The sequence below is a fragment of the Vulpes lagopus genome, chromosome 17 (assembly GCF_018345385.1).
Source record: "Vulpes lagopus strain Blue_001 chromosome 17, ASM1834538v1, whole genome shotgun sequence".
Lineage (NCBI taxonomy): Eukaryota > Metazoa > Chordata > Mammalia > Carnivora > Canidae > Vulpes > Vulpes lagopus.
In genome coordinates, this window is record NC_054840.1 from 35947201 (window position 1) to 36066176 (window position 118976).

A 118976-nucleotide genomic window follows, 5' to 3' on the forward strand; every position below is an offset into this window, starting at 1 on the left:
GTTAAAATGCATGGACACCCTCAAAATTCATTCTAGAAGCATCACCAGCTGTCATGGCCATCATCCTGCCAGCATGGTTGCATGTCCCATAGAAATATTTTCTAGGAAGAGGCCCTCCATTTGATTGATTTTTTAAAAGATTTTATATATTTATTTGACAGAGAGGGAGAGGGAGAAGCAGGCTCCCCTCGGAGCAGGGAGCCTGATGTGGGGCTCGATCCCAGGACCCTGGAGTCATGACTTGAACCAAGGCAGATGCTCAACCACTGAGCCCCCAGATATCCCTCTCCATTTGACTTAGAAATATGTTATTTATTCCTTGGCTGTTTCCTGGGCGGGGGGGGGGGGGGGAATCAAAAGAACTGTTTTCAAAAATGTGTCATCGTAATCACCCTGTAAAATGAAGAGCCGGGATTTTACGCCCACCCAGGAGATGGAGCTGCCAGCCGGTCCCCTTGCAGCCTTCCTGCGCTCCAGCCTGGGAACACATGTGTGGCCCCCTCTGTTCCTGCAGGTAGTAGCCCAAGCAGGAGCCCACTTAGCCATGAGCCCTGACAGACCAGGGATGGAAGGAAGACACTGTGTCACACCTCCCTGGCACAGGGCATGGAGTCACAGGGACCTACCAGTCTGGAAGAAGCTGGGGGAGGCTGGCGGAAGGGGGACTAGATGCAGAGGGACTATTGCACGAGATCTTGCAATCCAAGTGCCAGAGACGCCACAGGCCACTTCAGCTCAGGCTCTTCACCCCCAGCCACTGGCAAAGCAAACCAGGGCAAGTATACACAAGCCTCGAAACACTTCCAAAGCTTACGTGCCACAAACACCACATGCCGCACGAAGGCTGCCCTTTTAGAATCCAGTTTCCCTTCTGGATTAGTTTTTTAAGGCTGTGTAACAACCTATAAAGCATCAGGCAACCTGGGAACTCAGCAGATTCTTGTCACCATGTTTGCAGAGGCGACATTGGCGACGGCCTGAAGGTGGAAACAATCAGGAAATGAATGGATGGGTAGACACAACGTGGTCCATCCACAGGATGGAGTATCATTCAACCATAAAAAGGAAGACAATTCTGACACCTGCTACAACATGGATGAAGCCTGAAGACGTTCTGCTGGGTGAGCGAAGCCAGTCACCAAAAAGGCAAAGACTGTGTGGTTCCAGGTGTATGAGATCCCTACAGTAGTCAAATTCCTGGAGTCAGAAAGTAGGACAAAGGTTGCCGGAGCTGCGGGATGGGGAACAGGGTTTGAGTAAGGAAGATGAGAATTTTTCTGGAAATCGTGCTGATAGTCGCTTGGTACTCTATATTCAATGCCACGGAGTTCTGTGCCTGCAGATGATTTAAATGATCGATGTTATATATAGTTTACAATAGATAAACAAACAAACAAAAACCCCACGGACGTATTATCTCGTGGTAGCTGAATCCTCTGCTAGGGTGGCAGCCAACAATGTCCCTGTCTGGAAGCTCACCTGGGGAAAGATCCACTTCAGTGTCACTCAGGTTGTTGACAGAATGTACTTCCTTATGGTCAGAGTACTGAGGTCCCCGTCGCCTTGCAAGCTGTCAGCCAGAGACCACTCTCAGTGTCTCAAAGCCACCCTCAGGTCCTTGCCACGTGGTCCCCTCCATAAGCCTCTCACACATCTACACACTCACTCCAGGAAGGGCCCAGTCCCTTGTGAGGGCTCACCTGATTAGGCCAGGCCCACCAGGATCGGCTCCCTTGATTAAGTCAAAGTCAGCTGATTACACCTGCTACTTACAGGCACAATATCTCATCATAGTCACTGGTTCTGCCCGCAATCCAGGGACTAGACTGTAAAGGGCATCCCCAGCAGGGGACTGGACTCATGGGGTCCCCCTAGAATTGTGCATACCCCACCTTCTTATGTGTATTGAACGTCCCACTAAATCAGGTTTAGTCAGGCAGTGATGGGTGCCCACTGAGGTTCTCTGCTGGGCTTGTGGTGCCTTCACTGAGGGAGGCAGAAGGAATAAAGACGAGTCTTTGCCCCTCTGAAGGGCTCAGCCTGCATCAAATGCGAGACCTAAACAGCTGGGCGGGCCAGTGAGAGCTGCTCCATCTCTCTGGAAAAGGGAGCCCTTGTGGTTTTCAATTAGCCGCGCTGGCTGGCTTAATAGGCTGGCCCCAGCTGTTGCCTGGGCTCTGATGTAAAAAACGGGGCCAAACAAATGATCTTAGGCAACTCGAGCAGTATTTCTGTTGATCATCGGCTCTGTGGTCTGGACACTGTCAGTGGACGGAGGATGTGGGGCCCGTGGTCTCCACCCAGGCCACCCAGTAGAGCACTGAGAATCCTGGACACCCCCGAGCCTGCGTTCTACGCCCCTAGCCCGGCGAGCTCAGGGTCTCCAGGGTGTTCTCTGCACTGCTCAGGTGATTCTAATGGGCGGCCAGGGTGGGGAACCAGTAGGTTGGATAATCATTTGGGGAACACGTCCTAATAAGATAAAAAAAAAAAAAAGCTGGTTTCATCAAAGGGTATTCAGCTTATCAGAGCACGAAGCGAAGCCCTGCAGGGAGCGGTAATGCAGTGTTGGAGGAAATCGGTTCGGTGCACACTGGGGAGGAAATGGCTTTTTTCAGGACATCCACAGTCCCTGGATGAGGACTTCCAGAGCGCTCCCCAGTGCAGGTGCTCGGGATACAGCCAGTTGTGCACGAGCCCGCGCGGAGCTGACGGCCTCCCGGGAATGTGCGGCAGCAACACAACCTGCCTGCTGCGGCTGCTACGATCCGGCTGGGCTCCTCTTACCTGGAGCAGGGTAGGTTCAGCTCTCCCATCTCGCACTTTTTAGGTGAGAAAACCGTATCACGGGGTGGTAAGAACGACGGCATCTGTTTCTCCAGAAATGTATGAATGGAGCGACAGGAGGTCTTGGGTTTGTTTTGCAATCATCTGGGGCAGGTGTGTATGTGTGTATGTGTGTCTGTCTGTGTCCGGAAGAAGAGTCTGCGAACAGATGCAACAAGATGGGCCCAAAAGTCACTTGTTGGAGCTGGATGATGCTCCCTGAGGAGGTTCACTGTACCATCCTCCCCACGTACGAGCGTGTGAACTTTTCCATGACAAAAAGTCAACACAATTCAGTTGGTGAATCGACAGGCAAAAGGATAACAGAGCAATTAAAACTTTAAAGGCAAATGGAAAAGAAAAAGCAGAGGTCAAAGTGGGGCCAAGGACTGCGTGGACCACAAGACCCTCCACAACACTGAACTTTCAAATCGTGTGCGTCATCAGCGGACACGGACCTGATGTCCCGGTGCGGGGCTGGGAGCGCCGTCACCACCCGGCTCTCTGGTCAGCCTATGGCCACTGGTGACAGCCCAGGAGGCTCGTGGACAGGACTTGATTAACAGCCGACAGCTTTCATCAGTTCCTGTTTCATAGTTTTTCATTTTGTTTTTGCCATTTCCTACTCAGGACCAGATGGAGAAAGGCAAACATGCTCCCCTCAGCCATCACCCGGGGCACCCCACTTCTAGTCATCTGTGTCCAGCCTCCCCACGCTGACAGCCCCTAAACACACCCTCCAAACCACCCCTTTGGCCACTGTGGGCCCCCTCCCTGCTCAGCCTGCCTGAGTCGCTCCAAACACCAGTGACAGTGGCCGACTCTTGGTCACAGCATGTTGGGAATAAACAGCCTGTGCTTTTCTCATTTGGCAATCCTCATCCATGTCCACAGCCCTCCCCCAGGTCATTTCCTCCTCCCTCTGCACACCATGCGTGGCGGGCACGGTCTCCTTCTGCTCCTCCTCTGTTGCAGCTCCACAGGTCACCTGTCCTCTGACATTTGCCCCCACACTCCCAGTCCCCCCGGGGACATCCTCTCAAAGCACCTACCCCCTTACTCCCTGGTCCTGTTCCTCTTTCTGCCCTTGCTGGCCTCAGGACTAAAGTTACCAGATAAAATACAGGATGGGAGTTAAATGTGAATTTCAGAGAAACAACAAATTATTTATTGGCATAAGTGTATCCCAAATATTGCGTGGGATATACTCACACAAAATCGGTACACGGTGTTTATCTGGCGCTCAGATTTATCTGGGTGTCCTGTGTTTTTATTTGCTCAATCCAGTGACCTTACCCGAGGCTGCCCCAGCTGGCCTGTGGGCTGGTGCCACATGTGGACACTTTGGATGTCCAGACAGCCCTGGCCTCTCTGCTCCCTCTGCTGCTCTCTCTCAGCACTTCCCCCTGCACTTCTCCAAGTCCTTCTCCAGCTGCCAAGAGGAAATATGTACCCCCCAGGCCCCCCAGGAAATATGTACCCCCCAGGACAAGAAAAGATAGCCTCTGGCAACAGAGCCACCCCCACTCCAAGACTTCCAAGGAGGGAGGAAGATCAGGGTGCTGAAGTGCCCCCCGGAGCACACACCACGTGCACCAGAGCTGCTGGAGGTGACCCCACACTGAGGAGCTGCGGGGATCCCCCCATCTGCACTTCCCCAAAGCAGGAAAGGGGGCCCTGCCTACTGCCTCAGCGTCACACGGTTAGAGATGTGTCATGAATCTCATCCTCAAAACAATATGTGGTCAGGTTTCCCTGTGGTTCAGATGGGGAAACTGAGCTCACAGCAGGGCTCAATTCGCTCAACCACTCAGCGTCATCAGACTGGGTGCCCACCTTGCCCAACACACCAAGTGGCAACAGACAGTGAGCGGAGAAGACAGAGGCAGAAAGACCCGGCTGAGGGCGGGAGCGCTTAACTCACCTGCCAACAGCTACCTGCTGCGCTCGGGACACATGTGTCTGTGCCCTGATCCGAGCCGCACTCCCAGATGCTGGCTGGTAGCTTAATAAGCTGCAGTGACATTCATCTGGTAGAAAAGATGACCTCAAAGGCCCTACCTTGACTGCCCTGTGGCCTGTTACCCAGTTTGGAATATCCAGTTCCAGCTTTTTCAAGCATCTCCCGTCCCATTGACTCTATCACCTCCTCAAATGCCCAGGAACCCGCTTGGCCACCTGCTCCTGCATCCCATCGCTGAGCTGAGTGAGTCGTCCATGGGTCCTGGGATCCATGCTCACCGTATCCTTGTCTCTGAGTCATGTTTTGCAATTTTTGAAATTATACTTGAACCTCATGATGATACACTTGTGTTTACCAGGCATCAGAGATGCTGCAAATCAAGCTGCGTTCGAGAGAAAACCCACTCAGTAAAGTACTGACATTACGATGAGTCTACAGGCTGATGTTCGTGTTGTCCTCAAATACCAGCATGACATTTTTTTTAAGAACAGAAAAGGCGTGCTGGGACACAGACTACGATGCTGTGTCGGGGTCTGGAGAGCACAGAGGAGCCAGGCTATTCTGAGGAGCAGTGACTATGATGATCCTCCTGCGTAACCTAATTTGAAGGGGACAACAGCCCACAGGGGTTGCATCCAGCGAGACCCCACTGCGAGGCAGAGCGAGCCAATTGTCTGAAATGACCTGGATCGCAGAGGGGGCTGTGGGCTGGGACTCAGAGACCTGGGCTCAGGGCCCGGGGACCCCACGTGCCCGCACAGCGAAGCAGGTGGATGGGCCCCACCCTGGTTGTGGGCAGAGGCGGTCTCAGAGCTCCTGGAAGCAAAGCTGTGCTGTCCCTCAAACGCGCTGGTCAAGGTGAAGAGCCCGACGGTGTTCCCAGACAGCGCTGGGTTTTCACAGATCTCAGGCGTCCGACGTTAGGAAACAGTGTCTTCTCAAGCCAATCTCTTTTGCCCCGTTGGCCTTTCTCGAGGCTCCTGTGCCACCTTTCTCTCCAGTCTCTGTCCTCGGTGGGCTTCGGATTCACAGAACCATGAGGGGAGCACAGTCCCCTCCCCGGGCGTCTCACCTCCTAAGTGATTCCAAAAAGCATCCGGAGGGGAAACACACAGCAGAAATACACACGCTGACCGCGGGTTGCTAACGCGGTCTGCAAGCTCGTGGTCTGGGAGGGCTCTACAACCCGGTTCTGGCAGAGAAGCCGGGGAAGAAAACCAGCAGGAGACCCACAGGGGCGCAGAGGGAGGGGAGGCGGGCAGGAGAGAGACTTAAGCAACAGCTTCTGCGGTCGTGGGGCTGACACACGTAGAACCCATAGGGCAGGCCAGCAGGTAGGGCAGGCTAGAGGGGTAGGGGCTGAGGCCGCCGTTTGAGGCAGAAGGTCTTCTTTCTCAGGGAATCCTCAGTTTGGCTCCTAAGGCCTTCAACTGATTGGACGAGGCCCACCCACACCATGCCGGGTAACCCCCTTGACTACAAACAGCTGCACAGAATACTAGATGTGGGGGGGACAGCTCAAGCCAGGGCATCGCATGGGACTGACCGTTGTGAACACAATAGCGTTAACCTTCCCAGCAGAGCAGGCATTGGTCCCGCCTTCGTGAGCTGCCCGTCATCAGGAGCGCTGGTGTGCGAGCTGCCCCCAGGCCACAGGATACACACAACGGCCCCTCAGCCATCCTGTGAATTGTGGGGACAAGAGCCCTGTCCTCCAGCCTCCCACCCAAAGTGAGAGAGCACCAGGTAAGAACGCACGAGAAGCTTCCAGGTCTCAGCCCCTCTAGCCTCTTGCCAGCCCTGCTGTTACAGAGGAGAAACTGAGCCTGGGAGCAGCCCCTACGACTGCCCGAGGAATGTGGATGCAGGACTGGACAGCAGCCTCCAGAATGAATAATGGGTATGGGACCTCACGTGCGACACGTTGTCACTTCCCCTTTACTCTGGATGATGTCCAAGAGACAGGGGCGCCCAGGTAACTCCCCGCCCCCCCCCACAGATCCCTCCTACACCGAGGGTAAGAGAGGACAGCCCCAAATAAAAACAAACACATGCCTGCATCGGGAATACAGGGCCGTCTTACTCTGTCAGCAACTGGGACCTCTTAGTCTACGGTGGACACACGGTCGGCTACCTAACCGATGCCCGACTGGCTGCCGGTGGCGATCCTCGCCTCCTCCTTCGCCAGGGGGTGAAACCCTACATAGACACCCTTGCACTTACCGACACAGCTGCCGGATGAGTTCCCAGAAGCAGAATTCCCAAGGCGAAGGGCACGGGCATTTTAAATTCAACAGCGACTGTCCAGCTGCCATGCAGAGCTCCAGTGGGCAGCGGGAGCCATGTGTGAGGGCGCCTGGCCAATACCAGACAAAAAGGCAAAAACGCACCCCATCGCCTCAGTTTGCAGTCCCCCAAGAGACTGAGCCTACTCCACGTGCTTACTGGCCATGACTATTTATATATTTTGCCTATTTATTTTTCTTTTTGACTTGAGGCCCTCTATTTATTAAAGAAATGGGTCCTCTGATTTGAAACACGCCTTTCCATTTGTCTTCCTGACTATCTTACACAGGGTTGTGTGCTTTTTGTTTTGTTTTGTTTTTTTCCATAGAGGAGTTGTCTTTTTTTAAGATTTTGTTTATTCATGAGAGACAGAGATGCAGAGGCACAGGCAGAGGGAGAAGCAGGCTCCCTCCGGGGAGCCTGAGGAAGGACTTGATCCCAGGACTCTGGGGTCACACCCTGAGCCAAAGGCAGATGCTCAACCGCTGAGCCACCCGTGTCCCATAGAGGAGTTTTTTTTTTTTTTTTTCATAGAGGAGATTTTTATGTGGTTGAATTCATGAAGTTTTTTTCACGTTTCTAGGTTCAGGGTAATATTTTGAAAAGCCTCCCCCAATCCAATGTTGCAAAACACAGCTGACCTGAAATTCCCGTCTGCACATATACAAACTACACTCGATGTAAGGTCTAGTGCACTTGCACTGCTCACCATCTACCCGTGGACTACCCATCTTCCAAGCCGGGAGGGAGGTCAGAGATCAGTGTGTCCGGGCCCCTGTGTTCACAGCAACAGAACCGAGGGGACACTACTGTCACCTGCAGGCACACAGCCAGCTGGCCACATGGCCCAGTGAGCACAGCAAACCCATCTCAGGGCCCCCAATTCCGCCCACGCCCAGCCTCACTGAGGAACCCAGCGGAAGTGCAGCAGAGTGGCTTCCACAGTCAGTTTCTGGGCAAAATTCAATGGAATTGACAATACTGCAAGGCCTTGGATTGTGGGCTTTGGCCAGAGTTCGAAGCACAAATACAACAGCAGGGAGGAAAGAGGAGAAACGCTTTTCCCGCTGATCCTTTCAGGGGAATAGGAAGAGGCTGTGGCTCTGCCTAGAAGAACGACACTCGTGACAACACGGGATTGAGAGCTCAGGAAGGAGGGGGGCACTGTGCCCACCCCATGACGCCCTTGGGGAGAACACAGAGGGGGACACCTGCGGGCCTGACAGCCACAGCGGGCGGTGCAAAGGGACAAGGGCTGCGCAGAATGGCGACACTGCAGCTGTTTTTTGATCCTGAGGATGAATGATTGCTTGCTTGCAGCTCCGTGGAATCTGGCCACCCACCACCTACTTTACTTTGGTCTAAGAGAGGCTCCCGGACCGGGGGGTGGTTGTGGCTGATTTTCTGGCATGTTTCTCTTTCCTTGTCTATAAAATAAAGTCTTTTGTTATCCACCGCAAGAGACGATTCACTTCCCAGTGTCTCTAGGTCAGAGTACTGCTGTCTAACCATCTGGTACATGATCTCAAATAGATCCATGTGACCTTTGGCTCCCCCCTTACTCACGGGGGCCCAGGACTCCAACGGTGGGGCCCGGGCCCCGCTGTGGTTAAGGCAGTGCAAAACCATCCCCACATGCAGAGCTGGGTGCTATGAGCCAGGTCAGGGGACTTCAGGCCTCGGAGGGAAGCCTGTTCAGTGCTGGTCAGAGCTGAAACCGGGTTGGGAGGCTGGAGGTGAGCGAGTGGGGGTCCGTGGGGAAGGGAGATTGTCCAGAGAGCATCATAACCTCCTGTTGGTCTGACCTTTGCATTCATGTACATCAGGGGCCCCGTGGCCTGCAGCTGGTCCCCACCCGGCAGGCTTTAGCCCCACATGAAGACATTGGAAAGGCCCTTACCTGTGTGACCTCCTACCACCCCACCCATGCCCCATGCCCAGGCCTTCCCCAGGGCGCCCCCACAAGCAGAAGGAGCTCACCTCCCCAGGCTCCAAAGGCTCACCCTCCCTGGTCATGGGGAAGAAGCCACAGCATACACCATACCCACCTTCCCAGCACGGACCCAGCCAGCTCCTGCCACCCCCTCTCCTGGGTCAGCCGGAGGCTGCTGGGCACACGGGGCCCTCCTCCAGAGCAGCCCACCTGGACTGAAGATCCGAGCTGCCCCGTCGTCCTCTCACTGACCCTCTGGGGATGGGCGAGGTCGCCTTAACCAGCGGGGCCTCAGCACAGGTCTCAGCACAGGGTTGGGGAGCACAGGGGCCACCGGCAGGCAGGTCTCCATGGTCTGAGGTCTGCACTTCCTCCTGCAGCTGTTGGTAGTTGTGGGTTTGTTCTGGAGACTGGGGACCCTGGTCCCTCTGCACCTGTGCCCTTACCCAAGGCAGCTCAGTTAGGGTGGCAGCTCCCACAGCGGGCCAGACAGCTCCACTCCAGAGCCCCTCCATACCCCTCCAGAGCCCGAAGTGTGTGATGGGTGTGGGCATGGGGCACCCGAGCCCACCAGGCCTGCATGCTCACCAGCCCTGCTCCCCTTCTTGTTCCACAGCTCCGGGTGGCTCCGGACCCTCAGCATCCCTTTCAGATGAAGCCCTAGCCTGTGTCCCCTACCCCGGGCCCCAGGCTTTAGTCCCACTCCGTGCACAGGTGGGCTGTGGCCCGGGGAGGGGAGTCTTCTAACACAGCTCCACGGGCCAAGATGATTCTAATGAGCTTCACTTTCTGCAATTGTTTCTTTTAAATGTTTTTAGTGTCATCTTCCACGTTCATAAGCTGAATGTGTTTTAAACCACATCCCTGCAAGGCTCCGAAAGGAGTGTCTGCTCCTAGCGCAGGGGACAGCCCCCCCACCCCCCACCCTGAGCATCCTCCTGCATCCTTAGCCTAAATGGGCCAGGTGGCGAGCCCCACCTCGGAGCAGGTTTCTCTGCTGAAAAGAGGCGATGGGCGCTCAGCACTTGCTGGCCCAGGAGACGAGTAGGGGATGCAGGTGACCACCCACCAGGTAGGCGCTTCACCAGCCCTGCTCAGGCAGGGCCAGCTCCTCCTGGCGAGCAGGGGCTGGTGGCCCTGGGGGGGGCTTGTCTGAGGCCCCTCCCTGCATCCTGTGACCAGCTGCAGGCAAAGCAGTGACTCCCCCACTTGCTTCCTTCCCAACTGTAGCCCTGAGGCTGAGACACCTCACAAGGCCAGGACGGGAAATCCAGGGGCCCCCTCGAGAGGCTGCCATCACACAGGACACCTGCTGCTGGGGATATGCTCAGCAGCACCCACTCAACAGATGCTGGCAGGTGCCCACGGGGCACCGGGCATGGGCCACTTGCCAGGCCTCATGGAACTTGCCGTCCAGAGGGCGGGAGGCTGACAGGAAGCGAATGAAGCCAGCCGATGCAGAGCGTGCCAGAGGACAGGTCCCCAAGCCACTTCACCGGTTTAGGGTGAGCTGACGTGAGCACGGGAGGCCTACCCAGAACTGGAGCTGGGGGAAGAGCCGGGGAACCCCTCAGCTCTCAGACTTCTGGGTGACACCTGAGAACATCATGACGGCCTCTGTGTGGATTCTCTGTGGATCTCACGCTAGTGAAGAGCTCCACGGCGGTTGTCACCTCTAGAGGTGTCACAGCCAGCAGGATGGAAACTAGAGCCTCCCTACAGTCGGCTGCTGTTCAGCACCCCAAGAGGATGAGGCTGCTCAGAGGAAAGTCCTCATCCATCTAACCCCTGGCTATTTGCAGCTCCCGGGACCCAAGTCCCAGCACAACCGTGACCCACGCGCTGACATTCACTTGACCCAAGGGCGCGACTGGTGGTGTCAGCGACACGGCCTCCCCTGATTTCAGAAATCAAACCAGAAGCACAGGGACGGCCCACCTTCCAAAGAGATAGCACTAAACGGAAAGTGCCCATTTCCCCACCATCATCATCACTGGATATTATTACACCTCAAACTTTTGTCACTTGGATGAGTGAAAAATGGAATTTTTTTATACCATTATTCATTTTTTAGTAGGAGTGGAGCTATCTACTCTATGTCTTCTTCTGCAAATTACCTGTTTATATCCTTTGGCTACTTGTAAACTGCTCATCTGTTTTCTTATTGATTTGTGGGAGCTATTTACATATGGTATGGACACAATGTGGCACCTACTATATAGATATAAATATATGGTTAATATTCTCTCCCAATGTGCTGCTCTGTCAAAATCTTTATATCTTTCAGCTTTATCAAATTACTGAACTATTATGAGTTTTTATATGTTCCCTATTTAGTCTTTTGGATTTTCACGCATGGATAGTTGTCCGACCTGCAAGTAATGGCAGGATTAGTCTCAGCCTTCTTCCTACTAAACCTGCTTTCTTCTCTTGGTCTCCTCACACTGAGGAGGATTTTCAGTGTGGACGAGCTAGTTCCTGTTTCTAGTATTTTACTGTCCAGTATAGGGTGTTTGACGTAGGATTTCTGATAAATATCCTTTATCAAGTTAAATAAGTTCCCATCCATTCTTTGCTTGTTGCTATTTTTTAAAATAAGGAATGAGTCACGAATTTTAAATTTAAAATCGAAAATTTAATTTAAATCGAAATTTCAGTTTTTCTCCTTGACCTCTTACTACTCTTTATGATTCCTACATAATTATATCACAATATAGAAATTCGTAGATCATGTATTTTGTAACGCAGGTATGTAATGAGTACTATCTACAACACATGGAATAGACTGTGCAGTTCTATAAAGTGTTTAATTCCTCTTACTCTATGAAAACATCACGCTGAACCTGTTCTGCCCATCTGTTCTGTTTCACGAATGCTCAGGTATTCTCACCTGAGCGGTGGTGACTGTTGGCAGACGGCCTTCCCTGCGTGGCATCCGTGTCCGTGCAGGGCCCTGGGTGTGCCCACCTGGAATAACGGGGGAAACGTTCTGTTTCTATCAAATGAATTTAACAGAGGACATGGGTGTTTCCTGAAAATGCAGCAAAGCTGGCCTGAAGACTTCCTGGGCCCTGGGCCCCCTTTGGGGGGACGGGGGCTGGAGGTGGGGACACCTCCAATGGACTGTCTCCCTCCCACCCAGGATTTTCTCCTGCCCTTAAAAGAAGGCTGATAACTTATGCTTTCCCGGGGAATTTTCATTTCAGCTAGGTTTTCAAGTCGCTGGCATGAATGGCAATGCGGCGTTCTCGCAAGCATGGGTCCTTCGGTAGTTGGAGTGGCCTTCTCCCTCCCTGTCTTTGTCTTCCCTGATTGGGTACCAAAGATCTATTTCATTGGTTTTTCCAGAAGCTTTTGAATTATTGATCACCCTGAAGATGTGTTATTCTCTGACTCTGTGCTTACATGCACTTGCTTATTGACAACTTAGACCCTTTTATCCTATTTTGTCAATTTCTGATGGAAGCTGTTATTAAAATTTCTTGATATAATTGTAGGTCTTTTCATTTCTTCTACTGATAATATTTTCTCCTTTTTCGATATTTTGTTGTAAAATGCTTTAAGGTTAAAAGTTGTATATTCTTACAAAACATGTTCTACATGTTAGAACTATAAAATCTATAAAGTATCTGTTTTTCCCACTTAATGTCTTATCATGAATTTCATTTTATTTGCTGTTAATACGGACACACCTAATAATTACCATAATTTAAGATGCACATACTCCTTGACGAGAAAGTAGTACTTATAAGAATTCATTAATTTTTTTAATTTAAATTCAATTTGCCAACATATAGTATGACACCCAGTGCTCACCCCATCAAGTGCTCCCCTCAGTGCCCGTCATCCAGTCACCCCATCCCCCCCCCCTCCCCTTCCACAGCCCTTTGTTCCTTTCCCAGAGTTAGGAGTCTCTCATAGTTTGTCTCCCTCTCTAATTTATTCTCATCCACGTGCCTGGGCAATACTTGAAATGAAAGGCACAGTTTATTCACTACAGGCTTTGGGTAGTAGCAAAAACCTGGAATCGAGCCCAGCACCCATTCCCGGGGTCTGGCTTAAGGGCTCCTCTGCATCTCATGGAAGAAGGCAGCTCTGGATGTAGTGATAGGAAGTGGTCTCTAAGCTGTTGTATCACGTGAAAACAACCGCTGGAAGCTGAACGTTCAGCATATACGTCAGCATTTGTGTGATAGGGGAGCTAACAGTCCCTGTACCTGCGTGGGATACCTGGAAGGACGGACAAACTGCTCGCTGGCGGCCTGGTGGAGGAGGAGGAGGCCTGGAGGCAGCTCGCCGACTGGAACCTCAAATACTGAACTCTCTGCATATTGAACTCTTCAAAACACAATTAAAATTTAAAACAACAAGAAGCAAAAGCTCCACCTGCATCTCCCATGAGCATCATCAGTCCCGTTTCCATGTTTTTGAGCTATTTGTGTTTTGTGTTTATTATGTTTCCTCATTTCTGTCTTTTCCCCTTCCTCCCTTTTCCTTAGTTGGACAGATATAATTTTGGGGATGCTTCCCCTCTAGCGGTTTGGAAGGCGTGGGGCCTCTGCCTTCCTGCCGTGCTGACAAGCATCTCACCGGCAGGCAGATGCCAGCACTTGCCTCTGTGTGTGGACCCAACCCCAAAGGACTGAGCCAAATTTCCCACGTGCAAATCTCCAGCCTAGAGTCTGTCTCCGGTGGAACCTACAAAAAGAAACATTGCTTCACGGGCCTCAGGAAAACTGTGGCCTCCCTCCCACACAGGCCAGTCCCTCACCCACCCGGACCTGATTCCTGCACTCCCCATGGGACAAGACCCTGCACTATTATGATTTACACTTTAGGTCTCTGCTTCTGCAAAGATTGGTTTGTTTAATAAGTTCAAAGAGCCCCACAAAAACGTTAAATGGGTCCAGTGCGATCAGTGAGAGATGATGGGTTATTAAGTGTATCCGGGGGCACCTGAGTGGCTCAGGGGTTGAGCGTCTGCCTTCGGCTCAGGTTGTGATCCTGGGGTCCTGGGATCGAGTCCCACATCAGCCTGCTTCTCCCTCTGCCTGTGTCTCTGCCTTTCTCTCTGTGTCTCTTATGATAAATAAATAAAATCTTTAGGAAAAAAAAGATAAAGCATATCCGCACACCGGTACTGGACAGGTCCCTTCAGTATGGGCTCTGGGTGCTTTGTACTGCCTTGGTTGTCACTGTTTAAAACTAGTTGAGCTACTTAGAAATTCCGTTATTGGGAAATGCTATTTTTCACAACTAAAGTCCACCTGGAAAATCAAACCATGGGTATTTATTTTTAAGAAGTACAGTCCTCCTCCAGACACCGACAATGAATCTTATAAAAAAAATCACATCAGAACACAAATTTGCACTACTTCCCAGGTGCTTGGATACTTTGAATGCTGGGCCAGTGTGCTGCAGTTTTTATTAGGTTTTCATCCACTCATTGAAAATAATTGTTGATGCTAACATTGGCGTTGAGGATGGGAGCCATGGTTGAAAGCCAGGAGTTGGGTGGGGTGCGCGATGCCCTATTTGCTGCTGCGGCCAGCGGCTGGGCTGTGTGCCCCTGACAGCTTAGGGAAAGCGTCCCGAATACCCCACACTGATGCTTGGTTGTAAGGGCCTCACTTCGGCGACTGGCTGCACTGCCAAGGCGAGGACCTCAGCAGCAGACATGCGAGCAAAACCCACAGCTTAAGCCGATACACACTTCACCCACATGATCTGTCTCCCCTCATCAAAAGGTTTTACCCAATTCCAGAAAGAACCGAGTGCCTTCTCTCCGCCTGAGCCTGAAAACCCCACCTCTGCTTTGTGCCCTAACAATACACCGAACACTGGCATCCCCTGTGGTCTAGACCTTTGGATGAACCTGTGTGGCCTGGGCGCAGTCTCCTGGGAGCCTCCCTGGCAGACGACGTGTCACTCACACTGTCCCATCCTGCTGATGAAGCAGGTGCATGCTACGCCACACCCCCCAGGAGAGGGCTCTTGCATCTTCGAGCCTGGTTCCCTCTGGACGTCAACCTGTGCACCTTTCCCTCTGTGAGTCTGAGCTCCCTCCCTGTAATAATCAGGGCTGTGAGTCCAACTACAATCCCAATCCTCCCAGGAACCATCGACTTAGGGATGGTCCTGGGACTCCCGACTCAGCGAAAGAGAGTTCTAGAGAGACAGAAGTCGCCATCTCTAGAAACTTATCTTCAACTCTCTGCCTTGGGAGCCACCCCATAGGTCCAGCCACAGCCACAGAGAGGCACCAGGGGAGGGATCAGTGGGGGGCAGTTCTGGAAGCTGCTACCATAGGGGGTGGGCGGCCGAGCCAGGATTCGATGTGATCGTTGCCTCCAGGGGCCAGGAGCCAGGAGCCAGGAGCCTACCCTCCATGCCCAGCTGCTCACCATGTGCCAAGATGCCCTGAGCAAGGGCAGGAGGGCAGCTGGAGCTCTGTCTCCTGAGAAGACAGAGGATGGACTTGCATTTACTAACGTGAAGCATGAGCCGTGGGTCATGGACGCCTATCAAGGGATGGATGCCCATCAAGAATCCTGCCCTCTGGCCTCAGGTGTGCACGCACACTTCCTGTATCACTTGCATTCATTTTTTAAATGGGTCCAATGTTCACAAGCTCCATGTTAACCTTGGCCTTGGCCACCTAGATCCTGTCACCCTCTTCTGTGCCCTTCCCTGGTTAGTCTACACGCTTTCCGAAGTACATGTGGTTCTCTGTTTACACAAATGGCAGCAGGATAAACACACTTCCCTGCACCCTGCCTCTGTCGCTGTTCTCGGTGGTCCCTAGACCCCGGGACACGGGGGGCTCCACGGGGGGGCTACGGCTCACTCGGCTCACCGCAGCTCCTCCAGGCGTGGACCAGGGCCCTCTGGTTTTCTGCCGTTGTACTGGGCCAAAGTGACGCACATTTGCTATTCTTTTCAGGAAATTTATTTTATTCGTCTCAATAGGCGTTTCAAAGTTCAAAGGGCAGAGAGGGTCTCAAGTGGGTCCACTCCAGAGGTGGCCCAAGCACATATGGGCTTGTGGCTCTATGGACGAGAACCTTCAGCAGCCAGATCTGCCATCGGCAGTGCCTGCTTTCTGGGGGAGCCCCTTCCCAAAATGTCAATTAAAATTGGAGGGAAAAAAAAATTGGTTCATGTTAGCAGCACTCTTTTTTTGTTTTTAAACAGTCCCATCAGGCTTTGCCTAGCTCATTTTTCAGTAACGGGGACTTTTTAAAAACTTTGCGGCTCCATTTGTAGTCTCTGCAGCTTCCTAGCTGCCTTTCCCTGTTTGCTTTGCTCCGTCCTCGAGGCCAGCAGCCGTTGTCAGATGTCGCAGATCCTGGTGGTGGTCTGCTTCTGGTCAGGTGCTGGGCTGCGCGGCATGCGGGATGGGAAGCAGCGTGCTGAACGTCTTGTTCTCTTGGAAAGGGATGCAACAGGCCCTACCTCGAGAGCTGCAAGAGGGAGGCCACGGTTTTGAAGTCTCCTCTCTAGAGCTGGGCAGGTTCCAGAAGAGCGTCTTCCAATGATCCCTGGCTGGGACACCGCGGTCTGGCTGCCCTGAAGATTCTGGGAGCAGAGGGAAGGGGGTGTGGGTGTGCAGACAGCCATGCAGATGAGGGACACCTGGAGCACTGCCTCGCGAGCCCCGCCAGTGAGAATTCTGTGGGGCACAGGACAGCTTCTCAGCTATTCTCATGGCAGATGGGGTTTTGCTCTCTTCCTTCTCCGTGATCCCCTTTCCTCCTGCTTGCCCGCTGTCTGCACTCCCCTTCCCTGTTGGTGTTAAAATCTCTTTACTGTAGTTTTATGCAAGTTTGGGAGGCAGTGAATTTATATGTGTGGATTCAATTCATACCTCAACTCAGATCCTAATTATTCCCTGCTTTGATAAAAGTTCAAGTTCACATTTGACAAGCTTAAAAGACTTTAAACAGCCTTAATAATAACTTAAAAAAACATATACTCAAATACGACCTCTGTTCCTCTGTAGCTTCGTTCCTGTCTGGCCATTGTGAGAAGCTGCTAAAATCTCGACTAGAGGATGAGGAAGTGGCTGCTGTCACGTACCCGCCCATGAAAGGGGGCGCATCCCGGGGCAGGGACCCCACATCCAACTGAACTGGCTCCACTCCTGTTAGCCAAGACTTTTTTCAGAACTGGGACTCCTGGCTTTGTCACACTCTGACCATCATTGCTTTAATTTTCTTATCTGTAAGCAGGGTGAGGAATAGCAACCCCCTCCGCGGGTCAGGTTGCTGGAGCAAGTCACAGGTGAGTCTAAGCCTGACCACTAGAGGGTCTCAGGCCTCCACATGCACCACCAGTCATTACCCTCCATCCGCAGGGCTCTGTGCCCCTAAGCACTCCTGCCAGCTGGCGCCTTGTGGCCCTGTCTGTAGGGGCACCAGATACTCTGTAGGAAGCAGGCCTTTGTTGCTTGGCTGTGGTGCCCGGGGCCCCAGGCTACTCCGCAGAGTGGCCAGCGGCACACCCCAGCCAGCACCCTTCCCCAGCACCCCCGTCTTTGTAGCACAGCACCGCTGTGTGAAGGGATTCCCCCTGGCAGCCTTGAAGGGCACATTTCTAGCAAGGTCAGCTAATACAAATAGCAGCAACTTGTGTGCTATCCTGTGAGTGGCAGTCACAGCCCTCTCGACAGAGCCGGGGCGGGGCAGGCGCCTCTGGACGTGCTGTCTCCCTGGGGCTGTTCCGGTCACTCCTATATTCCTTAGCAGCTCTTCTTACTGGCCAGCCCCTCATCGCTCCAACCCCATTCGAGAACAATGCTATTAAACTTTCCCTGTGAAGTTACTGCGTGGCTTCTCTTGAAAACTAAATCACTTACGTTGCACCTGCAATGGCCAGGCACCATCCTGTCGGACGTCTGCTACTATTCAGGCCTCGGTTTTCTTACATGTCGAAATGGGAAGAGATCTGCCCAAATACACAGGGTGTTTATTGTCCCAATGAGGCCAGAGTAATTAGGATACAGTGTGGACAGCCCTGAGGCATCTGGTCCCAGCCACCTAACCATGCCCGCGGATTACAATGGCACTAAATGTTTGTATAGCACCTGGACTACACAAACGTTGGCCATGTTCACTGCAGAGAAAACACCAATGGTGGTCACTTGCCATAGGGCATCACACTGTTTCCTGGGCTAGTTATTAAAACCAGGTCTCTTGACCTGGCCGCACATTAGAATGGTGTGGGGCTGAGAGTCCACACCAGCCGTACGCAGTCGAATCTCTGCGACGTAGGGCCAGAGATCCCTACTCTGAGGAGGCTCTGGAGGAGATCCTCCAGGAGAACTAAGGGTTTCCCTTCCCCTTTAGCCGGTGTGAAGGTCATACTGGCCTTGATCAGTGCCGGTCCTTAGGAAGTGGGTAGAAGGAGGGTGATACAGATGGACAGGTGACAGAGGAACCCAGGGCAGCGCTGGAATCAGATGTATTGGTGGGACAGGTTTAAACCATTCACGGGTAACACGCACGTGTTTGCATGTACAATGTGTGTGTCCAGAGACATTCAATTCCTAGTTCTGTCTGGTGAGACACGACTCCTCCACAGCAATGCACAACCCTAATTCCAGATCCTACTTTCTAACCCCCCATGCTCCGTTCAAGGGAGCTGGGGCTCCAGGAGTGACTCTAGGACTGGCATGTCTCACTGCACCAGAATGTCGGCGATGGGTGCACATGGAAGGACACGAGGTCTGAGCAGAAGCAGCTGCCATCAGCCGTGTCTGGACAATGTGGGCAAGAGCATGGATAACAAACTGAAATGGGAGTCCTGGAGTCCACAGGACATGAACGAGCATGCAGAAAAAGGAGGGAGGAGCAGTAACATAGGGTACCATTTAGTAAGGCGGCGGCGGCAGCGAGACATGAGTGCGGCTACCGTGGTGGAAACCAGTTCAGGGAAGAACCGCCAAGAGATGCTCACGCTGGTCAAGTGTGGTAAGAACAGGTGTAGTGGAGTCCTGAAGAAACACTGACCTTTTCAGCAGAGAAACAAGGCAGGCAGACCCTGTGCTGATGACATGAAACTCACGCCGAGGAGGCAGAACACATGCACGGGGCCGTGGCCTACGTTCTAGCGACAGGAACGGAGCAGCACCTCTCACGTATTCTTATCACACCCGTGTTGATCACGAGGACACAAAGCAGTCTACAAAGTCACCGACCCGCACCCCCCAGAAGCGACATGATCTCAGAAGCCTGACTGAGGACCGTTCGTCACCCATCCGAGCGGACACAGAGGGCCTGGCCGCTGACCACACGCACCGCTGCTTTAGGTCCTGTGGCCCCCAAACCACTACCTGACCACCCTCCGCGTGAAAGATTCTTTTTACTAGCTGAGAATGCTGGAACTCCAACATGTCCCTTTACCCAAAACTACGTTTGTTCCTTCTGCCTCACGAAGAGTAAAACAAGTCCTACACATTGTCATTAATAATTTATTTATCCGTTCCAGGGACCCCAACCTCATTTAAAAACCAGAATTGCAAAGCACTCCATCAGCAAAAGCACATAAAACCCCCACAATTAGTATCATAAGACAGCTCTTACTCTGAGAAAAAGTTTATTTCACCTTTTGTTACAAAGGCACAGAAGTCATCTGAGACCACAGTACCGAGCACTGTGAATGTGCAACTCCATAGTCCTCGCAGTCTACGAGACCCATGAGTTATAGATTCTTTCTATAAATAATAATTAAAAGAAACACGGGACCATAAAACCAACATAGCCATAATAAAAGGGACCTGAAACTTCCTGCCAGGGCAGCTGTGTGTCTTGACAGGAATAAGACTGTAACAGTGACGGTCTATCACCAGCCACAGGCACAAGGGACCCAGCTTTGCCAAAGAAACAGGAAAATGAGCAACTTCTAACAAGCTAAAAAATATATATAAAAGCAGTACTGAGGTCATTCTATCCTCTCCAGTCTTCAAAAATCTGTACTTCACACAGATGAGAAGTTCTGGGTCTGGCTTTGGACACCGAGGTGGAGGCCCCTGCAGCCTGTGTGCATAGGTGCTGCCAGGGCATCCTTGTCGGCGCAGGATGGCCTCACCGGGGCAGGGAGGTCTCCGTCGGGGCAGAGCCTGAGGAACCCGTGCTGGCGTCCAAAGGGGCGTCCGAGGGGGTGTCCACGGTGGCATCTGTGCTGACGTCCACATTGGCTGCTGGGTCTGCTCCAGGTTCAGCACTCACCTCGTCCTCTGGCGGCCCAGAGCTGCCCGTACTCTCCTGTGCCAGAGAAGTCCCCTCCTTCTTCTTTTCTGCCAACACCTCCAGCCCCATCATCCTGAGATAATGAAGCCGTTCGTTCTTGGGCACAAAAGTCCGAATGGAGGCCTTTCCCCGCCATCCACACAACACGATGGGGCACTGGAGGGTGTCTGGTTTCCTACAAATGAAGTGGCCAAGCGTGAGTATCAAGCATCCTCCTGACACACCAAAGCAGGTATTAACAGGCAACCTTTCCAAAAACAATATTCCCCGAGCCCTGGGAGCCGTTCTAGCCTGCGATCCTGCGGAGGGTTTTCTCAAAGGAAGATCAGCCCGTTTCAGGTCCTAAACACTCTCAACATGTTCATGTTGGCCAGTTTTTCCTTCTCAAAGCTCTAAAGGAATAACCCCCAAATCCAGAATTCACACACACTTTCAACATCAGAATTTCCAAATACTTCCATCTCCACAGGAGACCAACCTGTGAGGCCTCACGTCTGCAGAGCCGGACGGGGAGCCAGCCGCCCACACTGTTGCCACTCAGTGCTTTCCCTCCTGCCGGCTGGGTGACCCCATCTCTTCTCAGTTAACCCCCCGCCACATCACACATCACAGGACAGGCCCCAGGACCCCATGCCTCCCGTTTCCAGCGTGCAGTGTTCTCAGGGCCCAAAGCACCCCCACCTCCATGAGCCTGCTCCATCCTGCCACAGACGTGCCCACCTGCTTGCCAGGCGGCAGCAAGCCCCCTTTCTTGGCTGAGACAGCCGGCAGTTACCATGTGACTCATGTGCCCCTTACCAAGGGCCTTGCAAATCATTGTTTCCTTCCAGGTCTGCCACTGGTCTATCGTTTTGGCTCCAAGAGCCCTGTTCAATGAACCCTACATCCCACACTCTGTGATGTGTAGGAGGGTTCCGATTATACTTCAAAACGCACACACCAGGAAAGAGAAGGGGCTAAACCAGGGAGAGAAATAAGCCATGACAAGGAGAGGGAAAGTCCTCAGCACCCTTCCACCTTCCCTGGGGAAAGCCTGGACAGCACGCGGAGAAAACTCGCTAAGGGGAAAAGATAAGAGTCCCGACTCCCACCTTCAGTCTCTACCTAAGGGCTCCGCAGCCACCTTTGCACCAGGTGCCGGCGTCAGTTTGTGCATCAGTTTGTGGAAGAGCACATGGTTCCATACCTCTCAAACCCGTTTCTGGATCCCGGTCTTAACGGTTCTGAAACTGCCCCTTGTTCCTGGCACACCCAGAGCCCGTTTTCCTTTTCTTGGGTTTTCCTCCACGAGTAGAGAAGTGGGCTGAAGCCTCCTTGACTTACACCTTCTCCAACCCGGCCACTTGCGCTCGATGCCCTGTTCACTGTTGTGCACCACAGACACCTGGCAAGCACGGTCTATATCTTTACAGCGCGGCTCTCACGCGGGACACCACCTGTCTCTCCTACTCCTGCCCCCTCCCTTGCTGCTCCCATCTCATGGACCTGGACCCCCCCAATTCTGCCAGGAGAGCCTGCAAGTCCTGGTTCCCTTCTACACTGCCCTTCGGAGCTCCAAGCATTAAGCCCATGGCGATGCATCAACATCGGCCCAAAGAACCACACCTGGAACTGCCTTTCAACTCCTAAAACTTCTGCACGGCAGCCTGCCCAGGTCTCCTGCGGCCTATCCCAGCATTTCCAAATTCAGCTTGTCTGTTCTCCCGTCCTTCCCCTTGACTGGATGACACCTGCACAGCTCAAGCCCAGAAGCCATCCCCGAGCACTCCTGCGCCTTTGCCACCCATAGCTCACCCCATCTGCCCTACCTCCAGACGCAGCCCTGTGGGAGCCCACGCCACCTGAGCTCTTCACCCTGCTTCTGGGCAGCACGGACCATCGGGGCTAACTCTCAACAGACTCCTAAGGGCTGCGTGATCCTTGTGAACACCACAGGACAGTGGTCAGGCAGTGGCGCACCCCCACACCTGCCCTAGATTACACTGCCCGGTGCCTAACAGGGAACCCACAGACCCGGGCTGAACCCTCGGCAGAGATGGAAAGACCCCACCTATCTTGACTATTTCCCCTTTACATTCCTTCTGTTCAGGATGGAAATCAGAACCAGATTTCTCAGGCACAGAGAGATAGTACTAGACATTTTATTCGCTAAATGAAAATTTGTTTGGTCTGAGCTGAATGCTCCTGTAATAAAGTACTTTCACGGTAATACACAGTAACATTTGTCCTAGCACTTCTCCGTTGCCTTTAGGAGAATGCTCATAGAAGGCTCCCACAACCACCCACAGTGCCCCCACCGGCAGGAGCACCCACACTTACGTAGGGTCCGGCTCGTACTTAAGGACGATGCTCCCCTTGGCTGGAAGAGAAACAGACATGTGTTGGCGAAGCCTGCCAGTTGTCCACACCGTTTGTGTCCAGGTTGCAGAGAGAGCAGCAAATAATCTGCACTCTCAGTCTCAAGGATCCCAGTGGGGAAAAGAGGACTTTCTTTCTAGAAACACAGAACCACCAGCAAGCCGAGCACCAAGTGGGACCGTCCAGACAATCTGGCAGACGACGGAGTCAGACCACTCAGGGATTTAGCTGAAACTACTCAGACAGTCTCTCTCAGCAGCAGGGAGACAAGGATTAACTACTGGTTAATGCTCACATTCAAGATTAGGCAAATAATTGCTCCAACTTCCAGAAACAGCACAGAACACACATAAAAATTATCAAAAAGTACACCATGATCATCTAAATGTGGGATTAAGGAGAAGAAGAAAACAAGTACAAACAGTCCCTTTATCCTTTAAAATAATCTCCACTTTAAATGCGGTTCCTGCTCGGGACACCAGGAGACAGATTCCACCCAGCAAATGATTTATATCCTTCAGTTGCAAACATAAAATACATAACCGCAGTAACTTGATTTGCTCAATTTCTGTGCAAACTGAGCCAGAAGCTGTGGGCAAAGTTATAATAAATAACCAAGACGACGGGTGTCTGGGGGGGCCCATCAGTTAAGCGTCTGCCTTCAATCTGGGTCATGACCCTGGGGTCCTGGGGGATCGAGCCCCACATCAGGCTCCCTGCTTAGTGGGGAGCCTACATCTCCCTCTCTCTGTGTCAAATAACTGAATATAATCTCATTTAAAAAATAACAAAGAACAAAAAGAAAATCAAAATTAGAATCCTTGGTGATTTTTTTTTTTTTTAAGGTGAAAATACCACCAGAACACCCTGAAGTGGAAGTTCATAAAATACCAAAACAACGATGTGACCAAGGATCTATTTTGGTGGACTGGTCAAGCCATGGGAGAAGCTGGCAACGCCTGCATCCTGCTGCAACCCACCTGCTGAAATGCCAAACAGCCCATGCTGGTTAGCGTCCTGCCCTCGTGATGGATGAGGACAAGCTGGAGCACCAGGATATGCCCTCCTTCCCTGGTGGCGGGCGCTCGGGGCTCAGGCTCGAGGGACAGCCAGGGCCCCACACCTGTCGGATGGTGCTGCAAGGGCCCTCACCATGGCCTGCTGGAGCAGGACAACCTGAGGGGGGCCTCTAGCCCCAGGTATGCTGAGATTGGACGCTGTCTCCACAAAGCCCTCTGGAAGCTGACAGTAGTAGAAAAAAAAGCTCTAACGAGCTTGAACAGCTCCGTCTTGTCTTTATGAGGACAAGCCAGGCCTCTATGCGAGTCCAACTGCTTACCCAAGTCCTTGGCTTGGCTGTATGTCTCACTGCTAAGTTTTCTAAAAAACGGATTTTCCTGGGTTAACAGAATTTTAACATCTTCCATCGACACAGTGATAATTCTTGAATTGATAAATGGATACAGCGTGTATATTCCCTGAGGGAAGAGAAGCCACCATGATGAGTGTGAACAAGGCCCGCTGCCCCTGGGGCCCTTCCAACCCTCCCCTCCCGGCAGGCCCGCAAAGGGGGGCACCCCTGCAGGGGTGTGAAAGCAGACACACTCCCGCTCAGAGTCCGGAGGCTGGTAGGTACCAGCCCAGTCTCGCAGCAACTGTACCTGTGGGGTTACCACCACTGGCTGCTGCATGTAAACTCGAGGCTGGGGCTACCAACTCCATGTTGCCAATTACCTCCTGTGCCAGACGAAAAGCACAATCGAACTCTTCACCGCTGTTATTCCGACACCACACTTTTATCCCAGTGTTTATAACCTACAAGTGGAACACGTAAATGAAGGCCAAAAAACTAAAATAATCCCCTTCTACCACAGGAGGCAGAGCTGTAAGCAGGTGCTGAAGGGAAGAACCGGAGACACTTTAGAAGTTGTCTGACTTAAAGTAGGGGTGCTGGCGGCCTCACTGATGCTCTGATGGCACTGGTTTCATGTGGCTGATGTCCAACAATCATCACCACAACATAAACCAAGAGAACCCGGCCCCGCCACCCCATCTGCCTGCTGTGTGCACGCAGAGCCAACACCAGAGCCAGCCCATGCACGAGCTAGGCCAGACCCCCACCCCAGCAGCCTGGGCTGCACTGTGCGCACCTTCATCCGCTCGCTGTTGTTTACCAGCACGTTCCTCAGCTCCTTAGACACCATGTACAGCTGCCTTTTCTTCCCTTCTGTAGTTCTAGTTAACAAATTCATCTTTGGGAATGAAGGATCCAACGCATAAAACTTCCTACAGATAAGACCAAACTGCTTACAAGTCTGGTTCAAGCATGACAAAGTGGCCTCAGGCATGGGCCCCTCCCCCAACAGAGTTTGGTGTCTCATCTGTGGCTCAGGGGGCCCTGCTCACCCACCACCCACACTCAACAGAGTTTGCCCAAAACCCTGAGCCAGTTTTTCTTGCAGTACAACTAGATCTGGGACCTTCACTGATAAGTACAACTTCTTGCTCTCACCTGCAACTCCAATGACCTGAAGACACCTAAGCCAAGTGACAAAGGTTCTAACGGAATCTTACAAACCTCTGTGGGGGATTCATCATCCACAAGGCAGCCAGGTGCCCATTGTGGTCAATGTGAACTGAGATTAACTAAGTAGGAAGAGCTGCATTGGAGCCCATAATCCTAAGCACCTCTCCTCTGTTTCACGGAGTTCTAGTTAGGGTACCTCCCACCCAGACCAGGTCTCCACTTCCCACAGGATCTGGGCAGGGCGGCTCCAGCCACTGATCTGGAAGCTCCGCTGGGTACCTGACATTCGGGGCCACAGCACAGCCCCCGACCCCACCCCGGGACCCCACCCCCACTCTGGCTGCTCACCGAACACCAAAGCGCTTGGTGAACACGCTCTCTAAAGTGTCACTGGCTCTTCCAAGCAGTTACAAGAGAAAAAACATGCCATAGGGAACTAAATAAAAATATGTGGCCAAATGTGACCAATAGCACATGTGTATCAAGAATTATAAGGCTGAATTAGTCCTTACTGGATAGGTGGAAATAACGGGTCATCTTCAGGAATAAACACAAATGGATCTTCTTTAAATCCAAACAACTTCATTTTCTTAGATGGAGGCGGCCTGAGGAGGGACTCAAGACAAGCAGCACTCAGTCATCAGTCTTTGGGCTACCCGCCCACAGCAGCTCTCCCCTCCCGCCAGTCCTCTGCACGCACCCGACCCCCGTCCACAAACAGCGACACCCCCTGCAGCGGGGACGGCCCCGGCAGCCCCTGCGGGTGAACGCGAGGACTCAGAGGTGCAGACAGAACCCCTTCTCTTACCCACACACTCCGTCTCTCTTACTTCCGCTGTCGTCTACATTCTCAGGCCTTCCTGCCGTGTCGGTGTCCTCCATCCCACTGACGGCTTTACTTCCTGGCTCAGTGGGGTCTGCAGCCGTTCCTCCTGTGGGGTGCACAGGGCTGGCCCGCACAGGCTCTCTGGGCTCTGCCGACTCCGCTTGCAGCTGGACCGGGAGATGAGCGCGTTTTCTCTCCAAGCACGACCCACTTTACCCCACCCCAAGAAAACCAGCGCTCACGACACAAAAACCATCCTACTTCTCTAGTGTTTCATATACAGAAGGCGGAGTTGTTGGGAAGTATCTTAATTCATTTGCCGTTATAAGCAGAAGTCATGGGTGCCTTTTCTTCTGAAGTTAAAAAGGATTCTATCTTAATCCCGTAAAGAGCACGTACACGTAATTTCCCAGTAAAGGCCAACAACACAGTCAGCTCATCCTCATTCACAAATGCTACTGTGCACCTGCTCTGTGTCAGGCAGGCTGACAGCTATAAACGGGCCAAAGACCATCCCTGGAACAGCAGGGAGGGTCAGGACACGAGTGTAAGTAACTGCAGCCCGTCCTGGGGCACCTGGATACAGGCCCTCAGGCCTGGGATACGGTGTGCCTCCAGGGACATCGAAACAACTGCGGCATAACAAAGGAACTGCGGAGCTGGGGCAACCCATATCAACCTGGCTTTGAGAACGAGCCAAATGGCTGACTGCTTAATGTGCATTTTATACAAAATATTTATAAACAATTATTTAAAGTGTATCCTAACAAGTTGCAGCATTGGTGACAGTGGTGATTTCCAGTCCCTATGAAGTAAGCTTACAAATTAGGACACCCGAACACAGGAAAGTGAAACACGCTCCTCAAGGAGCTCTGAAGTAGACGAGCTGGCGGGACTCTAAAGCAATCCGTGCTAGGCAACACTGCCTCCCAGAAAATACATTTCATTCAAAAGTAAAAAACGAAAAGAGAAAGAAAACAGCCACCCAAAGGCCCTGCCCACCCCCCTCCAGCTCCTGGAAATGCCTCCTTGTCCTTCCCAGGCATCTCAAGTGCCCCTTTCCCACCACCCCTCAGTGGAAGGAATAAGGACCCAGGATAATAAAAGAAGAGGGGAGGAGGCTCACTATAGGAGCAAGTGATGCCCCGCCGTCCTACACAGTCCCACACTGCATGGAGCGGCAGGACTCAAGGGAAAGCCTGACACTTGTCTCTGGACATGGTCCCAGGACAGAAACGTCCACAAGGCCGGAGGCCGCTACAGTGAGCAGTGAGGGCACAACACGCTCTACCCAGAGCCGTGTGTGTTTTCTCACTGTGTCCACAGAGACTAGCACAAGGAAGAGGAATCTCAGACTGAATTCACATGATTCTAAAACCTCAGTATGAAAGCACAAATAACAACTTGTTAATAGCTTCTTATGTGATTACAACAAAATAAAATTATAAGTACACTTAACTCAATAGAACATCATTAAAATTAATTTTATTTTTTTATTTGTACTTCTTTTTTTGTTATTTAAAGCTTTTATTTATTTATTTGCACTAACACAAGTGAGCAAACATGAGCAGTGGGAGGAGAGGGAGAAGGCGACTCCTCCCTGGGTAGGATTGGCCTGATGCAGGACTCAATCCCAGGACCCCAAGATCATGACCTGAGCTGAAGCCAATGCTTAACCAACTGAGCCCCCCCAGGCACCCTTGTGTGCACTTTTTAAAGGGACTGCTAGACCATGGAAGTTACACATGTAGCTGGTGCTCCCTGTCTAGGACAGCACTGCTCAGAGCTCCTGACTCTGGAGTCTGGGACCCAGGAGATTCGAGAACATCAGGAATGAAACACTCTCTAGCCTCATGCAAGCAGCACGGCACCTGTCGGAAGCCCTGATGTGAGGCTGGCCACTCAAACATTAACATGCAGTAGGCATATCCCAGGAACTTTTCCTTTCTGCCCCTCCAAAGTCTAAGCATTATTTGTCCTCCTTTGTAAGCATTCAGGTGAAACACTGACCTTCAGAGTGTGATTTCAGCCATGTTCCGACATTATAGAAGGCTGAGATATGAACTAGTGAAATAAATGTCATGTTGATAAAGAGGACAGCAGACATTACAGGGCAAGACTCAAAAGGCTGCCCTCTTACTAAACCTGTTTCAGGGCCTCCAACAACAATGCAGGAGGCAACTGATTCCTTAGGACAGCTCAGGCCTTCTCGTCTCCTTACCAGCCTGGCCTGGACAGTCTCTATCACTGCCCCCCACAGCTGGCGGGGAGACAGGCTGGCTTGAGGCTGGCAGAGTCCTGTCAATCTGCAATGGGCTCAACTGAACCAATCCCCAGGGAACAGAGCACAGCAGCCAGCTTGGGACTATGACCCTGAGCCGCTTAAGAGTCATTATGTCTTCTCAATGTTTATTTAACAACTGGATTTAAGAGGCAAAAAGAACATAATCCCCCAATCCTGCCTTTTCCATAGATCTATCCTTTTAAGACATTGCTGCTTTTTGGAAAACTCAAAATTTAAATGAATCCCTGCCCCTGCCACACACACGCTTATGCTCTGCAGCTTTCCACGTACAAAAAATGCTCCACTGACCACTGTCAACATCTGCCCAGAATGCACAGAAAGCTCACATGATAAGCCACATTATTTCAGAAGATACTTACCTTTGGTGGACGTTTATTCCATGGCATTGAAGACTTTTTCACTAATACTGCCACAAAAAACCCTCCAGTATTCTGATGATGTGGTAATATCCTAAGACTGCAACAAAAACAAAAACAAACCACAACGCATACTTTTTACCTGATTCAAAATATATTCTTTTCAGGAAAAAAAAACTGCAAAGATGATATGTGACAAAAAAAGTCACGTCTTCTGGTCAGTGTTCACACAACCCTTACTGGCAGACAGCCAGCGTCAGCTGTGTAGACATTTAAGGTAGCATCCTAAGTACAAGCATTTAGGTCCTCACCACTTGCAGTGCTTACAAATGCTTAATGCCAGCAGCTAACAGAAAACAAGAACTTCTTTCTTGCTGGCAAATTCACATATCTAAAGTATGGCCCAGGCCTTGCAGGAACGCCACAGGGCCCAAACTCCCCACCTTCCCAAACCTCTGCAAGCCCCACAAACTCACCAACGTTCAAGGTGCATCGCCTGTAACTTTTCTGGGTCCTTTGGTGGGAACATGGTGGGTCGGATCTGGGTGTGTCTGCTGTGAGGAACATCTTCCCATTCTGCAAACCACTGTCCATCTTTCGTCATTACCTGCAAAAGGAGACAGCAGAACTCCAAATCACCGCACTATCTAATAAAAAAATCAGAGTGCTAACATAAATGTTCTCAAACATGATAAATGGCAACTCTCATTGCTCTTCAAAGCTGAGACTATGTGGGAAGAGAAAAATGAGGTAGATGCTCTTGTATTCCATTAGATAGAATAATCATTTTGTAAAAGTATTTTCCATGCAGATTTGTTTTTGTTTTTGTTTTTTAACAAGCCTCAGATTGTTTCTGGTTTAAAACTGAGAAGTGAATTGCTTATACTGGAAACGAAGCTTGAATCCCAGCCAGTAATAAAAACGCAACAGAGCTAGACTTATGGGGATGAGAATACACAAAGCTGATTTCTAATTAGAGAATAAAGGTAGGGAAACGTTTCTGTTGCCAGAGAAAAATATCTGTATAATCATACCATTTGTCATTCAGTATTATTCTGAAATTACCTCTCACCCAAAACTCACAGTACAACCAAAAGTAGTATTTACTAAAGTTACTCCAATATATACACTTTAAAATGCATGATTCAGACCAGCCTGACAAGATGTATCTGCTCTTATGAGTCAGAGTCCTCATAGCAAGATTACCTTCCAATGGGTGATTCCGGGCATCCACTTCAGCCCTGGCAACTCAGAAGACACATCAGCAAGTTCCAAAGCACCTACGTACAACAACAACAAAATCCCCCCATGTTGTGCCCAGTGAATGAAAGCAGATGCAAAGGATCACACAGCATGTGGTTTTATTTACATGGCAAGCCCGGAAGGGCAAGTCCATACAGAGAGAAAGGACGGGAGTGGTTTCTGGGGCAGGGGCGGCAGGGAGGGGAGGACAGAAATGGCCTAAGCCTGGCTGGGAGAACAGCTGTGCTCATAAACTCACTGTAAGTTACTTAGAGCGAGTGACAGTGCAGCACGTGACTTAAAACACCGCCTTATGCCCCCCACGGAAATGTGCCCCAAGGCTAGAACTCCGAGCATTCGACCAGCGCCAGACTTCTAGACACACACATCAGACAGACAACATGGGTCTTCATGCCTGTAAGCAAACACCCCAGAACCTAAAAGTAACATTTAAAGTGAACTGTGAAAATTTTAAATCATTCTGTTTCAGGCCTGAGTTAGTCTCCTAACTAAGCCCAACAGGGTAACGGTCCAGCTTTAATAACATCCTGTCTACAGTAACAACATCGTAAGAAGCTGTAAGATGGGGCCATCACGGAAACCCCTTGTGGCCACAGATCACGGACACAGACTGGACAGCCTCTAAGAAGAGGGAAAGCCAACAAAGCTCCATGGAAGCTATGAAACACGTAGACGATTATAAAACAAAGCATAAAACAAAGCAAAAGGTGTTATCGTAAGAAACCTCTGACTAAAGCACTGTCCTGATTCCTACTAGTCTACCTGAACATTCTTATTTTTAAAAGCAAACAGGGATAACAGTGCAGGTGGGCAGAACCTGGCTCTGTCTTCCAAGCCCTGGCCAGGCAGGGCTCAGCAGTGACTCCCGACCAGCATGCGGGTCAGGAGATGCCGACGCTGGTCTAGTGTGTGCAGACCCATTGCCTGTCAGCCGCCCTGTCTACAGCCAAGTCTCAGCTCCCTCAGGGTGGGCCGCACCCCTCCCAAATCCTCAGTCACTGTCAAGTGCAAGGCTCAGCGAAGGACAACTCTTCCATGCAGCCCCACCTACACGCGGTGCCTCTGACAGACCAAGGAGATGGAGTCTACCCTGCAGTCTGAAACCACCACAGGCAAAGAGATGGCTGCCCCACAAAACTGAGAATGGAAGGCCACCTGTCCCAGCAGAGGGACACCCACAATCACATCACTACTACCTGCCATGGAGACTATGTCCCTGCAAAGAACGTCATTCAGAATTCACAGCCAAACAAAATAAACACAACATACTGAATTCGGATCTCAAGGACTCCGAAGGGGAGAACTACAGGGTAGACTACACAGCACAGGCCAGTCAGCCACTGCCACTGAGAGAACTGGAAGCTGAGGCAGCTGTGGATACCTGTCTCAGTATTTATGATCCAACTTCCTTCATACACACATGTGGAGGCAATTTGGAAAATCTATTCTGGGAATCACAGTTTAAAATCCCTCTTTATTAGCTTTAAGACAAATATGAGGGGAAAAGGTAAAGTACCAGTAAGAACTTACAGAAGAAGTATTTTACATCAAACCATTATGGAAATTGTTGTTCAAAAACATTTCATGTCATCTGCCTGCCCAGTTTCTCATATATAAGAGTGTACTGAGACCTCACTCCCATTCGGATGGCTACTATCGAAAAGCAGAAAGGAACAAGAGCTGAGCCAGCCAGGATGTGGAGAAGTCAGAACCCTTAGGCACTGCTGCCAGGAATGTCTGCTGTGAAAAACAGTGTGGTCCAACCTCAAAAACGAACCACAGAATTCTATCATCCAGCAAGATCGACAAGATCCACAGCCTAGAAACTGGAGAGCAGGGTGTCGAGGAGCTAACTGCACAGCCACATCAGAGCAGCACTTTCCACAACAGCTGAAGTGGTGAACAAGCCCAGGGGCCCTGGACAGAATGCAGTATGCACACAGGGGGACGTCCTTAGCCTTTCCGGCAGAAAGAATGAAAACCCCAAATGGGCTACGACACTAATGAACCCTGAGGATGGTGTGCAGTGACATCAGCCAGTCACAAAAAGACAATCCTACCTGATTCGACCCACGAGATACCTAGAGTGATCACACTCACAGAAGAGGACCATGGGGTCGGGAAACGCGGAGTTGGGTAAGAGGCCCGTAGTCGCAGTTTTGCAAGACGAGGAGCTCTGCAGATTGGCTACACAACCGTGTGAGTGTTCTTAACACGACCAAGATGCAGTTAGGAACAGTTACAATGGTCAACTTCAAGTGTTTTACCACAGCTAAGATTTTGCAAAACACCATTATGAGGACTGACCTAATCTTTCAAACTTAAGAGACACAAAACAGGCAATCCTCATAATTCCTTAAGTGTGATAAATTTGTTATAAAGGCATGTTTTTAAGTCAGGGTATCTCACTTCAGGGTTTATAGGCTTATCACACAAGCAAAGGCCCGGGAAGAGGTCTGCGTGAATATACGCTATAGCAATAAACAAGGTCTTTGAGAATCACATACTTAATGCACCCCACATGCTTACCTTCACTCTTTTCCAGCAAAGATGCTATAACTGCTTCATCTTCGATGGGGTTTAGTGAACAAGTAGAATACACCATCCTGCCGCCCTCCACCAGCTGCTCGGCGCCCCGCGTTGCGATCCGCAGCTGTAAGCTGAGAGGCAGACGCTAGGTCACCCTGAGACCAAACCTACCCATGCAGCACACACCGCACAGGCACTCCTCGCATCACATATTCATCACGTTTTTATGACAGATATCGAATACAAAATACACTATTCCCATAAAAAGAACTCTTTAAAGCTCCACACGAAGTTAGCACAAACCCACATAAAGTGTTCTGTGTTAACCAAAACAGTGTCTATCTACATAAACAATCTGTTTACTCTTCCCAACATGCCAACGACCAGAGCACAAAGCTGACTGATGACTCAAATCGGTATATTATGTGAGTCCCACCAGTAAGAACCCTCCATCCCTGCACAAATATCTGACTTTTGTATGAACAGCTTATGTGCCTTAGTACATTCTAATCCTAACATCTATTTCACACACACACAATAAAAGCTAAAACGTATTTAACAGAGAAACAAAATCTGCTGGAGTTATTTATGGTGAATATTCATTAGTACACTATAGACCACCCACAGTTCTACAATTGGAAGTGTGTAATTCTAACATTAAATGAAGAAAAGAATACACAGCTCTGTAGAGCATACAGAGACTGGCACGTTAACATCCATATGCACAGAAAAATGCTACAGTATACTAAACATCACAGAAGTTATCTTTGAGTTATGAGACCTCCTTTTCCTTCTACTTTTAAGAATTTTCCAAATTGGGGCAGCCCTGGTGGCTCAGTGGTTTAGCGCTGCCTTCAGCCCAGGGTGTGATCCTGGAGACCCAGGATCAAGTCACACGTCAGGCTCCCTGCATAGAGCCTGCTTCTTCCTCTGCCTGTGTCTCTGCCTCTCTCTCTCTCTCTGCATCTCTCATAAATAAAATCTTAAAAAAAAAAAAAAAGAATTTTCCAAATTGTCTTTAAAGACAATCAGTATCTTTACTGATTAATCAGTTTTGATTAACATCAAAATGTTAAGCAAAATAACACAGAAAAACAGAGGAGAGAGAAGAAAGCTGAGTAGGACAGTAAAAGGTTAAGTGGTCATTTCATGGAAAACAGAGGTCTTGAAATGTTATAGGAAATTGTCATTAAGACATTTTTAATAAATGTGTACCTGAAATGCATACAGTCTTCAGTTTACCCACTCTTGAAAAAGTTCTGAAAACTACTACCTCTGATTCATATGCAAACTCTCTCAAAGGCGACCATTTACTGGTGCTTATGGTCAGTCAACTCACACTCCGGACACTGTCACCACACTCAGGGTAACCCTGCCCTGCTGTGGTGGGACTGCCTGCCAGGTGTAACCAAACTCACCCATGCAGCTGCAAGCTATTCAAGGTTGTCCACTTCTTCCAGACATCGATGTTTTTTCTCATAGTGCCATCTCCGCTAGAAAGGAAGATATTTAAGAACTTAAAACTCTGTTCAGGGAGACCGACCACAGTTTAACAAATACGTAATATCCAAGCTAAATTACAAAATGGGTATTTTTTTATTATTATAAATGCCAATTAGAACCCCATCTAAAAAAAATAAAATAAAAAAAAAAAAAAAAAAAAAAAAAAAGAACCCCATCTAAAGGGACGCCTGGGTGGCTCGGTGGTTGAGCGTCCACCTTTCGCTCAGGTCGTGATCCCGGGGTCCTGGGATTCAGTCCCACATCAGGCTCCCCACATGGAGCCTGCTTCTCCCTCTGCTGAGGTCTCTCTGCATCTCTTATAAATAAAATCTTAAAAAAAAAAAAAAAAAAAAGAACCCCCATCTAAATTCTCACAAACCACAGTCAACTTTCTATTTCTGCTTTAGAAACATTAATGACACTAAATTTTTTAAATTATACTTTAGGTTTCAATTAGGTAAGAAAAAACGGATTTGAACAGATATTCTCATTCAAGACTTAAGGAAGTATCAGTTTGCTTTCATTTGAGAGAAATACTAGCGAAACTAATTTTCAGACCCAGGACACACAACCATCAAGACACTTGGATTCTCTTACATAACAACCTGGTTAATCAACAATCACATTTTAATCAGATTTATATGAATAATGACAAACACACTCATAAGGGATTTTCCACAGCAAATTCAATTAAGCCATTTAATTTCATCAAGACTTTTCTATGCATCAAACACTTTTGGTTTTCTACCTTTAATACAAATTGTTTTCATGTAAATGTTGTAATACAGACTTGATCGATTCATCTTTCTTCCACACCTAACTTTATCTACCCACTTTTTCCTGGGTGATTTCTGGATCTGGCTTTCTCGGTGTTTAGTCTCCCTTGGTGGTCTATTTATCTGTCTTGAGGGGAAGGGGCTTGCAGGATAAAAATGTTCTAAGAGATATAATGGTTTTCAAATGACATCCCTTGCCAGGACAGCAGTGGCTTGAAATTCTACCACAATGTTTAGGATTTCCTCAGCTTACAACTCGGTGCTCAGAAGGTCCCTGCATTCTCCAGGATGACACGAGAAGTGAGTTCTGGCTTTTGGATCAAAAGAACACAGGAATGGGAAAACATCTGATCCAAAGGAAAAATCACATAACTGTGGCTCATGACCCATTTTCAGTATTTCACAGGGCCTTCTTGCAGGAATTTTAAAGTGAAATCCGATTCATTCTTCTGACTTACAGCTCTCATAACGCATCCTGCCACAGGCAGGCAATCTGCTATGGTTTAAACAAGGTGGAGCATGTTAGCGGCCATTTTATGTAACCATCACATTCCGAGCCAATAGAGTTTTGTGATGGTTTCCGTGCTCCAGCATCGACAAATTCATGTGCTCACAAGGTGACCATGGCCTACGTTGCTGCCTCTGAGAACTTAAGAGAGGAGAGGTCTGCAGTTTTATCCTTTTCTTTTTGGAAAAACTCAGTTATTCAGTTATGCCATAAAATTCTTTTATGGGTAACTCTAAAAATCTAACAATACATAAAATTTGAAGAAATGTATGTACAAAAACAATAAATACAGGCACGAGTCTCTCAGAGGTCTGAACTCCTACACTGCACTGCGCTGAATAATAGAAGACTTGTCAGGAAAACCAAATAGGATCACATATCACTCCGTGATGAGTGAAGTTGGGAGTGGGCTCGCTCTGGATGAACAGATCAATCCTCATGATCAGCTCCTGAGACCAACCACAGCAGAGCTTACAATGCTATTAACCTCGCAGGGATTTTCTTTACCTTTGTGAAGACTACAAAGCCGGCCCAGCTTGTGCCTCTTCGTTCCATACCCTCGCTCTACTGCACTGGGTGGCACTGACTCTCTGGCGTCTGTCTGCTAACTTAGGGTCACAAGGTCTCTGTCTTGATACCAGCTGCCAGAAGGACGTGTACGTATCTGGGTGTGTTCATGTGCAAGGTCCTTCTAGCCTATATTTGATTTGACTTCCTTGGTGGATTTTAGGTTCTCTGGCCTCTTAATAGCATAAATACCTGCAAGGGACGTCACATAAGATGCGATCATAGAAGAGAATCTCTTTCCTCCCATTCACATCTATTTGGAGTCTAGGTATGCTGGATGCATCGTGGTTGACCACCATGATGCAGGGGCTGCTCAGCCTTTTGGCCTGATGAACGAGCAGATAGCAACGCTTGTTGTCCACATCATTTGCGATGACAAACCCCTCTGAGAACATAAGGTTATAGCGTCAGGTGAAATGTAGCATAAGTAGAATAATTTCCTGAAATATATAAGCTCCTAGTTGGCAGGTGAGAAGCAGCAATCCACCAAACTCAAGACCCAAGCATAAGATTTGCCAGAAGAAGCTAAGTAGTCCAAAAAGGTGGCTCAGCATAGATTTTTATGATCACAAAAAACAAAATGGCAAGATTTTTTCCAATCATTGAATTATTCATTTTGTAACAAGCCAAAAACATCTTTTCTATTATTTTTAATAACAAAATAGAGAATGAGGGGGGCACCTGGGTGGCTCAGGTGGTTAAGCATCTCCCTTTGGCTCAGGTCATGATCTCAAGGTCCTGGGATCAAGCCCCACATTGGGCTCCTGGCTCAGGGGGGAGTCTGCTTCTCCCTCTCCTTCTACCTCATTCTCCTGCTCATGCTTTGTCTCAAATGAATACATTTTTTAAAAAATCTTTTTTAAAAAATGGCAACAGGGGAGGAAAAAAGGCGTAGAAAACAATAGAATCCACTTACAAGTGTTTAAAATACTGCACGTGTGTGCTGGGTCTCCTATTCTAAACCCTGCGAATCCGGTTTCTGGGGTGGGGCCTGGGTTCCTGAAGGTTGCCTGGCAGTCTGGTCTGAACCCCTGGCTGAGACCCGGGTGCCACCTTTTCTCATTTCTGGTTCCATCATTAGCAAAAAGGCACATGTGCCTCATAACACTATAGAATCAAGATTGTTCTAAAAATAGGAAGTGTAAAACATTGATAATAGAAAGAGGCTCTTTACTACTAATTTGTAGAAAATAATTAAAAACAGAAAAGAATAAAGAAGCCTTTTTAATAGTTATGTCACAGGAAAGAACACTTTGAACAAACAAAGCTGAACTCATACAGTAAGAGGGCAGGTGGCTTAACAAGGAAGGAGGAGAGAGAAGCAGATAAAATGCTGAAAGAGTAACACCACAGACAGGATTCTTCGAAGGAGCACTAGTGACACCGTGATCGCTGCCATGGTCTGAGCACTTTATCAGCTCAGAACACCCCCAAGTCCAGGGCTGACGCCCATTTCACACAGACATCCAATACCGTCACCTACCGTGCTGGGATTTGAAGCTGATAAGCCTGACAGCAGTTCATAATTACACTCTACTGCCTCTCACATGGGCAGTGAGGAATCAGAAAACAAACCAACATAAAAACCCACTATGACAATGTTACCACTCAAGATTCAAACAGAAACTTACCTACTTATGGCTAAACAGCAAGAAAAAAGCAAGAAACACTACTTGCTTTCACAGAACACACACTTAATTCTAAAGTGAAGCCACCCTCCCCCACCCCCACCCCCACCTTCAGGTACAAACCCGTGGGTTTGGGAACTAGTCACAGTGGTATGTGAAATATCCAGTCCTACTCTCAGAGACCAATCTGCTTGTCACAGAAGGCTCTGAGACCCAACCTACAGGTAAGGTTACCCTCTCTCCCTCATCTACACTCCACAAAGTGGCATTCTGACCCTCCACAGGGCAGTCCAATGCCTACCTGGGAAAGGCACATTCATGTCGGCATGTAACATTTCAATTAACTGTGTGGTCTTTGATCCAGGTGCTGCACACATATCTAAGATCTATTAAAAAGCAAGAAATGTTTGATGTTTTTGAGAAATCAAACATTCTACACTTAATTTAAAACAACTATAGGAGTCATTCTAGTATTTTGATTTCTAAGACTTAAATACATTGCTTTATGGAATGAATCCTCAACGTTATCTATTTAGCTGCCAGGGATCTCAGGAGGAAGATACTCTGCAGAGGAACAGAATGGCACTGGAGTCCAATGGGAGCCATACGCTCAGGGGATGGACGGGCAAGGACACTCACTGCAGGCAGCCCTGTAAGCAGCCTGCTAAGGGACAGAAAAACATGAGGACTCAAATCTCAGCCCAGCCACTGGCTGGCCCTGGAATGCTAAGCTGATGGTTCCAATTTTTCTTTGCCTCCTTTTCCCCATCTGGAAAAATGAGACAGTGAGTGACAGCATCTACCCTCACAGGGACATGTGGATAACACAATGAATGAATTCAGGAGAAGAGCACAAAGCAATGCTTGGCATGTAACAAGTTCTCAGGATGCATTCATCATGATTTTCAATCTGACTGAGTGGCAAGACCACTGCAGTACATCTGTGTACTAAACACATTTAGTGAGTGAACTTTAAAGAATAAAATAATTATGGGTTGTAAAATTTAAGACATACATACATACATACATACATAAATAAATAAACGAACGAACCTAAAATAAAATACATAGCATTCTCTATCAAAAAAAAAAAAGAAAGAAAAAAAGGGCAAAAAACAAGAATTATATTAAGAAAAAGGTGTCAGCAAACAAAGCCACTTTCTTTTTAATACACAATACCTTATGGTGAGGGTGAGCATTGAGTAACAGTGGTGGAATCATGCTAACGGCTTCTTGACGACTGATATTTCCCTTAGAAGATAAAATTTAAAAAAAAAGGAATATTTAAAAAGGCAGAAAATTTCAATACTAGGCATTACTTCATATGCAACAGAAAAAGACCACATAATCATCACACATGCCATCAGTTAATACTATCACACAGAACGGTATGTAAATGGGACCGGTTTTTACACTAGTGAGTTAACGGCTGCTATCTAAAGGCTAAGGAAGAATGACCATTAACAGCAAAACTTACTGCTAGAACACTAGAAATGCATGTTTAATAATACTGAACTTTACAAAAGAAAGGGGAGTGTAAGCTTCCGCAGTCCCAACTTGCCCTCTTGAGAAAGAATGAAAGGTGGATGAGCAGTCTCGGAGGTGGACGCTGCCAGTGACACCCCCTCGGCAGCAGGAAGCAAATCCCCACAGGCACAGAACAGAAAGCCGCTGCCAGCAAGGCTCTCCCTCTCCGCTTGAACAGTAAGCTCTCTCTCAGTCCTCGTCTGTTGCAGGAAAAGCCACTGTCTGCTTTCTACTCACAAGAACTGCCCTGCACAGGGGTGAGAATCCCAAGCACCGCTCTGTCTCCCCCAACTCTCACTTGGCCAGCAGCCCCCCCTATGTCCCTGCCAGCAGGCCGGGGGCCCCTGTGGACACGTATGACTGCTCACACATGTGAATGGAGCCAGCACTGGCCTCACTCACTCCTCTGGTTCAAGCCCCCAGACTGAATGCCTCCGAAATCATGATCAGTTAAAAAGCAGCAGGACGTCGGCTGCCAGGAGACTTCGGCCCCATGACAGCATGGCTCCCCTGAGCCTGAACGGCCAGCCAGACAGCCGCCGCGCACCTCACCCTCGCGCAGCTGTCCAAACCTGAACACAGACTCCCAGACGAACCTGCGGAGTTGAACCTCAGGGCTGTCTGGCCCACAAGGAGTCTGTGCACTTCCATCAACTCACTAGGCACATGCATTCCAAGCAGGTTACTCATGATCCTCCACCCCAAGTTTTCAATCAAAGCATCCGAGTGGTACGAGGACAGAGCACCTGGCTAAACAAGCTGGCAGTCACTCACTCGCTTCATACAAAAGTACTGAAGGGGCTCTGCAGCCCTCAGAGGGCATCTCACCCTGCCGACGTTCCATCAAAACCCTGCACTGGCTCCCTGTGGCCCACGCTAGCAACCCAACCCTCCCCGCCCTTCCCTCCACCTGACCCCAGTTCTGCAGAGGCTACCCACAAACCGTCTGCTCGTCCAGAGCAAACCTGAGTTGCCCTTACTTTGCCCCTCTCACCTGACCTTCCATTTGGACGGGAATTGGAGCCAGAAAATCCCCTCTTATACTGACCCAGGGACAGAATCAGGAATGCAGCAGCACCTAGCTGGGTTTTTCCTTCCAGGCCGGGAGTGGAGTGGGCTGGGTTGGGAGGGATGGAAAGCCTGGCCAGCAGAAGCCCTGTTTACCAAGTCACCAAAGTGGCAAGAGCTCCACTGCGGCCCTGGTAGGAGAGAGCTGTGGGTGCAGCAGAGGTCAGATGGGGTTGGGGCAGAGGGCCTCCAGGGGAGCTGTGGGGGAAGCACGGGGATCCTGAGAGCACCCCTGGAAACTCAGAATGAAAAGAAATAAAATAAGCATCACTTGGGCAAACACAAAGCTTTCCACGACTGGTAAAAGGAGACTCAGGAACAGAAAAAGATCTCGGATTTTGAATATACAAGTGACAATTCCAGAAGACCAAAAAGAAGACCAAGAAATGCACGGGTGTCCACTTAATCACAGGGAGGAGGGAACCACTACTTTAAGGGGAAGGTTTGAGCCTAAAGTAGCAAGTTCAGTGCCTGAGCCAAACCAAGGAATTTGGGATGGCAAAGAGACAGCCGGGAGGATGCGGTGCCATGGAAAACCAAAGTTGTTAAATTCAGGCTTCATGGGTTTTTCGCAACAAAGGTGAAGCAGAGATAGGAGCGAGGGAAGAACAGAAATGATGAGAAGAGAGCAGATCAAGTGGCCATCTCCTGAACGACACCCTACTAGCACTGCAGCCACCAAACCTAGGAGGAGCAAGGAAACAAGACATCAAGGGCACAAGTGTCTGAGATCCTCCCCAAAGCCCATAATGGATGCACCAAAGAAGAGCACAGCTGTAGGAGTCATCAGAAATAAGAGTGACAAACACTTTTCTATACACCCTATCTACCAAATCGCTTCCGGTGACACTTATGGACAAAATAAAACCATAATACTAAATAGCTTAAATTAACCACCATGTGTTTAAATGAGAGCTTTAGGAGAACTAACAAGTCTAAAAAATCTACTCACAGACTCGGTTTCGCTAACCAGAAACTGGTGAAACTTCTCCAGTTGTGGAGACTTTCTCAAGATTTTTCGACTCAAATTTGTGTGCCAGGCAAGTTCTTCAGGATACCTGACCAAAAAGAAGGTAAAGCATCAATGGATTATATACATAAAAGTACTCTTGACAATTTCTGGCTTTTACAGATCGTATACCAATGAGTGTCAATGAGACACTCACTTCTGTTCTACTTCCCCACATGCACGATCCTCTTATGTACAGACGGCCAGCACCGCATGACGTCACTGGGACATAAGCATCATGGTTCTAACTGCATCATGGCCCGGGCAAAAACACAAGAGCCAGGCAGCTCAAAGAGATTTAGTATGATTATTACTACGAAATTGCAATGATGATGTTCAAGAACAGATGAGAAAGCGGAGACTCCTCTGGTCTTCACCATGTATGCTAATGATGGTACAGAGGCCATCAGAAAAGAAGTCAGTTAAGCAGCCGACTCTTGATTTCAGCTCGGGTTATGATCTCAGGGTCCTGGGATCAAGCCCCATGTTGGGCTCTGTGCTCAGCGAGGAGTCTACTTGAGATTCTCTCTCCCCCTGCCCCTCTCCCCACATTGTGCGTGTGTGTGTGTCTCAAAAAAATAAATCTTAAAAAAAAAAAAGACCTAAGAAATTTAAAAACTGCAGATCACAATCAAAATTACAGCTGAAGAACAACCAGAACGTTTGACATTTAATTGCAATCTTTTTTACAATATTTTTCACTACATCTAAAACAAAATAGCCCAATGACGTACTGAAACATTTTACACATCAAAAAAAAAAAAAAAAAAAAAAAAAAAAAAACCCTAGGATCACTGCCACACTGACTTGTACTCCTATATCATTATTTATATGGACCTAAGAATGAAGAAGCATCTCCTGCCATTTCTGTACTTAAACTTTCTGTAATGATGACACCACTGATTAGGAAACCTGGCTCACACATGATCCCTGAGCTCCAACTGCTCCAGTCAGCACACTGCTATGCCAGAGCCATGCTCACCCAACCTGGCACCAAGCTAAGCACTACTTCCAACTCAGTGGTAAGTCTCACTGCAGTTTTAATACTTACTACTCAGTCTCGGGTGAATAACCAGCTCAACTTAACAATGCAGGATCACAGTATTTCCAAGTGTCAAATTGTAGCTAAGGCCACAGCCTTGAAAATCCAATCAGAACAGTTGCAAAACAATACATTTGACTGCTTTGAAACAGAGTAACTATTTGAAAGAAACAAACTCAGGCCTTGAGATTTTAAGACACTACTTGACCATCAATGATATTAAGAGAGAAATCTGGGAAGTATTTTCTACCAAATAATAGAGATGAAACTGCCTAAACCTGTTCCTGACCGCCCTCCAGCTATCCCAGCACTTTGCTCTATTCCCTATGCCTGGTTCCTTCTACAATATTTAACTTGCTTCAAAAATCTAAAACCAAAACAAAATCACACTTACCAAGCAATTAAAAAGTTTAGTTTTCAAATATTCCCTTTGGCCTCCTCAGGGATAAAATTGTAGGAATACACTCAGATTTACCTTTTCCTGTAATCTTGTGGAAAATCTGCTATTTCAGTGCAAACTTTGCAAGACTGGGGAGACAAACACCTACTTCTATGAAATTTCTTGCAACCTTGAACTGTATGTGATCAATGACTTTCATGTAATTTCTTGTAACCCTGAACTGTATGAGATTAATGACCGTGAATTATGCAAGTTACCACCTTACCAGATCACCAAAACATCATTTATTCACTCATCTGAATGCCACATGCATTCAACCATGAATTTGTTCAATTCAGTTATTAATCATTAATAGCTGAATTTTCATTTTCAAATAAAGATAAGCAGTCTAAATACAACCTGCACAAATATTTCCTCATGTACTTTTTAGATTAAATTTCCGTTAAAAAAATGTAAATTTATTAAGATGAAAATTCCACTGCATGTAAATTGTGAAAGCTATTAATCTTTCAAAAAAAAATACTTAACCTTCAAATAATTAAATACAAAAACTAATGATTAAAATGAAAAAGTATACATCCCGTACAGCTTTAGGAACCATGGTTTTGGAACAACAAACATCTTTGTAGCTTTTAACATCAAATAAGATACCTTAAAGAATTAAATTTGAATTTCTAGGTGTATAATTCAAATTTAGCTCCTGAGTCTTTAAAGTCCTACTTGGAAACTTAGCACGTCTTCCCAGGATGAGTTAAAAAAAAAACCAGTGTCATCTTTATACCTCAAAAATTCTTACAGAGAAAAAATTATCTGTAAAAATATACAATATTCATTATAAGTCTTCTTTCAACCCATACATAAAAAGAACATAAACAGAATAACAATCAAGTTATTCTCAACTGATCATCAAAATAACACTTTTATAAGAACGCTCTGGTATAATACCTTACAGGTCTGAGTCCACAAAAACGAACAAACAAAATCTGCCAAAGCTATGAGTCCTGCACTTAATATTCCTTCTAGAAAACATGGTTTTCAAAGACACTTTCCTAAATTTAATTCCGCTATATACCAAAATGTAGAGAATATCATTCGATTTATTTACAGAAAATCACCAGAAATCTTGGTAAGTTTCTTCTCTCTTGCTTGCCAAGAGACTCATGGGCAGCTCACACAGACAAGCAAATCTGACTGAATGTTTGTACAATAAAATTTGTCATGCAATGGTCCCGGGTAACGGAAAAGCTGGGTATCAGGAACACAAATAACACAGTATGTTGTTCACACCCTTCAGCTGTGTGCTCAGATTATAGCCAACAAAACATGAAAAGCATCACCAACGGTTATCAGAGAGTGATTCCTGGTGGTTATCAGAGAGTGATTCCCATTTGTTCTTCAACCAGACAACCCCTGGGATGTTTCTCAGGTGTTGAAGAATTGCCTATTCCTGGACCCACTGCTACTGTTCAATAATCAAGATGGAAACCATCTATTAAATGTTGCAAGGCTAGAGTTTAACTGCAGTTTGCAGAGAGGGAGAAAAATGGCAAGCCTAATTGTCATGGATCTGTTGGAACCTGCACAATGACCCACCCAGAGGCACCTCTTTAAGCCTATAGGATGCATGCTTTTCAGCTCCTCCTACTGCCCACAAGACTTCCTCATCTGAAAAGCTACGTTTCTATGCATGTTTAAGGACCAAAGGCTTTCAGTAATTATATGTAGCAGCCAACACACACAAGACTATTAGAAATGTGCACAAAGGCAACCTAAAACCCACTTCTTTTCAAAGTGTCAGGTGGCCTCTGCTTCAAACACCAGTACCATCGGTTAAATCTCCAAACCAAGGCACTAGAGAGGAGGTAAGTATAGAACCTGGCTACTGGGAGAGAGGAAGACGCTTGGTAATGTGCAGGTTAGCTCGCTCAGCAACGTCCTGCCTACAGCAGCTAGAAAAGCATTTTCCTTTCCTGACGACGTCAGGACAGTGGGCATGCAGTGATCACCAGAGTCATTTTCCTGTATCAGAAGCTGCAAGCTGTTAAAATCTGACCAGAATGTTTGACTTAAAAAAAAATGATGACATGTTTTTGACTTAAAATTGTAGGTTTATTCTTGTATCCCTGAAATGTTGCTTTACAAGGGTGACATTTGCTTTTGAGCTCAGCTGAATACTGATTTTAGCTTTTGGCCCTCCAGCATTTACTCAAAATGTCTATGCCAAGCACATCAGGGATATGGCCACGGAAAATCCAAATGACCAACGGAAGGAAGAAAAGCATATCTATAACCCTCGTTTGGTAAAAACCTGATCTTGCTTTGGGACCTCATACACTTGGATGAGCAAAACCTCAGAAGTTGTCAGAAGTGCTGGTTAAATTCACCTTTTTACAGGGATCATTTAAAACCCTTGTCTGTGAGAACTCTCAATGCCTCAAAGTTGATCATCTGAAATGTGGAATAGAAACTACTTTAAAGACTTTAAGATTCCTAAATTGACCCAGGGCTTGTTGCCACTATAGTTTGTGTGTGAGGACTCCCGGTGTTTTAGAAGCTGGAACTGCATTGACTGGAATGAAACTTGAGCTGAGCCACGAAAAGCAAAGAACCCAAAGGACAAGTAGAGAGAGGGTAGAGGGTTAGCATGGAAGGCAAGAGTCTGCTCAAGTGCCGAGGATACTGGAAATAGGGTCAGGGGCGCCTAGGTGTCTCTGTTGCTTCAGTGTCTGCGTCTTGGTTCTGGCTCAGGTCATGATCTCAGAGTTGTGGGATCGACCCGGTTCGGGCTTCCTGCTCAGCGCTGATTCTTTCCCTGTCCCTCTTCTTCCCACTCCACTCCTTGTGCACACACGTGCTCTCTTACTCTCAGAAATAAATAAAACCTTTAAAAAAAAGGGGGGGGGGGCAATAGAGAATCAGCTGGAACCTGTCTGTGGCCACCTTTGTGAGGTTGAGCCCTCCTTTTGCTGAACATAGGAGAGCCACAGGGCAAGAGTTTGGACGAGAAGAAACAAAGGGTTTAAATGGAAATGGACACAAGTGGTACCATCATAGAAGGCAACAGGCTGATGGACTTAGAAAAACTAACAGAACCAACTAACCCTTAGGGAGCCACAAATCATGCATGAAAAGCTGCACACTGATGTAAAATACAGGGGAAAAGCACTGAGTAAAAGAATGCATGGATGTCCGTAAAGTCGATTCAGATTATCTCTCAGTAGCAGCAAACACGTTGCCAAGAAAACAGGTTGTCCTTTGACAAAGATTAAAATCCTCCCACAGGATGAAGGCTTGTCTGACCTACCAACTCAGGGGCTGTGGAACTTCAACTTTCTGACCATCCACCTCCAGGTCCTCCAATTCCTTGAAATACTTGTTCTTCAGGCAGTGAAGAATCTCCTTTGCATGGCTATTAAAAAATAAGTAAGTTTTGATCCAATCTGGATGGCTAACACGATACAAGTTATCCTTTGTGAACCCAAGGTGACGAGTGTCTTAAAACAAACCCCCGTGTGCACTGAAAGGTGCCTCCCTCATCCCTGTTTTCTTCCTCTACCCCTTCCAAGTTTTTTTTTTTTTTTAATTTTTATTTATTTATGATAGGAACACAGTGAGAGAGAGAGAGAGGCAGAGACACAGGCAGAGGGAGAAGCAGGCTCCATGCACCGGGAGCCTGACGTGGGATTCGATCCCGGATCTCCAGGATCACGCCCTGGGCCAAAGGCAGGCGCCAAACCGCTGCGCCACCCAGGGATCCCCCCTTCCAAGTTTAAACGACCGTCACTGTTTCGCCGTTAAGGGAGTACCGCCTTCCTTCCCTCCCAAATATTCCCACCGCTCACCTTTACTTGCAACTCACCTGGGAAAGATGGTACCACAAAGATCTGAAGGGACAGAGAACTGGGCTCTCGCACAAACTGTGTGACGACATCAATCCTCAGGTGTCCCCGGGGAGGGGCACCCTCGGCTCTCCCATGCCCAGGGACCATCCTTTCCCAGGTGGCACGCTCCCTGCTGCGGCCTCCCGCCCCGCACACCGCGGCTTACTGCGTGACCCCGCGCCCCGCCCTCACCGCCGCCAGACCCTGGAATCCACAGCGCCGGGAGCAGTGGTCGGGCGCAGGGCGGGTGCGGGAGCGCCCCGGCCCCGAACCGACGGCGGTCGACAGCAGCGGGCCTGGGCACGACCCCCCTACCTTTTGTAGCCAGTGATTCGCAAAGTGGCCGGGAGGGGCTCCCTGAGCGCTCCCATGAACTGCTCCCACTCGCCCTCGGGCACGATCTTGAGCTCCTGGTAGTAGTGCTCGAACAGCTTGTTCTCCTTGACGATCTCGGGATAGCCGCCTTCCCAGGCCTGCGGAACGAGACGCGGGTCCACCCAGGCCAGCGGGGCCGCGGGCCGGCTCACCCACGGGGCCCCCGCCCGCCCGCGCGCGCCCCGGCTCCTACCCCCTCCGGGCGCTTGCCGCCGCCCTCGGCGCCGTCCTCCGCGCGCTGCGGCCGCTGCTGCTGCTGCTGCTGGAGCCGCCGGCCCCGCGCCCGCCGCCCCATGGCCCACGCGGCCGCGCACGCCGCCCGCACCCAGCTCCCCGCCACGGCCGGCCCAGCGGACTTCCGGGCTGGCGCGAGGACCCCGGCTCCGCGCCTGCGCCGTTCCGGGGCCCGCGTGCGCCGCGGGGAAGACGCCCAAGGCGCCGCGGCCCGTGCTCTCGGGGAGCAGCGAGCCAGGGGCAGCGCGGGCGGCGCCCGAGAGGGACGGGGGCCCCCGGAGAGCAGCCCCGAGGGCGCCCGCGCGGACTCCGGCAGCTCCGCGGACAGCCCGCGGCCGCGCGTGCGCAGACCGGCGAGGGGCGGGGCTCCGGCCGCGGGGACTGGGCCCGCCCCCGCCCCCGCCCCCCTCGGCGCCGCCCGCGTCCAATCCGACCGGCGGGAGCGGAGCGCACGCGCGTCGGGCGTCCGGGGAGGGCCGGGGTGCGGCCGGCGCCTGGACGCCCGCGCCCGCCTCAGGTAGCCGCGCCCCCCGCCCCCGGCCGCCGCCGCCCTATAAGTGGCCCGCCGCGGCCGCGGGGCCATGGGGCGTGCCAGCGCGTCCCCGCCATGGAGCCGGCCGAGGTCTTCCGGCTGGACGCGCTCGCCTACCTGCAGTGCGCGCTGGGCTTCCTGGGCTCGCTGCTGCTCCGGCAGGCGGCCTCGGCCTACGGGCGCTACGCGTCGCCGCGCGCCGCCTTCGGGGTGCCTGCGCGGGCCGCCTGGGCGCTGCAGGAGCTGCCCTCGCTGGCCGTGCCGCTGTGGGTGTGCGCGCGCTCCGCGGCCGAGCGCCTCCGCCGCGCGCCCAACCGCATCCTCCTGGCCATGTTCCTCCTGCACTACGCGCAACGGTAACGGCCGGCGCCCGCCCGCGCCCCGCGCCCCGCGGCCCCGGCCCGCCCCCCGCGCCCCTGCGCCCCGCGCCCCTGCCCGCCCCCTGCGCCCCTGCGCCCCGCGGTCCCTGCGCGCACCCCGCGCCCCTGCGCCCCGCGCCCCTGCCCGCCCCCCCGCGCCCCTGCGCCCCGCGGCCCCTGCCCCGCCCCCCGCGCCCCTGCGCCCCGCGCCCCTGCCCGACCCCCGCGCCCCTGCGCCCCGCGGCCCCTGCCCCGCCCCCCGCGCCCCTGCGCCCCGCGCCCCTGTCCGCACCCCGCGCCCCTGCGCCCCGCGGTCCCTGCGCGCACCCCGCGCCCCTGCGCCCCGCGGCCCCTGCGCGCCCCCTGCGCGCCCCCCGCGGCCCCTGCCCGCGCCCCGCCGAGGCGCCGCCTCCACCGTCCTCTCCCTCCGCTAACCGCGCGCCCGCCCCTGCACCCTGCCTCCCGACCTTTCCCAGCGGCAGCCTCCGCGCGCCCGCCCTCGCGCCCTGTCCTAATGACCTCTCCGCCTGTGCTGCCCTTGCCCCATAACGGGCACCGTCCTCTTCCTCCCCCGGGGCAGACAGCTTAACACACTCAGTTTGGGGGTGAGGACAGAGACAGGTGGTTAGAGAGGGCGAGAAAGGGACTGATAAAGGAGGGAAGGGTAGAACCTGGCTACTGGGAGGGAGGAAGACGCTTGATGATGTGCAGGTTAGCTCGCTCAGCAACGTCCTGCCTACAGCAGCTAGAAAAGCATTTTCCTTTCCTGACGACGTCAGGACAGTGGGCATGCAGTGATCACCAGAGTCATTTTCCTGTATCAGAAGCTGCAAGCTGTTAAAATCTGACCAGAATGTTTGACTTAAAAAAAAATGATGACATGTTTTTGACTTAAAATTGTAGGTTTATTCTTGTATCCCTGAAATGTTGCTTTACAAGGGTGACATTTGCTTTTGAGCTCAGCTGAATACTGATTTTAGCTTTTGGCCCTCCAGCATTTACTCAAAATGTCTATGCCAAGCACATCAGGGATATGGCCACGGAAAATCCAAATGACCAACGGAAGGAAGAAAAGCATATCTATAACCCTCGTTTGGTAAAAACCTGATCTTGCTTTGGGACCACTGAAGGGTATCCAAAAAGGAAAGAGAACATCATACACTTGGATGAGCAAAACCTCAGAAGTTGTCAGAACTGCTGGTTAAATTCACCTTTTTACAGGGATCATTTAAAACCCTTGTCTGCGAGAACTCTCAATGCCTCAAAGTTGATCATCTGAAACGTGGAAGGGTAGAATCTACTTTAAAGACTTTAAGATTCCTAAATTGACCCAGGGCTTGTTGCCGCTATAGTTTGTGCGTGAGGACTCCAGGTGTTTTAGAAGCTGGAACTGCATTGACTGGAATGAAACTTGAGCTGAGCCACGAAAAGCAAAGAACCCAAAGGACAAGTAGAGAGAGGGTAGAGGGTTAGCATGGAGGGCAAGAGTCTGCTCGAGGGCCAAGGACACTGGAGATAGGGTCAGGGGCGCTTAGGTGTCTCTGTTGCTTCAGTGTCTGCGTCTTGGTTCTGGCTCAGGTCATGATCTCAGAGTCGCGGGATCAAGCCCTGAGTCAGGCTCCCTGCTCAGTGTTGGTTCTTCCCTCACCACTCCTGCGTCTACCTGCACTCTCTCTCTAAAATAAATCTTTAAAAAAAAAAAAAGATACAGAATCAGCTGGAGCAGTTTGTAGACACTTTAAACAGGAACAGGTGTTCAACAAAGGTTTTCCACGTCCTATGTTCCTGACTCTTCAAGATTATTCCAGTGAGCAAAATTGTTGGCAGGCTGCTTGTTTTTTTGTAATGTGGTTTAGGGTTACTGCAATTTGAATGTCAGAATTTTCATATTGGTGTTCATGTCTCCAAAAATGTGCTGGAACCTGTTTCTCTCTGTTTCTCTAATGGCCACAAGTAAGCTCTGGAGTCAGACTACTGGGTGTTACCACAACTATATCACTAGGGGCGTGGGATATATTATTAAGCAGGTTTCCCTGTCAATGGAAGAGGTGCAGTGATGGTGCCAGCCCATGCTATTGGCATGCATTTAAATAAAGGCAACTCCGTATAATGTGCACACCGTGCTGGCAAATGCAAATGCTTCATAGACAATTAACAAGACAGTCCCATATTGTCATGCAGGTGGGCATAGCCATATATGTACTCCATGTATTGCTCAGGCACACTGCTGCCAGTCTCAAGTGCCAGTAAGATACTTCTGAAGATGTGGCATTGGAAATTTGTAAAGGGAAAAGTTTACAGAGCTTTGAAAGCCTGAGTTGAGCTTTTTAACTTAAAACATTGTGTTTAATTGTATCCACTTACTGTAGTGTGAGGCTGGATGAATGCAGCATCCTGTGAGGCCACAGACACCTGTCGAGTACTGGAACTTGACTGTATCAGGCCACTGAGACACAGAATTCAGGTATTTTACCCAAGGCTATCGGACAAGAGGATGTTGGGACTGAAACCTTTGATTCCGAGAGCAGTGGCTTTAGAAACTACTCCAGAGGATTTGCTAGGTCAGGTGTAGCTTTTCAACTTGCTGGGCTATTCTGTTTCAAGTTGTACATGTGACAGCACATTTAGCCTGTGTGGTTTGGGACATTTACATTTTCCAAATAGAAAAGATAAACATTTTCCATTCTACCCAAGCAGCTAATTTATTAAACCGTCATTGGAGCCCTTTGGAGAGAACAGAAGCTCAAACAGCATGTTAGCATCCAGCCAGCCCAGTCAGCATTTGTGCAGCCTTACCATTTGTCCAGGGTCCTGCAGGTGACACAGGAGACTATGTGAATGCAAGCCTGAGTCGGGCTGGTGGCAGGACAGACTCACACCAGGGGATGTGCTAGGGAGATGCTGACAAGGCCAAGGGCATGGTTCTTTACAGAACCAGGACATGTCTGCAGGGGCCCTATGATAAGCTTCGAGGTTACCCAGGAGTGAGGCAGGGCCGTGCCCTAGGGGAGTTCTAGCTGTCTGAAGTAGTGAGGACCAAAGCCAGGTAGGGGTGCTTCACAGTCAATGGGAAGGGGTTTTTGCTTACAGAAGAGGGACAATCTGTGCATTTTTATGTCTCATTCGGCACACATTTCTGAAGATTGATTTGCATACCTGGCACTGTACTCATTATTGGGGATGTAGAGACAAGCACTCCCAGGATGCCTAGGTAGCACAGTCAGTTAAGCATCCAACTTTTGGGTTTCGGCTCAGGTCATGATCTCAGGGTCGTAGGATCAAGCCCTGTATGGGGATCCTAAGCTTAACGCAGAGTCCGCTTGAGTTTCTGTCTTCCTCTCCATTTGACCCTCCCTGCTGCCTGCGTGCAATGTGCGTTCTCTCTCTCTCTTTCTCAGAAATAAAGAAAAATCTTTAAAAAATAAAGATACTCCTTTAAGGAGTGCTGAATGCAGGACAAAAAAATTACAGGATTTTTTTTTTGGGGGGGGGGGGGCAGAAGAGTCAGAAATAAAGGAAGTCCCTCCTGGAAGGGAAGAGGGAGTAGCTATAGGAAAGAACATCCCAGGGCCCCATGGGTGGCGAAGGACATTTATAGGAACATTTTTAATCCCTGACAAACAACATAATCTTCCCACAGCCTTTATTAGTTACAGTGTTTGCCTGAATCCTTTCTGTATTTTGATCTCATGCTGATTACAGGGCTTCTTGAGGGCTCGGGTGGTGTCTTCTCCCGCCACCTTTTGTATTACAGTGCGTGGAGCAGATCTGAACTCCCGCAGGCAAGTGCATGCTAGCTGTTGGCAGGGGTTTCCTGTGGTCCCCAGGATCAGTGCAGAGTGGCTCTGCATTTGTCAGAGTCCCTCCAAATGGGCCTCTAGACTCAGACCTGAGTCTGCTTTTTCTCCTGCCAAGCAGGTTTTTTCAGTATTCTCTGAGCTTGGGCTGCCTTTGCTCATGAATTTTTCTCTTCCCACTTGGCAAATTAGGGAATGAGTGGCGGCGTTTATTCGTTTGCTTATCCATTTAACAATGTTACAAAGTCCCACTTGAGCACAGGACGAGGATTACCACCCTAGCCCCAGTGACCACTTTACCCTGAGGCAGAGGGGGAGTGCTGCATGGCCCCCAGAGTGCAGACTTTCAAATACCCACAAAGCCTCCTCTTCCTAACACCCTCCTCCCAAACTTCGTTCTTGGCTGGATCCTTGAGCCTGCAGGATCTCAATGCTGTTGCTCCTGATTATGATCCTCAAAGGATCACACCCACAATTCATGACGACTCCTGCTCTGTTCTGGTGGCCCCGTGAGGAGAGCCTGACCCTAGCGCAGCCTCACTTTTAAATGTGGCATATGGCATGTGTAATATTAAAACACACCAGGGAGCTAGAGAAGGTGACGCATACACTAAACCCTTGGCCCTTGCCTTGTGTATTCAAATAATTTGGGGAAAAAAAAAAAACTTTATGCAGAAGTATAGAATGACAGATAGTGAAATATTCATTGCATTCGTAACCTCACCTTAAAAGCACACAGAACGTAAGTGTGTGGCTCTACAGGGATCTGTGGCATTCGTTGCAGAAGTGTGTTACAGAAGGAAGAAACAAAACAGGAACTGATCCACATCTTGGAAGTGCTGTAGATTTCAAAGATGTCAAAATGTTGAAAAGTCCTATAGTTATTAAAATTATATCAACCACTTTCAGTTTTAAGCATTAAAAATAATTAAGCCTACTGTTAGATTTGCTGCCAAATCACCAAATTGGATGTTTCATTGTACCTGGGACACAATGTCCAGTTGCTTTCATTTTGGGAGTCAAATCATTTGCTGAATGAACACGCGGTTTCTCATTGCAAAATAACTGGATGTTATCATTCCAGTTTGTTGGGAAAACATCTTAAGAGATCATTCTTGTAGTTCAGTTTGTTAATTATACAGGTGTGGAATCTGTGCCTGGGGATTCCAAAACCTGAAAATCGCACTTTAAATGTTTTAAAGATCATTATTCCAGGGATCCCTGGGTGGCGCAGCGGTTTGGCGCCTGCCTTTGGCCCAGGGCGCGATCCTGGAGACCCGGGATCGAATCCCACGTCAGGCTCCCGGTGTGTGGAGCCTGCTTCTCCCTCTGCCTATGTCTCTGCCTTGTCTCTGCCTCCCTCTCTCTCTCTCTCTCTCTCTCTCTGTATGACTATCATAAATAAATAATGAAAAAAAATTTAAAAAATCATTATTCCAAGGTGTTGCCCAAGTGTGGGTCTCTGTTAGGGATACTTTCACTCAGGTATTTCTCCGTTGGAGCAGACCACATCCAGCAGATGGGCATGAAAGTTATTGACCAATTAGTAGGGTTTCATACAACATCAACTTCTCTGGCTTGAATAGTCCAAGAAAGCACTCCCAATACACTGCTCAGGAAGGTGAGAAGCTCAGAGCCCTGGCCACCGCTTTGCAGCAAGGACAGTCACATAGGGCTAGCGTTGGCGACCTTTGTTCATTTTGGCAATCCACGCCCCTCCCAAGGTGATTATACTTGGGATCCTGCAAGAAAATACTTTTGTTTTTCCTTAAAACTCAAACTTCCCTGTTATTACTCTGTGTGTTCACTTGTTTATTAATTTTGCCTGATTCTCTCTGAGCCCTTCCAACAACGATTGCCCATCTTCAGCCTAGGAAACTGAATTTCTCTCTTTCATTCACCTGGTCTGTTCCAAATGTATCAGGGGTCATCAGGGCTTACCATACACGCAGGGTATTGCATGCAAAGGATCCTGTAGTTGAAGTATATGCTCCTTGTAGAAAACTTTGAAAATGCAGAGGAATTCAAGGAAGAAATTAAAACTACTTATAATTGCATCACTTAGAATACTGACAGTATTTTGATAGATCTTTTCCCCATGCCTTTCATTGTTTTTAGTAGGTTTTGAATAATTTTTTTCTAAGCAATGAGGATACACACATATGTAAACACATAAAATCTTGTTATCCCACTTTGTTACTCAGTATAATAACCAAAGTATCATTCTGGCTCACTAGAAACACTTAACAAAAATGTCATCTAGAGACTATTTCATGTGCCACAGAGTGACCAGGCAAGGTCAGCCCAGGTGCAGTCCTGGTTCTACCTGCGTCCTCATGATATGGTCAATGGAACAGCTGGGAAGGTAATGTCTTAGAGCTGCCACTTCTGAGTATCTACATCAGTCGCCCAAGTCACCATGTTCCTCTGAGCTTCTGGTCCCAATCTGTTAAATAGGTTAATAGTAACAGTTGTGAAGTGCTTAAAAACAAACAAACAAACAAAAAAACACGTTGTATAGGATTAGGAATTCCTAGAAACATTTCATCAGGAACTGTGAGAAGCACTTGTATTTTGCTGTGCTCAAGCTTGTAAACTCACCCAGGCAGGAGGCAGCCAGCCGCTGCCCAGCCATCAAAGCTCCACAGAGATTCAGTTCTGAAAGCTCTGAGGTCAGCCCCTCATCAAGGGTGTCCCACAGCCACAGAGATGTGCAAGTTTCCATGGGTAATAACAATTTGGTGAAAAGTAAGTACTGTTTCTTTATGAAGGAAAATAAATGGGATATTGTAACATGGTCAAGAACAAAGTGTCAAATTCAATCCCACACTCTCTCTGTTGGGGTAGAAAACAATCTCTTTGTAGCTGCCTGGGACCTGTTTTCATGTCCTTTAGCTCATTACAGGAACAGAACATAGAGTTATATAACGTATCACCTAAATAAAGTACAGTTCCTATGGGGAAAGATGCTCCTCAGGGTAGATGAGACACCATGTGCAAAAGGCTTTTGGATATTCGTGCGTGCGTCAGAACTGAGATGGCCTGGGTCCCTGAGCTTGGTCGGGGCAAGCACTGTGTAGGTTCAGCAGGTATGTCTACCTTCCTCACAGAGCCTGGCCCCACATCCTGAAGTGGATCCTTCACTCTGATAAGCTGCCTGTGGTCCACTACAATCCTTGGGTTGCCCTTAGCCTGCTAGAGTCTAGATGAAGGCTCAGATAAAAGTCATGCCTAGAAGCCTCTCTCCCCATTTTGGTTCCTAATTGGCCCAATTCAAAGGAAACCCCTTCTAACAAATGCTGCATGGATTTCCAAGGAAAAGAAGTAAAGACACAAGAGATAACCTAAAAGGAGAAAGACAAACTAAAAAATAGTAAGAAGGAGCAGAGTGCTCCCCTCTGGGAGGTGTGTCACATCTGGCCATTTGGTTTGAAGACGCCAGAGCCAGGATTGTTGGTCCCAGTCCTCACAGAGGCTGGAGGAAGAAGATGTTATCTCCCTCCTCAAGGTCTGCAGGCATAGGCAGCATTGCCTGAGGCAGCTTACTCTCCTGACCTCAGTGGTTTTATGGCCAGGCCTGTGGACGTCAAGGTCACTGCTGTCCCTTCAAGGGCAGAGATAAGAGAGGAACAGAAGAGGTGTGCACCAGCTTTTATAAGGCCCTATTTCCAGTCCTTCCCCCTTTCTGACATTCATGTGAGACCAGAGAGAAGTGATCCTTCTCCCGGGCCCTCTCTACATGTCTTTTCCAGGCTCCCCCAGGGCACACACTGGAGTGGAACAGTAGGACCCTCTATCCATTTGGCAGCTGAGTCCCCACCTCACAGACTGTGACCCCAGACCAAAGAGGCTGTCTGCAATCCAAGTACTGGGGCCTTGAGCAAAAGCATTTTCTAAGAAAGTCAGAGCAAGGTTTCCAGAGTGTGACTCCTATCTTAATCTAGGTCAAGGGTCAAAACTGTTTTTGGAAAGGGCCAGATAGTGCTTTTCCTAAGTGTTGTGGGCCAAGGGACAAAATATGGGATGTTGTGAAAGAGATATTTCATAAGATTTCTATTGAGAAGATTCAAAGCCTAATAACCTTAGAGTAGTTTCTGTAACAGGTGTTAACAAGAAGAGTAGAATTCTTTCTTTGGTGGGGATAACATTCCCTTATTTGGACTTCAGTATTAGCATTCCCCATGATCAACATCCACAGTAAATGTTCACCCCTTAATGCTTGATGTTCTGTTTTTTTTTAATTATTATTTTTAAAGGTTTTATTTGGGAGAGAGTGAGCACGAGCGAGAGGGAAAGGGAGAAGCAGCCTCCCTGCTGAGTAGGGAGCCCCACATGGGGCTTGATCCCAAGACCTGAGATCATCAGTACCTGAGCCGAAGGCAGACGCTTTACTGACTGAGCCACCCAGGCGGCCTGAGATTTTCTCCTTGAAAATGTCTTTTCACTTGCATTGGTACTGCCAAATTTTGATTTCAATCCACAAGTTTCTGATTGTAATTTAACATATTCATTGCTTGGAAGGCATTTATGGAATTCTGTTCAATTCTTCTGTTGATACTTTAGTCTGTCACGACAATGTAGATGAATGTCTTCCAGTTGCCAGGTGGCAGCTCCTCAATGACAGTTAAATAGGTTTTGAAATGTTCAAAAACCACTGGTGGAACTCCACTTGGAGCTCAGACATCGTATCTGTTGCAGATTTATGTGAGAATGGAGATCTCACTGCTGCTTTTAATTTTAACAGCATGGAAAGCCTGGGAAGCAGTTTGCCATGACTTGTGGTTCAGACGACATCAGTTGGTGACTCATGCAAGTGTATGTTTTGCACACAGGTGATACTTTGCCTTATAATTTTAGGTCGAATTCACTGAGAAACCTAGTCTTCAGCAAATGCTAATTTTCAAAGCCCTTCAAAATTCAATAATAGTGGTTGAGGGCAGTTTTTCTCATAAAGAAAGATGTCAGTCTTGGCTCTGAACTCAAAATCGTGATTAATTAAGTCTATGGAAGAAACGTCAAGTTCACTGTTGAAACTATTGGTTCAGTCACATGTGATAGATTGGTTTTGGTTTCATTTGGTTTGGCATTTTTGGCAAAGTATCTGCTGAATAGCTTTAAGCACCTTACATTTTCACAAGCTTTGTAAATCTGCCATGTGTTTGTTTTTACTGCCAGTGGTTAGAACATCTTAGCAGATCCCACTTCAGGTTGTTTGAACTAGTGTTTCCTCAATGTCCATGGAAATGCTGTCACCATTGGTTGTTGCATGGGGACCACTTAGAGCCAGATCCCTTGGTCACTTCAGACTCGGCCTTGGCTCCCACAACTGAGTAGTGTCAGCAACACCCAAGACTCCCCAGGGACCACAAAGACTGCTCACTTAAACTTCGGCCTTGCTTTTTAACTGTTCACTGACCTCGCTTCTGGCATCCCGACTCCTCAAGCAGCCTGTCCTCACCAAAAGGTGAATTGTGTTAAACAAGTTCTATCATCTGGATGTGTTTCTTTGCTTCAGTGAGCTCAGCATTGGGCTGTGGCTTTCCTCGTTTGGTAACAGAAGGCACCACTTGTTAACTTCCAGCGGCTCTAGCCTTGTTCTCACTTCGTTTGTAAAATTCTGTAACTAGATTCTGTTTTAAATTCCCAATTTCTTCTGACCATTGCTTTCCTGTGAGTCAGGGACGATGTCACAGTGACCGTTTAGTCTGGTAATGCCAACCTCTAGTGTAGTCTTCCGGCCAAGCCAAGGTGTCACTCCATGCCAGGACAGCTTTGCCATCTGACATGGTAACTCAATTAGCCACACTCCACTGTTTCTCCAGAGCATGAAGAACCCACTATCCTTGTCTTCATGGAACAGGTGTGCACTGATAAGAGAATAAAGATGAATAGTAGAGTGACATGCACTCAGAATGCTGCTTCCCAGTGATGTGCAGCACTCCACGCAGGGACACAGACCCGTGAGACCACCACACCACGCGTCATGTCGCACCTGCCTGGTCTGGAGCCATAGCTCATGAGCAGCCACAGAACGTACACAAACAAATGACCATGGCCGTGTTACAAAACTGTTAATGGACACTGAAATTTGCATTTCATGTAATTTTCATGTGTCCTGAAATGAAATTCTTACCCCTCCCATTTGAAAATGTAAACACCGTTCTCCATTCACAGGCTGTATGCAAACAGGTGGTGAACTGGACTTGGCTCAGGGGCTGTATTTGCTGACACCTGATCCTGACTCCTGTTGCTATCATAGTCATGGAACATTTGTGACAGATGAGGAGGAGGATGTGAATACAACACGAGACAGGTTTGGGTTTCACATCTGTAAGGTGCCAGCCACCATTTGCCAGATGTTCACAATCCAACCCTGAACCCAAAACAGAATTGGGAAAAATGAATCAGAAGTTTGCCATGCATGATTCTCATTTGTAAAGCCTACAGCTTTTTTGCATATGCTGGAGGGAAATGCCTACCACATTTGCAGACTGTTCGCTCAGAGTTGCTTCTGTGACACTTCATTCATCTATCACGTAGACATTTGTGACATCTCACCCAGAAGCCTTCCCACACCTTTATCTTTCAGTATAGATTCTATACGTAAGCTTCCACACTTTGTTCTTTCCCCTTTGTAACCCTGCATCCCTAATACCTGGTGCTGAATTTTACATGGGTTTTGTTCAGGTCACCAGTTTCAGGCTCTCAGGAGCTGAGCACTCTATGCTTTCACAGGCATCTTTCTAACCAAGTACAGCTTTTTTTTTTTTTTTTTAAGATTTTACGTATTTTAGAAAGAGCAAGAGTGAGAGAGATCACAGAGGGGAAAGGGAGAGGGAGAAGCCTACTCCCCAGGAAGCCGGATGTGGAACTCGATCCCAGGACCCTGGGATCCTGACCTCAGCTGAAGGCAGATGCTTCACCAATGGAGCCACCCAGACACCCCTGATCGTGTCCAGCCTTGGAATCTCTCACAGTTCTTACTTCCCGATCTTTTTTCCATAGTTCTTCACGCTCAGAATTCTAACCCTCTGTTTGCTTTGTCCTATACCTTGCCCCCCTAGAAGATCCCCTGAGACCATAAACCATCAGGAAATATTTCTCTAAATCCTTCATCCTCTGGCCCTTTTCTGCCTTCCCCTAGCCAGAGAATCAGTCTGCTAAGCCACCTTCAGCAACAAGGCTGCTTCCTCGACTTTCAGGGATACAATGAGAACTGTTCTGTCTTCTGCATCCTTCTGGCTCTCCTGGCCAAGGAACAGGGTGAGGAAAAAAGCACTGTAACCACAGTGGTGGATCGCAGTGAATCAGAATCTCCACCTGTTTTTAAAAGCAGCCACACTGGTCCAACACACACACACACGCTTATCCTAGTCAGAACCACACCTGCCTCCTGTGGCATAGGCGTTTGCCATGTATCCCCAACGCCAGCTGACTGTCCCGACTCTGTCAGGTGTGAACCGTGTTTCCACGATGCAGGGAGAAATCTCAACAAGATGAGAACCTCAAAGACTGCCTTTGATCGCCAGAATGTTCTGTCCAGGACCTGAGTGGGCATGTTGCAGAAGAATGCCTTGAGGATGCATAGCCAGAACGCCTTATGCTCTCAGGCTCTTACTATGACTGCTAAGAATCAGCTCTGTTTTCGCCCTGGAGTGGATGGTCAGAATGGAAACAAACAATAAGCTTTTATGTTTTCCCCATTTTAAGATATAATTCACATAGGATAGAAGTCACTCATTTTAAGTCTGTGCTTTCGTCAATTCTGATGATTATGTACAGGGTGTACCCGTCACCATAATCAAGATGCAGAACGCTGGCGTCCCCTTAAATGTCCCTGTGCCTCTGTGCAGCTAGTCCCCTCTATGGCACTAGCCGAGTTTGTGCCCTGTGGTGACTAGCTGCACAGAGTCCCCTGACTCTCGTTGTGACTGCTTCAGAACATCACAAGTCGCACAAGTTCTTTCATTAGTAAAGGGCTATTCAAGTTGTTGGTTTCTTCCTGGGCTGTTTTTGGTGACCTGTGTCTTTTAAGGCTTTTGCATGTGATGTCCAGACAGTCACATTTATGGGCAGGGATCTGTAGACGGTAGCTCCTTACCATCCCCTTAAAGTCCAGGGATTTGTAGTGATAGCCCTCTCGTGGTGTGTTACACACTGACCTTACAGAGGAAATTCAGACTACAGTATTGCATCCTCCTTTCTTCCTAAGAAGTCACTTTCTTGTCCTTATATGTTCTTGCCCTAAACTTTCACTGGTGTGCTGGAACAGAAGAATGTGACCTTGACCTCCCCAGGTTTACACCGAAGCTCAGCCACTCACTAGCTCTGTGACCATGAACAGATTGCTTACCCACCCTGCATCCGTCTTGTGTTGCATCCAGCATGTGTCATGGTGTCCCCCAGGTAGGTGTCTCTAGGTGCCACCAGTGGGGTGGCGAGTGCACAGCGAATATAGCCACTGTGCTGTCGATGACAGGATGGTGTCCCCCATGTCGTGTAGCTCAGATGAGAGTGAGGGAGGATAACGCAAATGTTGAGAGCCTCTTGAAGCCTTCGGTTTTCTCTCTGTGTGTCTGTCTCATGATCCGTATAATTACAATCCTGAGTTTGTGCCCCATGGTGAACGTTACTGAAACATGGTTAATTCCTTATCTAGAAATTCTACTTTGAACAGAGTATATCAGTATGTGCATTGCTGAGAATGGTTTCTGCACCAGGAAACAAGACAAAAAACTCAGGACTTAGAATTGCTGAAATGACATTCCTTATCATTGGCCTGTTTTATTGAAATCTGTTTCTGTTTCATGTTTCCTAAGGTCCTTGATTTTCCCATTTCTGATCCGAGGAGGAAAGCCGATGCCCCTGTACACGTGTGTATTGGCGTTCACGTTCTGTGTCTACAATGGCTACTTGCAGAGCAGATACTTGAGCCAGTACGCCGTGTACGCTGACGACTGGGTCACAGATCCCCGGTTTCTAGTAGGTGAGTGGCCCCCCAGGGAAGCACTCTGTCATTCTGATCAGAACTTGGGTTTTTGTGTTCCAGCGGTTTCTTGGTAAAAAGCCCACACTTCTTGAGAGAAAGGAATCTGCAATGATCCTTGACCTAGCAGTGGGGAGGCTGAGTGTGGCCCCAGCAGCCACAGAGGATGCAGGTGCCCGGCATTCACGCCAGCTTGGCATGGAAAGCACAAATACCTGTTCCTAAAGCAAACCTAAAAATAGCCACAGGCTCCAGCAGAGTGAGCAGCAGATGAAGATTGAGGAGCTCCAGCGCTAATTGGCCGTGTAATCTAGACGGTCATTAAGCCTCCCACAGTGCCTTCTGGAACGTGAGAAACAGTCAAACTGGGTCACCTTCCAACAAGGCAGTTAGAGTTTTCTGATTATGTTAACTTGAACAAACTTTCAGGTGTGTCAGGTGTTTAATTTTTTCAACTCTCTTACTGAGTTCTGATTATAACCTTGTAAGTTCTGAGCAAAATGAAAATAAAACATCAGCAGTCAAAAACATATGCGAGAGTGTTAAAAAATACATCATCTTGAGGCTCTTGTTGATGAGCAAGTTTCTTCTAAGTTTCCGAATGTACTGTGGCTCTTGGTTTAGCGCTGTAACATGGCCTCCCATGTCATTCAATGTCACTCTGTGCCGAAGATGTGATCATGGAGGGCCTAGCACTGGAGGAGAATTTTGTTGTTGGCAAGGCATGTTTACATTTCTTGGTCGTATTTTTTTTTTTAAAGATTTATTTATTTATGATAGACTTAGAGAGAGAGAGAGAGGCATAGACACAGGAGGATGGAGAAGCAGGCTCTATGCTGGGAGCCTGACGTGGGACTCGATCCCGGGACTCCAGGATCGCGCCCTGGGCCAAAGGCAGGCGCCAAACCACTGAGCCACCCAGGGATCCCCTCTTGGTCGTATTTTTGTCCATGAATTAAAATTCTGTTCCCAGGGCAATGTCCTTACTCATCATACTTGGGCATCGTAGCAGTGGGCTATGTGCCCCCTCAGCCACCAGGTGGGGGGATGATGAGAGTCCCAGGAGCCGTGGTGGCTCCCCCAAGCCTGTGCCTCCCCACCAAATGCCAGATCCAAGTTATTTTGTTGGTGCCGTGCCCCCAAATACCTTCTTGACTTACCCACTTATTTTTTTTAAGATTTTATTTATTTATTCATGAGAGACACACAGAGGGAGAGAGGCAGAGACACAGGCAGAGGGAGAAGCAGGCTCCAGGCAGGGAGCCTGATGTGGGACTCGATCCCAGGACCCTGGGATGATACCCTGAGCCGAAGGCAGATGCTCAACCACTAAGCCACCCAGGTGTCCCCTTACCTGCTTTTTGGCTACCTGATTTTCTTCCACCCCAACCAGCAGGAGAAGGAGAAAGAGCAGGCTGTGTTGGCCCTGTGGAGAAGGCCACATCCTCTGCTGGGAGCCGTACACATGCCTTCTGGTACTCCAAGTTCCTGACAGGGCAGAAATTAGGAACCCTGCACATGAGCAAGGGAGGCCTGATGGCTAAACACCCAGTCCCAGGTCTGACCTGAGTAAATAGCAGAGCCAGGGCTGCAACCATTGCACTCATGCTGGCTCCCCAAGAGGAGGCAGCTGAGGGCAAGGGGAATCAATTTTTAACTAAAGGACATAGGCATCACATGTTTGAGTCTCTCCCACAAATCATTTCTATGGTGAATTGTTTGGATACTTTTGATGAACAACAACAAAACAAAGAATCCTTTTGGTATATGGATTTAAATGTCATTTGAAGCAGCTCTGCAGGTAGACCCCATCCCCTGCAGATGTCTTCGAAGCTGGTCTAAAATTATAGGCAGCACTAAATTGTATACAGACCTCTCATCTTCTCTACAAGTAAGCAGATGGAATCAAAAGTGGAAAAAAATGCCAACAGGGAAACACCAAGGTTACTTTTTTGGTGTTGTACTTATATTTCATAGAATTTATAGTTTTTGTAAGGAGACAAACACTAAATAACTTGAATAACTAATTACATTTATGCTACTTACCGAGAAGAGCTAAGCAAGTAGTAATAATAACATCCTAACAAAAAGTTTTCCAGAGCGGTAACAGTGGTTAATCTAAAAGATTTTATACAAAGACTTTAAGATCCCAAAACCAGAATTAAATGTTTAGCTTAGATGAGCACAAATTCTAGTTTTCTTATCAATCTGGTGCTTGTATCCTAGAAGAGAAATAAGGAAAACAATGGCATTTCAAGAACATGATTCTTTCTGGAACTTCACATCAGGGGCCAAATTAGCTAGAGGTGACCTACCGAAATACAAAACAGGTCTGGAATCAACTGTACATTTATGGATCTAGTAAGTGACTTAAAAACACATATTACCAGCTTTGGTAGGGACTATTTAGAAGGAAAACTGTCTATGGTGGTGAAGGAAGAAGGAAGAAGTCTTGAAACCCTTGCTATGGGCCAGAATGCATCCTATGTCCCCGTTGTAGCCGGAAGATGATTCCCTGCCACTGGGTGACTGAGGAATCAGTGATGACAGCATTACTCCACGTATGTGTTTCTTTCATAGTGAATCAAGTGCCACCAATAAGTAGCATCTGCTAATTTTCTAATATCAGACTGCTAATTTTCTAATATTTTCTGTGATTTTCTAATATCACAGGATGATCAAATTGTTGGCAATTTGATCAAATCAAGTTAGTCCTTTTATAAAACACTATTTGGGCATTTTACCTTTTCTTGTTGAAATTAATTCCTGTGGTAAATCTCCCTTTAAGTGTTAAAAAGATTTCCAAAGACTTATAAGTACGGGAGAGGAAACATCTGGGATGTTACAGGATATCTAGGGAAAGACACATAGCCAGCAGTAGGAAATTCTGTTGGGAGCCGAAGCAGAGGAGCAGACCCAGGAATGCAAATGGGGAGAGAGCGGGAAAGTGGTGGGTGAAGCTATGGGTGTGGTGAACTTGTGCCAAAGGGGCTTAAAAGAAAGAAGGGAAAAGTGTCAGGATGAGCCCCCAGGAGCTACCACCACTGGGGCCTGTGCACTGCTAGCCTGACGTTGAGCAGCACCACCAGGACTTCACCTCCTCCCGTGGGCCGACCCACAGATGGTGGTGCTGCCTCTTCCTGAAAGGGAGCCCGTGCCACAGTCCTAAGTAGTATTTGCAAGCATGCCAGTCATCAGGTCAGAGTATTCTGAACAGACCGCATGATTAATTGGTCTTATTAGAAAAACAAAGCCCTATTTAGCAGACCTGAGGGTAGCACTTAACTTTCTAAATGAAGCATAATATTTATTATAATGATTTTTACTGTCAACTGTGGCCAACACGGCTTACTAATAATGATAATAGGACAGATTACAGTAATACCTGTTCACTCAGGCTTGGGTTTGTGGATTTCATAGTTTAGTGACCATAATACTCCTATGGATTGTCTTTCCTTTAGGTTTCTGCTTGTGGTTAATCGGTATGCTGATAAACATCCATTCAGACCATATTCTGAGGAATCTCCGAAAACCGGGGGAGACTGGATATAAGATTCCCAGGGGTATGTACTGCAAAATGGAGACTTGATTCCAAATTGCTTCGCATGAGGCCTGGATGTTTTGCCGAATCCAGTAACTAGCTTGTAGTATTAGGCTCAAGTTTTCCATGTGAGTCACAGTTACTGATAGCAATCACTAGGATTATTGTTTTAACAGAATGATAAAAAAGCCGATGCTGGCTAATGGAATGCTTATTAAGTGAAAAAGAAACTAGTTATATCTGTGTTTGGAAAGAGAATAGGAGGAGGAATTTACAGTTTATCAGGGGTGCCCAATACCTCATTTTGAGCAGTAGCAAGAACAGACAACTGGTTTACTCGAATTAGCCTCGAGTAAGAGCTAATTACACTGGAGAGATTCCAGATCTTAGAGTTAATAGAAGCAGATCATGAAGTGCATAGCTAATTGTGTAAATAATTAGCAGGGATTTAAAATATAAGAAAAGGAGTAATATGCTATAGAAAGAACTAAATAGGGGATCCCTGGGTGGCTCAGCGGTTTAGCACCTGCCTTCGGCCCAGGGCGTGACCCTGGAGTCCCGGGATCAAGTCCCACATTGGGCTCCCTGCATGGAGCCTGCTTCTCTCTCTGCCTGTGAGTCTGCCTCTCTCTCTCTCTCTTTCTCTGTGTCTCTCATGAATAAATAAATAAAATCTTAAAAAAAAAAAAGAACTAAATAGCTATAAGATAGAAAGCAAAGACAGCTTCTGAAACTAAAACAACAACAACAACAACAAAAAAAAAAAAAAAAAACGTAAACTCAGTAGGTAAAACTAAAATATCAGTGGAACTGGAAATCACATGGCCTGGCCTGGTTTGGAATCTCTATCTTCCTGGAAACCATACAAGGTGGAAAAGAACACAACAAACAAATGATTAAAAAATCATACAGATCTCAAGTTACTTAAACTATGGACATCAGGCGGTGCTTGGAGCCTGCCACTCTGCTCTCTGGCCTAAACCTTTGCTGCCTAGAGTGCCCCAGCCCCCCACTGCAACCCCAAACCTCACCTGTCAGGGAGGCCCCTTCCCAGCCACGGGCCACAACCAGACCTCCCTCCACCCCTAGCCTGACTCTTGGGCCCCTCTCACCGCGCTGCCCCGCAGCACTCCCCACCATGTGCTGTGCTCTGTGCCTTCCCCTTGTGTTACACTGAGGTTTAGTTTCCCGGGAGGGAGTGTGGTCTGTCCACGGCACACCTCCAGTGAGTAGGGCAGGGCCTGGCCTGAAATGCACACTTGGAAAGATCTGTGAAAATGGATGGCTGAAGGAATGAATCTGTCCTCGAAAACTATTATTTTCTTCCATTTTGGGTCCAGGACTCTAGTATGGGTCCATTCAATTAGGCCGGTGCCTTAATTGTTACTCTGTGTTCTCTGTCTTTACTTAGGTTCCGTCAGTGTGATTGCCTGACTAGTAAAATGACCTACTTTAAGTACATGAAGACTGTAGTATTTTATATTCAGATGAACAGTCTAGGTATTGAGGTAGGGGTGTAGTTACTACCAGAAATTGTGATGAGAGATGGTAACACTAGTAATGGTGGGTGTGTCTCCTTGCTTACAATTCTGTAATGGTTTTCCAGGTAAGCACGCATGGCCATCTTGGGGGTCAGTGTTTTGCAGGGCATCATTTTGTACAAAATGCACCACTTGCCTGTGTTTTCTTGCAGGAGGCTTATTTGAATATGTAACAGCAGCCAACTACTTTGGGGAGGTGGTTGAGTGGTGTGGCTACGGCCTGGCCAGCTGGTCCATTCAAGGCGGGGCCTTCGCTCTCTTCACCTTCTGCATTTTACTCACCCGGGCACAGCAGCATCACCGGTAAGTTCTCAAACACTTCTAGCAAGTTGAATTTGTCCTCTGGTCTTATTACAACAATTTTCAGGTGTGATATTTGAAACGTTCACATTCGTCCAAGCTGCTGAATCCCAGGGTATACCTTGCTTCAGCTAACTGAGTCCAAAACCCTGTGAACACCCAAAGGATAATCTGCTTTTAAGAATTGTCAGGTACAAAAAAATTAAAAATTAAAAATTAAAAATTAAAAATAATTAAAAAAATAAAAGAATTGTCAGGTACATGTCTGCGTCATCATTTGCTCAGTATGACTGAGCCCCTTTGAACATGCTGCTGAAGCTGATGATCAAGTGAAATGTCCGGCAGGGGACTCGTGGTCTGAGCAGGAACACATGGTCTGCAGCACGGAATGCTGACCGCCAGCCACTGGGTCTGGAGGAGCACTGCACGTGGAGGAGCCCGGCTCAACCACAGCCCCTGCACGCAGGTGCCCTGCAACCTGCAACCCTGCGCTTGCTGTCAGGCTCTGGGCTCTGTACACCCTCGAAATTACATTGTTTTCCAAAGTGCAGGGCCTCAGCCTTTATCAGATCCCCAAAAGTGCCTCTGATCCACCTGACCAACATACACTCATTAAAAGCAATCCCAGACTGTCAAAGCTGCAGAGAGCCTGGGGAGCCCTTCCCATCCCAACACATGAAAGGATTGAGGTGCAGGGAACCAAGTCTCAGGCTTCTGAGGAGGGCAATCTCAGGCAATCTGGCTTCTGAGGAGGGCAATCTCAGGTGTCCTCCGATGCCACAACGATGATGGTAACGGCACAGGCAGTTCTTGCTGGAGGCCACATTGATTGCTTGTCCCCGCGCTGGGAAGGACGCTGCCCTGCTTCCCTGGCTTCATTCCCCCAAACACAGATCATGTCTGTGTGTCATCACATCTGATGCCACTGACATGGTAGGAGGCATGTGCAGATGTGGAACATTGTTGGACTCTCCAACGTCTGCTATCTCTTGGGAAGCGGGCAGAGGGAAGAAGCCCACAGAAGAACTGATTGATGTCGTGGCATAGTGGGAAGATACAGACTCTTCAGAGGCAAGGTTCCTTCTTTCCAGGCTCACCACGTATTTAAAGATGCAGAGGATTATAACCAGAGACAACAAAGAGAATGGGCCGAGCTGGAATGTCTGTCTAGCTAATGTTTGTAGATGTTATGCCAAAAGCCTGAGAGTTACTGAGATCCTAGGAGAAGCACCCTCCAGCCCTCCACATTTTGAGGTGCCAGGCAGCAGGGGATCTTAGGGCCAGGACCTTGCTGCTGAGGAAAGACATAGGGAAAGGCACATGCCAGGGAAGGCTCAGGAAAGGGGTTACAGCACCAACACTGGCAGGAAATGGGACAATTTGCTATGATGGGCTCACTTGTGTCCCCCACCCCATGCCCGCCCAGAGACTATGCTGCAGTCCTAACCCCGAGAATGTGGCCTTATTCGCTATAGGGGTCATCACAGATGTCATTTTCAGGGTCAGGTCATGATGGAGGAGGGCAGGCCCCTGCGCCAGGAGGACTGGTGACTTTATAAGTAGGGAAATGGCCCACATGCACAGGGAAGAGGCCATGTGAACACACAGACACACACACACATGCGCGTGCGCACACACACACACACACACACGAGACGGCTGTGTGAGGACATAGGCAGAGCCCGCAGCAACGTGCCACACACCCAGGGCCTGCCACAGCTGCCAGAAGCTGCAAGAGGCAGATGAGGATCCTCCTTGAGAACTTGGGAGGGAGCATGGTCCTGCTGGCACCTCAACATCAGACCACAGAGCTGGGAGGGAATAAACTCCTGCTGTTGAAAGTGCCCTGGTGTGTGGTCCTGTGTTCCAGAAGCCCCAGTCTTTTAGCCTTTCAGAATGGCCTGGGCCTTAATTCACGAGAAAGGCCATGTGTGTGAGTCCTGAAGCCCTCCGTTTTCCTCCTTGGCCAGGTGATGCCACACCAGGACGTCCCCACATCCCATGCTGTTCTAGGATGCATCTTTTTGGGTGTGAACAAAGCACTTTGTAGGAAAATAATAGTGATGATGACAACTTAGTGAATCTTGGCACAGCCTAATATGCTTGTTCCCTGAGGACCCCTCCTCCCCTCTGTCCTCCTCCCTCCCAGCCTCTCCCCTCTGCCTCCTCCTCTTTTTTCTCCTCCTCTCCCTCCATTGTCCCTCCACCCCTTCCTCCTCTCCTCCCTTCCCCCCTCCTCCCCTCTCTTCTATGCTCCTCTCCTTCTCCATCCCTTCCCTCCTTTCTTCCTCCGCATCTTCCCCTCCTTCCTCCTCCCCCTCCCTCCTCCTCACCCCCTCCTCCATTCCTCCCTCCCCCCTCCCTCCTCTCCAGGCAGGGGGCCCTCCCCCCAGACCACCCTCTCATGGCTGACATCGCCCCTGGAGAACCTACCATTCTTCTACATTAGTTACATTAGATAGTAAAAAGCGAACATTGGCTGGTTTCTAATAATAGAAAAAATGAGATGTTACTGATACTCTAAGAAGTTATATCAGAGGAAGATTGAACCAGAGCCTGCCATGTCAGTGGTAAATATGTTTTCTCAAATGAAAACGGTAAAATCTCTCTCAACATTTGAATAGGAAATATATAGAAATAGAAATAAATAATTTCATTTTTCAAATGAAAAATCTCTGTTAATGAAAACCCAAAGGTATTCTTTGCAGAAAGCTTCACGAGGTGGAAGGATTCTTTTGCATTCATTTGCTATTTATAGTGATATCAGTACAAAACCAATTTTAATTGCTGAAAAACTAATGAATTCAGTTTAGTGGAAGTATGCTCAGAAATGTTGGATTTACAAGCTGAGGACAAAAGCTGTCCTTTTTTTTTTTTTTTTTTTTTTTTTAATAATCAAGTGAGCCCAGCTAATTAAACGAAAAGAAAACAATCCAGGGGGCTGTTCCAATCCCTGTATTTATTAAGAGGTTCTCAAAGCAATACCTGATTACACTGAGTTTATAATTGGATGTGAAATATTTAAATTCATAGAGAGTTATACTGATAATTAAGCACTAGGTTGGAGACATTGGGTCAGCTGTACCAAGTTGCTGACAGATTCTGTGGTTTGAGGGCAAAATGTCAAGGAATGGGAAAGAAGAATGTTTCTGTACTCCTCTCCCCCACTGCCAGCCTTGAGCAGCTGCGCTTGCATGGCTGGGACACGCTCCCACAGTGCCTGGTGACGTGGTGCTCTGAGGGCAGGTGCCTGCTTGTTCACAGCAAACACCTGCAGGTGGAAGGCCAGCCACTGAGGAGAGCCTGGGGCAGGGGGCTCTGTGGAAATCAATTATTGCAGCATTTACCTAGTAAGTGTAATGTCACTTAGAAAAATGAAGTCTGTACGTCTTCAGGACACAATGACAGACGGTGTAATGACCTGCACAGATAAGGTCGCAGCAGAACATGTTTGTGAAGGACTTCCTTGTTCTCACGGCCCCCATCCCCAGACTTAGCCATGGAGAGCACGGTCCCGGAGCGCTCGGAATGGGTTTTCTGTGTCCACCAGAGGAAGGCTTCCAGGACAGGAGCATGGGGTACTTAGGCTGCTGGCGAGCCAGAAAGAGGATTGATGCTTTAAAGAATATGAAGAATTCTCTTCAATGTAGTGTAAGCTGATGCCCCGAAGTGGGCATCCCTCAGTGAGGGGTTATCTTACTCTCAAGCTTTGCTCGGGCTCCACAGTAATAAAATCAGGACAAAAAATTCGTATCCAGCTCTGGTCAGTATCACGTAAGTGACAGCTTTGGTTCTAGGGATAGAATAGTAAGAAAAATCATACACTGATTGCCCTTTTAAAAATATTTACAAACATATATATACACACATATTTATAAATTTTAAGGTGTGATTTCTTGAGCTGGATTCACAAATCTCAGTGATGTAAAAGAATGTGAAAAGTCGAATCATGTTAACAAAGCAAATTTTATTCCTATAGAATAGCTTCTTTGAAATGAATTTAACGTATTTGACAAACCTCCCTTTATTGAGTGAGCAGAGTCCAAGCTAAGAACGGTTCCTTTTTTTTTTTTTTTTTCAATTTTTATTTATTTGAGAGAGAGAGCACAAGCTGAGGGAGAGGGGAAAGCAGGCTCCCCTGCCGAGTGAGTGGGGAGCCTGACATGGGGCTCACTCCCAGGACCCCGGGATCATGACCCAAGCTAACAGCAGACGTTCAACCATCTGAGCCACCCAGGCACCCTAATAACTGTTCTGACATCACAGTTCTTCCAGCCGTGCTGCCCAGCCCTCCCTCTGACTGTCTCATAGGCGAGCATGGGCATTGCTGTCCTGTTTTTACTGACTAGAAGCTGTCATCTCCTACCGTGTCCAGTGCCTGGTTCTCTGAGAAGCCTGCTCACTGTCCAGGTCCTACGTCCTAGCCGGCTGAGTCCGTTCAGGCGGCTGTAAGAAAAACACCACAGATTGGGGGACGGGGTTGCTTAGAGCCAATAGACATTTATTCCTCGCAGGTGGAGAGGCCAGAAGTCCGAGGTCAGGGTGCCAGTCTGGTCGAGCTCTGGTGAAGGCCCCCTCTGGGCTGCGGATGGGACCCTCCTGCGGTGCCTGCACATGATGAAGGGCCACAGAACTCTCGGGAACCTCCCTCATCAGGACACTGATCCCATTCCTGAAGGCTCCGCCCTGATGACCTAATCACCTCCCAGAGCCCTGGCCTCCTAATCCACCACTGGCATTAGATTTTTAGCACATGAATTTGTGGGGGGAGTACCCAGGCAGAGGGTAATGCAGGCCTTCGAGAACCTTCTGGAACCAGAGAGGAATTGTGTATCACATCCTCTCCTGTAGTTCATGCTCCTCTTGTGGCAGCCACCTTCTGACATGGGTGCTCGTGTCACAGTCTGGAAGAGAAGAGCTATCACTGGTGGCCTCATGTCACAAGTGATGCTTGATGCAGAGGTCCACGGAGCAACTTCTCAATGCATGCCTTTGTGGGTGTACAGGACCGTGCGTGCACACGCACCTGGTGGTCTGATAGGCCTAGTTACCTGTTCACAGGTAACTCACCATGGTGTGAAACTTAGTGGAAACCATCAGATTTTGCTGAATCCCTGTCACTTTGCTTTTGTCACACATTCTTGCACAGAGTCATGTTCTAGCATGATTTTTCTCCTGGGTATCCTTTGTGCTAACAGAAACTCCCTTTTTTCTGCCTATTTTTCCATCTCATCAAGTTCTTTTTTAAGTTTTCGCTCCATCTACCTAGCTGCTGCCCTCCCTACCAGGCACCACCCCAAAATGAATGAGGTGCCTCATTGATGTCATCAATATCAAAACCGAAAGTGCCTGTCATTCTGAGCCCAGGGCCTCACTGTGTCTTCCCAGATCTGAGAACGCCCTGTACGCAGCTGGGTGCCTATTCCACAGACCCTGGGGCTGGGCCGCAGCTCTCTCTGGGAGGCTGCGGAAAACCGTCAGAGTCACCAGAAGGAGAAGATGCTCAAGACTCACCTCCTGAGCTCCCCCCTGGGGGCTGGAGAGATGGCTCTCTGCTGTGCCCATCAGCTTCACCACATGTCTCTAACTTTCCTTGCCAACATCAAGGTGAATTACGGGGTTGCTTTTTATGAATCATGCTTTAGAATCAGACATATTTAATGATTCATGATAGAGACAAAATCCAACTACAGGTGTCCGAAATGCCCAAGTTTTTAGTATTACTTTTTAAGAAGTCTCCGTATTCCTGCACAATGAAATGCGTTTTCCCTTTTGTCAGTATCTGTTAAATGTTTAGGCAACAAAATTGTTTTTTTTTTTTCTTAGTGTTCTTTTTTTGTCTTCTTTTAGGTGGTACCTTGAGAAATTTGAAGATTACCCAAAATTCAGAAAAATTATAATCCCATTTTTGTTTTAAGTTCATTGTCAGTGGAATGATGTTGGACTTGAAACATTCCATGCTATTTCTCTAAGGATTATGGAAATGAATCCTGTCTCTGTCATTTTCCTGCTACTTCACCTTTTTCAAGATTTGCCATAGGAATTTTTTTCTTAGTGAACTTGTAAGCTACTGAATAATACACTAATCAGACTCAAATGCAAGTTGATATATCAGGCTGCATACTAGGTTGAGAATCTGGAACTCTGGGGCATTCCAGCTGACCATTTCTCTGATTTTGGAGTCTCCTCTTTTGACTGCATGCAGCTAAGTGTGCAAGACCAGGATTACAAGCCATCTCTGGTGGCCTCTGCGGACTGAAACATCTCACTGCCCCTCGTACAACCTGTTCTAGCCACGAGTTCAAGGCCAAAGGCGATGTTGCTCCCTCCCCTGATAAAGCCAGGACCCCGCTGGGCCAGGGGCACCCACAGTGTGGTCACAGCCCCAGGAAAGTGCCCAAGTTCTCACTGTGGGGCAGAGAACTCGGGGCAAGGAAGGAGAGACCCAGGAGGCCCACCTGGCTCCCCAGGTGACTCCACTGCAGGGTGGGGTGCTGGGTGCACTCATAAGGGGTAAGCTGCTCTGTCCCCCACTGAAAGATTTCTTAGAGGTCCCCAGTGCAGTGGGGAGCCCCATTATGCTGATTGCCATGGACATCAGTAGTCTCTGGTTTAAGATGATTATTGTTCCTTCTAGGTGGAACTAGGATGTCATAAGGCATTTTTTAAAGTACCCTCAATATTGCAAAAACAATATCTCGAAACAATTTCTTACTCTAGATGCGCTTGAAAGGTCCACAGAGATGAATGGCAGTAATAACAATGTACCATGTATTGCCAGATATTTAAAAGTAATCTCCATCCAGGAGGCTGTTAAATCCTGGCCATTCAGTGAAGCTCTGATGGATGCACAGTGGAGGTCCCCTCCTGCCTGGGACAGTCCTGCCTGGGTGGCCACCACTTCTGCAAAGTGGGGGGACCGCAGGAGCAGGCAAAGGAGCAGACTGGTCACTCTGGCCCCCAGACGCTGCTCAGTGGGTGGCAGGGGGTGTCTAGAGCACCCCAGGAGCTCCCTTCCTCGTGAGGTTTTACGTAGAAGCTGTGTTCTCAGTGTTAGTGATCTTTAGAGTCTCCTGTGATTTCGGAAATCACAGAAAACTTGTCCGATACAGCTATGCTTCATTTTACCTGGACACACCATGTTTTTGAAGAGAAATTTTGTTATTGAATGACCCTTTTTCAACTGCTTGAAAACACAAAGCAATAAATATTCTGGATCTCCTCAGGAATACTCAGAATGCCGAGCATGTCACGATCGATCGGGGCTGCTGTGCTCTCTGGAAGGTGCACGGGTGGGAGCAGGATGTTGGGCTGAGAGCCGGGATCGCTTGCCTGGAATGTTCCTTCTGTGTGTGAGCAGCACAGGCCCCGGCCCTTTGTGTTCCCCCGGGCTTTGCTGCGCCCTTCCTGCTTTGCCAGCCACGCTGCGTGCACAGTTGATAGGAAGACTCCCTGTTCTATCTTGTCTTCCTGCCCTCTGTTTCCTAAAACCTGTAGCTTAGCAAACTGCCACCAATTACTGCGTTAATTACTATACGGAGATTAATAAACTTACATAAAGTCCATTTGTTTTGTCCTCCGCTTGAGACTCCCCTCTCCACATCCTCCTTCAGGAAGTCCAGGCAGGAGCATGGTTTTGAGCCCCCACACCTGCTTCCCTCCAGTGTTAGCAGTCTCGCAGTGTCCTGTCCTGTTGGGTTCTTGGCAGGGCTGCACAATGAACACTCTCCATGTGGATCTCGTGCATTTCTGTTATTCCTAGATGTTTGACGTTTTGTTCATCATGACTGACACTGCGTCCCCAAATGCATTTTATAACTAGGATAAATCAGAACTATTGATGTTTGCGTGATGGCCCATCTAGCCATGCTGCTGGAAGTTATTCTGTGAATTCCTACCATTTTCTTTGGTGGTTCTCCGGTTTCCTAGCTTCGTGGTCATACCATTTGCAAACATGTCAAGTTCTTGTTTGGCAGTATTTGAAGCTGTTGCTTTCGTTGTTTGCTTCTTATGTTAGCAAGAAATTCGAGAACAATACTGAAAAAAGAGATGACTGTCAGGATTCTTGTGTGATTTTAACAGGAATGCCTCTCTTTGAGATTGCTGTTTGGAGTTTTTTGTTTTGTTTTGTTTTGTTTTGTTTTTGGCATACTAATTGGTCTGTTTTCTACTTTGGCCAATGGGATTGGTTGTTTTTTTGTTTTGTTTTGTTTTTGTTTTTGTTTTTGTTTTGCCTTAAAAGCTATGGTATTTCTTTTGAGATTTACACAGGTACTCCATACAGATCAGAAATGAGAAGAGGGGGGGATCCCTGGGTGGCGCAGCGGTTTGGCGCCTGCCTTTGGCCCAGGGCGCGATCCTGGAGACCCGGGATCGAATCCCATGTCGGGCTCCCAGTGCATGGAGCCTGCTTCTCCCTCTGCCTGTGTCTCTGCCTCTCTCTTCCTCTGTCTGTGACTATCATAAATAAATAAAAATTAAAAAAAAAGAAAGAAATGAGAAGAGGGTTTGACAGCAGGTGCAGAGAGGGTGGCAACCTGAGAACACACCACCTGGACACTCTGATCTTGTGGGTTGTTTTCTTCGTTAGATAGTCTCAGTTTATCTTGTTTTACTCTAATTTTTGTTAGGGTGATTTCCTCTGTATCTTCTAACTTCATATCTGCTTTTATCTTATTTTCACTCTTCTCATTTAGGGGAGATCTTTTCATTGTACTCCTAACTGCTTAGGAGGAGTGCCTCATTCAGCTGCTTTCTTAACAGGTGTATTTTCAGCTTTTAAGGTTGTGTGCTTCTGCTAAGTGACACTGACTGCATTTCCTGGAGTTTAATGACCTTCCTCAAATTATGATCCTAAGCGGTCTCTAGCTGTTCTTCCCAGGTTTGCTTTGATCTCAGTGTTTCTAGGATATTAATTTTTACTTGGGTACTTTTTGCTTTTCAACCATTTGGGGGATTTCATTGAAAAGCTTTTTAGTTCTTTTTCACACCTGTGAATATAGTAAAGCCTGTCTGCTGTGAAGTCTCTCCTCCATGGATTTGCAGTTTCCTTCTGTAGACTCAAGCCTTTTATGATGATGACAAGGCCATTTTCTAAAGTTGCTGCTGTTTGTTCTGTGGTTTGTTAGTTCAGGGATAGTGATCATATTGTTAAAACTCTCTGCAACCTTATTTTTCTTCCATGTCAAATTTTCCTTGTATTTCTAAGAGTTTCTGCTTTGTGTTTTGAGGCTGGCATTCTGCAAAACTTTTATGTATCCCTGTTACCAATATAAGATCATCTTCCTGCTGAATGCTGCTCGCCTGGGCTCCGAATTTGATGAGAATACAACACTGCTGCTACCATTGGCAAATCCATCCAGCTTTTCCCAGCCCTCTCGAGGGTTCAGGTGTCATTTGTTTGGTTGTCTTTAACAACATGATAAACAGACTTTGCCATTGAATAAGTGGGCTGCAGTTCCCCCACTAGCTGCTATATTGAGATGTTCTTTTATCTTTTTTCCTGTTTTTATTATTTGTTTGCAACTTCCTTTTTTTCTTATGTTTCCTATAGTGATTTAGAAAGGTATTTCCTTTAAAAAATTAGGAATGGTTTTTATAGTTTTTAGAAATATACTTAAAAGCTTGCAATTTAATACGATAAACTGAACATGTGTTTTCTACTCCCGCTCCTGATCCTGACGCGTTCCAATCACTGTGAAGGAATTGGAAGGCACAGGGGCTGATAAGGCAGGGCAGGAGCTGTGGCGATGGAGAGCCCGCAGTGTGCCCTACTGAAGTGGCAGGTCCTAATGCCACAGATGACGTAAGGAGATGAAATGCACACCTCGAAATGGCCAACTGGGCACCGTTCTCTGCTCTGAGTACAGAGCACTCCTCAAATAGCACATAAAACCCAGAAGATATATATACACACACACACACACACACACACACACACACACACACACACCCGTTTCAGGGAAAACATAGTAGGAGTGAGGTTGGAGTAGGAGCAAGGGACCTTTCATGCATAAAAATTAGCTATTTGGGGAGAACCAGGATATCTAGCTATTGGCATCCCAGAAAAAAACGTTCTCCACATTTTGGTCCTTAGGGATCCACCAGTGGTAGTAGCTAGCCACCTTCTGCCTTGTGCTGTGTGAGAGTCTGAGGAGGCGTGGTCTCCTCAGGTGCATGGTCTCCTCAGGTACAGGCTCCCTCTCAGCTTTTCTGGGGCTTTTTCTGAAATGTTCACCAATGACCAAGAATCACCAGATACTTAGAAAAATCCGCGTCATGAAAGAAAAGTAAATGCCTCTGGAGAGAACATCATTCCACAAGCGAAAGGGAAATGTTTTAGAAAAAAACTGTAACATCAGGGGCATTGGACATGAGCAGGTGAGTGGACAGAGAGACACAGTGCCCTGGAATACGACCCAGCAATGGACAGGAATGGACCGCTGGCATGATGGACAAATTGCATATCTGATAAGAGTTCCACATCCAAGTACATAAAGAATTCTCTGATTCCAACAATAAAAATTTTAGAGCACACACACACTGCTAGTGGGAATGTACAATGGCAGTTCGATGCAAATATTTCATTCCCAGGTAATTACCCAAGAGAAATGAAAGCATGTATCTACACGAAGACTTCTGCATGAATGTTCATAGCTTTATTTGCAACAGCCAAAAGCGGGAAACAATGCAATTGTCCTTCAGCAGGGGAATGACTTTCTTTTTTTAATTTTTATTTATTTATGATAGTCACACAGAGAGAGAGAGAGAGAGAGTGGCAGAGATACAGGCAGAGGGAGAAGCAGGCTCCATGCACCGGGAGCCTGACGTGGGATTCGATCCCGGGTCTCCAGGATCGCGCCCTGGGCCAAAGGCAGGGGCCAAACCGCTGCGCCACCCAGGGATCCCAGGGGAATGACTAAGCATATTGTGGTATGTCCATACAATGGGATACTCCTGGCTGTAAGGGAGGAATGTACTCTTAGCGGCAACAGAATGACTGTATCTCAGCATCACCATGCTGACTAAAAGCCAGGCAAGAACACAGACTGTATTGTGTAGGGTTAGTGTTCGCCTACAGATGGGGACAAGGTGGGGAGGTTTACAAAAGGGCAAGAGGACATTTGGGGCTGATGCTCATTATCTTGTCTGTGTGATGATTTCACATCTATAGGCATCAAATCATGCAGTTTAAATATACGCAGTTCCTTAAATGTCCGTGACACCTTTTCAATGTTTTAAAGACACAAGTTTACTTTAGCCCTACAGTAACAGGATGCAATGAGAACAAAATCATCTGAGAACAGTGAATCAAGAAAATAAGAAAACAGGGATCCCTGGGTGGCGCAGCGGTTCGGCGCATGCCTTTGGCCCAGGGCGCGATCCTGGAGACCCGGGATTGAATCCCACATCGGGCTCCCGGTGCATGGAGCCTGCTTCTCCCTCTGCCTGTGTCTCTGCCTCTCTCTCTCTCTCTCTCTCTGTGTGACTATCATAAATAAATAATAAAAAATTAAAAAAAAAAAAAGAAAGAAAATAAGAAAACAAACGTGGTAAAAGAGGTAGAGGGTATAATCAGGTTTATCCTAGAAAATATAACAAAAGGCCAAGAACCAAGAAACTCGAGATCAATTAAGATGTCCAACATCTGGTTTGTGGATGTTCCAGAAAAGCACTCTCTCCCTACTTGTGTGACGGGGATGATTTCAGACACTTCTCTCCACAAAAGCTGATCAGAGGTTTGCTTCAAGGTGACCCTTGAGACAAAGTGGGCTGGCTAGAACTGCCAGACCTGGTTATCTTTGTGGGGAAGGAAGGAAGCAAGTGATTCACTGGAGAATGATACAGTGTTTGCAATTTGAGAGGAAACACAAAAGAGTAATATCTGTGGAAAGCACATGTGTAGTAAAAGTGAAAATCTGGATTGGAGACATATTAAAGCCCAGGACCATGGTTGTCTTTGAAGGTGAGGGGAACTGAGTCTAGGTGATGTCAGTGTTCTGTGATGGGCGTTTCTTGTTGGTTTGAGAACTCTGAAGCAAATGTATCAAATCCATTTTTTTAAGATATTACTATTTATATTGGGTGGTTGTGTTATATTCTGTAGTTTTTGTTTGTTTTTTAAATATTTTATTTATTTGTTCATGAGAGACGCAGAGAGGCAGAGACACAGGCAGAGGGAGAAGCAGGCTCCATGCTGGGAACTCGATGTGGGACTCGATCCCAGGACCCTAGGATCACGCCCTGAGCTGACGGCAGACACTCAACTGCTGAGCCACCCAGGTGTCCCCATACTTTGTAGTTTTATGTATTGTTTATTTCTTAATTTTAAAAAAAGTGGTGATAGAGAAGGGCCATGGAGCCTAAATTGTGAGGAGTGAAGTTGGAATGTATAAATCAGAGGGAGGGATGGGACAACAAGGTAGGGCTGTCCCACGGATCAGAGTGGGACCCTGAGAGCCCCACGCAGGCGCCCGCGGCTGCCTTCCTATTATTGGGATAGAGCCTGCAACACATCTGTTGCCCTGGTTATTGTGATTCGGGCTTCCAGGTGGCACCAGGAGCTCCTTGGCCTCTCTGCAGGCTGACGGGGTGGAGGGGGAATTAAATGAGATAAATACTACATCCCCTGCATCCTGGGACCTGAGGGAGGCCCGCAGGGGCAGGTCACCCAGGGCATCTCTGGAGCAGCTTGTGGCCCACATGGTCAGGCTCCACATTGGACAAGGCTGATCAAAGGCAAAATACGGTTTTGTCCACAGGAGATCTTGGCCTTGTGTGGAGACAGAGGTGCTGTGAAAATATAACCTGATGTTTGCGTTGTGGAAACTTAAAAGGACAGAGAGCCCTCACGTCTGCTCAGAGAGGGTAGAGTATTTGTATGACTGGGGAGAAACAGTCTGGGCACAAGTCATACCTGTAGGGCCCAGAATGTGGAAGAGCAAGGAGGCCTCCTGGGGCTGCGGGGGAGGACATCACACCCACCCATGTGGGTGCTCCCTGGCGGGGGGGGGGGGTGGCCATGGGGAGACGCGGTGCGAGGGAGATGGCTGGGGAGTCTGGAGGAGAGAAAAATGAGGATTGGAATTAATGAAGTGCAAATTTTAGGAATCACATTTGTGACATTCATCATCCCTGGACTTAGAATTACTGAGAGCTTTCCTTTATAGTCACAGCTCAGAAGTGTTTATCCTATGGACTGAACTACAAGTGTGTTGTTGGAGGATTTGGAGGCATTTTCTCACACATGAAGTATAGACCGTAATACTGTAAGAAATTCCAATTCAAGCTGGCAGGCAAAACATAATTCAGGCTTAAGGATTTATTGTATTTAAAAAGAAAGTAAAAAAAATAAAAATAAATAAAAAACAAAAAGAAAGTAAAATTTCAGTTTGAATAATAATTTCATTTATGAATAAATAATATTTTCATTCATAAATTTTGTGAATGAATGAATAACATTTTCATTTATGATATAATACTGTATGAATGCTGGTGAATAATATTTTTGAAATATATTTGAAAGCATTTATGAAATATTCTTGAAATATTCTTGAAATATATTTGAAATACATTTGAAAATATTTATGAATAAATAATATCATTCATGAAATAATGTCATTTTCAAAGGCTTGGCATTGCAAAGAATGGAATGCACACACAAGAGTCGTTAATACACTGTTGCCCCACTTGGCTCTTTCTGAGGACAGTGCAGCTGGTCAAGCCATGAAGACAGGTTTGTTTTTTTTTTCCATGAAGACATTTGATGATTCATAACCCAAGGGGTCACTGGCTCCTACATCAGCTGGCTTTGCACATAGTTCTTTGATGTGAAAAGTTGAAATCTATAAAAATACATTCTAAATATGTAGTGGCCAAAATACGAAGATTTTCTCAGTAACACTCAAGAGTCAGAGTTATACTATGATACTATGTACATAATGTATATATACTATTTATACTACTATACTATGTGTATATATACATTATATATGCACACTGTAGTTATGTGTACTATACTATGTTACAATACTTCATTAAATTTTTTCACATTTACATCAAAATGTATAAGTTTGTTCAAAGTGGAGGTTCTCCAGGTACAGTGCAAACTGGTTGGACCAGAAAAAAAGCGAATATTATTAACTAAAAATGCTATTTCAATTAACAATTTAGTAACAATCTTATTAACAAAATCGGCCTCTTGAAGTCCAAGACGCCGAATAATTACAACCTGCAGTAAGTGTGAGTCGGGGGTTGGTGGTTCCTCCAGCCTCCTCCTTCCTCTGCCCCCCACCCCCGCAAGGCCCACTGCCTTTGTTAATTTCCCATGTGGAACATGTGCCCCCACCCCCCACCCCACCCTCCTGGAGCAGCTCTTAGCCAGGATCTGACCTGTGACCCTGGCCTGCCCACCAGGCCCCCCCCCCCCCCCCCCCCCCCCCCTGGCAGGAGGCTGTTCTGCAGGGAAACAGCCGCGGGCTGCTGGGGCTGCAAGCTGTCCTCAGGGAGCCCGTGTCCCAGCCCCGGATGGGTCAGGGCGCTGGCCCCCTGCCCGCTCCGCCTGGCTGCAGCCCTTCCTGGGGGTTGAGGGTCCCAGGGGAAGCAGGTGCCCCGCTCCCTGCCCTGCTGACCCTCTCCACACCTGCAGCCAGGCTCTGAGAGCACCTCCCACCACCCTTCAGCGTCCCTGGGACCCCAGCGTTCGAGGAGGGCTCCCAAGCTTGTGGGCAGCCCAGCCTGTCTCTGGAGGCCACCGGCTGCCTGCTGCAGGGCCGAGGGAAGGCCGGCAGGAGGCAGGTGAAGTCAGCATTCCAGAGATGGTCCCCATCTTCCAATCGCCAGCAGCAGGCGACTTCCCATCTGGCCCCATCGCCTCCCCTCCACTGGCTCAGAATCCCCCCAGCACCCCTTGGGCTCAGTTCTGAAGCTTCTCCCCGCTTGGCTCTTCCCAGGGACTTCTCTCCACCCTTGCCCTGCTGTTCACCCGCCCGCTCCTCCCCCAGCCAGGCTGCGGGCACAGCCTCAGGCGCCTGCGCTCTCCGCTCAGGGGCTGCCCTCTGTGGGAAGGCTATACCATACCCACCGCTGTTTTGGTCAAAGTGGAAATGCACCGAGACAGAGACCTATTGACCCCTCCTCAGAGGACGTTCCCCCAGGGCCAAGAGTGCTTTCAGCACCATGTACTGAGCACGGACTGTGCCAAGCACCCCTGCCAAGCACGATCAGAGGAGCTTCCGCAGGGGCACAGGGGGACCAGCCCCTGCCCAGGGGCCCTGACAGGCAGGAAACAAGTAGCTAAAATAATGGCCAGTAGGAACAAGTGACAAAAATACATGCAAGGCCAGGTGAAGGGATTATGACCCTTGGTGGTGGCTGAGCCTCCATCCCAGGCCATCGTGGTGGCCAAACCCTGATCAGTGTGCTCCAGCCCTGTCCACATGTTGCCCTCCTGGGGACGCACTCCCCTGAGCCCTGCTGCAGCACGCCCAGGCTTCATCCGGGTGCATTCCTTCCAAAATCCTCCAGCAACTTCCATCTCTGCTGGATCCGGGGGCATTTTCTGCTCTGGGTTTCAAGGCGCTGCAGTTTGGATTACTCCGCCTCCGATTCCATCTGGAGACTGCCCTGCCCTGCGGGGCAGGACCGTGTGTGACAGCACAGAGAAGACAAGTGCAGGAGGGGCTGCAGAGCCGTGAGTCAGCTCCCGCAGGCGCAGGCGGAGCCTCACCCTCCCCAGTGGCCGGCCAGGCCAGCAGTGCTCTGACTTGTGCAGTCACTGCCCGGAGTCAGGGAAAGCACTTCCAGCTCTACAACACACATTTGAATCAAGTCTTTACAAAATTTAGATTCAAATCCACAGTCCAGACGTCTACTTATATTTTAGAACATTTGGGGGAAAAACGAATCAAATATGATGCAAACAGATGGAGAATTCATTAGAGATAAAGTCACATCTTGCTTTTTTTTTTTTCCTGGAGATGTCTGGTGGCTGTTTTGAGGACCTGGGTATGCTGCCCTCCAAAGCCCCGCCCTTTGGAGCCTTACACCAAATTCTCACAAGGAATGGCACTGGGCCATCTAACCATGGCCACCATGCTGGAACTTCCTCTTCTTTTCTTTTTTTTCTTTGCTTGCCTTTTCTTTTCTTTTTTTCTTTTCTTTCCTTCTCTTTTTTTCTTGTCTAAGATTTTATTTGAGAGAGAGCAAGTGAGAGTACAAACAGGGGGAGTAGCAGGGGGAGAGGGAAAAGCGGACTCCCTGCTGAGTGGGGAGCCAGCCATGGGACTTGATCCTTGGACCCTGGGATCATGACCTGAGCCGAAGGCAGACACTTAGCCTACTAAGCCACCCAGGCACCCCCACGCTGGAAGCTTCAATCTGTGAGTCAGAGACGCCCCAGTGCCAGGCACTCTGGCAACCTTGGACAGCACGGAGCCCTCATTTTAACTGTGTCACCACCACATCTCCAGGTGTCTTGGGCCACCTGGTGCACTGCCCATCCTGCTTCTAACACTGGTTGCACCTCCTTCTGCTCTTCCTCCCTCCGGTTCAGCTGCCTCTCTCCCTGCCCTGATGTAGGCCCTCTCCTTCCCCTGGATCCCTGGCTTGACTTCCCATCATGCTCCAACCTGGCCCATGAGTGTGAGTTTCAGGAGGCATGGATGAGCCGTTCCCTGGAGGACACCTCGCCTGGGACCATGGCCCCAGCTCCAACGTAGTGTGGACTGCTAGGACAGGCAGAGTGCTAGGAGTCACTGGGCTGAGTCCTGGCTGCACAGTCTCCTACTCATGTGACCCTGAGCAAGCCACCCCAATTCTGTGCCTCCGTTTCCTCATTTGCGAAGCAAGGATAATAATAACATTGGCCACCTGGCACAGGTGTGAGCGCTGAGTGAAATAATATTTGGAAAACTCTCAAACACTGTCTGGCACATTTAAAAAACGTTAAAAGGTAATATTTGCATTATTGGAGAGCATCAACATGGTGCCTTCAATTTAGCACCCAAATACTATTGGGATCACCCACTTATGAGAAAGCCGCTCTGCTCCCCCATGGTCTTAACTAGATTCTTTCTCAAGTCCATAAGCACCTTCACTTCCTTGTCTTGTGCTCTAAAAGTGACATTGTTCCATGCAATGCCTTCACATGTTTAACCAAGTATCTGGGGATCCCATGTCCTAGTCCAGTTAACATGTAGAATTAACCATTGCATCTCCTCCTGGCAAAGGTGGTGGGAAGGTTGTGATTACGTGTTTGTGATTATGATACATAAGATTGTAACACCCACCTTGCGAGGCAGTGCTCCCTAGGTGGCTTCTTCAAAGCCACGTTGAAAGCCGCCCTCCAGAGAAGGCCACAGGGCAAGCAGCTGAGAGTGGCTCCAGCAGACTCCCAGCAAGACACGGAAGCTCTCTCCCACACCCGCCAATACTGCCAACAACCTTAGGATCTTGGAAGCGGATCCTTTCCCAGTAGGGTCTCTGCTGAGACCCCAGCCCCCCTGACACTTTGTCTGCAGCCTGGAGAGACCCATGCAGAAGACCCGGCTAAGCTGTGCCCACCCTCCCAGGCCTCAGAAACCCTGAGGTCATAAATGTGTGTGGCTTTACACCTCTAGGTTTGTGTTGCCACCAAGATACAACAACAGATAACTAATGGAATTATAAGGTATATGATGGTTTGCTCTTTCTGAAAACCACAATTTCCCAGGGTCAGAAAGCTCAAAATGGCTAAGGTGAATAGCCATGTGTCGGGATGTCAGTGTTACCCCACAGAGAAACAGACCTTTCCTGTTGGAAGATGCCCTTTGGTCTGTCTGTCCTAACCTCACTGGCAGGAGAATGCCCTGGCCATATTGCTCTAGCTGTTTTGGGTCATTTCAATACTCAACATGTCAAAAGAAAATAAATGAAATGCTAACTCAGCAAAACTTTTGCCCTGGACTTCCAGGGCCTCACCACAGAGTGATGGGATCCAACAAACACTATCAATCACCTGTACACCAGCTGAGAAACTGCTGAAAGTAGACCGATTTCCCAGGCTTTTTTTTTTTTTTTCTTTCTCCCCTTTCCTCTAAAGAAAATGGGGCTGGAGGGGGCACCTGGGTGGCTCAGCAGTTGAGCATCTGCCTTCAGCTCAGGGCCTGATCCCAGGATCTGGGATCGAGTCCCACATCAGGCTCCCCCCAGGAAGCCTGCTTCTCCCTCTGCCTGTGTCTCTGCCTGTCTCTCTGTGTCTCTCAGGAATAAATAAATAAAATCTTAAAAAAAAAAGAAAGAAAATGGGGCTGGAAAGTCATATTTTTATCACTGCCAACTAACGGAATTCAAGGATAATATTTCAGAACGTTCACCTTTCCTTTATAAAAAGCCTCATCTCTGTCAAATATAATATAAACAAAATATTATATTGTTATTTCTTCAATGCCTGGTTCTGCTAAAGCAGTCAGTTTTTATGTAAAATGAATGGCTATCTAATGGAGCAATATAACAATCCCTCCGCATTTAGGGGTGGGTCTAGACATCTGCCGGCAAATGGACAGGTATCCATCTGTGGGGCAGAGCATGAAGACTTAGACACCATTCAGCTGCATTCTGGAAGGATGGTGGGCCTCCTCCCACCAGGAAGTAGACAAGACTACCCACCTGGACCAGAGCATAGATGCTTGAGGGAGGGTCTCAGGGGGACTGGGTGTCCACACCATCCATGCAGCTAGTCCTGTGATGAGCGTTGTTTCTGCCCCGACTAGGAAAGGGGAGGTGGAACCTACACCGCCAGAAGGCTGATGCTGGCCCCAATTATTCCCTGTTTTAGAAGAGCCCTGACGACGGACAGCCCTCAGCCAGAGTACCTCTCCAACTTGACATTTCGTTTAGGGGGAAGCTGGAAACTGAGTTGTTTCATGGATTACACTGGAAGAATGGGTTCTTCGGCCTCTACAAAAGAGCTGGTTAAGAAAGAATGACTGAAATTGTTAAAACTCCATGTTCTGAAGAGAATATTTGGGAAACCTTTCTGTGATGCTCAGAGCTGATTGAAAAGCACAGTCACTGAAGGGTCCTTGGGCCAGACACAACCCCTGGCGATGTTAAAAGACATGTTACTTCTCCATCTTGCTTCTCTGATGCTCATCAGAGCTAAGCCAGGATGGAGATGAGGAGCAGCAAGCTCACGGTTGAGTTGCACAAGTCTAGATGAGTTTAGGAAGAGTCTGGCCTGGATTCCTGGAAATCATGAATTAAAGAGACATTTCAGAAAGCGAAGAGTTCATTAATTCCCAATGCTTAAGGAAGAAAATAATTGGAGTCTCTAGGACCAGTGCTGCCTACTACACACTAACGTTTCAGGGTCCCCTTAAGGATCTTGGACCAACAGCCACTCAGCTGTCATGCAGGGGGTGCCCCTGAGAGCAGACAGTGTCAACTACCAAAGTCCAACTAGAGACTGCACCCAGCTCAAGCATCATCATCAAGCTGGACACTGATAGTCCTGGCCACCACGTTCTTATCTGTAGATGTTGAGAAACATCTACAGATATCTCTGTTGCTATCTGCATATTACTGCTGTCTCCCCACGATGATGAGGACAGAGCCACCACTCTGTGCATCCCTCACTGTACTGACATGGAGACGTGGTGGTCTTCGATGTCGCTGTCCTAGAAAGTAGTGGCCAATGGAGAATATGGGGAGCAGCTCAGGCACTTTTAACTTCTTGTTTGATAGAATTAAAAGCAAGCTGGTTCTATCAGAGAGCTAATGATTTTCTTTTTAAAAATCCAGCTGGCCTGGCCTGAAGCCCATATGGGGGGGTTAGGAATGTAGAAACATCTCAAATCTATTGGTATCTTAATCTTTGCAAAGTATTCAACAGTCCGAATTGTGCAAAGTATTCAACAGTCTGAATTGTTACTTCCCCCATTGCAAAGCAGCAAAATCTGTTCTCCAAGGATCCATGTGGCTAAGAAAACTCCATCCCCAACCAGGACCCCCTAAGGAGAGTCCCAATTATTCCCTATTTTAGGGTTGATCATCTGTCTAATTTGAAAGCATCTAAAAAAGATGTTACTTGGTATGAGTATCCTTCTCCATCACTTTTGAAAGATATGTTAAGGGAATGATTAGCTCGATCAGTCTAGAAATGTATTTCTCCCACAACGATAAGCCAATTCTTTCTGCTTGGAGGAAGAAATGTCTGCATTAGGCAAGAAATGTCTGCATTAGGCTCATGAAGAAAAAAATACCTGGGGAATAGGCATATGGAAAAGTGCTCAATATCACATGTCACAGGGAATCACAAATTCAGACCATCGTGAGATACCAGCACACACCCATTGGAGTAGTCCAAATCCAGAGCACTGATGACACCCAATGCTGACGAGGATGTGGAGCAGAGGGAACTCTCATACATCGCTGGTGAGGGAAAACCTGCGCATGAATGTTTACAGCAGCTTTACTTAGAACTGCCAAAACTTAGACACACCCAAGATGTCTTCCAATAGGCGAGTGGGTAAAGAAACCGTGGGCCATCTGGACAGTGGGATATTATTCAGAGTGAAAAAGAAATGAGCTATGAAGCCACAAACAGGCCAGGAAGAAACTTGAAGGCATATCGCCAGGTGAGTGGAGCCAACCTGAAAAGGCTACCTACTGTATGATTCCATGACATTCTGGAAAGACAGAACTTTGGAGAAAGTTGAAAGATCAGAGGTTGCCAGGGGTTGGGGGATTGGGGAGGGAGGTTGGGGGAAGGGATGAATAGGTGGAGGATTTTCGGACCATGAAACTGTTCCGTATGGTATTATAATGATGGATACACATCACTATGCATTTGTTAAAGCCCATAGAGGGTCCAATGTGAAGAGTGACCCATAATGTAAACCACAGACTTGAGTCAATAATGATGTTCTATTATAATAAAATTATCTCATTGTAATCATTTTTATTTCTCATGTAAAATTGAATCTATTTTAGTGATTCAGTTTAAATGCCATTTATATTTTGCTCTATTTGAATTATTACTATATTATTAATATCTCTAATCGTCACAAATGCACCACGCTAACAGAAGATGTTAGTAATAGAGAAACCATGTCCAGGGAGAGAAAGGTAGATGGGAAGGAACTCTACTTTCCCCTCAACTTCTGATGCTCCGAATTTCACGGGGCTGTGCTCCAGTGTCCTCCTGTTACAAGTGGTCAGGAAAGCAGACAGGTGACTCAGTGAGCTGCTTCCCAGGGCCCTCACACTGGACGCATTTCTTAAAGGCAGGTGTGTAAACTCCAACAGGGGGCCACCTTCCCAGGAGTCGTTTCAGGACATGTGTGCCACCTGTTTGCACAGCTGGTCCCTTCTGCAAACCGGACCTGTGGAAGGAGAGGTAAGGGCAGGTGGGATGGGTCTGCCCCACGTGGCCACAGAGCTACTCAGGTGGCACTTCGGGGCAAGTTATAAAAAGGTGCCCTTCTTCAAGACACTTCACATCTATCTCTCAGAAAATTGTCACAACGTTCTGGTCGTTTCAGAACAAGTCACTTCCATCTGCTAGAAAACTGTTTAAAGAAATACAAACCTGTACTGTTCACACCTCTGAGGGCATCCCCTAGATGTGGTGCCCGGATACAGCCACCCCCCATCAGCTCCAGGCACGTCCCTCCTGGTGATGGGCACCCTGGACCACAGCCTAGGCCCCTGAGAAGCTTCCTTCTCCACACTCACATACCCCAGCTTAGGAGCCAGAGACATCTCAGAAGATGGTCAGAACCCCTCTGTGCAGCCTCATCAGAGGCCCTTTGTTTCTTAGATTCAGAGCAAACAAATGAGCTATTGTTCCGCATTTCTGTGTATTTCAATCAGTTAATCGGACTCAGTTCTGCCTGCCTCAGAGGCGTTTCTATCTTGAGCTCCTTGAATAGAGAAGTGTTGAGGCACAGTCCTAAATCTTCGGGGGACAGCCTCCCCACACGTCTTCCTCGAGTACTGAGAATGTCTGACGCTCGTATCTTATGGGATTTTTCTTTCTATTATAAGTAACAATTTCATTCAGGACAGGAGATACTATTCAAAGTAATATATAATTAATAGCCTCTGCTGAGAGCTCTCATTGTGTTAAGACCAATCTATTGGGAAATGTGAAGTTACCAGGTGAATGCCAAGAAGGAGATGGGGAAACAATTTGCCCACTTGAATAAATAAAAAAGTGCAGGGGGTTACTTTCATTTTTATTTGGAAATATGTCTTATGATAGCCTCCAATTTTTCCCTTTCTAAGAGAGAAATCTGATTCTGCACACCTCTCAATATTTACTCCCAGCCTGGCCTCCCTCTGATCTCCTCATTCTCTTGATAAGCACTCAGCACCTGCGTGTGCCTGGCCCCAGCCAGAGCACCAGGCTCAGGTGCTAGGGTGATGGGCACAGGGGATTTCTTTCTTTCTCTCTCTCTCTCTTTCTCTCTCTCTCTCTCTCTCTCTCTCTTTAAGATTTTATTTATTTATTCATGAGAGACACACAGAGAGAGAGAGAGAGAGAGAGAGAGAGAGAGAGAGAGAGAGAGATGGAGACACAGGCAGAGAGAGAAGCAGGCTCCATGCAAGGAGCTCACAGCAGGACTCAATCCCGGGACTCTAGGATCATGTCCTGGGCGGAAGGCAGGTGCCAAACCGCTGAGCCACCCAGGGATCTCTCTCTCTCTCTTTCTTTTTGTAAAGTATGGAATGCTTCATGAATTTACAGGTCATCCTTGCATGGGGGCCATGTTCATCTTCTCTCATCACTCCAATTTTAGTACATGTGCTGCCGAAGCGAGCACTACAGGACAGTTCTTAACCTCAAGGCAATCATTACCTGGCGGGTCTACAGACAATAAAATAATTTTTAATCAAAGTGACAGGTGCAAATTATGTACAAGACCCAGTGTGAGTGGAAGGGAAGTGGCTGATTCTGCAGAGCTTTCAGGTGACATTTCAGACTGGTCTTTGTGCCAGAAATCATTCTAATTATTGTTGACCATTTAATTATCTTCCTGGGCACACAGAGGATGACATTTACCATCGCTTTGTACCTGAGTGGGGCCATAAAACTGATTCTGACCAATGGAATTCAGGCTGATGTGATGTATGACACATCTAGGCTGGCCCGTGAAATATCTGACCCTTTCCTCTCTTCTCCTGTGGCAAAGTTGGGGCCCCATATCGGAAACAGCAGCATCCCAAGGTGAAAGGCACCTGGATCACTGAGTCTTTGTCTGCAGGAGGAGGCCCTAACTGGAAAATCCTTAGTGGACACGGGAAGGGTGGGAAATAAACTTATTTTGAGGAACCACTGGAATTGGAGATTGTTTGCAACAGCGAGCCTGAATATTATTGAATACCACAGAAAGTGGTATCTTGCAGGGGCCTGCTGCTGTACCAGAAATATGTGGCCATTTTCTTAGGAGTTGGGCAAGAGGCGAGGAAGACCCATGGCTGACTGGGTTGCTGAACATCTACGTTATGTGTGGACAGAACACGGCAGGATGGCTGCCCCTGGGGACTTGGAAGGCAGATCCCATCACCGTAGGCTTGTAGGAGGAGTTGTTGGAAAATGGAATATTTGAAGCTTGTTTAGATTGGCGGTGGCTCGGTTTGGAAAGGCAATACAAGAAAGAGAAGAGCTCAGGAAGTAATTGGCTGTTTTGTAAGCAGAAAATGAAAGATAATGGAGTCCAGAAATTCAAGGCCTTGTAGGATTACAAAAGGTAATCTGCTTCTAGTCCCTGAACAGTAAGTACAGGAATAAAAAAATCGTTTGAACTGATTAAGTGCCGGTGAACTTTCTAAGGTTCATAAAGTGACTCAGAGCAAAGGTGTGAGTAAGCGCGTGGACTTCCCACTCAGCCCGGTGGCCTCGGAGAGCTGCTGTTATGTTGAGACAGGGTCACAGGAGTGAGGAGGCAGGGAAATGAAACAGGTTCCAGAACGACATCCAAGAAAGGGATATGGTTACTAGTATAAATCAATCGGAAGTCATCAAGTTTTTGGGAAGATCATATCACTTAAGAATACCATGGGTCTGGACCCAAAATGCCCTTCAATTGTTTTCGACTTAAAAACAGCCTTTGAGGAGTTCCCAGTCTTTCCTTTAAAAAAAAAAAAAGATTTTTTTATTTATCCACTTGAAACAGAGAGATCGAGAGAGAGAGAGAGAGAGAGAGAATGAGCAAGGGAGAGAGGGAGAGGGAGAAGCAGACTCCCTGCTGAGCAGGGAGCCCCCCAGGAGGCTCAATCCCAGAACCCCGAGAGCACAACCTGAGCCAAAGGCAGACGCTTAACCATCTGAGTCCCCCAAGTGCCCCGTCCCCAGTCTTTCCTAAACTGGAGGTGAGCTCCCAAAGCTGTCCTGCCGCAAGAACACACTGCCCGAAGTCCAGCCTTATGTGGCCATACATGATAAGGACTAAGGAGGAGCCCCCAGAAAGTGAATTCTGGGGCTGTACCCACGGGGTCCCAGCATCCAGAGCAGATGCATGTGTACTAAGGCACATCCATGGGCGAGCAATGGGTGTGAGCCCCAGGAGGGAGGGCTCCACGAGTTCCCCGGCCTTGATCCACCACCGTTGACTGGAAACCAGGGAAGCCAGTGGCCAATCCAGCAGCCCCCAGGTGCAGGAGACCAGACCAGAGGGGCTGCTCCTGCTCCACGGAATGGCCAGAGCCACCCAGTTGGCTACCGTAACCGAACAGGTGTCCACGTTCTCTCTTGGGAAGAGGGAGGGCAAGCTGTATTGTGTGGGAAGAAAAAGAAAGCCCTTTGGTGACTAGAAGGGTGGCCGGTGGCAGAGACCATGCTACAGCTCGATTGCCTGCTTCGTTTTCCTCCTGGGATACAGTAAACGACATTTCCCTTTCTCCTGCATGTGGGTACGACCTAGGATTGGTTCTGACCATTGGAATCGGGGGAGAAATGATGCAAGCCTATGTTGGCTTGTGCTATTTAAAGAAACAACAAGGGACGCCTGGGTGGCTCAGTGGGTGAGCGTCTACCTTTGGCTCAGGTCGTGACCCTGGGGTCCTGGGGTCGAGTCCCGCATCAGGGTCCCCACAGGGAGCCTGCTTCTCCCTCTGCCTGTGTCTCTGCCTCTCTCTATGTGTCTCTCATGAGTAAATAAATAAATAAATAAATAAATAAATAAATAAATAAAATCTTTTAAAAAAATAAGGAAACAATAAAAGCTTCCACATACACTTCTCCTCTTTCTTTGTTTCTGTGTTGACCTTAGAGGCCATGAGGTGGGGATGGCAGTGTCCTAAGCTGTTCCCACACGTGGAAGAGGGCTTCTCAGGAGAGCCACCCAACCGAGGACATCCACACGGACCTCGAGTAAGTGAGGAGTGAACTGCTATTACGTTGGGCCACTGAGGCTTAGGGGTGTTGCGGCTTCTAGCATTACGTGCCTGAGTAATATTGTCTGGAATAATGATTAGGAATTCACATGGCAGGTAAGGGGGGAGAAGCAGGGTATTCAGCTGTAGTGGGGATGGAGGCTGAAGCGTGTTCACTGGAAGGAACCTGGGGTGGAGGTCATGAAAGACAAGACCGAGGATCTGTCATAGGTTGGAGGACACGCAGCACACAGCGAATGAATCACCATGTGGGACCCTGGACAGTAAAAGGGCATCTGAGGAAAAACTGGTAAAATTTTACAAGATCTATAGTTTATTGTTGATTTCCTGGTTTGGCAATTGCACGAAGAGTATGTGGGAACTCTCTACTACTCACAACTTTGCTACAATCATCTAAACCTATGAGAGAATAAATTAGAAATTAAACAATTAAAATTAAAGAATACATTGCAGGACACAGGATCAGATTGGACAGCGAAGCTCAGTTCTGTCAAAAGGTGCCTCTGGCAAGAGGTGGTGGGGAGGGAGGGCTGGTAAGGTAGGTGAGGTAGACAGCCAAACAAGTGGAACCCCCCAGCCATCCAAGCCATGCACAGGTTATTCCGTCCAGGCCTCAGACTCAGACACCAGATGCCCGTGAACGTGGAGGGGACATGGGTCCTGACTCAAATGGAGATCAAGGGTGACTTGATACTCAGTCTCAAGTCTGAGCTGGTGATTCTTCAATCCTTTTCATGTTCAGCCAGGATCCATCCTTGGATCCGAAACATGGATAAGCCTGGAAGTGGAGAACAATGAGGTAAGTGGGGAAAAGAGGCGATCTCCAGCCAAAAAATGAGGCTATCACCAGTCGAGAGATGGTCAAGATTCAGTATTCTAATATCTAGAACCCAAACTTTCCATTACAGATGGGGTGAATGTGGCTGCGTTCATTTTCTGGTGGGTGTTGCATCCGTATAACTGGCCCCCAGCAGGTACAGGAGGGACAAGCAAGTTGCATAAGCCGTGGTTCAGAGTCTGACACCTGCCCCTGCTCTGTTGCCTCTTCTTCCTTGTGGGAAGTTCTTCATGTCCAGAGACTGAGGAGAAGAGCCCTCATGCTTGCTTTATGGATGGTCTTGCACAAGACGGAGGAGCCAACTGGAAGTGCTCTGCTATGGCATCAGGAAACCCCCAGGAAGACCATGCTGGAGGGAGAGCTCCTCGAAAGGCAGGGGGCTGAGCAGTCCATTAGCTTGTGCACTTTGTCTGGACTGAGAACGACCAGGACAGATCTACACTCATTTATGGATGGCGGCTACTGATTCGTGTGGCTCAGAGACTTACAAGGTGAAGGACTGGGAGATTGGTAACAAGGAGATGAGAGGGAGAAGCACATGCACCATCCTCTCAGCATCTTATGTGAATTCTTTGGATTTCTAAATGTAACTAATTTAGAAGATTCAAGAACACTGCACAGGCCAAAGAATGCATGTCCTTGGGCTTAGCTTCAGCCATGGGACACTTGTAAATTACAAAACCAAAATTAAGCAAAACAAGTATTTGAGACCTGACATGTGTCTGCACTTCGCAGCGAATCAGGACAAACAAAAAAAATCAGAGAGGAAAGGATTAAATGTGTAAGTCTCTTCATGTTGGGCTCCAAAGATTGAGGTGGGGGATTCAGGTGAGCAGAGGGATGCTGTGCAATCCCTTAATCACCACCGGAGCAGGGCCAGTACCCAGGACACGATCCATGTTGTATTTCTATGACCTCAGATATAGCCGGTTCTCGCTATTGACTTTATGTCTGAAAAGCGGCAGCAAACACCAAATGAGCAAATCCTGAGCCATTGCTTGTAAAGAAGTTGCAGGGTTAGTTTCCTATGAGCCACTGGTCACAACATTTTCATCAACCAATCAATACATAAGTGTTTTATTGTTAATTAACGAATGGATTATGGAAGACAGCTTATTTAATGTACATAACTGATTGATTAACATTGGACTTTGCTGTCAATAGCACTGCAGCGTGTGCCTGCACAAAGGGCAGGGCACATCGCAGCCGCCTTGCCCTTAGGACCTCTAGACAGGTGCTATCCCTGGGCCACTTGACACAGGGAAATCGACAAAAGACCCCAAAGTGAGGAGAACATGGTGCGACCTACACTGCATAAAGGACGCTCGTTTACCAATGGTTGACACAAGAAGGCCGGGGGCTGCCTTTTCTCTCCCAGCTGGAAACGTACACATCGGGTGACCCTTCTGTCCCTCCCTCTACATGTGTCCGTGAAAGGCCATGGCACTGCTGCAAGTGCAGATTTGGGGGGGAGTGTAGAATATAAATTTTTGCAAGCAGGTGAATTCACAAATATGGAATCCATGAGTAATGAGAACTGACCGTGTGTGCCTATGCCCACATCTGTGAAAATTACCAGTGTGTGAGATGGGGAGGGGTCAGGAGCCCAGCACAGACGGGGGCCAAGAGAGGGACGAGAGCCCCACAATGTCCAGGCACTCGTGTGCCCCCCACGCCGGCTCCAGCACACCCACTACGGTGGCAGAGTCCTCGGACAGGGCCAGGACGGCGCAAGGCGTCGCCAAAGTCGGGGATAACACATCTCGGAAGCTTCCCTCTTGTGACCATCCCAGGGCCTTCATGTCATGTGTAGAAACTACCCGGAGGAAAAAAAAAAAAGAAACTACCCGGAGCCCCCAGGCCCCACGGGGTCAGCGCTGGCCGAGTGGAGATGCCGGACAGGCGCTGGAGAACCAGGGCAGCAGGTGCACGGTGCTGCCCCCCACCCGCCCCCCAGCTCAGCTCTGCTTCTGCCTTCACCAACCTTCCAGGTGGGCTGCCAGCACTCCTAGCAAGACGTGTGAAAGTCAGGATTTTATTCTGAAGGTCAGGTGGTGTTTCCTTTGTCAATGGTCACTAAAGACAAACACTTCTAAGCATAAAAGTAAATAATGAAGTTTTTACATTTTTTTCCCACTTTTTGAAAAGAACAAATGCCTTAAGTTGATATAAAGCAGTGGGAAAAACAACCTACCACCTTAGGAGGAGCAATTCAGAAAAAGCACAAATGATCATGCAGTATGTGTTTCTATTCTTAGTGAAAAAAGAATTTAAGTCCCCCAGGGGTAAAATGCAGATTCCCATAAATACACTGCCTATCCAATGAGTATAAGAATGTCACTTTCAGAACAGCCTATGCATCTTAACCACAACAGTCCTTAATTAAGCACAATTGAGAAGTCACCAGAAAGAAGCCGAGTTCCAGGGGTTTTTGCCCTCCTGTTTACCCTGGGTTTTACACTCTCTCTGTTGTATGCATGACACTTGGAAGTCCATGTGCATTTCATTCTTGAATATTGTGCCCCCGTATTTCCAGCCTAGAAACCCACCAGAACTGAAGCCTTAAATAAACTTTCTTCTCAAGTCAAGCCTCAGCAATATTTATATAACTGAGAACACTGTATTTTAGATGTGACAATTAAATATTAAAATATTATGCATAATATTAAGACTATCTTAGGATGAGTAATTCATGATACTAGTGAAAGCTTTCCCTGAGAATTAAATATAAAGAGATGTTTGGAATAATTATGATGAAAGAGAAAGATGAAATGGAGGGAAAGGGGAAAACTATTTGACCATCCAGGGCAGGGTTTGGCAAAATTTTTCTGTAAATGGCAAGATAGTTAATATTTTCAGCTTGGGGGGCTGTGGGGTTCCATCACAATGATTAAACTCTAATGGGATAGCACAAAAGCAGCCAGAAATACTGTGGACCAAATAGGAAAGACTGTGTCCCCCACAAAAAAAATCTTTATTTATAAAGAGAGGGCTGGACCTGGCTAGGGCCATAGTCTTTGACCCCCAATCTATGGGAGACAGACTCTGGAATTGATGATGAATAAGATGACACTGGCCATAACAGACCCTATACAGCCACTCAAAGAATATTAAAAACCACTTTGGGATTTGATAATAGTCCTGGGGCATCCATTTGCTATGAATTAGTTCATACCTGCACCTAAAGGGAAAACTTGGTTTTACTTTTCATTTCTAAAAGGATTTTAAAATACACAGAAGATAGATTCTATTATAAGATAGATTAGTATGCAGGCTACTCGCCATAAATTAAACAGTGATTATTCTCAAGGAACAAGGAATTCTTTGCTTTCCAAAAGAAATCGCTTTTGAATTTCTTTAAATATTTATATCCCTTGTTGAATTTACTGTGCTGGATCAAGAAACTGGAATTTTCAATGAAGGTGATGCGTGGTGGGGGACCTTTTTAACCTGATGAAATATTATAGCTAATTTGTTTTAAAATAGTGAAAGGGGAGAACCAACCAGTGGGACAGGGCCTTTGAGTACTTGACCTTTGAGTAGCTGCATGCACTTGTGTGCACGTTCGCATGTGTGTTCACTGTCCCTCACTCTGGCGCCTGTAGAGCCACCCAACCTTCAGAAAGCCATAGGCCACTCTCTGTCCTGGAACCGGCCTGGGCCCTGCTGCAGGCCATGTGGTGGGCAAGAACATCTGAGACACAGACCCCTCTCCTGGGCAGGAGTGGCCACTCGTTAGAGCATCTCTCCTCCAGGCCGGGTTTGGATCCCCAGGCTCAGCGTCCCCCGGGGACCTGTGTCATGCAGCAGAAAGAGCCAGGCTTCTGGACAGACTCCTAGCCACCCCTCACCAGCTGTGTGACTCCTCATGTCCCCTACTGCTCTAAGCCTCGGTTTACTTACCTGCAAAGTGGGCACAATGCAAGTGTTCCCTACAGAGATGTTGCTCTGATTAAATGAGATGGTATTTGAGCACCCAAGACGGGGCCCACAGGCAGGGCTGGCTCATAGCCCGGGTCAGGCCTGCTTCCTGCATTCATTCACCCTTCTTCAGTGAACAGGAGCTCTGGTCAACTTGCCTTTCTTGACATATCAACACTATCTTTACACAAGTGTGTTTGTTTTGGTACCTGCATTACATTTCAAATATGTACTTTGTCAGTCAGGGTTTTCTAGAGAAATAGGACCAATAGGATGGATGGATGGATGGATGGGTGGATGGATGGATGGATGGATGGATCAATAGAGGGATATAAAGAGGTATATTTTAAGTAATTAGCTCCCGTGATAGTGGAGCTGGCAAGTCTAAACTCTGTAGGGCAGGCCAGCAGGAAGGGCAGGCTGGAGACTGAGGCAGGAGTTGATGCCGCCATCTCGAGGAAGAATTCCTTATCCTCTGGGAAACTTCAGTGTTTGCTCTTAAGGCCTTCTTCGGATTAGATGAGGCCCACCCACCTCACCAAGTGTTCGGTCTTTCACTTCAAGTCAAGTGACTATAAGCATTCATGATATCTATAAGGCATCTTCACAGAACGCCTGTGCTAGTAGTTGCCTAAACACCTGGGCACCATGGCCTTGCCAGATTAGCCCATAAAGCTCGCCATCCTCATAATGTTCACAGGCATGTGGTCTATTCTTTTCAGGAAATTACACATTTAAAAATACCACCATGCATGCAGAGAAAGAAAATAATTTACTAAGTTTTACTCAAGAGGGATCCACTAGAAGAGCTGATAAGACTCTGGGGGAGGTCAAGGCCTCGGACTTTGAAGGTTTCCCTGGGGAGACAGGCAGGCATCCTCCAGCAGACGAAAGCATAGGAGGCCACAGGCTGCTCTGCGGTGTGTCCTCTGAGTTCCCAGGGCTGCCATCAAGCACACAGGCTTTCCTGGGCTCCTGCCTGCTGCCATGTGCTTGAGGTCAAATCCCAGGGGGGGGACCTAACAGGCCGGCAGGTTCCTGCCCTCAAAACCCCCACCTGTTACCTTCCTTTCATAGGGGATTTATTTCAACCTTCATACTCACTGAGTGCCCGCTGGCCCCACAGTGGCACTGCAAGGTGAGGACCAGGAAGCCACAGCTCAGTCAGAAAGGGGAGGCCGTCAGGCTGACTGCAGAGGGCATAGGTTAGCTGTGGTTCTGTCATGGGAGCTCGGGAGCTCAGAGTTGGGGTAGAAGAAGGAATGTTTCTACATCTCGAGAAGGTCAGGGAAGGCTTCTTGGAAGAGGTGACCTTGAGTGGTCTTAAAAATCCTATACCAATTGTGCAAAGATTGAAACACAAGCCACCTGAGCCCGTTTGTTACAGTTCGAAATGATTGCAGGAAAAATGCAATGTCTTAAGAGAGCCTTAAGACTTTCTCTATAACACGAGTCATATAAATGGTCCGAACTGAGAGTCACAAACTCTGTATCCCTGTTGCCTACTCTTAGCTCCTTTGTAGGTATAAGCAGTTTAAACCAGAGCAAGGTGGGGGAAAGTGACCGAATAAACAGCAGTGACCCTGAACTCTTCCAAAAAGGTGGACAATCCATTGCAGGCAGAAAGAGGGTTGGAGGCCACCTAAACGAGCCTAGTGCCTTTCAGAAATCAATGCAGACAAGTTCAGGAACCAGAGGACTGACAAATCTGTGGGGATCCAAGTGTACACGTACAGTGTGAGCCTTTCTGCTTGAGGAAGAATTAATGACTCATTAATATGCTATAGTTATTTATCAAGGGCCTTCCTCACAGCAGCCCCTGTTCAGTGGAGTTCTTGGAGGGGAGAGTGAGCACGGAACCAAATATGTGCTTAGAAGTCTAATTTATCCGTGGGCTCAGACGTAGGCCTCGCAGGGTGACTGGCTGCCTGTCACGTTGGCCACCGTAACAGTGCACTGTGGACTGGGCACATGGGCCTTCCTGGATGTGGGGTTGGTGAGCGAATGGTCTAGAAAGAGTTGTTGAGATGTACTCAGTGCAGAAAGATGCCTTCATTATAGCACGGGGCCAGGATCTGTGGCCAGGAAGAGCTGCTCTGGGATTGAGGGGAGTGGCTGATTCTGGGCTTCTCAGTTAGTGGGGTGTAGGGAGAGCGAAGTCTCTGAGGAATCTGTCTGCTGAGAGTGAGGTTCATAGGACTTAGAGGGCTAGCTGTTGTCCAGATAAGGTTATCCTTCATTATTTAGTGAAACACTAGTAATGGCACTCTTAGGCAAAGCCACGTCCTGTGTGTCTTAGATGTGCAGCAGTGGGCCGGCCACACATAAATGGTTTTGGCTACATTTCTCCTGCCAACGCACTTCTCATTTCCCCACTGAACAATTTTGACCCTTAAGACTTGAAGGTTGTTAAGGGTAGAAGGTCTCATCTTGCATAACTTTTTCTTGCTGAATGAGGGGGGTAGAGACATCCTTTCTTGTGTGTCAACATTGATCAGTTGGGAATTCGCATGTAGGAATTTTGAAAGGCTGAATCCAAGGTAGACAACATTTATGCATCTCCTTGAGTAGAAAGGATCATCTGTCCACTTTAAGTTATGGCAACGAAGGAGTCTGGGCACGAGGCACATATACCTCCTTGTGCTGCTGTCAAAACATCAGATGCCATTCAATTTTGTAGGGCAGCCTTACTCATCCGTGCTACTTTAGTATCCAGCAGGGCTGTGCTATTTGGGGAGTCATTTAGGGCTTTGACTGTGTACTTATTGAAGGCTTCCATGTGCCAAGAGACATCCTCCAGTCCTAAAGGGGGAACAAAGGTGGGTGCTAGGTGGTCATACCAATGAAATGTGGGACGAGGCCACGGTTGTTTTGAATTCAGAAGATTGGCTGAGTTAGTAATGGTTTTCAGAGTATATCGGTGCATTGAGGCAAAATCCAGAATACAGTGACCTATCCAGCCTGGGGGAAGCCATGGCTGTAGGTTAGGGCTGTATAACCATTGGGTCCCATTAGGAGCCAGCTGCCTAATTCTGGGCTGCCTCATCTAATCAGTGGCAAACCAATCCATGGCCTGAAGAACAATGATTTGTGAACATATTTCTGATGGCACCCACCTTAGCTGCCCAGTGTTGTTTGCCTATGTATCATAAGTATGGTTTCTCTGTCCCCAGCATAGAATTGCTTTTTGACTTAGCCATCCAATTGTGGGGGTGAGCTGTTCATATTGCCCCCCGATCTGATATATTTCAGCCTGTGTATACCAATAAGTTGGACTTTATAACATAGGCATTCCCTGGTACATATTTATTTGTAGACAAGTGACTTCAGTCAGAACCTTAATGGTTTGAGAGCATGAAAAGATCTGATCTTGGCTGGGGAGATTCCAAGTGGTACTGGCCATAGGCCAGAGGGTAACATTTTGTTTTGTGATAGAGCTATCATGAAATATAGTAAAACTTGGGTCACAGATCGTCTTTGAGACATAGGTATACAAGGAAAGCCAATTTGGGCCCCGTGACGGGGAGGCCCACCAAGCCCGACCAGATGGGTGCAATATAGGCAGAATCACATACACTCAGCAAGCTGTTTGATTTTGCAGTCAAATGCTCTAACCCTGAGCTATACCCCCAAGCTGTTTGATTTTGAAGCCCAGCATAATGCTGTGCCCATCTTAAGAAGGAATTATCAGTAAAAATTGGGGAAAAAAGAGAATGAGAAAGAGAAGTGCAATGTTCATTGTCATTTGAAGAGAAGTCTGAGGTCTTCTACAGGTTCATGGGAGTGAGAAAGTATGCAAGCTGGCACACTGGGTTCCTGTGGGGAAGACACAGGTTGAGTTCTTGATATAGGAGTCCACGAGGAATGGCCTTCTAATAGTATGATGGAGGGGGCACAGGATATGGCCTGGGAGGGAAGCTCTTGTTTTGCAGTCAAATCCCCTCTGTATTAGACTTCCAATCCTTTAAGTAAAGCATGTCTCCTGGGTCTGGATGAGGTGAATTATTAGCAACTGTCAGATCAGATTTAGGGAGGATATGGTCTGCATATTTTTGTAGAGATTTGTGAATTAACTCAGCCTCAAGTGAAGTAATTCAACAGAGCATTAGAGTCTCCAGCTCTTGACAGTTCTACAGTGAGAACAGGTGCCATATATTAATTCAGAGGGGCTTGCCCCTATTGGTTCCTTTGGGGCGATTCTCACTCTCAGAAGTCCTACCGGTAAAAGAGTAACCCAATTTTCTTGGGTTTTTTTGGCAAGATGTCGTTTTAAGGTGTGGATGGCCGATTCCGCCTTCCCGGAGCACTGTGGATGTCAGGCCGAATGCAAATAGCAGTTAATTTTTTAAGTCCTGAGCTATTTGCTCAGTTATTTGTGCAATAAAAGATGGTCCATTGTCACTTTGTACAGATGGAGGGAGTCCAGATCAAAGGGGGTAATTTCCCTTAATAAACTTTTTGTCACTTCAATGGCCTTTTCTGTTTTGCAATGGAAGGCTTCGGATAGAAGAAGACATCCAGGAAAGATGTCTACATAGGCCACCAAGTATTTATATCCTTTACAAGATGGTCTTTGTGTAAAATCTAGTTGCCAGTCCTCCTCAGGATATGTCCCCCCAATCTGGACTGGTTTTAAGGGCAGCAGAGGGTGGGAGGTGTGCCCTCTGGATTTACTTGTGTGCAGGTAGCACATGATTGGCAGTGGTAAAGTTAATCTCAACAAAGGTGTTTTCAGCCATTTGTTCCAGGGCCTTCAGGAGTAGCCTGATGCGTACCCTGCATTAGTTTCCATCGGTTGCCTTTGGACATAGAGACTTTTCCTCTATCATTTATAACCCAGTTTTGCGCATTTTTTGAAAATCGCCATTCCGGGGCTACCTGGATTTCTTGGTCTCAGTAGCCCAGGAATCTATTTTTCAGCAGTGTCAGGACTGGTATGGGGACTCAGTACTTGCAGGTTTTGTGCAGCTTGCTTGGCTACCCGCTCTGCCAGCTGATTCCTTTTGGATTCCTTAGACGTGTCCTTTTGATGTCACCTGAGGTGACTTATAGCCGCCATGTTAGGTTTGTGTACAGCCTCTAAAAAGGCTATTATTTCAGGTCCATGTTTAATGGGAGAGTTATGACTTGTTTATAACTTTCTTTCGAAATTGCCCCATGTGTGTAGGACCAGGAAAGCATATTTAGAGTCAGTATAGAGATTCATCCTGAGGCCTTTTGCGAATTGTAAAATACAAAGGAGTGCTATCAGCTCTGCTTTCTGGGCAGACGTATTTGCTGGGAGGGCTGTGACCTCCATTGTCTGGCTTAGACTGACGATCACCTGCCCTTCACCATGAAACTGCTGCCACCAGGAAACCAGTTGTCACCTGCATTACCAATAGGAGAATCTTTCAAGTACAATCTGCTGGAATAAACAAGATCAATAGCTTCTGAACAATTATGCTCTATAGAAGTGCAATGGTCAGATCCAGGCATAAGGGCAGGTCTTGAGGATCGGTTCGGGTATGTCTGAAAGCATGGCCCGGTATTTAGTAAGTCAGCTCACGATCATCCTTTGGTGACCTTCAGTTCCTAAAACACTTTGGACGTGATGTGAACTCATCACAGTCAGGGACTGTCCTGTAGGAAGTTTTGTCCCCTCCTCCTACCGGGAAGGTGGTCATAACCACCACTGGAAGACAAACCAGCCACCCTTGTGCTACATTGTCAAGTGACTTTGAAGAATAGCCCACCAGGCTCATTTCATTTCCTAATTTTGGGGTCAGAACTCCCAAAGTTTGGCCTTGTTTTTCTGCTGCATATGAAGGGAAAGGTTTTTCTAAGTTTGGTAGAGCCAAAGCGGGGGCTGATAAAAGCTTAGCTTTTAATATTTTGAAGGCTGTCTGCTAGGCTTTTTTCCAGAGTAAAGACTCTTCATCAGGACCTTTAATTAAATCATATGATGGCTTGGCTAAGAGCTTCAGATCCAGGAATCCACAAGTGGCAAAAACCTGCCATGCTTAGGAAAACGTGGAGTCCTTTGCAGGTGGGGCTCAAGATCTCATAGAGCCTTCATTCTCTCAGTAGGTAGAGTTCCATGACCTGGTGTCAGTTCATACCCCAAATATTATACTTTCTGTTTAGACACGTGTGTCATTTTAGGGGAGACGTGATGCCCTTTGTTTGCCAAGAAATTTAGTGAGGTTATAGAATTGCTATCAGACATTTCCTTTGTGGGACTACGGATGAAAATATCATCCACGTATTGAATTACAGTCCCTTGAGGCAAGGATACAGCCCCGAGGTGTTCTCTAAGAGCAGCCCTGGATAAGTGAAGATGGTCTCTAAATCCCTAGGCAAGTCTGGCCAGGTTAATGGAGGGGCCTACGGGCTTGTAGGTGGGGCTCATTCAAAAGCAAATAGTGTTTCTTCACTTAGAAGGATGCAAAACAAGGCATCTTTTTAATCAAGTACTGTAAACTAGCTAGCATCTCCAGAGAGCTGGGTAGGAATAGTATATGGATTTGCACTACAGAATGAACAGGGACCACTGCCTCATTAGTGCCCTTAAGTCTTATGCCATTCAATATTCCCCATTTGGCTTCTTTACTGGTAAAATCGGAGTGTTATAAGGAGATTGACAAGGTCTTCAACTACCATGTTGGAGAAACTTGTCAACAAGTGGTTGTAACCCAGCTTTTATTTTACCTCTGGTTTTAAGGGATACTGTCTCTTATGAGGTATAATGGTTGGGTCCTTTAAGGTCACTTTAACTGGTTGGGCCTTAAGAGCCCATCCTGGGACATACAATCCCAGACTGTGGGTATTTGCTACCTTCCAGACATTAGAGTTGATATCAGGCTTTGGTTCTCCGGGTGTCAAAGAGAACAAGCCATACTCTTCTTTAGTAAGAGTAAACCTGGTTCCCAGTTTATATATTAAGTCTCATCCAAGGAAAGGAGTGGAACAAGATGAAAGAACCAGGAAAACTAAATTTCAGCAGACGTCATGTGCTGACTGATTTATATAGTGCATGTTTATAATAGTTCCTCCCTCAGGTGTAGTCGGTCTGGGTTTGTGTACAGATAGCTTCTATTAAGTGACTTTGAAACAGAGCTGGATTTTCACCAGCAATTTGAGGGACTTTCTGAATTTTGGTAAAGTTTACAGTTTGGGAGAATCCTTTTCTATTCCTTCTATTAGACAAGCTTTTAAGAAGTAATCATATGATCCCCTCTCTCCCTACATTTTCCTGATAGGTGCAGTGTGGCTTGGTAATTGGGACAACAGTGCCCCCTACCAGAAAACATTCTCTATCTCTTCTGGCTAGTTGGTCCCCAAACTCAAGCCCCTGTCCAGATATGGTTCTTTTCTAATACACATATATGTTATATATATATTATATATATTAGTAGTTAGTGTTATATATATATTAGTAGTATATATATAAATCTTGTCAGGTCAAATGAAACCTAATGGATTTCACTGGATACTTGCTGAAATCCTTCAATAAATTGAGAAAGGTTCTCAGAACATAGACCTAACAGTTGTTTAATCTGATCCAAGTCTGCCATGGAGAATGGGACATGGACTCTGATACTGCCCATTTCTCCAGGAGATAGGGAGCTCTGCTCCTGGTATGTCCAGTTGGGCTGGGAGCAGAGGGGTCTTGAGGCTTGTAAGGAGGAGGGATAGTGACAGTATCAATGTCCTCTTAATGTGGAGAGGTGTGTGATTCCTCTGGTAGCCTAAGTATATTAGGAAAGAATGGGCCTATTTAGACAATCAGCATCCAATATGTCAGGAGGGGAGTTATTTGCCTGGTGAGGGGCCAAACACATTCTGCAAGAGGTCCTTATATTGGGGTTCTGTTTTATGACCATGAAAGCCTGGACATAGAGTATCTCCATCTATTTATCCTGTTTCCTGCAGAAGAGATTTAGTTGATAGATCAGATTCAAGTTTAATGTCCCATTCATGGGCCATTTTTCCTCATCTCCTAAGAGTACCAAGGCCATGAAGTGTTACAGAAGATCAGGCTTTTCTTTCTTAAATCTTGCAACCTGAATTGATCCCAGTGCGTTAAAAGGCATCCCAAAGGAGAGTCCTTTGGGACTGAAGACCCCATGTTCCTAGAAAAGTAGAGAAGGTCCGCTATCACGAAAATCCCCCCTCTTGACTTCCAGGTGGAGTCCCACGCAGTATATATCAGAGGTTCCTAGTGTCAAAGCACCTAGGGGGCGTCCCTCCAATGAGACTGCTATGAGCACAACTTTGCCTTGTAGGAGGGATGCTGGCATCCCTCCACTTCCCCATTGCATCCTAGGCTACAAATGGGTGCCAGGGAATGGACTTAAATAATATCATGTGCCAAGAAGAACCCACTGTTTTTAACCCATGGAAAACCCCAGAACAGTTTTATAGGGGGAAATTGCCCAATGTTGTAAGTAGTTAGTAGAGGACATTGACAGAAACAATAAAGATAGAAAGCCATCAAATTCTAAACGACATTCCAACACATTGAGTCTTTCACAGCCAACCTTCCTTGGAAATGGGTCCCTGGTTGGGTTTTAATTCAATTGGGTATTGGTTTCCACTGGCTCCAAACAGATCTCCCATGGCCAGAAGCAGTCAGACCAGAAATGTGGAAGGGATTACATTAGAGCAATGTGGAGGAAACCTCACATGGGAGTCTTCAGGTTGGCAGCTGTCGTAGTGACTTAGGTGGCTGTCTCATGCCCAAGACGGACACCTTTGTATCCTGGTCAGGGTCATCCTGATCAGGGTACTAGCTTCCAGCTAAGAATAGGCTTTTGTTCCTCCCTGTAGAGTAGCCCTGGACTAGAGGATCACAGCCTGAGTGATCTGTGTGAACGTGTTCCAAGAAGACTGTACTCCTTGAAAAGCCCCTTGAAGCGAAAGTAAAAGAAAAGAGGGAGTAACTCACCAACTTTGCCCTGTGGCTCCAGGCCCAGATAAGACAGGCCTCGCTTTGGGTGCCAAAATATGATGTGGGGTCAGGGAGCAAATGGCCAAGAAAGAATTCTTGAGACATTTTTAGTGCAGGAAGGTGCCTTCGTTATAGCACAGGGCCAGGAGCTGTGGCCAGAAAGAGCTGCCCTGGGATTGAGAGGAGTGGATTCTGGACTTCTCAGTGGGGGCATAGGGAGAATGAAGTCTCTAAGGAATCGGTGTCTGCTGAAAGTGAGGTTCATAGGACTTAGGTGAGGTGAAACACTAGTCATGGGACCCTTAGGCAAAGCCATGTCCTGTGTGTATCAGATGTGCAGCAGGGGCCACACGTAAGATGATTCATTTTTGGCTACATTTCTCCTACCTTTGTTTTCTTTATCATTTATGTCTTCCCAGCTCTGCAGACTGGAAGTTCAAGATCAGAGTGTAGACAGGTGCAGTTTCTCCTGAGGCCTCTCTCCTTGGTGTGCAGATGGCCGCCTTTGCACTGTGGCCATGCCTGGTCTTTTGTCTGTGCCATCATGCCATGTGTCTGTCTGTGTGCCCTAATCTTCTAGGACACCAGTTCTGTCAGATTAGGGCCCACTCTGATGGCCTCATTTTAACTGAATCCCCTCTTTAAAGGCCCTACTTCCAAATATAGTCACATTCTGATCTTCTGTGGTTAGGGTTCAACATAAGGATTTGGGGGGACCTCACTCAGCCCACAGCACTTCTCTAGATGGGGAGGTAAGTGGTGGAGGCATCTACCACTGTCTCTCCAAGAAGGTGATATTAAGGTAAAGGGGGGCAGGTGAGGAGTCAGCCATGGCAGGGGGCGGGGAGCCTTCCAGAGGAAGGAATTAGACAGGGGCTCCAAGCATTGCCAGGAGGCCAAAGTGGCTGCAGTTGGGTGGGTGGGTGGGGGGTCGGAGGGGCTGAATGGGCTGGGGAGGTACCCAGGACAGATCTGCAGGGCCCAGGAAAGGGTTGGGCTTGATAGAAATATAGGGACTCTCTGGTATAGGTTTAACCTAGAAGCTATCTTCACCTTCCTGGTCGCTAGTTGCTACGATCTTTGACAGGGCTGCAGGCCTGGATGTTTTCTTGGTCAGGTAGTTTCGATAGGAATTCCTTTCTGTCCTCAAGGTCAGCCTCTTGTACCCCTCCCCCCCCATGGTCCCCCAGGCCAGATGAGCCTGACAAGTGCATTCAACACTTGGCCCAACTATTCCCACCAAATTAAATTTCCAATTTGCAAGGGCCTCGTTCTTCCTGGCAGTTCCATCTCTTGCTGCCAGCCCAGCAGTGTTACCATGCTTGTGTCTTGATGGAGGAGGGAAGCTGGTATGAAGGCTTGGGGATTCTTGACTTTGGCTCTGTGTTAGAATCCTGATGGACATTAAGATGTTCATATAAAGGGCCAGGGCTACACATAAACCTCCTGGGCTGTCCTGTCCTGTCCCCAGCTGCCCTGCTCAAGCCCTGGTGTGTATAAAGAGAATGGCCAAGGTCAACCAACACTGAATACCAACAGATGACCAGATTTCTTCTAGGAGAGCAGGAATTTTCTTTTCTTTCTTTCTTTCTTTCTTTCTTTCTTTCTTTCTTTCTTTCTTTCTTTCTTTCTTCTTTCTTTCTTTCTTTCTTTCTTTCTTTCTTTCTTTCTTTCTTTCTTTTTCCCTGGGAATCTCTAATTATAAGCTGGAAGTTGGTCTGTGCTGCTCTCACATAGCCATTCTGAAAAGCAGAACTGTTTCCTGTGTCCAGAGAGGTGCTCTAACACATGGGCAGTGAGACTGGGTCTATGACCAGGAAAGGCCCCCCAATAAAACTGCATTACAGACTCAAGACAGATCAGAAAAGCCAAGTCCAAGAGAATTGCTATTATACGTGAGTCCACTTGAGAACAGACCACACAGTCTAACGACTGAAGTGCAGGTAAGGGATGAAAGTGTGACCTTCATTTGTAAGCGCTATCCTCTGTGGCATTCATCTGCACACTCAGCACAGCTGGGCAGTGAGGGCCACTCCCGGGGCAGGGTGGCTCACAGCCCACACGGAGGCCATGCCAAGTGGGCAAGGAGCAGGCTCTGGACTCAGATGCCCAAGATTGGAATCTTGGGAAGGGTATTTAACCCCTGAGCCTCACTGTCTTACCTGTGAAACAGGGACGCTCCTACCGTGGAGGTGGGAGTGGTGGGGATACTGCGGAAAGGCCTTCACAGACCACTGCCCACACTGTTCAGGCCCCGGTGGCATCTGGTCTTCCCTTCGCCACCTCTGTTCCCACTTTATAAAAATAAGATGCTTCTCCAATGGTGCTGTTTCCTACCCTCCCACGCACAACTGCATCCCCTGACACACACACCACACATACAGCACACAATTCATTCACACACATTCACTCACACACACACCACATTCACTCACCTGCACCTACACACACACACCACTCATTCACCCACACACACTCACATGACACATCCACTCACACATTCACTCATACACACTCTCACACACACACCACAATTCACTCATATGCACGCACTCACACACACAGACACCGCGCATTTACTCATACACATTCATTCCACACCCACAACACACATTCACTCACACATATATTCATGCCACCACAGGCACACACACACTCTTGCACATGCAATCACACCACAACAGGCTCAGGTAAGTGTCTGCTGTAACTCTAATGCACCTGCCTCTCAGGGACCAAACACAGAGCTGCCTGCATTGATGTTTATGAAATTTGAGAACTCTTTGCTTCAAAGCCACATTATTATCTTTTTTTTTTCTAGGAAAAGCCGATACTTCATCTTTTCCTCGGATATTTGAAATACCACATCCTTACATTCACTAGACTCTACATCTGCCTAGCTCTGTTTTGGTGTTCGCTATCTTGCTTATTAACCTACTAGGCACAAGATTCTGGGGGTACTATACTGTTGGAATATGTTATACTGTTCAATGTACTATCTATGGGGGAATACTGTACTCTTACAATATTATTTGATATCTGGAAGGACCAGTTTCCTCTAATTATTTTTCTTTTAAGATGTTCTCTTTTGAAAAATTTTGTAATACTTTCAGACATTTTCTATTATTTCATGTCTTTTTTACTTTATCCCACTTAAACTTGTAGCCAATGGAAGGGGCCAAAACAACCTGTAATATGCTTTTTCAAAGTATAGTAAAGACTCAAGTTTTCCTGGCACAAAGCACTGAAGTGAGTTAGTTGAAGATGTGTTTCTCCCAGCTAAGATGTAAAAAGCTGAGGCTTGAAAAAACAAAGTTACACACATGGTTGGTAGTGAGCACAGGACTCTTAGAAAGTCAATAATACATGTATTCTTAAACGAGAGGATTAAGCACGTAAAAAAAAAACAGTGAAATTAAATGAGTGAATATAAGATGCCAGATTATATTTAAAATGTGGAAAAGTGGATAGAAGATTGTACTGACATCACTGGTGTGTGTGTGTGCACCCACGTATACTTGGAGGCGTGGGTGAGATGTGGCAATAGATGATAAATCAGAAAGTAACATGTAGGGGCACCTGGGTGGCTGAGTAGGTTAAGTGTCTGCCTTCAGCTCAGGTCATGATCCCGGGGTCCTGGGATAGAGCCCAGCATGGGCCTCCCTGCTCAATGAGGAGTCTGCTTCTCTCTCTATCTCTCTCTCTCTCTCTTCCCCCACTCGTGTTCATGGTTTTTTTCTTCTCTCTCTCTCTCTCTCTGTCTCTCAAATAAATAAAATCTTAAAGAAAAAGTAACATGTAAACCTTCACTCTGAGAATTAGAGAAAGCTAGTTCATAAGCTTATATCAAAAATAATCAATATAATCCATTGCTAGAATTAAAAGCCAGGGAATATTATAAAGCACCTCCTCCACACCAGCAATAAAATAAAATAAAATGCATAAAAATGAAGAAACAACAAAGAAGTAGAAGATAAACCCAAAGAGCAAGATAAGAGAAGTAAGCGAAAATGTAGCAACCAGAATAAAACGTAGAAATGATACTCCAGAGTAAGAAAGAAAGCTTTCAGAAAGTTCCTTAAAATAAAATACAGGCATGTGCTCTTTATGAGTGGTGCCTACAAAAAGCTGATGTGCCTAGGTTAGAAGTTGAAGGAAGTGTCTAAGAGCAGAAGGAAGCCAACTTTGTTCTAATTCAAGATTCTCTTGGCTATTTTAGCACTTTGTATTTCCATTTTTGGAATCAGCTTGCCAAGCTTCATGGTGCTGGAATTTTGCTTAGGACTGGGTTCAACCCACAGATCAATCTGAGAGAACTGGAATCCTTACAATGCTAGCTTTCCAATCTATGGAGATGATATGCCCTCCACTCAAAGAACTCTTCTTTATTTCTCCTAAGGATGCCTTGTAGCTTTCAAGTAAAGGTCTTGCACATATTTTGATATATCTATTTCTAGATGTTTGATTTTTATACTATTGTAAAGGATGTGTTTTTGAAATTTCATGTTCTCTTGTTTATTGCTGGTATTTAGAAATACAACTGATTTTTTGGTGTATTGGCTTTGTATTCAGTAACTTCTCTAAATTTATTAATGTGAATACTTTCTGTAGATCTCTTTGGCTTATCCAGGTACACAGTCATGTCCTCGGCAACTAATGAGTTTTAATTTCTTTATAATTCTTTTGCCTTTTTTTTTCTTGGCTTGTCATGTGCATTGGACCTACAATATAATGGTGAATTGTGTGACATGGACATCATTGACTCATTCCTGATATCTGGGAAAAGTTTCAATATTCCACCATTAAGAGGTTTCCTTAAAGTTTTTGTTTATGTTTAGCATTAGATTAAAAATGGACCATTCTATTCCTGATTTTCAAGAGTTTTTGCGTTTTTAATGCATTAAATCCCTGGGTGTCTCAGTTGGTTAAGGGTCTGACTCTCAATTTCTGCTCAGGTCATGATCTCAGCATCTTAAGATTGAGCCCATGTCAGGTTCCAGGCTCCATGCTCAGTTCAGAAGTCTGCTTGTCCCTCTCCTTCTCCTCCTCCCCCTGCTTATGCATGCACTCAACTTTTCTCTCTCTCAAATAAATAAGTAAATAAATAAATAAACTCTTAATGCATTCAACCTCATACAATATTTTATGTTTCAGCATCTATCTAGATAAGATTTCTACCCTCTTGACGTAAATGTGGCAAGTTACACAGACTTTTAGTGTTAAATAAATCTTACATTGTTATAAACCCAAATTTTACCTGATGTATTATTATTTTTGTGTATAGCTAAATTTCACTTATATTTTATCTAAGATTTTTGCATCTACATTCAGAAGAAAGACTGGCCCACCATTTTACTCTCTGTGACATCCTTGATGGGTTTTGGTAATAATGTTATGCTGGCCTCAAATCTGAAATGTGTTAAGATCTATCATTATGATTCATCTATCCTCTATGTCTTGTCAATTTTGCTTTACATTTGTTTTGAAACTCTATTATTAGATGCATAGATGAAGATTTCTGAATCTTCTTAGCAGATTGACCCCTTTATCATGTTCAGAAGTTTATCTCTAGTGACACTCTTGCCTTAAAGTTGACTTTGTCTGGCATCAGTGTAAGTATATCAACTTCATTTGGTTTGGTCTACCTGGCATATCATTCTCCATCCTTTTACATTTAACCTTCCTGGGTCTTGATGTTTTAAGTCTGTTTCTTCATAAAGACTCCTAACTCTGGGAAACGAACTAGGGGTGGTGGAAGGGGAGGAGGGCGGGGGGTGGGGGGGAATGGGTGACGGGCACTGAGGGGGACACTTGACGGGATGAGCACTGGGTGTTATTCTGTATGTTGGTAAATTGAACACCAATAAAAATTAATTTATTAATAAAAAAAGAAAAGAAAAAAAAGTCTGTTTCTTGTAAACAGTCTATTGTTGGGTTTTAAAAGCTATGAGTCACAGTCTTCATCTTTTTCAAGGAATATCTAGGCTGTTTATGTTTAATCTAATTCCTGACACAGTTGTGTTTATATCTACCATCTCACTATTTGCCTGTTATCCCATTTGCCTGCTTTATGTTCCTTTTTTCTCTTTTCATGACTTCTTATGAATTAATCAAATATTTGCATCATTTTGTGTTCCCCACATTAATATTGGTTACACATTCTTGCAATATTCTTATAGTGGTTACGTAGAGAAATTTTTATTCTAAAATTTAAAGACTCTGTTTAAACAAGTATCAAAGCATGCTTCAGAGGATCTTGGGAAAATATATCAAAATGAAAATAGTGATTATAAATTAATACCAAACTAACTCAACGTATGTTGGTTTATATTATGTAAACTGGGTGAAGACTAATGAAACTACAATTCCCAGAATACCCTTTTCTGTATGGTTCTTTTTCGAGTTGAAAGAAGAAATGCAAAAAAAATTGGAAGGTGGGAACACTCAGACTTAGAAGCAGAAGTCATTAATCTTAGGTTGTCATGGTCAGCTATAGTGACAGACAAATGTAGAGACAACTGGTAGAACCTCGCTATCTTTATTCTCCTCTACTCTGGGTCTAACTCATCCTCCTGACTGCTGGCCCTGCTCACCAAACATGTCCCTAGGCCAGCACCAGACACCTGTGTGGACCAACATGATGGTACTCAGAGGTAGTATCTCCCTTGAGGCAGAAGTCTCCCTGGATTTCACTATGGGCACCACCCTTTATGGTCCCATTGTGGAGACTAGACCTGCAAGCTCCTTTATGTCACTAGCTCTGGGGCTTCAGGTCAGCTGGTGAATAGCTTCTCTGATCCTCCCCTTCCCTCTCTAGACCTTCATTCCCTGAGCTCCTCCCACACCTGTAAACCCTAATTCCTAGGATAAATCCCTTATTCTGATAGTACTAACTGCAGCTCTGTTTTTCTGATAGAATGCTGACTTACATACAAGACAAAGAGGATTGAATGGAACATAGGAGGTCATTTTATACTGTTATATCATACAGTTTAGAATGATTATATAACTTTAATGAATCTTCAATTACCCAACAACAGTGCTTAAAAACTAACTGTGAGGTGAATCCCTGGGTGGCTCAGCGGTTTAGCGCCGCCTTCGGCCCAAGGTGTGATCTTGGAGACCAGGAATCAAGTCCTGTATCAGGCTCCCTGTGTGGAGCCTGCTTCTCCCTCTGCCTGTGTCTCTGCCTCTCTCTCTGTGTGTCTTTCATGAATAAATAAATAAAATCTTTAAAAATAAAAACTGTGAAACTACTCAGAAATACAAATAAGAAATTGGTAGAAACACAGCTTTGTGCTATATAAACTTGAAAACACTGATGTATTGCTAGAAAGATGCAAATAACTCAAGAGGATATGATAAATACGAACCTGGGAAAGAGCTCTGGAAAATTTTAGAAGTTATCAATAATGTTGTTGTAACCAGATAATTTTACAAATCATTATCATGAAATCTTTAGGGAATAAATGCTACTGTTTAAACTACCCAAGACTCACAGATGCAAAAACTTTAATAAAAAATTAATGTATATTGTCTAGTAGTCTATTCCAGTAATAATCCATCCAGTCTATCGTATTGCTGGAATGTAAAAATAAGTTAACATAAATGAAGCCATTTTATGATTCTTGAATGAATAAACAGATCAAGGGGGAAAGGCTATAGGCTTTCTTGATAAATATTTTTAAAATGAATATTTGATAATATTCATCTCTGAATTTTAAAAAAACTTCTAGAACTAGGAATATAACGTAATTTTCTTATAATCTAACAACCTATTGGGAAATCATCAATGAAAGTGTATCTAGCAATTTAAAAATATGGGTACTCTGTTGAAATCAAGAATGTTAAAACCACCAGCAATCAGTCGAATGGTTTGTTATTGATTTGAAATTTTAAACAATGAAGATGTGAGAAACATGTAGCTGCTTACTGCAAAATAGTAAGCAGTATTATCTATCTTTACAAACAATTTGATTGTCTACCTGAAGAGCCCAAGGGAAACAGCTCCCTAAACTGCTCTAATTAATAACAAACTCAAATAGAGTGGCCAGTTAGCAAGCCAACATACAGAAATCATTATCTTTCTGACATAAAAACAATAACAAGGGAAGTTTAAAAAAATCACCTCTATGTTTTTAATAAAAAAATAAAGATACCAGCAATTAATTTAAAAATAATATGCAGAGTCTCTGTGAAGTCACTAATAATATTTACCAAGAGACACAAATTTCTGAATAAGTGACATAATATCCTTCTGCATAGGAAGACATATTAATTTTTATATATGTTTAATATACTTCAATAGAACTAAATTATAGAACCTAAAAATGTAATAGTTAATGCAGTTAACTGTAGAATTAACTGCAGTTAATCTGTAGAATTCTATTTTTTTTAAAGATTTTATTTATTTATTCATGAGAGACACAGAGAGAGAGAGAGAGAATGAGAGAGAGGCAGAGACACAGGCAGAGGGAGAAGCAGGCTCCATGCAGGGAGCCTGATGTGGGACTCGATCCTGGGACTCCAGGATCATACCCTGGCCTGAAGGCGGCGCTAAACCGCTGAGCCACCCGGGCTGCCCATAGAATTCTATTTTTTAACCTTGAGAAAATTATTCTAAGATTTACAAGAATAACACATTTACTGGAATACACGCAATAATTTGTTTCTTATAAAATAACATTCAATTTTGGAGGAGGGAAACCCACACCACCCCCTTGTCAGACATTAAACAGATCAACTTATAATCTAATAATTAAAATGGTATTTTTCTGGTCAACGAATTGATTGATGACCAATAATGACTGGAGTAGAAGGAAACTTTAGAAACACACTCAAGTGTTTTAATATGATTTAATTTGTCATAAGATTTAATATGTCATAATTCAATAATTAGAGAAATAGTCATTGGACTTATTGACTATTTGAAAAAAAGTAGATTTCCTATCTCACATTTTACGGGAAAATCAATTCATAATGCATCAAAGTTTTAAATGTAGGATATAAAGGCAGATGGCAGAAATACATGTATGTGACTGGGGGAAGAAATGTTAAGCATGACTCACAGAAAAATTATCCTAAAAATAATTCTCTTTGCTTTGGTTGATCATTGTTCTTAAAGTTTGGGCCATATTTTGTTCTACTTTTATTATTTATTTGTTTGTTTATTTATTTATAAGTAATTTCTACACCCAACATGGGGCTCAAACCCACAACCCTGATATCGAGTCGCAGGCTCCACTGACTGAGCCAGCCCGGTGTCCTCTTCATTCTTAACATATTATACTAACTGTTGTTTTATGTATCAAACTATTGTTTTATGTATCATGCCTCACTAGTTGAAAATAGTATACATATTTTTCTCTCAAATTAGCCTCTCATTAAAAAAAAAAAAAAATCCAAACCAAACCTCACAAATGTATAAAATGTTTTCCAGTGCTGGGCTTAAATTTACCATAAATATCTTTTCTCCTATGAAATTATGTGTCACATTTTAGACATCAGGAGACTGGGTCCTAAGCTAGCCCAATCTGAATTTAAACTTTTCTACCTTTTAAGAACTAACCAATACACTATAAAGAATGTACCAGTGTTGGCAATAATAGTTCACAGCTAGTTTCAAATCTCAAATTCTGGAAATGCCTTTGCCTGGCTGGCATGTTTTGTTAGCTTTGGGCATTCTGCAAATAAGATGCCTTTGAACAGCTCTTTCTATTTCCCCCCCAAATAATTTGAAAAACACTCTTGACTTGGTCAATGGCTTGGGCCACCAGCTGGTTTGCCATTTCATTGTTTAGACATGAAATGGATTCATCTGCCCATCACCAATCAAGCTCTATTAACTAACTACTAACATAATCACAGTGTTCATGCATATATTTCTTTTGACACTTCAAGTTTCATGAACTTGTTCTTAGAAATCAGTGGTAAAAGAACGAGGTGAAAGCTCTTCTCACCCCCCCTCCAACAGCTGTGTACTCTGTGGAAAACATGTACTATGTTCTGTGTCTCTAAAATAGGCCGGGTGCATTGTCCTAGAAAGAGCCAGCTTTTTTGGTAAAGAAGCTTAGCTGACTCTAATTGTACGATAGGATGTAGTGTTCCAATTAATAAAGCAGACACTTCATTACAAAAAAAAATGGAAGTGAATTTTAGAAATATGATTTGATTGAGCCAGAGAGTAAGATAAAATAAATTGAATATTTCCTTTTACCCAAAGTGACATTTTCTTCATAAGTTTTAGCACCCAGATAATCAAATGTGTCAGCAATTGTATTGAGTTATAAACATTATTTGACTCATTAAGCGACCCAGTTCAATCTTTTAATTTTTACTTGGGAGGTGCTTCTATTTCCAGACCAGTGCGACAACTTCTGTGGGGTCCCTTAGTTGAAGTCTCCTGGTCAGTGGCTGGCTCGCGCCCGCCCCCCCCCCCCCCCCCCTCCCCGCTGCCCCGCCGGGGGATGGAGCACAGACTCTTGAAATGTTTGCAGATTCTGGCATCCCTGGGTGGAGCAGCGGTTTGGCGCCTGCCTTTGGCCCAGGGCGGGATGTTGGAGACCCAGGATCGAATCCCACGTTGGGCTCCCAGTGTGCATGGAGCCTGCTTCTCCCTCTGCCCCTCTCTCTCTGTGACTATCATAAATTTAAAAAAAAAAAAATGTTTACAGATTCCAACGTGCTTTTTGTCTTCAGATTCCTCCGTTCTGTCTGTCATCTGTCTGGGGCATTGCGAGGTGAATACTTTGGGACTCTTCTGATTCTTTTATTTATTTATTTTTTAAAATTTAAATTCAATTAGCGGACATCTAGCGCGTACTTAGTTTCAGACGGAGTGTGCGATGATTTATCCGTTGCGTTTTCTGGTGCTTTTACAAGACCTAGTCGCTGCTTGGCCCTGGGATGCAGGGGTCCAGGGACTCCCCCTGTTCCTCCGTGAATCACCCAGGCGGGGTGGGGAGGGTGCATGCGGGGGAGGGGGAGGGCGGGGAGGGTGCAGGCGGGGGAGGGGAGGGCGGGGAGGGTGCAGGCGGGGGAGGGGAGGGCGGGGAGGGTGCAGGCCGCGGAGGGTGCAGGCGGGGGAGGGGGAGGGCGGGGAGGGTGCAGGCGGGGGAGGGGAGGGCGGGGAGGGTGCAGGCCGCGGAGAGTGCAGGCGGGGGAGGGGGAGGGCGGGGAGGGTGCAGGCCGGGGAGGGGAGGGCGGGGAGGGTGCAGGCCGCGGAGGGTGCAGGCGGGGGAGGGGGAGGGCGGGGAGGGTGCAGGCGGGGGAGGGGAGGGCGGGGAGGGTGCAGGCGGGGGAGGGGAGGGCGGGGAGGGTGCAGGCGGGGGAGGGGAGGGCGGGGAGGGTGCAGGCCGGGGAGGGGAGGGCGGGGAGGGTGCAGGCGGGGGAGGGGAGGCCGGGGAGGGGAGGGCGGGGAGGGTGCAGGCGGGGGAGGGGAGGCCGGGGAGGGTGCAGGCCGGGGAGGGGAGGGCGGGGAGGGTGCAGGCCGGGGAGGGTGCAGGCGGGGGAGGGGAGGGCGGGGAGGGTGCAGGCGGGGGAGGGGAGGGCGGGGAGGGTGCAGGCCGGGGAGGGTGCAGGCGGGGGAGGGGAGGGCGGGGAGGGTGCAGGCCGGGGAGGGGAGGGCGGGGAGGGTGCAGGCCGGGGAGGGTGCGCGAGGGGAGGGTGCCGGCGGCTGGCCTCAGTGAGTCACCCGTGGGTACCTAGCGCCTCCCGCGGCGGGCCTCGGGGCTGGGCGCCAGGGCTCGGATCCCCATTCCCGGGAGGTGAGGCTGAAGTGAAACCCTCTCCCAATTCTCCCAAGTCAAGGAAACGAATGAATGGACGAGGGCAGAGAGGGGAGCCTCCCCGCCGGCCTTCTCAGACACCAGTACTTGCCGCGTCTTCTCGGGTGCGAGACACACGCCGTTTTCAGGGCGATCCGTTTAAACAGGCACTGGAGCATCTGGAATCCTCGGCCTCGGAAACGGATCCCCTGCCGGCGCTGTTACAGACCGGCCACCCCCCTTCCCCGCTTCTCCCCCCCCCTTCTTTCTGCTGCGGATCCGCCCTCTTTACGGGGTCACGGGGGGGGGGGGAGGGGGGAGGAGGGAGGGGAAGCGGGGGAAGGAGGAGGAGGGAGGAGGCTCTGGCCTGGTCCTGCCGGGGGACCCGGCTCACCCACCTCCTCACCTCAGGCTCAGAAGGAAGGAGACACTGCCAGGAGCACTTCCTCCCCCCGCCCCCCCCCCCAGCCCATCAAGGGCTGCAGACAGTCAGCGCCTCCATCTGTTTTTCTGGCAGCGCGGAATTCACTGCAAAGCTCCCTGCCAGCCAGTCTCGGACTGTGCCTGCCTGGGGGCCTGCAACTCCCACCCCCCACCCCCCCCCCCCCCCCCCCCACCCCCGCCTGTGGAGCCTGCGCCTTCCCCCCAGCCACCCCCTGCCTGTGGGCTTGCGCCTCCCCCCTTCCCTTGCCTCCCCCCCCCCCCCTCCTTGCCTGGCTGGGCTGAGAAACCTCGCTGTCATGAGAAAAGAATCCACAGGTCCTGAAACTTGCTATTTTTAGGTCTTGGTGGACTTGAGCCAGTTTCCTGAGTGTAGTAATTACCCAAATATTTTATTGAATACGGCCTTGAAAAATAACAACACTCATCAACTCTAGTCGGAAATTCAAGCAGGTTTAAAATGGCATGTAACTGATTCACAAAGACAAATGACAGGCGCCTGTGCTCTCCTGGGCTGGCCCCACCCTGTCTTCTTCTGTCCATACTGGCCCCTCACCTGCCCTCACCTGCCCCCACCTGCTCCTGGTCCTGTCCCCCAGCAGGGCAGGGTTGGCTCCCAGGCACACCTGGCCAGACCATCTTCTCTACTCAATGCAGGCCGTGGGTGTCCCACTGCATCCTGGACATCTCAAACCTTATGTTTCCAAAAGGGAACGCTTCCTGCCTCCCCCAACCACCGGAGTGCTCCATCTGGGGAGAAGACTTGGTCCATGCCTCACTCGGGCCACCAAACTGAGACCTGCTTTTTGCCCTTCCCTTTCGGCTCACGACCCAGGTGACCCTGATGACTCTACCTTCAGATGACGAATCGGCCTCTGGGTCCCCTGGAACCCCACCACCCTGGTACTGGTGTCCATGTCCCTTCCCGTAGAACTGGTGCCCTGCCTCAACGGGCACCCTGCAGCCCAGTTCATTCTTCACAGACACACATAAGGACCCGTTAGAGAATGTAAACCCCATTTCGATTGCTCGCTCAGCGTCCTGCAGGTGCCCTGGCCTGTTAAAGACAGTCACCTACCTGTGTGTCCTGAGACGGATCTTCCCTCTGGTTGCTGAATGTCAAGTTCAGAAGCTGGTGACTCCAGGGATGGCTTAGTGAAGACTGCAAAGAGAGATGCCTCCAGCTGACCCACCCCAGTTTATATGATGGAACCAAACACTCATGCCAAGGTTCATCTGGGAACCAAGAATAGTTAGAGAAATAGAAAAATTAATGAGTTCATTAGAGTGGGGAGCAGTGAGCTGTTCCCTTCCATCAACAGGGAAATCTGGAGCCTGCCCAAGAGCAGGAAGCAGGGAACAGTGCTCCCTGGGCCACATCTTCCCTTCATTAGAGGACAGACCTGCTGAGACAAACTTGCAAAGGAAATTCCAGTTTCTCTAAGAACCTCAGAGAGATGGCATCATGAGCCCACATCGGGCAGGTGCAACTCACCGGTTCTCTGGCAAATACGTCTTGTGTGCTGGTCCTCTTAATCGTCATTCTATCTGAAGCCTAAGTTACAATTCTTGTCCTCATTCTGCAGATGAGCAAACTGAGGTCACAGAGGTTAATCAGCGTGCCGGAGACCTCACAGTCAGGAAATGGCAGAGCCATTGCAAAGAAAACTGGCTCCACGGTCCCCATTCCTGACCAAAGAAGCAGATCTG

The 118976-nt window shown here is 47.6% G+C and overlaps 2 protein-coding genes and 1 non-coding gene across 3 annotated transcripts; 1 reads left to right on the forward strand and 2 right to left on the reverse strand.

Annotated features, from left to right (window-relative positions):
- Positions 1–19465: 19465 nt before the first annotated feature.
- Positions 19466–47257, reverse strand: NSUN2 (NOP2/Sun RNA methyltransferase 2). Its single transcript, XM_041731611.1, has 19 exons — positions 46899–47257; positions 46646–46803; positions 45754–45858; positions 40951–41056; positions 38583–38654; positions 37705–37789; positions 35968–36160; positions 33840–33914; positions 32422–32552; positions 29836–29909; positions 29106–29236; positions 28633–28729; positions 25951–26135; positions 25655–25747; positions 24766–24901; positions 24350–24430; positions 23955–24093; positions 22577–22616; positions 19466–20432 (listed from the first exon to the last, which is right to left on the reverse strand). The coding sequence occupies exons 1-19, from the start codon at positions 46998–47000 to the stop codon at positions 20093–20095; spliced, it is 2343 nt and encodes a 780-aa protein (XP_041587545.1). The 5' UTR covers positions 47001–47257; the 3' UTR covers positions 19466–20092.
- Positions 47258–47388: 131 nt separating this feature from the next.
- On the forward strand, positions 47389–73560 carry SRD5A1 (steroid 5 alpha-reductase 1). The gene is made up of 5 exons (XM_041731612.1): positions 47389–47827; positions 60447–60613; positions 64075–64176; positions 65848–65998; positions 71846–73560. Exons 1-5 carry the CDS (start codon positions 47547–47549, stop codon positions 71910–71912), a joined length of 768 nt encoding a protein of 255 aa, XP_041587546.1. The 5' UTR covers positions 47389–47546; the 3' UTR covers positions 71913–73560.
- Positions 73561–88694: 15134 nt separating this feature from the next.
- LOC121477642 lies at positions 88695–88800 on the reverse strand. Its single transcript, XR_005984312.1, has one exon. It is a non-coding gene; the product is annotated as a U6 spliceosomal RNA (small nuclear RNA).
- Between the last annotated feature and the right edge of the window lie 30176 nt (positions 88801–118976).

Coding starts and splice junctions, on each gene's coding strand:
- NSUN2 (XM_041731611.1), bottom strand. CDS start 47,000: ATGGGGCGGCGGGCGCGGGGCCGGCGGCTCCAGCAGCAGCAGCAGCAG. Junction 29,910..32,421: donor TTTGCTGGAAAAGAGTGAAG/GTAAGCATGTGG, acceptor TGTTGTACGTAG/GTGCTTTGGAACTTGCTGAT. Junction 24,902..25,654: donor CCGTTATTTCCACCTATCCA/GTAAGGACTAAT, acceptor TCTTATCTGTAG/GAAGTTTTATGCGTTGGATC.
- SRD5A1 (XM_041731612.1), top strand. CDS start 47,547: ATGGAGCCGGCCGAGGTCTTCCGGCTGGACGCGCTCGCCTACCTGCAG. Junction 64,177..65,847: donor TGGATATAAGATTCCCAGGG/GTATGTACTGCA, acceptor GTTTTCTTGCAG/GAGGCTTATTTGAATATGTA. Junction 65,999..71,845: donor CGGGCACAGCAGCATCACCG/GTAAGTTCTCAA, acceptor GTCTTCTTTTAG/GTGGTACCTTGAGAAATTTG.